The sequence below is a fragment of the Anolis sagrei genome, chromosome 2 (genome assembly GCF_037176765.1).
Source record: "Anolis sagrei isolate rAnoSag1 chromosome 2, rAnoSag1.mat, whole genome shotgun sequence".
In the NCBI taxonomy this organism is placed as follows: Eukaryota; Metazoa; Chordata; class Lepidosauria; order Squamata; family Dactyloidae; genus Anolis; species Anolis sagrei.
The window spans coordinates 3,801,025-3,923,926 of NC_090022.1; the positions used below are offsets into that span (position 1 = coordinate 3,801,025).

Genomic DNA, 122,902 nt, shown 5'->3' on the forward strand with positions numbered 1-122,902 from the left:
GCCGCTGACAGGTCTATGAAGCAACCAGAAGTTTGACATGGTTGAATGCTGGAAATAGCAACCTTCTTCAAGCCTCCTATACTAGTTATTTGTCGTGTATATAATTCAGTTTGCTTACTATATATGTGTGTATTGGAATGCAGTTTTCCCTTAACTCTGTGTTGTTTGAGGTTGTGGGAGGGACTGCAAACCATGTGATCAGATCTGGGACTATTCAGACTGAGACTCTCATTTTAGAAGTCAGTTGTGTATTGTATAATCAGTGTTCATTGTTCATTAGCCTGCATCAGACTGCTTGAGTTATGCTTTAGATACTCCGGAGAAGAGACTACAACAGATTGCCTTAGAGAACTTACTGTTGAAACTTTAAACTGACGAGCAGTGTGTGAAGATTTGAGAAAGAACGCCATGATATGGTGGGTTAACTGGAGAGAGATGTGTCAGCAGCCGATTGGGGTTCTGATTGGCTGCTGCCTCTGGCTGGCTGCTGAGACCAACGGTTCTAACTGTCATTCTGCAATTGTTCTCACTTTGGACAGTGAAGATGCCAGCTATCTTAAAGACTGATCATTTTGAGGCATGCGACTTATTTCAAAGACTATTTTAAAAGGACTATTTTATTCTTCTGTTCCCTGCCTGGATTCAAAGAGACCGATGTATATATTGTTACCCTGTTTGAACTTTTGAACCAAAGTAAAGATACTGTTATTTGTTTCACAAGCCTGAGTGACATTTTATTATACAGCAGGATATACCTTGGTTTAAATACTGTGTTAAAGCTTCTACTTATTCTGCTTATTCACATTTACCAACCCTCATAAAATGTACCTGTATGCTGAATACATGAAGTTTGTAAGTAAACCATCTATGTCATTTTTAACGAAGACTACTTTGCTTTTGTCTCTCAAGAGCATGATTTAAAACCAAATATATTTTATGGGTGAGTAGATGTTTTTGGGCAACTGAAATAACACTTCTGAAGATCTCCTATATGTTTTGTGCACTGACATAATCTTTCTTCCGAACAGTTCAAAGAGATAACCAGGTATATCAGTCTAACATAGTGGTTCTCAACCTGTGATTCCCCGGGTGTTTTAGCCTACAACTCCCAGAAATCCCAGCTGGTTTACCAGCTGTTAGGAGTTTTAGGAATTGAAGGCCAAAACATCTGGGGACCCACAGGTTGGGAACCAAGTCAAACCTGTCAGAAATATGAAATATTAACTAGGTATTTTTATTACAAAAGTGTGAATCAAGCAAGAGTTGGTAGGGCGAAGACTGTTATTGTCAGTGGGCTCAACACTAGTGTCGGTCTGAGGAGAATGAGTAGGCCGAAGCCTGTTAAGAGACAGTGGGCTCAAAACTAGTGTCATCCTGAGGAGAATGAGTAGATTCGATGCCTGTTACAGTCAGTGGGCTCAAAGCTAGTGTTGTCCTGGGGAGAATTAGTAGGCCAAAGCCTGTTTGAGTGAGTGAGCTCAAAACTAGTGTTGTCCTGAGGAGAATTAGTAGGCCGAAGCCTGTTATTGTCAATGGGCTCAACGCTAGTGTTGTCCTGAGCAGAATTAGTAGGGCGAAGCCTGTTATTGTCAGTGGGCTCAAAGCTAGTGTTGTCCTGAGGAGAATGAGTAGGACGAAGCCTGTTAAGAGACAGTGGGCTCAAAGCTAGTGTTGTCCTGAGGAGAATGAGTAGGACGAAGCCTGTTAAGAGACAGTGGGCTCAAGGCTAGTGTTGTCCTGAGGAGAATGAGTAGGACGAAGCCTGTTAAGAGACAGTGGGCTCAAAGCTAGTGTTGTCCTGAGGAGAATGAGTAGGACGAAGCCTGTTAAGAGACAGTGGGCTCAAAGTAGTGTTGTCCTGAGGAGAATGAGTAGGACGAAGCCTGTTAAGAGACAGTGGGCTCAAGGCTAGTGTTGTCCTGAGGAGAATGAGTAGGACGAAGCCTGTTAAGAGACAGTGGGCTCAAAGCTAGTGTTGTCCTGAGGAGAATGAGTAGGCCGAAGCCTGTTAAGAGACAGTGGGCTCAAGGCTAGTGTTGTCCTCAGGAGAATGAGTAGGACGAAGCCTGTTAAGAGACAGTGGGCTCAAAGCTAGTGTTGTCCTGAGGAGAATGAGTAGGACGAAGCCTGTTAAGAGACAGTGGGCTCAAAGTAGTGTTGTCCTGAGGAGAATGAGTAGGACGAAGCCTGTTAAGAGACAGTGGGCTCAAGGCTAGTGTTGTCCTGAGGAGAATGAGTAGGACGAAGCCTGTTAAGAGACAGTGGGCTCAAAGCTAGTGTTGTCCTGAGGAGAATGAGTAGGACGAAGCCTGTTAAGAGACAGTGGGCTCAAAGTAGTGTTGTCCTGAGGAGAATGAGTAGGACGAAGCCTGTTAAGAGACAGTGGGCTCAAAGCTAGTTTTGTCCTGAGGAGAATGAGTAGGACGAAGCCTGTTAAGAGACAGTGGGCTCAAAGCTAGTTTTGTCCTGAGGAGAATGAGTAGGACGAAGCCTGTTAAGAGACAGTGGGCTCAAAGCTAGTTTTGTCCTGAGGAGAATGAGTAGGACGAAGCCTGTTAAGAGACAGTGGGCTCAAAGCTAGTTTTGTCCTGAGGAGAATGAGTAGGACGAAGCCTGTTAAGAGACAGTGGGCTCAAAGCTAGTGTTGTCCTGAGGAGAATGAGTAGGACGAAGCCTGTTAAGAGACAGTGGGCTCAAAGCTAGTTTTGTCCTGAGGAGAATGAGTAGGATGAAGCTGTCAAGACCCAGGCGGACCAGAAAGGCAAAACGGCAGTTAAGGAGTTAAACAAAGGTCTTTAATGTCTATTAACACAACAAAAAGGGCTCTTAAAGGCAGAGCTGTAAACACAAAAGTCAGCAAGAATGTAAACAAACCAAGTCCCAGTCAGTCCTCCCTGGAAAAAGCAGCCAAAACACAGGCAGAGCAGCCTGAATTCAGCAACGGAAACTCAGTTCGTTTCAAAGCCAAACAAAACAGCAAACAGCAATCCGCATGAAGAGCGGTCCAACGAAGTCACCAAGGGATTAGCAGAAGCGTAGAGTAGTCAGGCAGTCCGAGGGTCAGGGCAGGAGAAGACTCACGAATCCAGTTCCGGCAAGGTTGTCCACACGATCAGGAATCCACGAAGCTGAAAGCAGGAGCTCAGGGCAAGAGTTAGACACAAGGCACATGGTAACGCGACACTTTGAACTCTACAACTGGTCTGTTGCCAAACTGCTCCTTAAATCTCATCCGAGTCGCTGGAGTTACTTTCAGGTGCATCCATTTCCACAGGTGAATCCCGACTTCGCCATTGCTGCCAATCTGTACTTCGGACTGCATCCTGCAAAGTATTATCTGAAACCCAAGTGTCATTAAAACCCTGGAATTCATCGCTAGACGTGGGAGCATTAATCACATCTAACACTTCCTGAACCTTGGTCCAGTCCAGCTCTTCCTCTTCGCTGTCAAACTCCTCACAATCAGCAACATCTCTAAGGCGTTTAGAAACAGATCCCACATCACTATCCGAGCTGCTTGCTACTCGCTTTACACCGCGGTAATCCTCCAGCTCCATTTCCTCGGGAGTAAAACCCTCAAAATCCTCCTCATCCGTAGGCTCTAAGAACAAGTCTCTAATACATTTCAGCTGTTGCTGAGCGTCTTCTTCTTCTAAACCACGTTTCCTTCTACTACTCCTAGTAGGTACATGAGACAGACGCTGACTCACAACAGAAGCCTGTTAAGAGACAGTGGGCTCAAAGCTAGTGTTGTCCTGAGGAGAATGAGTAGGCCGAAGCCTGTTAATCAATGGGCAGTGGATATGTATTCAGGTGTTCTAACCCATTGCGAGGACTCACCTTTAGAAGACAATCGTGCTTGGCCACGAGTGATTCCTTGTGGTGATGAATACCGTTTCATTTAAACAAAGATTTATTTATATCTATTCTGTCCTATCTCCTCGAGGGAACGAATTCCAGCATATACAAACACAAAGGGTAACATTCAAGAAAAACAGACAAAGGTGAACTATAAATCCCAGCAACTACAACTCCCAAATGTCAAGGTTCTATTTCTCCCAAACTGTCTGTGTTCACATTTGGGCATATGGAGTATTTGTGCCAAGTTTGGTCCCGATCCTTCATTGTTTGAGTCCACAGTGCTCTCTGGATGTAGGTGAACTACAACTCCCAAACTCAAGGTCAATGTCCAGCAATACAATGCCCAAACTCAAGGTCAGTGCCCACCAAACCCTTCCAGTATTTTCTGTTGGTCATGGGAGTTCTGTGTGCCAAGTTTGGTTCTATTCCATCCTTGGTGAAGTTCAGAATGCTCTTGGATTGTAGGTGAACTATAAATCCCAGCAACCACAACTCCCATATGTCAAGGTCTGTTTCTCCCAAACTCTGTGTTTATATTTGGGCATATGGAGTATTTGTGCCAAGTTTGCTCCCGATCTTTCATTGTTTGAGTCCACAGTGCTCTCTGGATGTAGGTGAACTACAACTCCCAAACTCAAGGTCAATGCCCACCAAACCCTTCCAGTATTTTCTGTTGGTCATGGGAGTTCTGTGTGCCAAGTTTGGTTCTATTCCATCCTTGGTGAAGTTCAGAATGCTCTTGGATTGTAGGTGAACTATAAATCCCAGCAACCACAACTCCCATATGTCAAGGTCTGTTTCTCCCAAACTCTGTGTTTATATTTGGGCATATGGAGTATTTGTGCCAAGTTTGCTCCCGATCTTTCATTGTTTGAGTCCACAGTGCTCTCTGGATGTAGGTGAACTACAACTCCCAAACTCAAGGTCAATGCCCACCAAACCCTTCCAGTATTTTCTGTTGGTCATGGGAGTTCTGTGTGCCAAGTTTGGTTCTATTCCATCCTTGGTGAAGTTCAGAATGCTCTTGGATTGTAGGTGAACTATAAGTCCCAGCAACTCCAACTCCCATATGTCAAGGTTCTATTTCTCGCAAACTCTGTCTGTGTTCATATTTGGGCATATGGAGTGCTTGTGCCAAGTTTGGTCTAGAGATCCTTCATTGTTTGAGTCCACAGTGCTCTCTGGATATAGGTGAACTACAACTCCCAAACTCAAGGTCAGTGCCCACCAAACCGTTCCAGTATTTTCTGTTGGTCGTGGGAGTTTTGTGTGCCGAGTTTGGTTCAATTCCATCGTTGATGGAGTTCAGAATGCTCTTGGATTGTAGGTGAACTATAAATCCCAGCAACTACAACTCCCAAATGTCAAGATTCTATTTCTCCCAAACTCTGTCTGTGTTCATATTTGGGCATATGGAGTATTTGTGCCAAGTTTGGTCCCGATGTTTCATTGTTTGAGTCCACAGTGCTCTCTGGATGTAGGTGAACTACAACTCCCAAACTCAAGGTCAATGCCCACCAAACCCTTCTAGTGATATGATATGATATTTATAATTATATATTTTTATATTAAATGTAATATTACTAATAATATTACAGTATTACCATTGGAAGATTTTGGCAGAACAAGTACCAAACCACATTTTCCTGCCTGCCTTTCCTTCTTCTGGCCACACGAGGGCTCCAGGCTTTGTCTTTGGACTCCAACTCCCAGAAGCCTCGGCTGCTTCGGAGGCCGGGCAGGGATCCTGGGAAATGGAGTCCAAGGCGCTGAGGCCTCCTGATAGGGAGAGAGAGGAGAGGGATGCTAATGACGGGGCGGGGACTGTTTGACGTCATTTCCCCTGAGTCCATTTCCGATGTGGGAGAGCGGGAGCGCCTTGGGCCTGCCCTGAATGGAGGAAGAAGGTACTTTGAGGGAGAGGAGGGGAGGGAGGGAGGGAGGGAGGTCTATTATGGGATGCCAGGGGATCCAGCTAGGCCTTCCCCTTTCAGCCTGAGACATGGCTTCCGAAAACAGCCTCTCAGTGTCACTGCCCATGCTCCAGCAGCATTCCCTCCTGACGTTTCGCCTACACCTGTGCCTGCCATGCTTAGAAGTTCTGTTGGCAGTGAGGCAAGTGGAGGGTCTATCTATCTATCTAGCCGTCCCCTGCCAGGCCTTGCTGTGGCCCTCTCTGGTGAGAAGTCATGAGAAAGTGTTGGTTTCTAATATATATAATTCCTTTCTGCTTGAAGATAAACAGTATTTCTTGCTATTGTCGAAGGCTTTCATGGCTGGAATCAATAGGTTCTTGTGGGGGTTTTTTCGGGCTATATGGCCATGTTTTAGAGGCATTCTCTCCTGACGTTTCGCCTGCATCTATGGTAAGCATCCTCAGAGGTAGTGAGGTCTGTTAGAAGTAGGAAAATTGGTTTATATATCTGTGGAATGACCGGGGTGGGGCCAAGAGCTCTTCTCTGCTGGAGTTAGGTTTGAATTTTTCAACTGACCACCTTCATTAGCATTTGAAGGCCTGGCTGAGCCTGGGGGAATCTTTTGTTGAGAGGTTTTTGGGATTTTGGCCTGCATCAATAGGAGCATAGTGTCTAGATCTAGGGAAGTCATGCTACCCCTCTATTCTGCTCTGGTTAGACCACACCTGGAATACTGTGTCCAATTCTGGGCACCACAATTCAAGAGAGACATTGGTCTGTTGGAAGTAGGAAAATTGGTTTATATATCTAGGTTCTTGTAGGCTTTTTCGGGCTATATGGCCATGTTCTAGAGGCATTTTCTCCTGACGTTTCGCCTGCATGTATGGCAAGCATCCTCAGAAGTAGGGAGGTCTGTTGGAAATAGGACAATGGGTTTATATATCTGTGGAATGGCTGGGGTGGGGCAAAGAACTCTTCTCTGCTGGAGCTAGGTGTGAATGTTTCAACTAACCACCTTCATTAGCATTTGAAGGCCTGGCTGAGCCTGGGAAAATCCCCTGTTGAGAGGTGTGAAGGTGTGCCTGGTTGTTTCCTCTCTGCTGTTTTGCTGTTGTAATTTTAGTTTTTTTCCCCTCATAACTCTAAAATTACAACAGCAAAACAGCAGAGAGGAAATAACCAGGCACACCTTCACACCTCCCAACAAAAGATTTTCCCAGGCTCAGCCAGGCCTTCAAATGCTAATGAAGGTGGTCAGTTGAAACATTCACACCTAGCTCCAGCAGAGAAGAGCTCTTTGTCCCACCCTGGTCATTCCACAGATATATAAACCCATTTTCCTAATTCCAACAGACCTCACTACCTCTGAGGATGCTTGCCATAGATGCAGGGGAAACGTCAGGAGAAATGCCTCAAGAACATGGCCATATAGCCCGAAAAAACCCACAAGAACCTATTGATTCCAGCCATGAAAGCCTTCGACAATACAATGAATAAATAAATGGTGTTTTCTGTTGATCATGGGAATTCCGTGTGCCAAATTTAGTTCACTTCCATCATTGGTGGAGTTCAGAATGCTCTTTGATTGTAGGTTAACTATAAATCCCAGAAAATACAACTCCCAAATGACAAAATTATTATTTTTTTTTGAGTTATGGTCACTCCTTGAGTTAGTAGGTGCCTTGTAGCCAAATTTGGTGACAATTCGTCCAGTGGAATTTGAACAAAGCAATATATATATATATATATATATATATGGAGAGAGAGAGAGAGAGAGAGATCCCCATGGAATAATGTCCAGGGTGGGGAAAAGAAGGACCATTGTCTGTTTGAAGCAATTGTGGATGTAGCAATGAGCCATCTTGAATAGCATTGAGTAGCCATGAAGCTTTCAAAGTCAGTCAGTGAGGGTCTCTGCATAGAGGTGGCCTGGTCCCTGTTGCCTGGAGGCACCCTCTGTTTGAGAGGTGTACACTGGTCCTGGATTGTTTGCTTCCTGAGGTTCCCCTGTTTTGAGTGGGGTTCCTTATTTACTGTCTTGATTCTGATGTTTTCTTCTAATATTGTAATGGTATGATATTATAGTTGTGTATTTTGGATGGATGGATGGATGGATGGCTTGACCTTGAAGGAGCTGGGGGTGGTGACGGCCGACAGGCAGCTCTGGCATGGGCTGGTTCATGAGGTCATGAAGAGTTGGAAGCGACTGAACAAATGAACAACAAAACAATTTTGTTTTTAATGTAATATTAGTGGTGGTGTTGCAGTGCGGTCGTGTAGTGCAGTATAGTAATATATAGTGCTGATGTTGTGCTGTGCTAATAATATAATATATTGTATGTATATATATCTTGTAAGCTGCTCTGAGTCCCCTTCGGGGTGAGAAGGGCGGCATATAAATGTCGTAAATAAATAAATAACCAGAGATAGGAGGAGGAAGGGCTGTTCGTCTTGAGTTACGTGTTGTGCTATTCCTTTGTTTCAGCTCCGGCTCTACTTTGAGGAGGAGGCTGCATAATTCCACCCAAAAGTAAGGGGGTTTTCCTGGAACCAGGCCTCAGGGTTCTCTCCAAGGAGGTCAGAAGGAAGAAGGATCTGGGTAAGCACTTCAGTTGTCCTTCTCTGAAGGTCTTCCCATGTCTAATGCTGGTGCCCTCCAACCACTCTCAGGAGTTCATGGAGCTTGGAGCCAGTGAGCTACAGGAGGAGAGTCCTCATGCACTTCTGCTGGGCTTGTGAGCGGGCCCCTTGTGCTAGGTGGCTTTGGCACAAAGCAAGGTGGCCTTCCATTCAGGGACCGGTCAATCTAGACTTTCTCTTAAACAGGAGACCCATCTCAGTGAGCTGCGGCATGGATTGGAACTCCCCTCATGGGGGTTCGTCTAGATGGCCCCTGTGCTCTTTTCCAACTCCGTGACTATTCAGGGGTGCAGAGGTTGTATCCGTGCCTCAGGCTGTAGATTTGTTATGAACCCAAAGAGGTTCCTGTTCTTTTGTGCAGAGTGTATAAGGAATAGTAAGGTAGTTTAGATCAATGAGACACTTTGGAGACCAAATTTGGTTTTGACACTGTTATGATAGCCATGTATAAATATGTGAGAGGAAGCCACAGGGAGGAGGGAGCAAGCTTGTTTTCTGCTTCCTTGGAGACTAGGACGCAGAACAATGGCTTCAAACTACAAGAGAGGAGATTCCATCTGAACATTAGGAAGAACTTCCTGACTGTGAGAGCCGTTCAGCAGTGGAACTCTCTGCCCCGGAGTGTGGTGGAGGCTCCTTCTTTGGAAGCTTTTAAGCAGAGGCTGGATGGCCATCTGTCAGGGGTGATTTGAATGCAATATTCCTGCTTCTTGGCAGAATGGGGTTGGACTGGATGGCCCATGAGGTCTCTTCCAACTCTTTGATTCTATGATTCTATGATTCATGTAACATTTATTGAAATACAATCATCACAGAATCATATCAGAATCACATCAAGGAGAGCTCTCGTGCACACACACATTCATTCATACTCACGCACACACAGGCCTTCTCCAGCGAAGGTGATCAGTCTTTCCAAGAAGGTATGGACGCTCCATTGCTGCAGATCAGGAAGCGTGCAGATTGTCATTAGTCCCCTACATTTATAGGCCAAAATCCATTTTTCTTCATTTCAATAGTCAAGTTGTTCTGTTCTCTTTCAAGTTCTCTCAAATCTTTGTTCTCTCCAAAGTTCAGGACATTCGCATTCCAGACCTCATGATTTATGGGGTACCTCCTGTATGCATCCTGCACTCCTTACATGCTCGGCCGCACACCTTATTCTCCATTGTCATTCAGTTATGCCTTGCTGCGTCCTCGCTTTGACTGCCAAGGCCGTCCCACATAATGCTTTGAGAGAGAGAACTCCATGTTGTTTTCTTCAGGCCTGTTTCTTCTGCCCTTCTACATGCATACAGACATTCATTCTTTACATGTTGAGGACAGCTATTCCACCATGGCCTCCTTTAGAGCAGGCTAACGGCTTCTCTCCAACCTGCTCCTTAGAGCAGAGCCTTTGAGCATAGATCTCCTCAGAGAAAAGGCTCTCCAGAACTGTATTCCAAAAACCCATACAGTTATACCCTATCAGGTGTGGTCCAAGATTGCTAGTTGACCTACATTACCAGCTGCACACAACAAGGTTTTTCTTCAACACACACACACACACACACACTTGATCCTGTTACAACTTACATGCTTCCTGTAGCCAGCTCCAGTTAACGACCTGGCCACTGCTGTTTGGAGCAGCTGAACACAAGTTTCAAATAAGGCATTCCTGGCCACCCTGGGCTTCCAGGTCCCACTCTGGATTCAGAAGTTCCCCAAAACGGTGGGCCTGCGTCTTCAGGGGGAGAGTAACTCCACCTGGCACAGGCTGCATCCCGATTCCCTGATCTGCCTTCCAACGGACCGGGAGCCGAATCTGTCTTGTCCGAATTAAGTTTCAGTTCGTTCGCCTTCATCCAGTTCATTACCGAAGATAAGTAGTGGTTTAGGATCAGGATAGTTTCCTGGGCTTTATTATTATTATTATAACTTTATTTGTACCCTGCTAGCATCTCCCAAGGGATTCGATGCGGCTTACAACAGGCCGAAGCCCACACAATACAACAATACAATACCTAGCAAATGAAACAGTTAAGCAAAAATAACAATAGCAGTACAACAAAACATTATTAAAAACTGAGCCGGCCGGAGTAGGGGTACAGGATTAAAAGTGCTGATGTGTCGGAGGGATATGGGATTATAATATAAGTGTGCGGTGATCTTGGTTCTAACTAAAGTGCTTCTGGGATTTGGTACTGGGGTTCCTAGTCTGAGAAGGCACATTGGAACAGCCAGGTTTTCAAATTCTTTCTGAAGACTGCCAATGTAGGGGCTTGTCTGAGGTCTTTCGGGAGGGCATTCCAGAGGTGGGGGGCCACCACAGAGAAGGCCCTGTCTCGTGTCCCCACCAAACGCGCTTGTGACGCGGGCGGGATCACGAGCAGGGTCTCTCCAGATGACCGGAGTGAACGTGTGGGTTCGTAGACAACGATATGGTCACGCAGGTAGGGTGGTCCCAAACCGTTCAGGGCTTTGTAGGTAAGCACCTGCACCTTAAATTGGGCTCGGAAAATAAACGGCAGCCAGTGGAGCTCCTTAAACAGGAGGGTTGACCTCTCTCTGTAATGGGCCCCAGTTAACATCCTGGCTGTTGCCCGTTGGACCAATTGGAGTTTCCGAGCCGTTTTCAAGGGCAGCCCCACGTAGAGCGCATTGCAGTAATCCAGTCTGGAGGTGACTAAGGCGTGGACCACCCCGGCCAGATCAGCCTTAGCGAGGTACGGTCGTAGCTGGCGCACAAGTCTCAGTTGTGCAAAAGCCCTCCCGGCCACCGCCGACGCCTGAGCCTCAAGCGTGAGCGATGAGTCCAGGAGGACTCCCAAGCTATGGACCTGTGGCTTCAGGGGGAGTGTAACCCCGTCCAACACAGGTTGCCACCCTATACCCCAATCTGGCTTACGATCGACCTCATGTGTCCTTTGGGTCTCATGTGCATAGAGATGGATACCACTGCACTCCAAAACTCCAGTTTCTTGTAATACGTCCATAAGAGATTCCTTTCTTTCTTATTTTAGTGTTAATTTTTCTGTTCTTTTAATCCTAGATTTGTTTTGAAAACCTAAGAAAATTAATTTTCAAAAATACTTTCTGGATGCTTTCCAATTGATTAGAATGATAACAACAATAAGAGAATCAACACAGTTTGGCATATCTTTTATTGCCATGGAATCCTGGGTGTTGTAGTTTGGGTATCCAGCATTCCCAGTAGATAGAACCAGTATCAACCATATCATCATCATCATCTTTAATTACCTATTAATCGCCCTCGATCCGAGAATGCTCTAGGCGATTTACAAGCTAATTTGTAAAAGATAAAAATACATACATACAGAAATTAAAAATTAACAGAGATTGCTCTAGTGAAAAGCCAGGTCTTAAGTGCTAGAGTAAAAGGCCCTAAGTCACACACGGCTCTCAAGTAGGGCGGCAAGGAATTCCATAAGGCAGGGGCAGAAATAGAAAAAACCCATCTGCGTCTGGTCCTTTCCAAGTGCACTTCTCTAGGACCCGGTATATAGAGTAAGTTGCGTTGGGATGGTTGTTGCAACCTCCGATGATGGGAGAAGGAGAGGCGGTCCCTAAGGTATGATGGCAGCTGAGCTTTTTACTTCCATGTGCCTGCCTTTGGTTTGGCTATGACTCCCAGGGTGTTTTTGGATATCCAAACTTTCCAACTCAAACCAGGTCACACGACCAAACCCAATTGGACCGTTCCACAAATGAAGATGTTATGTAAAGTTCTTTGAAGGGTATAGACCCTTGGAGGGATGTTTTTATTTTATTTATTTATTTTCAGCATTTTTACCCCACCCTTCTCAACCCCCGGAGGGGACGGACTCTGAGCGGTTAACAAAGGCAGCAATTCGATGCCACAAATCAATAACACAGTATAAAATCATAAATACATACAGAGTTAAAACAATAATAATTAATTATAACCAAATTATCATAACAGTGCCCCCGGTGGCGCAGTGGGTTAAAGCCCTGTGCCGGCAGGACTGAAGACCGACAGGTCGCAGGTTCAAATCCGGGGAGAGGCGGATGAGCTCCCTCTATCAGCTCCAGCTCCTCATGCGGGGACATGAGAGAAGCCTCCCACAAGGATGATAAAACATCAAATCATCCGGGCGTCCCCTGGGCAACGTCCTTGCAGACGGTCAATTCTCTCACAACAGAAGCGACCTGCAGTTTCTCAAGTCGCTCCTGACACGACCAAAAAAAATCATAACAGTCATAAAATTACAGATATGACCTTGCACTTAGCATATTTACTCAAATCTAACACTCACCTTTTCTGGCTAAATCACTTTGCCAGAATTGTGCTTTTCCTGTAGAATATTGAATGGTTTTGCTATGTTTCATTTTGTAGTAGGCACATACTTGTTTTGATAGGATAGTTGATTTTAATTTTTGTTTTTCTCCAAATGACTAGAATCATGTTACACAATAATTTTCCTGTGAATTTGCTAAAGTTCATTCAGGGCCAATGTTTTCATGTCATATCAGTTACACTGAACATTTGGTGCCACTCTGTATTCCTCTGAGACTTAGCTAACATTTACTCTTCATGTATGTCTAACATTCTCATGTTACATATTATTCTTGTCAGTCCATTCACCACAAATATCTTGGACTTTCATCCCACCTTTGCTTGCTCTTCACCACTTGTGAGGTCAGCGGGCTTTTAATTTGAGTGTTGTTTTCCATCTCCTCTTTCTCCTTTTAGCCTCTGCCAGCCCTTGAGGAGGCTGTTGTGTGGCTCTCTGAGAAGGAGTGGAGTGCCCTGGTGGGCTTGGTGTGTGGAAGATACAGTGGAGACTGGCGAGAACATGGCACCCAGGTAAGGTTTTCCTAGCTTTAAAAAATGGGTTGATCACAATTCACTTGGGATGCCGGTTGAATGCAGGTCATGTACCTTGGCCCAAACTGTGCCAGAACTGAGCTTGTGGGAAAGTGTTCAGTGTAAAGCTGCTGTTTTGCCAGGTGTGAATCTTGCACAGTTCATCCACAGTAATTGGTTGTGAATGTGGTCCCTCCCTCTCTTCCTTTTCAGACCCAGGGGTCTGATCCATGGAGAGATGCTGGTCAAACTAAGCAGTTGAATCTCATTCCTAAACAGGGAATAGATATTGATGCACCTCAGTGTGGAACAGGCTATGGAGGGCTGTGCAGAGCCTCCCACTGCTCCTCACAATATATCCTTGAGGAGCTGATGATTCCATATTTATTTATTTACGACATTTATATGCCGCCCTTCTCACCACCAAGGGGACTCAGATCGGCTTACTATATATATATATATACACACACACACACACACACACAAACACTTACATACACACAATATATTATATTATTAGCATAGTTCAATATCAGTATTAAATATTACTATATTGTATTATACCAGTGTTTCTCAACCTGGGGGTTGGGACCCCTGGGGGGGTCTCAAGGGGTCGCCAAAGGCCATCAGAAAACACAATATTTTTTGTTGGTCGTGGGGTTCTGTGTGGGAAGTTTGGCCCAATTCTATAATTGGTGGGGTTCAGAATGCTCTTTCACTGTAGGTGAACTATAAATCCCAGCAACTACAACTCCCAAATGTCAAGGTCTATTTTCCCCAAACTCCACCAGTGTCCACATTTGGGCATATTGAGTATTCATGTCAAGTTTGGTCCAGATCCATCATTGCTTGAATCCACAGTGCTCTCTGGATGTAGGTGAACTACAACTCCCAAACTCAAGGTCAATTCCCACCAAACCCTTCCAGTATTTTCTGTCAGTCATGGGAGTTCTGTGTGCCAATTTGGTTCAACAGAACTCAGAAACCGCTGGACGAATTGACAACAAATTTGAACACAAGACAACAACTAAAGAAATCTATGTCCTTCACTCAAAAAACAAAAACAAAAATTAACCGAAAAGAACTTAAACTCCCACAAGCTTAAATGACTATCAGAGCATGCCTTAAAAGAACACCCTCCCTCCCTCTCTCAAGCCGCCTCTCTCTCAGCTGTTGAGTTTTTTCCCCTCATGCAGGAGGGAAGGGCGGGTTGAGGGTGTTCTTTTAACGCATGCTCTGTTTTTTTGAGTGAATTCCTATGCACACTGCACATATCTTATTTGTAGTGCAAAAAACACTTTAAAACAATACAGTAATTAAAATGAAGAACAATTTTAACAAATATAAATTTATTAGTATTTCAATGGGAAGTGTGGGTCTGCTTTTGGCTGATGAGACAGGATTGTTGTTGTTGTTGTGTGCTTTCAAGTCATTACAGACTTAGGTTAACCCTAAGCGAGGACCGGGTAAATGACCTTGGAGGGCCGCATTCGGCCCATGGGCCTTAGTTTGAGAACCTGCTTTAGAGTAAGGGAATCCCAACTAAAAGACAAGACTAGAGAAAAAGAGAGAACTCAGATGGGAAAATCTTCTAACTCTCCAGAGAAGAGGTTTCCTAATGCCAGACCCAGGACTCAGGGTAGAGGATTCCAGTTGGAACACAGAAGGACAGGATGTGGTCCTCATGAGACAGAGAAGAAAAGTGGGCAACGCTCATTCAGAAGCCAGGAGCCCACGAACGAGAAGCAAGGGCTAATCTGATAGATTCAAGGGCTCTCTCTCAGGTTTATGAGAGTGCCGTTCAAAAAGGAAAATTCCATCGATACGCCAGGAATGCCGTTTGTTTGGAAAGAATGCACAGTTTATTTATTTATTATTTATTTACTGTATTTGTATACTGCCTGTCTCAGCCAATCGGTGACTCAAGGCAATTTCCAACAAATCAGTACATATAAAAACATAATACAGATTAAAACATTAAACAATATAAAACTCCACAAAAACAATAAAAACAACATCATTAGCATCTCATTATTATCAAGCATTGTCCAGTTCCATTGTGAAATTGTTCGATTTCCTATATTAGCTACTCTGCATTTGTAAACGCTCGCTCGAACAGCCATGTTTTAACTTGCCTCCGAAACGTTAAGAGGGAGGGAGCAGATCTAATCTCCCTAGGGAGGTTGTTCCATAGCCGAGGGGCCACCACTGAGAAGGCCTTGTCTCTCGTCCCTACCGAACATACTTGAGATGAAGGCGGGACCGAGAGCAGGGCCTCCCAAGATGATCTTAGTGTCCTTGATGGTTCGTAATGGGAGACACGTTCAGACAGGTAAGTTGGGCCGGAACCGTTTAGGGCTTTATAGGCCAAAGCCAGCACTTTGAATTGGGCCCATTACAATGTGGAAAAGCTCAGTACCAATCACTAACAGTATTTGCATTGGAGTAGGGGCTCTTTCTGACGGAGGATTCCTATTCAGCAAGGAGTTTTACTCTTCTCCATTTATCCTTGCTACAGCTCTGGGTTATCCTTCACTTCTCAGATGCAAATGGAAAGCACTGCTATATCAACCGAAGAGAGAAGGGCATGGATCTGTTCCTCTCAGAATTAGACAGGCAATGCTATTGATCTTAGCGGCTGAGAGGAGCATATTGATCATACAGGGTGAGGCAGCATAACTTCCTTTTTTAAAATATGTGCCATTCAGTCGCTAGTGGTCTCGTTCGAGAGGTGGGAGTATAAAGTTTTGTCCTGACACAGTTCAGTTACCATCCTGCGTTGGAACAGTGAGGAGCGTGCTTTTGCCGTTGAGGCCTACTTTTCGAGCGGATTTAGAGTGGCCGGCCTGCTCTCCAGATTTGACCCCTTCTGATTTTTTTCTATGGGGTTTTTATGAAATCCCGTGTTTATGTGAACCGTCCAAGGACCCTACAAGATTTGAAGACCAACATCCAGGAAGAAATTGCCAACATAACGGCTGCTATGCTGGCAAGAGTAATGACAAATGCCAGAAATCGGTTTACTCACTGTATGGGGAACAGGGGGCATAACCTACCAAATTTGATCTACAAAACTACGTAAAGCAAAACTTTAGGTATGCGCCTACCTTATAAAAAAAATAAAAAATTCTGATTCATACAATGGGTTTTATCAAGTTTTGCTGCCTCACCCTGTAGATTTCAGTATGGCATGTTAAATAGATTAACGAGAGTCTAGGACAGGGGTCCTCAAACTAAGGCCCGAGGGTCGGATACGGCCCTCCAAGGTCATTTACCCGGCCCTCACTCGGGGTCAACCTAAGTCTGAAACGACTTGAAAGCAAACAACAACAACAACAGTCCTATCTCATCAGCCAAAAGCAGGCCCACACTTCCCATTGAAATACTAATAAGTTTATATTTCATAGAATCATAGAGTTGGAAGAGACCTCATGGGCCATCCAGTCCAACCCCATTCTGCCAAGAAGCAGGAATATTTTTAACGTTGTTCTTAATTTTAATTATTGTATTGTTTATAAGATATGAGCAGTGTGCATAGGAATTCATTCATGTTTTTTTTTTTTCAAATTATAATTCGGCCCTCCAACAGTGGGATAAGTCTCTTATTTGGTCTCTGATTTCTGTCATTTTGTCTAAAGGATTTTTTTTCTTTTTTCTCAAAAAAGAAATCGTCAGAAGAAACACAAGAAGCCAGCTGTAACAAAGCCTGGTGCGGAAAAACAGGTGTCAGGAAAGCAAAAGAGAACAAAAGCAAGGGAGAAACCACATAAATGCATGGAATGTGGAAAGGGCTTCAGCCAGAAAGCAAATCTGCAGGTGCATCAAAGAATACACACAGGAGAGAAGCCATATACATGTATGGAATGCGGAAAGAGCTTCAGTGATGGTGGATCATATAAGAAACATCTAAAGGCTCACACAGGAGATAAACCATATAAATGTATGGAATGTGGAAAGAGCTTTGGTAACGGGACACACCTTTGTATACATCAAAGAACACACACAGGGGAGAAACCATACAAATGCATGGAATGTGGAAAGAGCTTCACTCAGCAAGCAGGTCTACAGGTACATAAAAGAATACACACAGGAGAGAAGCCATATGAATGCATGGAATGTGGAAGGAGCTTCAGTTGCAGAGGAAGTCTACGTTCCCATCAAAGAACCCACACAGGAGAGAAACCCTATGAATGCATGGAATGTGGAAAGAGCTTCACTCAGAATTCAGCTCTCCATGTACATCAGAAAAGACACACAGGGGAGGAATCATGTAAATGCATGGAATGTGGGAAGAGCTTCATTGGAAGACAACATTTACATCTGCATCAATGCACCCATACACGGAAGAAGCGACATGTATGCATGGAATGTGGAAAGAGCTTCAGTGATAGGACAGCATTGACTGTACATCAAAGGAGTCACTCAGGTGAGAAGCCATACAAATGCATGGAATGCAATAAAACCTTTGGGTACATTTCAAATCTAATGGCACATCAAAAAAATCACAGAGGAGAGAAACCATACAAATGCATGGTGTGTGATAAACAATTCAGTCGGACTTCTCATCTGCGCGTACATGAAAGAACGCATTCCGGAGACAAACCTTATAAATGCACAGAATGTGGAAAGAGCTTCAGTCAGATGGCAAATCTACGTGTCCATGAAAGGACACACACAGGGGAGAGACCATACAAATGCACAGTGTGCGGAATGGGCTTCTGTGATAAAGGCTCATGTAATAAACATCTAAAGACCCACACAGGGGAGAAACCATATGAGTGTGTGGAATGTGGAAAGAGTTTCAGTTGCAGTTCTAATCTACGTACACATCAAAGAACCCACACAGGGGAGAAACCGCATGAATGCAAGGAATGTGGAATGAGCTTCTCTACTAGTAGCAGTTTGCAGTCGCATCAAAGAACCCACACTGGGGAGAAACCTTATGAATGCATGGAGTGTGGAAAGAGCTTCTCTCATCGTCACGGGTTGCGAGCACATCAAAGAACCCACACAGGAGAGAAACCATATCAATGCATGGAATGTGGAAAGAGCTTCAGGGGCAGAGGACATTTGCACACTCATCATAGGACCCACACAGGGGAAAAGCCATATAAATGCATGGAATGTGGAAAGGCCTTCAGCAAAAGTGACCATTTACACGCCCATCATAGGACCCACACAGGGGAAAAGCCATATAAATGCATGGAATGTGGAAAGGCTTTCAGCCAAAGTAGAAATTTATGTACCCATCGTAAGACCCACACGAGAAAAACCACATAAATGCATGGAATGTGGAAAGGCCTTCAACAGAAGTTGCTCATATAATAAATATCTAAGGACTCACATGGGTGAGACCATGTGAATGCACAGAATGTGGAATGAAAATCCATGGAAATATTTGTTCACTTCTTAGTTCATGCCACTTTTCCCAGGTCTGTGGCAGAGTGTTGAAATCCTTCAGATATCCTTAATAATGGCAAACCAATTTCTTCTATTCCTTATATTAGGCAAATGTTCCTCCAGTAAGTCTCTTTAGAGTTCTTGGTATTTTTCCCCTATGTATATATTTTTGGATTTACCTTAATCATAATAATAATTCACTATTTATATTCCGCACTTCTCCCCGAGGGGACTCAAAACAGATCACGGCATTTACAGCAGACATAGGCAAACATTCAATGCCTTTACAGTCACATAAAATGAGACACACAGACAAAGGCTTCTCCTTTCATTTCCGGCTTCTGAAGGCAATGCTCATTTCTCGTTCTGGGAGAGTGTTGGGTTTCATCCCTGACTGCACAAGTCTCCAGCTCTCAATGAGTAGATAGCCTAGATAGACTTAGGGATTCCTCCCCAATTTCCTTTATTCTAGGATGGTTAAGAAGGGGTTAAAAGGGGGAATTGTCTCACTTATCTTTGCATGGTACTATCTCCTCCCCATTTGAATACCTAGGAATGTAATCCTATAGGGAAACATAACTTCCTCTTTTAAAGGTATTTTTATTGCCCTGGGCTGGCCATGTGGCCTGTCTCCATTTTCAGGTCTCTTCCCTTTTGTCTTCTCTGGAGTGAGGAAGCATCTTGCCATTGTCTAGGCAAAGATTTAGTAGATATAGTTACTTTTATTATTTTCCCTTTTCCTTTTACCTTAGAAGATAGCTCAGTGAAGCTAGTTAGCTCCAAGAACCTTTCCTATCTAGAATGGATTTCTTTTATCTTTAATAAACATATTATTTTTGATCCTATGAGTTGTGGATCTGCAGTCCTGTTCCGTCCTGCTGAATGGAAGTCAATCCTTGCTCATTACATGTAAGTTTCTGCTACTTATTTACTGTGCATCCTCCACTCTGCTATATTTTTGGTGGAATCACCCCCAGAGAGGGTTGTGCCGTTACACCCAGACGCTTTAAAATAAAACTTTGACGTGCTGCTATCTAGGTCTGGGCGAACTGCTGGGGTCTTTCTTTAGAAGATTGAGCTTTCTTGAATAACTGAGTCCACTTCAAGTTTGAAACATTAAACAGGGTATTTATTCACAAAGTCCTGGTAGACTTGGCTCAGCTTATCAATATTACAAAACAAACAGTCAATTGGGGTTCAGTAGTTGAGGCAGTCTTTCTCCAAAAAGGGTAAAATGAATTCTGGGATCCTTTTCTCAAACCCTGAGCCCCTATGGTCAGAAAATGACAGGCTTTTCCTCTATCTATAGGCCTGGATCAACTCTGAAGGCAACTGCTCAATACTAGCTATCACTCAATGAAGTCAATATTCCATTAACTTCTCTATAACTATCTAGATGATCCTATATAACAGTGTTTCTCAACCTGGGGGTCGGGACCCCTGGGGGGGTCACGAGAGGGTGTCTGAGGGGTCGCCAAAGACCATCAGAAAACACAGTATTTTCTCTTGGTCATCTGGGTTGCGTGTAAAAAGTTAGGTCCAATTCCATTGTTGGCGAGGTTCAGAATGTTCTTTGATTGTAGGTGAACTATAAATCCCAGCAACTACAACTCCCAAATGCCAAGGTCTATTTCCCCTGAACTCCACTAGTGTTCACATTTGGGCATATTGAGTATTTGTGCCAAATTTGCTCCTGATCCATCATTGTTTGAGTCCACAGATGTAGGTGAACTACAACTCCCAAACTCAAGATCCATACCCACCAAACCCTGCTAGTGTTTTATGTTGGTCATGGGAGTCCTGTGTGCCAAGATTAGTTCAGTTCCATCATTGGTGGAGATCAGAATGCTCTTTGATTGTAGATGAACTATAAATCCCAGCAAGTACAACTCTCAAATGATAAAACCAGTCCCTCCCCCAACCCCACTAGTATCCAAATTTGGGTATTTGTGCCAAATTTGGTCCAGTGAATGAAAATACATCCTGCATATCGGATATTTACATTACAATTAATAACAGGAGAAAAATTACATTTATGAAGTAACAATGAAAATAATTTTATGGTTGGGGGTCACCACCACATGAGGAACTGTATTAAGGGGTCGCGGCACTAGGAAGGTTGAGAACCGCTGCTCTATAACTATCTAAATAGTTCTCTTTTAATCTATCTATCTCTAACTAAATAACTCAATCAAACTCAATCGTTTTCTATCTATGACTCAATTGTTTTTACAATGGTATCTTTGGAGGTACCTGTCTGCCAACAGCACATCATGGATTCTTCCTTAAGACTGAAGGGGCAGGGAGACTCCAAAATGGATGCTTCTACTCTGGAAGCAGGGGTGGGCCCAAAGAGCTACTCTTTGGCCAATCATTGCAGAGAGCCTGCAAACTGGCTTTCCTGCCTCTGGCTGCTAACCTTTTAGGCCTTGCAAAGGCTGCAGCAGCCTGGGAGAAACACAAGGAGAGGCTGTTTCCAGCAACTAACAGGTAATGCAAAACCCATGTTCCTGGGAGACGGAACAGGGTTATATTTGAGCCTAACAGCTCTTGATTTCCAGCAGAGAGGTGCTTTTCTCCATTTTCTTTTCTTTCTTTATTTTTAAATTATCTTTATTAGAAATTTTATATACAACTGTAAAATGTAAGGGAGAAAAGGAGCTGAAAGGGCTCGGGAAGACTGGGACGGGTCAGGACGGGTGGTGCTCTGGAATGTGAGTGTAGGAGCTAGGGGATGTGAGGGGGAGAAAGGGGAAAATTGTCTAGGAAAAGAAAAATAAGAAGACCGGAAGAGAAAAGGAAAAAAAAGAAAAGGAAAAAAAGGAAAAATATATATAAATAGAGAATAAAAATGCAAAACTGCATGTTGGCTTCCACCTTCTTTTTCCCTGGGTCGTGTTCTTTTGTACTCTTGGATCCTTTATTTGGGTAATACATTATTATTATTAATTATTATTAAACTTTATTTGTACCCCGCTAGCATCTCCCGAAGGACTCGATGCAGCTTACAAAGGCCAAGGCCTCAAACAACAACAGGCAATAACAATACAATGCAAGCAAATTAAAAACATAAGCAATAACAACAAAACATTACACTATTACGCAATAAAACCAGGGCCGGGCCAATGAAGGGTACAAGTTTAAAAAGTGCTGGGTGTAAGAGGTGATATGTTGGGATTCTGGGCAAGTGCAATTTGCAGAGAGTCTTAAGCTCTAATAAAGTGCTTCTGGGACGTAGTGCTGGAGGTTATCCTATTCCGGAAAGGCACATCGGAATAGCCAGGTCTTCAAGTTCTTCCTAAAGACTGCCAATGTGGGTGCTAGTCTAATGTCTTTGGGGAGGGTGTTCCAAAGTCGGGGGGCAACCACAGAGAAGGCCCTGTCCCTCGTCCCCACCAAACGAGCCTGCAACGCAGGTGGAATCGTGAGCAGGGCCTCTCCGGATGAACAGAGGGAGCGCGTGGGTTCGTATACAGAGATGTGGTCACGCAGGTGGGCAGGTCCCAAACCGTTGAGGGCTTTGTAGGTAAGCACCTGCACCTTGAATTGGGCTCGGTAGGTAAACGGCAGCCAATGGAGCTCCTTAAACAGGAAGGTTGACCTCTCTCTCTAAGGGGCACCAGTTAACATCCTGGCCGCCGCCCGTTGGACCAGTTGGAATTTCCGAGCCGTTTTCAAGGGCAGCCCCACGTAGAGCGCATTACAGTAATCCAACCTAGAGGTGACTAAGGCATGGACCACCCCGGCCAAATCAGCCTTTGCGAGGTACAGTCGCAGCTGGCGCACAAGGTTCTGCTGACTCTTCAGGTAGTCCTTGCATGGTGTCCAGTCAGTGGGTGTTAATGGTTTACCTTTTGGGTCTTTCAGGTCGAATGTTAGTATATCCATGTCCATTATTTCCCAAAGTTTATTTTCCCGTTCTTCTTTGGTTGCTTGTTCTTTTATTTTCCATTTCTTTGCGTATGTAATTCTGGCAGCTGTTGTTATGTAAACAGTTTGTCTTTATTTTTATCAAGGTCAATGTCTCCATCCATAATTCCCAGGAGAAAGTATTCTGGTTTGAATTGAACCGTAGTTTGTAGAATCTTCTGTGAAGTTTCTTGTATAATTTTCCAATACTTTCTTGCAATAGGGCAAGTCCACCACATGTGATATAATGTTCCCACCTGTGCTTGGCATTTCTGGCATTTGTTTTGGGGCTCTTTATACATTAAACTCAGTTTCTGTGGAGTCATGTACCAACGGAAGAACATCTTATACCAATTCCCCTTCAGCTCGCTTGCGTACGTATATTTCAATTTCACTTTCCACATCTGGTCCCATTCCCTCAAATTTATTGGTCTCCCTATATTTCTGGCCCATTTCACCATACATTCCTTTATTATTTCAATCTCAGTGGACCACTCTAGTAACTTTAGATATATTTTGGTTATAGAATCATAGAATCAAAGATTTGGAAGAGACCTCCTGGGCCATCCAGTCCAACCCCTTTCTGCCAAGAAGCAGGAATATTGCATTCAAATCACCCCTGACAGATGGCCATCCAGCCTCTGTTTAAAAGCTCCCAAAGAAGGAGCCTCCACCACACTCCAGGGCAGAGAATTCCACTGCTGAACGGCTCTCACTGTCAGGAAGTTCTTCCTCATGTTCAGATGGAATCTCCTTGTAGTTTGAAGCCATTGCTCCTTGTCCTAATCTCCATGGAAGCAGTAAACAAGCTTGCTCCCTCCTCCTTATGGCTTCCTCTCACATATTTATACATGGCTATCATATCTCCTCTCAGCTTTCTCTTCTTCAGGCTAAACATGCCCAGCTCCTTAAGCCGCTCCTCATAGGGCTTGTTCTCCAGACCCTTGATCATTTTAGTCGCCCTCCTCTGGACACATTCCAGCTTGTCAATATCTCTCTTGAATATTGGACGCAATATTCCAGGTGTGGTCTAACCAAAGCAGAATAGAGGGGTAGCATTACTTCCCTAGATCTAGACGCTATGCTCCTATTGATGCAATAAGTTATGACCTTCTTTTCCTTTTGTATTAATGTTTCCCAAAAATCTTCCTTATCAGCAAATCCTATCAGTGAATCTTTACTGAAGTGTTCCCTTATTTGAAGCATATTCTTGTACTCTTATTTCTTCTTGTGATTTTATTTGGAATTTCCCATACTTCTTTCTTAATATGTCTTTGTATGTGGGCCATTCAGTCCAGCCTAGCAGTCTCCGATGGTTGGCTTCTAAGGGTGAGATCCATAATGATGTTTTTGAGTAGAAATTGTCACCTCCCGGTTGTGTGCCCAGCAAGACTGCTTGGAGTGTCTTTTGCCTTTTCCTGCCAAAGCGGTACCTATTATATTTTATAAGGTAACGTAGGTTATATTTTATAAGGCAAAGGCTTCTTCTTTCATTTCCGGCTTCTGAAGGTGATGCTCATCTCTGGCTCTGGGGGAGTTGCTTTTCTCCATTTTCAAGCTGAGGAGCCTGCATTGTCACCTCCTGGTTGTGTGGCTGGCAAGACTGGGACATGGAACAATGGCTTCAAAGTACAAGACAGGAGATTCCATCTGAACCTTAGGAAGAACTTCCTGACTGTGAGAGCCATTCAGCAGTGGAACTCTCTGCCCTGGCGTGTGGTGGAGGTTCCTTCTTTGGAAGCTTTTAAACAGAGGCTTATGGCCATCTATTGGGGGTGCTTTGAATGCAATATTCCTGCTTCTTGGCAGAATGGGGTTGGACTGGATGGCCCATGAGGTCTCTTCCAACTCTTTGATTCTATGATTCTAGGAGTGTCCTTTGACCTTTCCTGCCAAAGCGGTATCTATTGATCTTCTCATATTAACATGTTTTCAAATTGCTAGGTTGGTAGGAGCTGGAGCTGACAGATGGGAACTCATCCCACTCCCCGGATTCGAACCGCCAACCTTTCGGTCATCAAGTTCAGCAGCTCAGTGATTTAACCCACTGCACCACCAGGGATCTGTTGCAGCCATCATCTACCTTTGCAGCCGTGTGCTCAGTGGTGATAGTGGGAGGGGATTTCAAGAGCTGCTCCAGAGAGCATAATGCTGCAATGTCTTGCAAGATGGCTGCTTCCCACCCTGTGGCTACCGGAAGGTCAGTTGGCGACAGTGGGAGGGGCTCTCGGGAGCTGACACTCACCAACTGACCTTCTGCTGGCTACTGAGTGGGAGGTGGCCATCCAGATTTGTCTTGTGGATTCGAACTGCCAATTTTTAGGTCAGCAGTTCAGCAGCACCAGATTTTAACCCATTGTGCCACCGCGGTATACAGGCGGGGTTTGAAATTTTTTCTGAAAGAATGTGAAGAGTTGTCAAGATTTAACATCTACAAAGAGAAAAACAACTGTTTTGATTGGGAATTCCACTAAAACGGAATTTAAAACCTTGAGTGAAAAACCGGGCTTCTGGGTTCCTCAAAAGCTCACATTTTTGGGAGTGAATATCGCCAACAAAAATTCCAACTTATCTATTTCAATAAAAATGTCCATTTGTGAATGACCTCAAATCTCCCAAAATACTTCACTGATTGCTTCGAAACTTGGACACAGCGTAGCGTTTGGACAGGCGAATGTTTTTTACATACCCACTATTATGTAGATGTCACACCTGTGACAGGTAAAAACATGCTTTGCATCAAAACATTGCCATCTGCTGGACGTCCAAGAAAAACATCGCGAAGCAACCCCGTCAGGACCTGAGGTGCCATTCGGGATCCGCGGTCTGGTCGCCCCCACCTGGCCCTGCCTGCCTGCCTGCCTCCCACCAGAAGAGAACCGGGAGAAGTAGTGTGGAAAAAGGCAGCCTGGCAGGTAGGGAAATCCAGGGTGGGACATGGGCCCAGGGGAGGGAGCGAAGGAGGTAGGTCCAGCCCAAGCCCCTGGATCCTGTAGCCTCATGCCCTACCCAGTCTTACCTGGCACCTCATGTGCTCACCTCCAGAAAGACTGGAGGCTTAGAAGGCAGGAATGATTGAATGGTAGGAACAGAGAAATAGGAAGGAAGGAAGGGAAGGAAAGGATTATCCCCCAAACACACTGATCATTATTATAAAGACCAGTCTCATCATCATCATCATCACCATTATTATATATTCCATTATTATTAGTATTTACACCATTATTATTATTATTATTATTATTATTATGTTCATTATTATTTCACAGACAATGGAACAACAAAAAATATTGTATATCCACAAGCATTATGAAATTACATATATTAGAAACTAGCTCTTTCTCTTTTCTTTTTTTTCCATTTTATCAGACTGGGCCACAGCAACGCGTGGCCAGGTACAGCTAGTAATATGATCTATATTTTAAAAAATGTAATGTTCGTTTGTGGGATTAACGTAACTCAAAAACCACTGGACAAATTGACACCAAATTTGGACACAATACACGTATCAGGCCAACAAGTGACCATCACTCATAAAAAAAAAACAGAAAAACACAGCAGAAGACTTAAAAAGGCAATACCCCCCTCCCCCCGCAATACAACACAAACACACATATACACAAATTTATACACACACACAACACACATATCCACAGGCTGGGCCACAGCAATACATGGCAGAGGAAGGCTAATATAATAAAGAAAGATGGGGGCTCAAAGCTAGTGTCGTCCTGAGGAGAATGAGTAGGCCGAAGCCTGTTATTGTCAGTGGGCTCAAAGCTAGTGTCGTCCTGAGGAAAATGAGTAGGCCGAAGCCTGTTATTGTGAGTGAGCTCAAAACTAGTGTCGTCCTGAGGTGAATGAATAGGTTGAAGCCTGTTAGAGTCAGTGGGCTCAAAGCTAATGTCATCCTGAGGAGAATGAGTAGGCCGACGCCTGTTATTGTCAGTGGGCTCAAAGCTAGTGTCGTCCTGAGAATGAGTAGGCCAAAGCCTGTTATTGTCAATGAGCTCAAAACTAGTCGTCCTGAGGTGAATGAGTAGGCCGATACCTTTTATTGTTTGTGGGCTCAACACTAGTGTTGTCCTGAGGAGAATGAGTAGGCCGAAACCTGTTAGAGTCAGTGGGCTCAATGCTAGTGTCGTCCTGAGGAGAATGAGTAGGCTGAAGCCTGTTAAGAGTCAGTGAGCTCAAAGCTATTGTCTTCCTGAGAATGAGTAGTGTCATCCTGAGGAGAATGAGTAGGCTGAAGCCTGTTAAGAGTCAGTGGGCTCAAAGCTAGTGTTGTTCTGAAGGGAATGAGTAGGCCAAAGCCTATTTGAATGAGTGGGTCCAAAGCTAGTGACATCCTGAGGAGAACGAGGAGGCCGAAGCCTGTTTGAGTCAGTGGGCTCAAAGCTAGTATCGTCCTGAGGTGAATGAGTAGGCCAAAGCCTGTTATTGTCAGTGAGCTCAAAACTAGTGTCGTCCTGAGGTGAATGAGTAGGCCAAAGCCTGTTATTGTCAGTGAGCTCAAAACTAGTGTTGTCCTGAGGAGAATGAATACGCTGATACCTTTTATTGTTAGTGGGCTCAACGCTAGTGTCGTCCTGAGAATGAGTAGGCTGAGACCTGTTAAGAGTTAGTGGACTCAAAGCTAGTGTCATCCTGAGTAGAATGAGTAGGCCGAAGCCTCTTAAGAGACAGTGGGCTCAAAGCTAGTGTCGTCCTGAGGAGAATGAGTAGGCCGAAGCCTGTTAAGAGTCAGTGGGCTCAAAGCTAGTGTCGCCCTGAGGAGAATGCGTAGGCCGAAGCCTGTTAGAGTGAGTGGGCTCATAGCTAGTGTCATCCTGAGGAGAATGAGTAGGCCGAAACCTGTTAGTCAGTGGGCTGAAAGCTAGTGTTGTCTTGAAGAGAATGTGTAGGCCGAAACCTGTTAGAGTGAGTGGGCCAAAGCTAGTGTCCTGAGGAGAATGAATAGGCCGAAGCCTGTTAAAAGTCAGTGGTCTCAAAGCTGGTGTTGTCCTCAGAATGAGTAGGCCGAAGCCTGTTAGAGTGAGTGGGCCAAAGCTAGTGTCGCCCTGAAGAGAATGTGTAGGCCGAAGCCTGTCTGAGTGCGTGGGCTCCTCCTCCTCCTCCTGCTCATCTGTGCTCTGCCTGCCTCCTTCTGCCTCTCCTGACCCTCCCCCTCCTCTCCTTCCCGCCAAGAGAGAGCAAGAGGACCCCTCCCTCCCTCCTTCCCACGAGTGACGTCAGAAGCTGCGCCTCCTTCCTGCCTGCGTTTCCTTCTTCCGGCCACACGAGGGCTCCAGGCCTGCCTTTGGACTCCAACTCCCAGAAGCCTCGGCTGCTTCGGAGGGCGGGCAGGGATCCTGGGAGATGGAGTCCAAAACGGTGAGGCCTCCATAGGGAGAGAGAGGAGAGGGATGCTCATGAGGGGGCGAGGACGGTTTGATGTCATTTCCCCTGAGCCCATTTCCGGTGTGGGAGAGCGGGAGCGCCTTGCCTCCGACCTGAATGGAGAAAAAAGGTACTTCGAGGGAGAGGAGGGAAGGGGGGGGGGGAGTTCTATTATGGGATGCCAGGGGATCCAGCTAGGCCTTCCTCTTTCAGCCTAGAGCCATGGCTTCCCAAAACAGCGTCTCAGTGTCGCTGGCCACGTTCCAGCAGCATTCCTTCCTGACATTTCGCCTACACCTGTGGATGGCATGCTCAGACGTTCTGTTGGCAGTGATGCAAGTGGAGGGTGTGTGTGTACATATACATATATAACCCTGTAGAATAATGTGTATGGAGGGAGAAAAGAGGATGTTCTGCCTCTGTGTTCCTTGGTTGGACTGGAAGGAATTTTGCTTATTTATGATTTACTAGCCACCCCCCGCCACGCATTGCTGTGGCCCAATCTGTGTATATGTGTTTTGTGTGTGTATATATTTGTGTGTTTGTGTGTATATGTGGTTTTGTGCATGTGTGCTGTGGCCCAGTCTGTGTATGTGTCCTTTGTGTGCATATATCTGTGTATATTTGCGTGTTTGTGTATATATGTGGTTTTGTGCATGTGTGCTGTGGCCCAGTCTGTGTATGTGTGCATATATATGTGTATATTTGTGTGTTTATGTATATATGTGGTTTTGTGCATGTGTGCTGTGGCCCAGTCTGTGTATGTGTGCTTTGTGTGCATATATCTGTGTATATTTGTGTATATATGTGTGTTTGCAGACTATTACTGCTATTATTTTACGATCAATGTATCTCCAATGTGATGTGAAATCCTGTACTCTTTCTAAGTCCCTATTCCATTTCTAGTTCCTAAGTCTAAGGGTCGAATCTGCCATTCTGCAGCAGAGACTTGAGCTCCTCTCTCCCTCTCTCTCTCTCTCTCTCCCCCCCCCCCCAATCCTTAAAAGCATAGGGAGCAGATTATAAATCCTGCCTCTGGAGGCAGAACAGAGAGCTGCAATGAGCCATGCTTGATCTGTGGATGCTGCAATGAGCCATCTTGAATAGCACTGAGTAGCCATGAAGCTTTCAAAGTCAGTGAGTGAGGGTCTCTGCATAGAGGTGCCCTGGCCCCTGTTGCCTGGAGGCACCCTCTGTTTGGGAGATGCTCACTGGCCCTGGATTGCTTGCTGCCTGGGGTTCCCCTGTTTCTGAGTGGCACCCCTTATTTCCTGTCTTGATTCTGGTGTTTTCTTTGAATAAGATCTTCTGGGGAGGCTCTGCTCTCGGCCCCGCCTCTATCGCAAGTGAGGTTGGCGGGGACGAGGAGCAGGGCCTTCTCGGTGGTGGCCCCTCACCTGTGGAATTCAGTTCCCGGGAAAATTAGGTCATCAACATCCCTCCTCTCGTTTAGAAGGAAATTGAAAACATGGATCTGGGACCAGGCTTTCGGGGAATCTGGCAGATAAAAGGACAAGCAACGACTAGAACTGATGGATTCGACAACGTGGAATTGAGTTTATTGACTCTGAGTTGGTAAACGTTGAGCATTAGATTGGTTTTTTAGGGACCATGATGTATAAGTGCATTGTTTTTAATTGACTTAATTGCTGTTTATATATCTTTTATTTCTTACTTTGTTGTTGTGCTGGCATCGAATTGTGCCTTTTGTAAGCCGCCCTGAGTCCCCCCTCGGGGGTTGATAAGGGCGGGGTAGAAGTGCGAGAAATAATAATAATAATAATAATAATAATACCGGTAGCCAGATTTAGTTCTGGGACCCTACGCAGAGCTGGAACCCGTACACTGGTTGTCCTATCCCACCCCCCCCCCACCCCCCTTAAAACAGGATTCAGAAAGGGAGAGAAAGGATTGTTGTGCTATTCCTCTGTTTCAGCTCCGGCTCTACTTTGAGGAGGAGGCTGCATAATTCCACCCAAAAGTAGGAGGGTTTTCCTGGATCCAGGCCTCACGGTTCTCTCCAAGGAGGTCACGAACGAAGAAGGATCTGGGTAAGCACTTCGGTTGCCCAGAGAGCACTATGGACTCAAACAATGATGGACTCAAACAACCGCTTTGAGTTGGCCAAGGGCTGAGAAATCGAGTTAAATATGAGCTAGGCAATGCTACTGTTAGGTGGATCTGTTGGGTGAATCTGTAATTGATTAAGTGACTGAACCCAAAAGGTGCTTCTTCCCCTTCATCCTGGGAAGAAGTGACTAGTGGAGTGCCATGGGGTTTGTTCTCGGACCCAGTACTGTTCATCATCTTTATTAATGACTTGGATGAAGATTTAGAAGGCATACTTATAGAATCATAGCGTTGGAAGAGACCTCGTGGGCCATCCAGTCCAACCCTATTCTGCCAAGAAGCAGGAATATTGCATTCAAAGCACCCCTGACAGATAGCCACCCAGCCTCTGTTTAAATGCTTCCCAAGAAGGAGCCTCCACCACACTCCGGGGCAGAGAGTTCCACTGCTGAACAGCTCTTACAGGAAGTTCCTCCCAATGTTCACATGAAATCTCCTTTCTTGTAGTTTGAATCCTTCCTTCCTGAGGTTCTCCCATTTCTGAGTGGTGTTCCTTATTTCCTGTCTTGATTCTGATGTTTTCTTCTAATACCGGTAACCAGAAAGGGAGAGGTAGGAGGGGGAGGAATTGTTCGCTTTGACTTACACGTTGTGCTATTCCTCTGTTTCAGCTCCGGCTCTACTTTGAGGAAGAGGCTGCATCATTCCACCCAAAAGGAAGAGGTTTCTTTCTGGATCCAGGCCTCAGAGTTCTCTCTAAGGAGGTCAGAAGGAAGAAGGATCTGGGTAAGCACTTCAGTTGCCCTTCTCTGAAGGTCTTCCCATGTCAAATGCTGGTGCCCTCCAACCACTCTCGGAGGTTCGTGGAGCTTTGAGCCAGTGATCCACAGGAGGGGAGTCCTCATGCACTTTTGCTGGGCTTGTGAATAGGCCCCTTGTGCCAGGCGGCTTTAGCACAAAGCAAGAGGGCTTTCCCTCCCTTCCATCCAAGGAGTGGTCAATCTAGAGTGTCTCTGAAACAGGAAACATATTTCAGTGAACTGGGTCATGGATTGGACCTCCCCTCATGGGGGTTAGTCTAGATGGCCCCTGTGCTCTTTTCCTACTCTGTGACTCTATTCAGAGGTATCTGGGCCTCGGGCTGTAGTTTGAGGACCCCTGGTCTAGATCACCTGGAATAACCCTGTGTCCCATTAGTGTCCCTGTGTCTTAGTTTCCAGGGAAGCAGAAAACAAACCTTCTCCCTCTTCCTTGTGACATCCGGTGCCGCAATGGATTAAACCCTTGTGCTGGTAGGACCAAAGGTCGACAGGTTGGAGGTTCGAATCCAGGGAGAGCGTGGATGAGCTCCGGCCCCCCATGCGGGGACATGAGAGAAGCCTCCCACAAGGATGATAAAACATCAAAACATCCGGGAGTCCCCTGGGCAACATCCTTGCAGATGACCAATTCTCTCACACCAGAAGTGACTTGCAGTTTCTCAAGTCGCTCCTGCCATGAAAAAGAAAATTATACGGGTCCTTCGCAGCCTTCTCTTCTGCAGGCTAAACATACCCAACTCTTTAAAACACTCCTCCTAGGAATTCATGGTCTCCATGTCAGCTGCCCCGAGTCCCCATTCGGGAGATGGTGGTGGGGTATAAATAAAGTTGTTTATTATTATTACTATTACTATTTTAGTCGCACTCTTCCTCTGGACACCTTCCAGCTTGTCAATATCTCTTTTAAACCGTGGTGCCCAGAACTGGACACTTTATTTATTTATTTATTTATTTATTTATTTGGGGTTCTTTTACCCCGCCCTTCTCACCCCGAGGGGGACTCAGGGCAGCTTACAGAAGCAAAGGCACAATTTGATGCCTGCAGCACAGAACAATCAAGGCACAAAATTACATCAATTCACAATTCACACTAGTTCATGCATTATTCCAATAAAATCAATAAAACCAATACAAATCCAGGTGAAGAGGTCCAACCAAAGTAGAATAGAGAGGCACTACTACTTCCCTTGCTCCAGACACTAGACTCCTTTGGATGCAGCTCAAAATCCCATTGGCTTTAATAATAATAATAATAACAATAACAATAATAATCTTTATTTCTATACCGCCCTATCTCCCTGAGGGGACTCAGGGAGGTTTACAACAGAAAAACATAGCACTTTAATTGTTAGGTCTGCTTGTATGTTTTCCACAAACGCCCTATTACCTTTTCACCCATGTCCAGCATTATTTTTAAATTTTAATTTACATGTGGCCTACCCATTGATTTTAAAGTGTGTTGTCCTGTTGTTAATGCTTATGTTATTGTTTTATTGTCTATGTTTTGATTTTAATTGCTTGTATTGTTGCTGTTGTTATTGTTTGTATTGTTGTATTTGGGCTCGGCCTCATGTAAGCTGCACCGAGTCCCATGGGGAGATGGTAGCGGGGTATAAATAAAGTTTTATATTATTATTATTATTATTATTATTATTATTATTCAATGCTGGCATAACGTAACAAACAAATCATAAACAATAAAATAAACAACATTAGGTGTACTTATAGAACAACTCAAAAATAACAAACTTAGACATTTAAATATATAAATCAACCGTTTAGAACATGTTTACTACTAGATCTAATAATAGCAAACAGTCAAAACATTAAAAGTAAAAAGGCATTTACAAGACAACAGGGCTGAGGTGGTGTCCAAGTCGGGTGGTGTCCAAGAGTGATTAAGGAGCTGGCTGAATAAAATTATTATATTGCACAATTCCACAAATTAAAAATGACCTATAGGGGTCTAGTTACCATCCCCCTCCCACACCCGCCTCCCCATAATATCCGCCCCCATTCTTTATGCTCTCCCGGAGATTCCCAGATCCTCACAATTAAGGAGTTCTCTGAATACTGTTTAAGGACAGGAATGCAGCCCAGTTCTTCATGGGGTATGAGTTCCTTGGAGAGGCAGATTGGAGGTGGGGGGGGGGGGGGGGTCTCATGATGATAAGGTGTCTCTATCCATGTTGGTAAAAGTCCTATAGTGCCGAGATCTTATTGATTGGCTTAACATAGTTGGATTGCAAAGCAGGCTCTGGGTCCAGTACTGGCTGTTTTATCTGCTGCTGGCATCAGGTGAGATGGCGCAGCTGTGTGGGCCACGCCCAGTATGTTTGGAAAGGCTGGCCTCAGGCAGGAGTTCTAAGGTAGAGTTCTCACCCTCTGGCTGCTGCATCACATTTAAGCTGCTGCATCCTATTGTTGGCTCATGTTCACCTAGAATCATAGAATCATAGAATCAAAGAGTTGGAAGAGACCTCATGGGCCATCCAGTCCAACCCCCTGCCAAGAAGCAGGAATATTGCATTCAAATCACCCCTGACAAATGGCCATCCAGCCTCTGCTTAAAAGCTTCCAAAGAAGGAGCCTCCACCACACTCCGGGGCAGAGAGTTCCACTGCTGAACGGCTCTCACAGTCAGGAAGTTCTTCCTAATGTTCAGATGGAATCTCCTCTCTTGTAGTTTGAAGCCATTGTTCCGCGTCCTAGTCTCCAAGGAAGCAGAAAACAAGCTTGCTCCCTCCTCCCTGTGGCTTCCTCTCACATATTTATACATGGCTATCATATCTCCTCTCAGCCTTCTCTTCTTCAGGCTAAACATGCCCAGTTCCCTAAGCCGCTCCTCATAGGGCTTGTTCTCCAGACCCTTGATCATTTTAGTCGCCCTCCTCTGGACACATTCCAGCTTGTCAATATCTCTCTAGAATTGTGGTGCCCAGAATTGGACACAATATTCCAGATGTGGTCTAACCAAAGCAGAATAGAGGGGTAGCATTACTTCCTTAGATCTAGACACTATGCTCCTATTGATGCAGGCCAAAATCCCATTGGCTTTTTTTGCCGCCACATCACATTGTTGGCTCATGTTTAACTTGTTGTCCACGAGGACTCCAAGATCTTTTTCACACGTACTGCTCTCGAGCCAGGCATTGTCCCCCATTCTGTATCTTTGCATTTCATTTTTTCTGCCAAAGTGGAGTATCTTGCATTTGTCACTGTTGAACTTCATTTTGTTAGTTTTGGCCCATCTCTCTAATCTGTCAAGATCGTTTTGAATTCTGCTCCTGTCCTCTGGACTATTGGCTATCCCTCCCAATTTGGTGTCGTCTGCAAACTTGATGATCATGCCTTCTAGCTCTTCATCTAAGTCATTAATAAAGATGTTGAACAGGACCGGGCCCAGGACAGAACCCTGCGGCACTCCACTTGTCACTTCTTTCCAAGATGAAGAGGAAGCATTAGTGAGCACTCTCTGTGTTCGTCCACTTAACCAATTACAGATCCACCTCACCATAGTTTTGCCTCGCCCACATTGGACTAGTTTCCTTGCCAGAAGGTCATGGGGGACCTTGTCAAAGAAGGCCTTACTGAAATCCAGGTACGCCACATCCACGGCATTCCCCGCATCTACCCAGCTTGTAGCTCTATCGAAGAAAGAGATCAGATTAGTCTGGCATGACTTGTTTTTGATAAATCCATGTTGACTATTAGCGATGACTGCATTTGTTTCTAAGTGTTTGCAGACCGCTTCCTTAACAATCTTTTCCAGAATCTTGCCCGGTATCGACGTGAGGCTGACCGGACGGTAGTTGTTTGGGTCGTCCTTTTTTCCCTTCTTGAAGATTGGGACCACATTGGCCCTCCTCCAATCTGCTGGAACTTCTCCCGTTCTCCAAGAACTTTCAAAGATGGTTGCCAGTGGTTCCGAAATGACTTCCGCTAGTTCCTTCAGTACTCTTGGGTGTAGTTGATCTGGCCCTGGGGACTTGAACTCATTAAGAGCGGCCAGGTATTCCTGGACGACTTCTTTCCCAATTTGGGGTTGGATGTCCTCCAATCCCTCATCCACTCCATCTTGCTGAGGTTGAAGACTCTCTTTTTGTGAGAAGACTGAGGCAAAGAAGGCATTAAGTAGTTCTGCCTTTTCCCTGTCCCCTGTCAGCATTGCCCCATCTTCTCCTCGAAGAGGTCCTATCGCCTCCTTGTTTTTCCTTTTTCTACTGACATAAGAATAGAAGCCCTTTTTATTGTTTTTAATGTCCCTGGCAAGTCTGAGCTCGTTTTTTGCTTTAGCTTTGCGGACCTTTTCCCTACAGGTGTTGGCTATTTGTTTGAATTCTTCTTTGGTGATTTCTCCCTTTTTCCACTTCTTGTGCATGTCTCTTTTGTGTCTTAGCACAGTTAGAAGTTCTTTGGACATCCATTCTGGCTTCTTTGCACTTGTCCTATTTTTTCTTTTTGTTGGCACGGTTTGCAATTGCGCCTTGAGTATTTCACTCTTGAGAAATTCCCATCCATCCGTAGCTCCCTTGTCTTTTAGTATCTGTGTCCAAGATCTTCTTCACATGGAGTGTTGTTGAGACAGACGTCACACTTTCTGTATGTTTGCATTTCATTTTTTTCTGCCTAAGTGGAGTATCTACGTTTGTCCTTGTTGACATTCATTTTGTTAGTTTGGCTCAGTACTGGGCCCAGGAGAGAGCCCTATGGAACGCAGTAGTCACTTCTTCCCAGGATGAAGAGGAACCATTGGGAAAAAGCACCCCTTGGGTTTGGTCACGTAACCAATTACAGATCCAGCGAACAGTAGCATTGCCTAGCTCACATGTAACTCGATTGTTGTGTTGTATCTTGTGTTGTAGTTGTAACTTGTGAATTTGGCATCTCTAACGTTGAAAGACCTCCCTTTGACGATCACCTCTCTTGTTACACTCGGGTTTGGTCAGACATAACAAACAACACCTGGGTTTTAAGCACTATCATCAATGGTCACACTATAGAGTTCAGTTCCTTATCCCCCACAGTGAAGGTCTGTTGAATACCTCCTTTGGGTTCCATCTTAAAAAGATCATTTCTGTACTCCAGAAGGGAGTGGTAGAACAGGTTGAACCACAAGACTGGCCCCTGGTTGTTTTTCCCCTATACTTTGTGGTTTTGAAGAAGGATGTTAGTCTTCTTCCGATACTAGATCTCAGAATTATGAAGACTATCATCACTATTTGTCACTTCTGTATGGTGACTGTTTTCCATCCTTCCCTTGTCTCATCAAGGAGATTGGTTTGCCACCATTGACTTGGAAGATGCTTAGTTCCACATTGCAATTCATAAGATTAATGCTACCTCATTTTTGTGTAGGCAGCTGAGCTTTTCACTTCCATGTGCCTGCCTTTGGCTTGGCCATGACTCCCAGGGTTTTTGGATATCAACATTCTCCAACTCAAACCAAGTCACAAGAACAAACCCTTTTGGACCGTTACACAAATGGAGATGTTATGTAAATTTATTTGAAGACCAGGGTATAAACCCTTGGGGTGCTATGACCTTGCACTCACCATATTTACTCGAATCTAATGCTCACCTTTTCTGCCAAATCACCTTGCCAAAATTGTGTTTTTCCTGCAGAATATTGCGTGGTTTTGCTATGTTTCACTTTGTAGTAGGCACCTACTTGTTTTGATAGGATAGTTGATTTTAATTTTTGTTTTTTTCCAAATGACTAGATTCACGTTACACTATAATTTGACAGTGAATTTGCTAAAGTTCATGCATGGCCAATGTTTTCAGGTCATATCTGTTACACTGTAAATTTGGTGCCATTCTGTATTCCTCTGAGAATTTGCTAAAGTTTATTCTTCACGTATGGCTAACATTCTCATGTCTTACTTGGTGACATTTCATTAAAATTTCATTAAAATTAAGTGTGTAGTGTGTCATAGAATCATAGAATCAAAGAGTTGGAAGAGACCTCATGGGCCATCCAGTCCAACCCCCTGCCAAGAAGCAGGAATATTGCATTCAAATCACCCCTGACAGATGGCCATCCAGGCTCTGTTTAAAAGCTTCCAAAGAAGGAGCCTCCACCACGCTCCGGGGCAGAGAGTTCCACTGCTGAACGGCTCTCACAGTCAGGAAATTCTTCTCTTCTTCAGGCTAAACATGCCCAGCTCCTTAAGCCGCTCCTCATAGGGCTTGTTCTCCAGACCCTTGATCATTTTAGTTGCCCTCCTCTGGACACATTTCAGCTTGTCAATATCTCTCTTGAATTGTGGTGCCCAGAATTGGACACAATATTCCAGGTGTGGTCTAACCAAAGCAGAATAGAGGGGTAGCATTACTTCCCTAGATCTAGACACTATGCTCCTATTGATGCAGGCCAAAATCCCATTGGCTTTTTTTGCTGCCACATCACATTGTTGGCTCCACGAGGACTCCAAGATCATGGCTCCCATCACCTCACATTATAGCTTGTGTGATTCACAAGCAGTAAGAAGAAGAAGGACAAGTTGCTCACCTGTAATTATATTTCTTTGAGTGGTCACCTGAGTATTCACCCCACCCACCCATTCTCCCCACTAGTGTCATACCATCCTTGGTCGCATTGAGTGCAGCTGGTAACCGCCTCCTTTTTTGCCCTTGAGAGAGTAGATTGGGTTCATACTGAAATATTCCAAAGAGGCTCTATGCAGATGCAGAATACTTAGTGGTATGAATTCACAGATGACCACACAAGGAAAGACAGTTACAGGTAAGCAACCTATTATTTATTTATTTATTTATTTGATGCACTTATTAACCGCCATTCTCAGCCCATATTATTCTTGTCAGTCCATTCACCACAAATATATTGGACTTTCATTCCACCTTTGCTTGCTCTTCACCACTTGTGAGGTCAGTGGGCTTTTAATTTGAGTGTTGTTTTGCATCTCCTCTTTCTCCTTTTAGCCTCTGCCAGCCCTTGAGGAGGCTGTTGTGTGGTTCTCTGAGGAGTGGAGTGCCCTGGTGGGCTTGGTGTGTAGAAGATACAGTGGAGACTGGTGAGAACATGGCACCCAGGTAAGGTTTTCCTAGCTTTAAAAAATGGGTTGATCACATCTCTCTTGGGATGCCAGTTGAATGCAGGTCATGTGTTTTGCCCAAACTGTGCCAGAACTGAGTTTGTTCAGTGTAAAGCTACTGTTTTGCCAGGTGTGAATCTTGCACAGTTCATCCACAGTAATTGGTTGTGAATGGGTCCACAACCATGGATCGGACAGGGGTCCGATCCATGGAGAGATGCTGGTCAAACTAAGCAGCTGAAACTAATTCCTAAACAGGGAGTAGATATTGAAGCACCTCAGTGTGGAACAGGCTATGGAGGGCTGTGCAGAGCCTCCCACTGCTCCTCACCATCTATCCTTGGGCCACCCAGAGCTGACGATTCCATATTTATTTATTTACGACATTTATATCCCTCCCTTCTCACCCCCAAGGGGGACTCAGATAAGGTTACAATATATATATATATACACACACACACACACACACACACACACAATATATTAAATTAGTACAATATCAAAAGTACAAGATCAGTATTAAATATTACTATATTGTATTATACCATTATATTGTAATATTAGTAATATTACATGTAATATAAATATATATTATAATATCATATTGTTAGTATTATATTGCATTGTAATTTATTTATTTATTTATTTATTTCCTGCATTTATTAACCGCCACTCTCAGCGACTCGTGGCGGTGTACAGCACATAAAAGACAATTTACAATGAGCCAAGACAACAAAACTAACATATCACTAATACACAACATCTAATTACACTAAAATAATCCGCTCCGTCTTATCGTGGAATCATAATCAGTCTCGTAGTCGTAATCCATTCCGGTTGTCATTTCCAGTAACATAGCACTCAGTTGAATGCCATCTCGAAAAGCCAAGTCTTCAGGGCCTTACGAAAGGCCATAAGGGAGGGCGCCTGTCTGATGTCAGCAGGGAGGGAGTTCCACAGCCGGGGGGCCACCACCGAGAAGGCCCTTATATTATAAATATTATATGTATATACTATATATTATATTACATTATATTATATTATTAACATAGCACAGGAGGCACCCCTCTCTCTTCACTCTGGCCCAGAGCGGCAGTTGTTGCTGAGGGGAGGGGTCCCCAACTGATGACATATGCAGGAGACAAGATGGAAATGTCCCCTGGCCCCCTCTCTCTTCAAATCCCATCATCCGTTGTCCGTACTGCCCCCAAAGATATTGTTTTTGTGATTAGTCCCTATGCTTTAATTATGTTCAATTTAACAATGAAAATACATTCTGCATATTAGATATTTGCATTAGAATTCATAAGAGTAGCAAAATTATTTATGAAGTAGCCACGAAAATATGGTTGGGGGTCACCACAAAAGGAGGAACTTTATTTGGGGAGTTCAGGATGCTCTTTGATTATAGGTGAACATTATGACGTAGCAACTAAAGTACAGTATATTCTGGCGTATAAGACTACTTTTTAACCCAAGAAAATCATTGCAAAAGTCAGGGGTCATCTTATACGCAGGTGTAGTCTTATGCATGGGAGTCGTCTTAACTCTATATTTTAACTGGAAAAGTTGGGGGTCGTCTTATACGCCCAGTCGTCTTATATGCCGGAATATACGGTAGTTTTATAGTTGGGGGTCACCACAACATGAGAAATTGTATGAAGGGGTCGCGGCATAAGGAATGTTGAGAACCACTGCTCTAGGGGATAAGTATCTTATTTGGTCTCTGATTACTTTCGTTTTGTCTAAAGGATTTTTTTTCTTTTTTCTCAAAAAAGAAATCAGCAGAAGAAACAGAAGAAGCCAGCTGTAACAAAGCCTGGTGCGGAAAAACAGGTGTCTGGAAATCAAAAGAGAACGAAAACAGAGGAGAAACCATATAAATGCATGGAATGTGGAAAGGGCTTCAGCAAGAAAGCAGGTCTGCGTGTACATCAAAAAATACACACAGGAGAGAAGCCATACAAATGCATGGAATGTGGAAAGAGCTTTAGTAACGGGAGACACCTTTGTATACACCAAAGAACACACACAGGGGAGAAACCATACGAATGCATGGAATGTGGAAAGGCCTTCAGTCAGAACGGAAATCTACTTATACATCAAAGAACACACACAGGAGAGAAGCCATACGAATGCATGGAATGTGGAAGGAGCTTCAGTACCGGTGGAAGTCTATGTTCCCATCAAAGAGCCCACACAGGAGAGAAACCCTATGAATGCATGGAATGTGGAAAGAGCTTCAGTCAGAACGGAAGTCTACTTCGACATCAAAGAACACACACAGGAGAGAAGCCACACGAATGCATGGAATGTGGAAGGAGCTTTGGTAATGGGGCACAACTTTGTAAACATCGAAGAACGCACACAGGGGAGAAACCATACAAATGCATGGAATGTGGAAAGAGCTTCACTCAGAAAGCAGGTCTACGTGTACATCAAAGAATACACACAGGAGAGAAGCCATACAGGTGTATGGAATGCGAAAAGAGCTTCAGCGATAGTGGATCATATAAGAAACATCTAAAGGCTCACACAGGAGAAAAACCATATAAATGTATAGAATGTGGAAAGAGCTTTGGTGACCGTACACAACTTTGTACACATCAAAGAACACACACAGGGGAGAAACCATACAAATGCATGGAATGTGGAAAGAGCTTCACTCAGAAAGCAGGTCTACAGGTACATCAAAGAACACACACAAGAGAGAAGCCATATGAATGCATGGCATGTGGAAGGAGCTTCAGTTGCAGCGGAAGTCTACGTTTGCACCAAAGAACCCACACAGGAGAGAAACCCTATGAATGCATGGAATGTGGAAAGGGCTTCAGTCAGAAAGCAGGTCTACGGGTACATCAAAGAATACACACAGGAGAGAAGCCATACAAATGCATGGAATGTGGGAAGAGCTTCAGTAGCGGTGGAAGTCTACGTTTGCACCAAAGAACCCACACAGGCGAGAAGCCCTTTGAATGCACAGAATGTGGAAAGAGTTTCAGTGATGGGGGAGGATATAATCGACATCAAAGGATTCACTCCGGTGAGAAGCCGTACAAATGCATGGAATGCGATAAAACCTTCAGGTCCCGTTCAGATCTACTGAGACATCAAAAAACTCACAGAGGAGAGAAACCACACAAATGCATGGTGTGTGAAAAGCATTTCAGTCGGGCTTCTCATCTGCGTGTACATGAAAGAACGCATTCTGGAGACAAACCGTATAAATGCACGGAATGTGGAAAGAGCTTCAGTCAGACCTCAAATCTACGTATCCATGAAAGGACACACACAGGGGAGAGACCATACAAATGCACAGTGTGTGGAATGGGCTTCTGTGATAAAGGCACATGTAATAAACATCTAAGGACCCACACAGGGGAGAAACCATATGAATGCGTGGAATGTGGAAAGACCTTCAGTTGCAGTTCTAATCTGCGTACACATCAAAGAACCCACACAGGGGAGAAACCGCATGAATGCAAGGAATGCGGGATGAGCTTCTCTACTAGTAGCAGTTTGCGGTCGCATCAAAGAACCCACACTGGGGAGAAGCCATACGAATGCATGGAATGTGGAAAGAGCTTCAGTTGCAGTGGAAGTCTACATTCCCATCAAAGAATCCACACAGGGGAGAAACCATATCAATGTCTGGAATGTGGAAAGAGCTTCAGGGACAGAGGACATTTGCGTTCCCATCATAGGATCCACACTGGGGAAAAACCATATAAATGCATGGAATGTGGAAAGAGCTTCAGGGACAGCGGAGATTTACATGCCCATCATAAGACCCACACGAGAAAAACCATATAAATGCATGGAATGTGGAAAGGCCTTCAACAAAAGTGGATATTTGCATGCCCATCGTAAGACCCACACGAGAAAAGCCATATAGAGGCGTGGAATGTGGAAAGGCCTTCAACAAAAGTGGACATTTGTATGTCCATTATAAGACCCACACGAGAAAAACCACATAAATGGATGGAATGTGGAAAGGCCTCCAACAGAAGTTGCTCATATCATAAATATCGAAGGGCTCACATGGGTGAGACCATGTGAATGCATAGACTGTGGAATGAAATTCCTTGGAAATATTTGTTCACTTCTCAGTTCATGCCACTTTCCCAGGTCTGTGGCCAAGTGTGGAAATCCTTCAAATAGCTCAGCGGTTTAACCCACTGCACTACGATGATTAGTGGCCTCTTATCTGTTGCAGCCATCATCTACCTTTGCAGCCGTGTGCTCAGGGGTGATAGTGGGAGGGGCTTTCAACAGCTGCTCCAGAGAGCATAATGCTGCAATGTCTTGCAAGATGGCTGCTTCCCATCCTGTGGCTACCGGAAGGTCAGTTGGTGATAGTGAGAGGGGCTCTCGGGAGCTGACACTCACCAACTGACCTTATGCTGGCCACGGAGTGGGAGGTGGCCATACAGATTCGTCTTGTGGTTTCGAACTGCCAATTTTTAGGTCAGTGATTCAACAGCACCAGCGTTTAACCCATTGCGCCACCGTGGTATACAGGCGGGGTTTGAAATTTATTTTGAAACAATATGAAAAGATGTCAAGATTTAACATCTACAAAGAGAAAAACAACTGTTTTGATTGGGAATTCCACTAAAACGGGATCAAAAACTTTTGAGTGAAAAACCGGGCTTCAAAAGCTCACATTTTTGGGAGTGAATATCGCCACCAAAAATTCCAACTTATCCATATAAATAAAAAATGTCCATTTGTGAATGACCCTAAATCTCCCAAAATATTTCACCGATTGCTTCGAAATTTGGACACAGCGTAGCATTTGAACAGGCGAATATTTTCATTATTTTCACATACCTATTATTATATAGGTGTCACACCTGTGGCAGGTAAAAACATGCTTTGCACCAAAACATTGCCATTTGCTGGAGGTTCAAGAAGCACATTGCGAAGCAACCCGTCAGGACCTGAGCTGCCATTCGGGATCCACGGTCTGGTCGCCCCCACCTGGCCCTGCCAGCCTGTCTCCCTCCCTCCGGAGCAGAACCGGGAGAAGATGAGTGGGAAAAGGCAGCCTGGCAGGTAGGGAAATCCAGGGTGGGGCATGGGCCCAGGGAAGGGAAGGAAGGAGGTAGGTCCAGCCCAAGCCCCAGGATCCTGTAGTCTCACACCCTGGCCAGTCTTACCCAGCACCTCAAGCACTCACCTCCAAAAAGACTGGAGGCTTAGAAGGCAGGAAGGATTGAATGGTAGGAACGGAGGGAAGGAAAGGATTATCCCCCAAACACACTGATCATTATTATAAAGACCAGTATCATCATTATTATAATTATTATATGCACCAGTATTATTATATAGATTATTAGTAGTACATAGGCCATTATTAGTAGTAGTATTTACACCATTATTATTATTATTATTATTATTATTATTATTATATAGGTCATTATTATTATTTACACCATTGTTATTTCACAGACAATGGAACAACAAAAAATATTGTATATCCACAAGAATTCTGAAATTACATATATTAGAAACCAGCTCTTTCTCTTTTCTTTCTTTTCCATTTAACCAGACTGGGCCACAGCAACGTGTGGCCGGGTACAGCTAGTAATATAGAATGATGTTAGAAAAGATTGGCATTGGTGGGTGGGATTTTGGCCTGCATCAATAGGAGGCTAGTGCCTAGATCCAGATGTGTTTGTAAAAAGACCCAGAAGTATTGGACACAAGTATGTATGATGTATGTATGATGTTAGAAAAAGAAATTCAAGATCAAAATGATGATGAAACTAGAGCTTTCCTTGCTGGGATGCTGGATGATCTATTAGAGAGGAACTACAAAGACTACTGTTGTACATAATGTCTGCAGCGAGGATCATCTATGCCCAGAGATGGCTAGAACCAGCTATCCTGATTCAAAAGGACTGGGTAACAAAGATGTGCAGATTAGCTGAGATGGATAAACTAACCACGTTGATGCAGGAGAAATCCTGAAACACTGGAACTCATTGATCGTTTTTCTGCAAGAAAAATGGGAACGAATTTCAGCTGTCCAGTTTCTGATATAGTCGTATAGGGTTGTATAGGTTAGGATGATTGTTTCAGACTGAGTTCTGTTAGTTGTTGCACAATTCTTTTTGTTTTGTGTTTGTGGGGAGATATTATTCTTGCTCAAGGTAACTTTTTTCTATACCTGTTTATGTTTTCACACTTGTATTTCTGTTCCTTGGAATAAAAATTATTAATACATCTTACAATCACATGTGTGGATTTAGATAGATCAACTGCTAGACAGATCATCCCCAGTCAGCTTAGTAAATGGGCAGGTAACACTGGATTCTTTGCAAGGTTGAATACGGTCCCAAAAAATCCCCTCTCCGTATACAAAGTTGGTCATGTTAGGTATGTGTGCCAAGTTTGGTCCAGATCCATCATTGGCTGAATTTGACCTAAGCTTGACATCTCCCCCACCCCAACATGACCAACTTGGAATACTGAGAGTTTGGGGGGAAATGAACCACCATTTTGGGAATTGTAGTACACCCACAGTTAAAGAACACCGTGAACCCAAATGACAGTGGATCTGGACCAAACTTGTCACATAGCCAATATGATCAACAGAAAATAATGGTGGGATGGGAGGAGGGGTTGACCCACAACGTTGGAAACTGTAGTGCACCCAAAATCAAAGAACACTGAAGAGTGATTTGTCAGCTCATTTTGTCTCTTAGTAGCAGCTGTTACTTATACTTGCTTTTTATTTGGGTCTGAGGTGAGTCTCCTTTCTCCCCGGACATGAAGGCTGGTTGGGAGAAGTTAAACATAAATAAGGTAAACATGAGCAAACAATGTGATGTGGCGGCAAAAAAGCCAATGGGATTTTGGCCCGCATCAAGAGGAGCTTAGTGTCTAGATCTAGGGAGTCATGCTCCCCATGCTCTATTCCGCTTTGGTTAGACCACACCTGGAATATTGCGTCCAATTCTGGGCACCACAATTCAAGAGAGATATTGACAAGCTGGAATGTGTCCAGGGGAGGGCAACTAAAATGATCAAGGGTCTGGAAAACAAGCCCTATGAGGAGCGGCGTAAGGAGCTGGGCATGTTTAGCCTGAAGAAGAGAAGGCTGAGAGGGGATATGATAGCCATGTATAAATATGTGAGAGGAAGGCACAGGGAGCATGGAGCCAGCTTGTTTTCTGCTTCCCTGGAGACTAGGACACAATGGAACGATGGCTTGAAACTACAAGAAAGGAGATTCCATCTGAACATGAGGAAAACCTTCCTGACTGTGAGAGCCGTTCAGCAGTGGAACTCTCTGCCCCGGAGTGTGGTGGAGGCTCCTTCTTTGGAAGCTTTTAAACAGAGGCTGGATGGCCATCTGTCAGGGGTGATTTGAAGGCAATTTTCCTGCTTCTTGGCAGAATGGGGTTGGACTGGATGATGGCCCAGGAGGTCTCTTCCAACTCTAGAATTCTATGATTCTATGAGGAGAATGAGTAGGCCGAAGCCTATTTGAGTGAGTGGGCTCAAAGCTAGTGTCGCCCTGAGGAGAATGAGTAGGCCAAAGCCTTTTATAGGCCGGAGACTGTCAGAGTGAGTGGGCTCAAAGCTAGTGTCGTCCTGAGGAGAATGAGTAGGCCAAAGCCTTTTATAGGCCAAAGCCTGTTTGAGTGAGTGGGCTCAAAGCTAGTGTGGTCCTGAGGAGAATGAGTAGGCCGAAGCCTGTTAGAGTGAGTGGGCCAAAGCTAGTGTCACCCTGAGGAGAATGAGTAGGCCGAAGCCTGTTAGAGTGAGTGGGCTCAAAGCTAGTGTCGCCCTGAGGAGAATGAGTAGGCCAAAGCCTGTTTGAGTGAGTGGGCTCAAAGCTAGTGTCGCCCTGAGGAGAATGAGTAGGCCGAAGCCTGTTAGAGTGAGTGGGCTCAAAGCTAGTGTCGTCCTGAGGAGAATGAGTAGGCCAAAGCCTGTTAGAGTGAGTGGGCTCAAAGCTAGTGTCGTCCTGAGGAGAATGAGTAGGCCAAAGTCTGTTAGAGTGGGAGGGCTCAAAGCTAGTGTCGTCCTGAGGAGAATGAGTAGGCCAAAGTCTGTTAGAGTGAGTGGGCTCGATGCTAGTGTTGTCCTGAGGAGAATGAGTAGGCCGAAGCCTGTTAGAGTGGGAGGGCTCAAAGCTAGTGTGGTCCTGAGGAGAATGAGTAGGCCGAAGCCTGTTAGAGTGAGTGGGCCAAAGTTAGAGTCGTCCTGAGGAGAATGAGTAGGCCGAAGCCTGTTAGAGTGAGTGGGCTCAAAGCTAGTGTCGCCCTGAGGAGAATGAGGAGGCCGAAGCCTGTTAGAGTGAGTGGGCTCAAAGCTAGTGTCCTCCTGAGGAGAATGAGTAGGCAGAAGCCTGTTAGAGTGAGTGGGCTCAAAGCTAGTGTCGCCCTGAGGAGAATGAGTAGGCCGAAGCCTGTTAGAGTGAGTGGGCTCAAAGCTAGTGTCGCCCTGAGGAGAATGAGGAGGCCGAAGCCTGTTAGAGTGAGTGGGCTCAAAGCTAGTGTCGTCCTGAGGAGAATGAGTAGGCCAAAGCCTGTTAGAGTGAGTGGGCTCAAAGCTAGTGTCGTCCTGAGGAGAATGAGTAGGCCAAAGTCTGTTAGAGTGAGTGGGCTCGATGCTAGTGTTGTCCTGAGGAGAATGAGTAGGCCGAAGCCTGTTAGAGTGAGTGGGCTCGATGCTAGTGTCGTCCTGAGGAGAATGAGTAGGCCAAAGCCTGTTAGAGTGCGTGGGCCAAAGTTAGAGTCGTCCTGAGGAGAATGAGTAGGCCAAAGCCTGTTAGAGTGAGTGGGCTCAAAGCTAGTGTCCTCCTGAGGAGAATGAGTAGGCCGAAGCCTGTTGTGGGCTCCTCCTCCTCCTGCTCATCTGTGCTCTGCCTGCCTCCTTCTGCCTCTCTTGACCCTCCCCCTCCTCTCCTTCCCGCCAAGAGAGTTCAAAAGCACCCCTCCCTCTCTCCTTCCCACGAGTGACGTCACAAGCTGCGCCTCCTTCCTGCCTGCGTTTCCTCTTTCCGGCCACACGAGGCCTCCAGGCTTTGTCTTTGGACTCCAACTCCCAGAAGCCTCGGCTGCTTCGGAAGGCGGGCAGGAATCCTGGGAAATGGAGTCCACAACGCGGAGGCCTCCTCAGAGGGAGAGAGAGGAGAGGGATGCTCATGGGGGGACAGGTAACGTCATTTCCCGTGAGCCCATTTCCGGTGTGGGAGAGCGGGAGCGCCTTGGGCCTTCCCTGAATGGAGGAAGAAGGTACTTCGAGGGAGAGGAAGGAGGGGGGGGTCTATTATGGGATGCCAGGGGAGGGAAGGAGGGGCCCAGCTAGGCCTTCCCCTTTCAGCTGGAGCCATGGCTTCCCAAAACAGCCTCTCAGTGTCACTGGCTATATTCCAGCAGCATTCCCTCTTGACGTTTCGCCTGCACCTGTGCCTGGCGTGCTGAGAAGTTCTGTTGGCAGTGAGGGAAGTGGAGTGTGTGTGTGTGTATATATATCTATATCTATATATATAATAAAGAAGAGTGTTTGTTTGTATCGGACAGAGGAAGGACATAGGGCGGTGTATGTGGCAGCGTTCTGATTGGCTGCCGCTGTGGTGCTATTTGCATATGGTCTCTGATTGGCCAGCTTCAATAGGAGCCCCTGGTGGAGAAGAGGGTTCATGGCAGAAACAGGGCATGACAGAAGGAAATTTGCATATGTTCGCTGATTGGCCAGCCTCAAATCCAACATTCCGAGATGAGAAAGAGAGGAAAGGAAAGGCCAAAGGGGGCTGGGTCAGAACACTCCCAATACAGACGAAAATTGGCACACAGAGCCCCCATGACCCACTCGACATCCTACTGCAGTTTGGAGGACTATGAACCATGGATGATGGGACTTGCAGTACCACCACTCACATTCTGAGACCGCTGTTAACCTCATCCAATGACTGATCAGGACCAAACTTCGCACATAGACCTCTCATGACCCACTGTACGTCCTGGTGTGGTTTGGCCGGGGATGGACCGTGGATTATGGGACTTGCAGTACCATTGTTCAATTCTTCAGACCACTGCAACCCTCATCCAATTACCGATAAATACCAAACTTGGCACACTGAGTCTCCATGACGCACTCTACATCCAGGTGCAGTTTGAAGGAGGATGCACCATGGACGATGGGACTTGCGATACCTGCACTCCCTTCCTAAGACCATTACAACTGCCAACGATGATGGATCAGGACCACAATTTACACAGAGAGCCTGCATAACTCACTCTACATCCTGGTGCGGTTTGGAAGAATTTGACAATGGATGATGGGACTTGCAGTCACTTCACTCACTTCCTGAGACCACTGAGACCCTCGCCAATGACTCATCAAAACTAAACTTGGCACATGGAGCTTCAACGACCCACTCTACATCCTGGAGCACTTTGGAAGACGACAGACCATGGATGATGGGACTTCAAGTACCTCCACTACCCAAGACTGCTGCAAAACTCATCTAATGACCAATCAAGACCAACATTGGCACACAGAGCCCCCATGACCCACTCTACATCCTGCTGCAGTTTTGGAGAAGGGTGGACCATGGATGATGGAACTTCCAGTACCTTCACTCACATTCTGAGACCTCTGCAAACCTCATCCAATGATGGATCAAGACCAAACTTGGCACATAGACCTCTCATGACCCACTTTACGTCCTGGTGTTGTTTGGAAAACTTTGGAGATGGATGATAGGACTTGCAGTACTTTTGCTCACTTCCTGAGACCACTGAGACCCTCGCCAATGACTAATCAAGACTAAACTTGGCACACGGAGCCCCCATGACCCACTCTATATCCTGCTGCTGTTTGTAGGAGGATGGCCCATGGATTATGGGACTTCAAGTACCTTCACTCACTTCCTGAAAATAATGCTGCCATTATCCAAAGACCAATAAAGACCAAACTTGGCATACAGAACCATCATTACCCACTTTCTCTAATAACCCGAGCAACGCCGGGTCCCCAAGCTAGTATATATATATATATTCACTAGCTGTACCCCCACACTTTGCTGTGGCCAACCTTCCCTCCCTTTCTCTCCTTCTCTCCTTCCCTCCCTCTTTTTCTTTCCTTTCTTCTTTCTTCCTTTTCTACCTGTTTCTTTTCTCCCTTCCTTTGCTGTTTGGTTCCATCCTTCCTTGTCTCTTTCATTCCTCTCTTCCCTCCCTCCCTCTTTCTTTCGTTCCTTCTCTCCTTCCTTCCTTCCTTCCTTCTCTACCTTTCTTTCTTTCTTTCCTTCCCTCCTTCTTTCTCTTCTTTCTCTCCCTCCTTCTCTACTTCCTTCTCTTCTTTCTCTCCCTCCTTCTCTACTTCCTTCCTTCTCTACCCATCTTTCCTTCCTTCTCTCCTTCCCTCCTTCTTTCTCTCTCCTTCTCTCCCTCCTTCTCTCCCTTTCTGTGAATGTGTTTTGTGTGTGTGTGTGTGCATGTATGTGTGTGTATGTGTCTATATAGGGACCACCAAACGCAGCACCCAGACATGCATCAAGGAACATGAAAGGCACTGCAAACTACTCCAACCAGAGAAATCAGCCGTAGCAGAGCACCTGATGAACCAACCTGGACACAGCATATTATTTGAGAACACAGAGGTGCTGGGCCACTCTCACAACCACCATGTCAGACTACACAGAGAAGCCATTGAAATCCACAAGCATGTGGACAATTTCAACAGAAAGGAAGAAACCATGAAAATGAACAAAATCTGGCTACCAGTATTAAAAAACTCAAAAATTACAACAGCAAAACAACAGAGGGGAAACAAACAGGCACATAAAATCACTCTCAACAAAAGATCCCCCCCAGGCACTTCCAAGCCATTGAATGTTAATTAAGGTGGTCAGTTGAAACATTCACACCTAGCTCCAGCATACAAGAGTCCTTTGCCCCACCCAGGTCATTCCACAGATATATAAACCCATTTTTCCTACTTCCAACAGACCTCACTATCTCTGAGGATGCTTGCCATAGATGCAGGCGAAACGTCAGGAGAAAAATTGCCTCCAGAACATTGCCATATAGCCCAGAAAAACCTACAACAACCCAGTGATTCCGGCCATGAAAGCCTTTGACAATACAAAGTAATTTTTGTTTTTTGGCTTTCTGAATCCCTTCTGCTGTGTTTTTCAGTGTTTCTATGCATGATGGGCACTTGTTGGCCTGAGAGATGTATTGTGTCCAAATTTCGTGTCAATTCGTCCAGTGGTTTTTAAGGTATGTTAATCCCACAAACGAACATTACAATTTTATTTATATAGATTTAGAGCATTTATACCCTGTCCTTCTCGACCTCCAAAGAGGGACTCAGGACAGCTTCCAACAGACAACTATTCAATGCAGACACAATATAATAACATAGCATAAAATACAATTAGCATACATTAAAAACAGTTAAAACAGTTGGCTGGTTCAAATTGTCATCCAAAACAGCCCATTGTGGTCCACTAAAACCTTATCTTCACCAGTAAATGAGTCTGTTCTGTGAACGCTTGATTCCACAGCCATATAAACGCTCTAAATCTATATAAATGACTGTGAGAGCCGTTCAGCAGTGGAACTCTCTGCCCCGGAGTGTGGTGGAGGCTCCTTCTTTGGAAGCTTCTAAACAGAGGCTGAATGGCCATCTGTCAGGGGTGATTAGAATGCAACATTCCTGCTTCTTGGCAGGGGGTTGGACTGGATGGCCCATGAGGTCTCTTCCAACTCTTTGATTCTATGATTCTGCTTGAAGATCAGAAGGGATGGGGCAGATCTATATCCCCCCCCCCCCCCCCCGCATGATGGCCTGTTTTGGATGGCCCTGGTTCTTTATGAACTTCTCCCTCGCAAATAATTTTGCTCCACTCCATGTCTATCTCACCCCGAGTTTTTAATATTTTATCTGGTACATGCGGCCCGCTCATCGTCATTGTAATGTTGAATGATTTTGTATTGTATTTTTATATTGCTTACTGTATGTATTTTACTGTGTTGCTGTTGGTGTTTTGGTTTAATTTTTTTATGTAATCTGTTGTTGGGCTTGGCCTCATGTAAGCCGCCCCGAGTCCCCATCGGGGAGATGGAGGTGGGGCATAAATAAAGGGCAGACTGGCAATAAAGATCTGCCTAGTCAAAGCCATGGTATTCCCTGTAGTCACCTACGGATGTGAGAGCTGTACCTTAGGGAAGGCTGAGCGAAGGAAGATAGATGCTTTTGAGCTGTGGTGTTGGAGGAAAGTGCGGAGAGTGCCTTGGACTGCGAGAAGATCCAACCAGTCCATCCTCCAGGAAAGAAAGCCCGGCTGCTCATTGGAGGGAAGGAGACTAGAGACAAAGCGGAAGTCCTTTGGCCACATCATGAGGAGACAGCAAAGCCTAGAGAAGGGAATGATGCTGGGGAAAGTGGAAGGCAAAAGGAAGAGGGGCCGACCAAGGGCAAGATGGATGGATGGCATCCTTGAAGTGACTGGACTGACCTTGAAGGAGCTGGGGGTGGTGACGGCCGACAGGGAGCTCTGGCGTGGACTGGTCCATGAGGTCACGAAGAGTCGGAGACGACTGAACGAATGAACAACAACAACTGAATATCTCTAACGGTCAAACCTGCCATTTTGCAGCTGAGGCTTGAGCCCCCCCCCCCCCCCCCCTTATCCTTAAACGCACAGGGAGCAGATTATAAATCCTGCCTCTGGAGGCAGAACAGAGGACCCTTGCCTGTTTGAAGCAATTGTGGATGCTACAATGAGCCCTCTTGAATAGCATTGAGTAGCCATGAAGTTTGCAAAGTCAGTCAGTGAGGGTCTCTGCATAGAGGTGGCCTGGCCCCTTTTGTCTGGAGGCCCCCTGTGTTTGGGAGGTGCTTATAATATCTTCCTTAATGGCCGTCTGGGCAGGGGGGCAAACAAACCCACCACTGCCCCACCAATTATAATAACTAGGCAGATGGCAATACAATCAATCCCACCATCTACCCCCAATTATAAAGGCAGGCTTTATGGCCAAACAATATGACTGGACAGGGGGCAAACAGATCCCACCACTGTCCCTCCTTTAATAAGGCATTCACACCACTTTGGCACTTAGATAACACTTGAGGGGATGTCTCTTTATTTAAACCTTCGCTGCCACCATAAGAATAAATGAACAGGAACCCTCTAGCTATTTAGAATGTTAAAAAGGTTGTTTAAAACACCACCAAGTACTGTCTATTACAAGGGCTTCTTTGTAGGAAAACAGATGAGGTTGAATTGAAAGAAAAGGGACTAGATCCACAAATGGCACTTGACTCAGGCTTAAGTTTCAAAAATAACAAGAAAGGTTTATTGAATAAAAGTTACAGAATAAAGCGAATGCAGTTGAATAGGCTTGGCTGTTACAATTAAAGTGTTCTTGTTCTTAAAAGCGTATCGGTTGCATGAGAGAATGGTTCTATCTTTGTTACAGTTCCTATACACAACCCAGCTATTTCTTCTCTAAAATAGCTGAAACCAGTCTGCCACAGCCTACTTTGCTGTGCAAACTTCAGGCAAGCTGCCTATTCCTAACAGGAACTCCTAACAGCCTTCTATAATCTTGCTCTATCTCTAACATCAACCAGAACTGAACTGAACTGACAAAATAAGCTTCTTTCTTTCCCTCCAACAGTCTAACTCCGCCCCCTTTTTACAAACCAATCCTGGCTGTTTCAGGGCTGGCTCAGGCCTAGGCCACTCCCCCTCTCTGAACTGGAGCTTTTCCCTAAACCAAGATGGCTCCTGCTGCCCTCTGCCAGGCCTTCTAAGCTGAAACTACCTAGCCTGTCTCTTCCTAGGCCCTGCCACCCCGGCTGGCAAGGCAAGGGATCTTCACAGTGCTCACTGGCCCTGGATTGCTTGCTGCCTGGGGTTCCCCTGTTTCTGAGTGGCATTCCCTTTTTCATGTCTTGATTCTGGTGTTTTCTTTTCATACTGGTAGCCAGATTTAGTTCTACGCATAGCTGGAGCCCTTACACTGGTTGTCCTATCCCACCCCTCTTAAAACAGGATTCAGAAAGGGATAGGAGGAGGGATTGTTCTCTTTGACTTACGTGTTGCTCCATTCCTCTGTTTCAGCTCCGGCTCTACTTTGAGGAGGAGGCTGCATAATTCCACCCAAAAGTAGGAGGGTTTTCCTGGATCCAGGCCTCAGGGTTCTCTCCAAGGAGGCCGGGAAGGAAGAAGGATCTGGGTAAGCACTTCAGTTGCCCTTCTCTGAAGGTCTTCCCATGTCTAATGCTGGTGCCCTCCAACCACTCTCGGGGGTTCATGAAGCTCTGAGCCAGTGAGCCACAGGAGGAGAGTCCTCATGCACTTCTGCTGGGCTTGTGAATAGGCCTCTTGTGCCAGGCGGCTTTAGCACAAAGCAAGAGGGCCTTCCCTCTTTTCCATTCAAGGACTGGTCAATCTAGAGTTTCTCTGAAACAGGAAACCCATCTCAGTGAACTGGGTCATGGATTGGATCGCCCCTCATGAGAGTTAGTCTAGATGGCCTCTGTGCTCTTTTCCAATTCTGTGACTCCATTCAGAGGTATCCAGGCCTCAGGCTGTAGTTTGAGGACCCCTGGTCTAGATCACCTCGAATAACCCTGTGTCCCATTACTCAGAGTCTTAGTTTCCAGGGAAGCAGAAAACAAACCTTCTCCCTCTTCCTTACGACATCCGGTGCCGCAATGGATTAAACCCTTGTGCTGGCAGGACTGAAGACCGACAGGTTGGAGGTTCGAATCCAGGGAGAGCGTGGATGAGCGGGGACATGAGAGAAGCCTCCTGCAAGGATGGTAAAACATCAAAACATCCGGGAGTCCCCTGGGCAACATCCTTGCAGATGGCCAATTCTCTCACATCAGAAGTGACTTGCAGTTTCTCAAGTCGCTCTGGCCATGAAAAAGGAAATTATACGTGTCCTTCCCAACCTTCTCTTCTGCAGGCTAAACATACCCAACTCTTTAAAACACTCCTCATAGGAATTCATAGTCTTCATGTCAGCTGCCCCGAGTCCCCATTCGGGAGATGGTGGTGGGGTATAAATAAAGATTATTATTATTATTATTATTATTATTTTATTTTAGTCGTACTCTTCCTCTGGACACCTTCCAGCTTGTCAATATCTCTTTTAAACTGTGGTGCCCAGAACTGGACACAGTATTCTAGATGAAGAGGTCTAACCAAAGTAGAATAGAGAGGCACTACTACTTCCCTTGCTCCAGACACTAGACTCCTTTGGATGCAGGTCAAAATCCCATTGGCTTTAAGCTGCTGCATCACATTGTTGGCTCATGTTCACCTTTCTGTCCACGAAGACCCCAAGATCTTCTTCACATGGACTGTTGTCGAGACGGACATCACCCTTTCTGTATCTTTGCATTCTATTTTTTCTGCCCAAGTGGAGTATCTACGTTTGTCCTTGTTGACATTCATTTTGTTAGTTTGGCTCAGGTCTCTATAATCTGCTAAGGTCATTTTGAAGTCTGATCCTATCCTCTGGAGTATTAGCTCTCCCTCCTAATTTGCAAACTTGTTTAGTATGCCGTCTAAATCTTCATCCAAGTCATTAATAAAGATGTTCAACCGTACTGGGCCCAGGAGCATACCTTATGGGACTCTATTAGTCACTTCTTCCCAGGATGAAGAGGAACCATTGGGGAGAAGCACCTTTTGGGTTCGGTCACTTAACCAATTACAGATCCAGCTAACAGTATCGTTGTCTATCTCATATTTAACTCGATTATTGTGTTGCATCTTGTGTTGTAGTTGTAACTTGTGAATTTGGCATCTCTAACGTTGAAAGAACTCCCTTTGACGATCACCTCTCTTCTTATACTCGGGCTTGGTCAAACATAACAAACAACACCTGGGTTTTAAGCACTATCATCAATGGTCACACTATAGAGTTCAATTCCTTATCCCCCACAGTGAAGGTCTGTTGAATGCCTCCCTTGGGTTCCATCTTAAAAAGATCATTTCTGCACTCCAGAAGGGAGCGGTAGAACAGATTGAAGCACAAGACTGGCCCCTGGTTGTTTTTCCCCCTATACTTTGTGGGTCTGAAGAAGGATGTTGGTCTTCTTCCGATACTGGATCTCAGAATTGGGAAGACTTTCATCACTATTTGTCACTTCTGGATGGTGACTGTTTTCCATCCTTCCCTTGTTTCATCAAGGAGATTAGTTTGCCACCATTGACTTGAAAGATGCTTAGTTCCACATTGCAATTCAACCATAATATTAATGTTTCCTCATTTTTGTGTAGGCAGCTGAGCTTTTCACTTCCATGTGCCTGCCTTTGTCTTGGCCATGACTCCCGGGGTTTTTGGATATCAACACTCTCCAACTCAAACCAAGTCACAAGAACAAACCTTTTTGGACCATTCCACATATGAAGATGTTATGTAAAGTTCTTTGAAGACCAGAGTATAGACCCTTGGGGTGATATGGCCTTGCACTTACTGTATTTACTCGAATCGTAACACTCATCTTTTCTGGCTAAATAATCTTGCCAAAATTGTGTTTTTCCTGCACAATATTGAGTGGTTTTGCTATGTTTCACTTTGTAGTAGGCACAGACTTGTTTTGATAGGATAGTTGATTTTAATTTTTGTTTTTTCCCAAATGACTAGATTCACGTTACACTATAATTTGACAGTGAATTTGCTAAAGTTCATGCATGGCCAATGTTTTCAGGTCATATCTGTTACACTGTAAATTTGGTGCCACTCTGTATTCCTCTGAGAATTTGCTAAAGTTTATTCTTCACGTATGGCTAACATTCTCATGTCTTACTTGGTGACATTTCATTAAAATTTCATTAAAATTTCATTAAAATTAAGTGTGTAGTGTGTCATAGAATCATAGAATCAAAGAGTTGGAAGAGACCTCATGGGCCATCCAGTCCAACCCCATTCTGCCAAGAAGCAGGAATATTGCATTCAAATCACCCCTGACAGATGGCCATCCAGGCTCTGTTTAAAAGCTTCCAAAGAAGGAGCCTCCACCATGCTCCGGGGCAGAGAGTTCCACTGCTGAACGGCTCTCACAGTCAGGAAATTCTTCCTCATGGTCAGATGGAATCTCCTCTCTTGTAGTTTGAAGCCGTTGTTCCACGTCCTAGTTTCCAGGCAAGCAGAAAACAAGCTTGCTCCCTCCTCCTCCCTGTGGCTTCCTCTCACATATTTATACATGGCTATCATATCCCCTCTCAGCCTCTCGTCACTCAGCCGGCGTCATTGCTAGGGAGGGGGTCCATGCGGGGCGGTTGCTAAGGGCCGAAGCGGCGAGGAGGCACGTTGCCCGCAGGGGTTTCCGCCCGCTCTCTCCCTCCGAGGCCAGTCTGTGGGCTCCGCATCCTTCCTCGCCATCTGCACAGCTACGTTACGCTAGTCTCTCCCCCTTTGCTGCCCGTCCTCCATGAAAAAGAGCCAAACAAACCTGGTTGGGCCAAGGTAAGCCTTTGGGGCGAATGCCGAGCCTCAAGGAATTGTGGGAGTTGAAGTCCACCACACCTGGAGGGCCGAAGGTTCCCCATGCCTGGTATAGACCCTTGGGGTGATATGGCCTTGCACTTACTGTATTTACTCGAATCATAACACTCATGTTTTCTGGCTAAATAATCTTGCCAAAATTGTGTTTTTCCTGCACAATATTGAATGGTTTTGCTATGTTTCATTTTGTAGTAGATACATACTTGTTTTGACAGGATAGTTGATTTTAATTTTATTTTTTCTCCAAATGATTCAAGTTACACTATAATTTTAGCTGTGAATTTGCTAAAGTTCATGCATGGCCAATGTTTTCAGGTCATATCTGTTACACTGAACATTTGGTGCCACTCTGTATTCCTCTGAGAATTAGCTAAAGTTTATTCTTCATGTATGGTTAACATCCTCATGTCTTACTTGGTGACATGTCATTAAAATTCCTTTTTACTCAAGGGTGTAGTGTGTTATGGCTCCCATCACCTATTATAGCTTGTGCGATTCTCAGGCACTAAGAAGAAGGACAAGTTGCTTACCTGTAATTATATTTCTTTGAGTGGTCATCTGAGAATTCACCCCACCCTACCTATTCTCCCCACTAGTGCCATGCCACCCTTGGTCGCATTGAGTGCAGCTGGTAACCGCCTCCTTATTTGCCCTTGAGAGAGTAGGTTGGGTTCATACTAAAATATTCCAAAGAGGCTTGGTGCAAATGCAGAATACCCAGTGGTGTGAATTCACAGATGACCACACAAGGAAAGACAGTTACAGGTAAGCAACCTATTATTCTTGCCAGTCCGTTCACGACAAATATCTTGGACTTTCATTCCACCTTTGCTTGCTCTTCACCACTTGTGAGGTCAGCAGGATTTTCATTTCGGTGTTTTTTTCCATCTTGTCTTTCTCCTTTTAGCCTCTGCCAGCCCTTGAGGAGGCTGTTGTGTGGCTCTCTGAGAAGGAGTGGAGTGCCCTGGTAGGCTCCGTGTGTAGAAGATATAGTGGAGACTGGTGAGAACATGGCACCCAGGTAAGGTTTTCCTAGCTTTAAAAAATGGGTTGGTCACATCTCTTGGGATGCCAGTTGAATGCAGGTCATGTACCTTGGCCCAAACTGTGCCAGAACTGAGCTTGTGGGAAACTGCTCAGTGTAAAGCTACTGTTTTGCCAGGTGTGAATCTTGCACAGTTCATCCACAGAAATTGGTTGTGAATGTGGTCCCTCCCTCTCTTCCTTTTCAGACCCAGGGGTCTGATCCATGGAGAGATGCTGGTCAAACTAAGCATTTGAATCTCATTCCTAAACAGGGAATAGATATTGAAGCACCTCAGTGTGGAACAGGCTATGGAGGGCTGTGCAGAGCCTCCCACTGCTCCTCGCAATCTATCCTTGGGCCACCCAGAGCTGGAAATTCCATATTTATTTATTTACAACATTTATATGCCGCCCTTCCCATCCCCGAGGGGACTCAGAGCGGCTTACAAAATATATATACATACAGTATATTATATTATTAGCATAGTACAATGTCAGTATTAAATATTACTATATTGTATTATACCATTATATTGTAATATCATTAGTAATATTACATGTAATATAAATATATAATTATAATATATTATTAGTATTATATTGCATTACATTATGGTATTAACATAACACAGGGGACAAGATGGATCTGTCCCCTGGCCCCCTCTCTCTTCACTCTGGCCCAAAGCGGCAGTTGGTACTGGGGGGGGGGGGGGTCCCCAACTGATGACATATGCAGGAGACAAGATAGAACTGTCCCCTGGCCCCTTCTCTCTTCACTCTGGCCCAGAACAGCAGTTGGTACTGGGGGGAATGGGTCCCCAACGAATGACATATGCCGGAGACAAGATAGAACTGTCCCCTGGCCTCCTCTCTCTTTACTCTGGCCCAGAGTGGCAGTTGGTGCTGGGGGGAGGGGTCCCCAACTGATGGCATATGCAGGAGACAAGATGAAACTGTCCCCTGGCCCCCTCTCTCTTCACTCTGGCCCAGAGCGGCATATCCCCTGTCATGTAGATGGACAAGAGGGGTTTCCCTTCCATTGTCTTTTGGAATAGGCAGATACAACAACTTGGAGTCCTTGATACTTTAGAGCAGGGGTCCTCAAATTACGGTCCGTGGGCCACATGCAGCCTGCCGAGGGCATTTATCTGGCCTGCCTGGCCTGGCCTCGCGCAAAGCCCCTCGGCGGTTGCGTTGGCAGCGTTTCTCTCCCCCCCCCCCCCCCGAGCGGCTTTGGGAGCGGTTGTACCGGGCCAGGCTTCTTCCTTCCATGTGCCGCGGTGGCCCGGCTCTAGGCGCCTGTAGTAAAAAGGGGTGGGGCCTCTGGGCCAGGGAAGCCGGCATTGCCTGGCCACGCCCACCCGGCGCCGCCTGTACCAATCGCAGACTCCCTCCTCGCCATCAGAATGGGGAGCTGCCCAAAGGAGGGCTCGACATGGCGGGAAGGAAAAGGTGCCAAAGCAGAGCGTGCGGGGAGAGAGAGACACACACACACACAGAAAAAAGCGTTAAAAGGAAGCCCATCTTCATGGCGGGAAAATATATCTAGACAAGGAATATATCTGCCTCCCATCGCCCGGCTCGATGTGCGGTGTGAGGCAAGTGAGGGGATTGGGCCGTGCAAGTGGCAAGGGGCTTTGCGCAAGGCCAGGCTGCGCAGTGCGGCCTCCCTTGCCAGGTCGCACAATGGGCAGCACGAAGTAGGTAAGTTGCACTGCGCGGCCTGGCCTCACGTAAAGCCCCTTGTCACTTGCCAGGCCCAATCCCCTCGCCTACCTCGCACCATCCATCAGGCCTGGCAAGCAATGGAAGCGGCAAGGGCTTTGCTCAATGCCAGGCCGTGCGGTGCAACTTACCTGCCTCGCGCTCTCTCATGTGACCCAGGCAAGGGAGACTACACCGCTTGGCCTGTTCTCGCGCGAAGCCCTCGCCACTTTCATTGCTGCATGCACCGCAGGGACAGCGTCTGGCTCGCATGAGGGGCAGCGTGAGGCAGGTAAGTTGCACCGTGCGGCCTGGCCTCGTGCAAAGAGCTTTAAAACTTTGAAATGAAATATTATTTATTTATTTCCTATATTTATACCCCGCCCTTCTCCCCCCGAAAGGGGACTCATGCTTATATATTCCAAAAACCACTTTCAAAAAGACAGAAAATAGATTTTCCTCCCTCATTTTCATTGGAACTATTTTATCTTCAGAAATGCTAAAGCTATCTTTTTCTATGTATTCCTATATTGCTTTCAGCAGCCCATGGTTGGGTGTGTTTGCTTCTATTTATGGAGGCCCCATTAATTTAATAAGGTTTTCTTTGAGAGGAAATACTCAAAAATAGTTCTGTCAGTTTCTTTCTCTGAAATATCTCACCTGCTATTCATTTGTGGCTTCCCATCCAAATACTAACCAGAACTGCTTCTCTTAGAATTAGACAGGCAATGCTGTCGGTGTTAGTGGCTGAGAGGAGCATATTGATCCTACATTTCAGTATGTTGGCATGTTAAATAGATTGACGAGACTCTAGGGGATACGTCTCTTATTTGGTCTCTGATTTCTGTCATTTTGTCTAAAGGATTTTTTTTCTTTTTTCTCAAAAAAGAAATCGGCAGAAGAAACAGAAGAAGCCAGCTGTAACAAAGCCTGGTGCGGAAAAACAGGTGTCTGGAAAGCAAAAGAGAACGAAAACAGAGGAGAAACCATATAAATGCATGGAATGTGGAAAGGGCTTCAGCCGGAAAGCAAATCTACAGGTGCATCAAAGAATACACACAGGAGAGAAGCCATACAAATGCATGGACTGCGGAAAGAGCTTCAGCGATGGTGGATCATATAGTAAACATCTAAAGGCTCACACAGGAGAGAAACCATATAAATGTATAGAATGTGGAAAGAGCTTTGGTGACCGTACAAAACTTTGTACACATCAAAGAATACACACAGGAGAGAAACCATACGAATGCATGGAATGTGGAAAGAGCTTCACTCAGAAAGCAGGTCTACAGGTACATCAAAGAACACACACAAGAGAGAAGCCATACAAATGCATGGAATGTGAAAGGAGCTTCAGTTGCAGTGGAAGTCTACGTGTGCACCAAAGAACTCACACAGGAGATAAACCCTATGAATGCATGGAATGTGGAAAGAGCTTCAGTGATAGGAGAGGATATAATCGACATCAAAGGATTCACTCAGGTGAGAAGCCCTACAAATGCATGGAATGCGATAAAACCTTCAGGTGCTGTTCAGGTCTACTGACACATCAAAACACTCACAGAGGAGAGAAACCATACAAATGCATGGTGTGTGGAAAGCATTTCAGTAAGACTGATAATCTGCGCGTACATGAAAGAATGCATTCTGGAGACAAACCCTATAAATGCACAGAATGTGGAAAGAGCTACAGTCACAGGACAAATCTACGTGTCCATGAAAGGACACACACAGGGGAGAGACCATACAAATGCACAGAATGTGGAATGGGCTTCTGTGATAAAGGCACATGTAATAATCATCTAATGACCCACACAGAGGAGAAACCATATGAATGCATGGAATGTGGAAAGAGTTTCCGTCGCAGTGCAAATCTACGTACGCATCAAAGAACTCACACAGGGGAGAAACCGCATGAATGCAGAGAATGTGGAAAGAGTTTCAGTCGCAGTGCAAATCTACGTGCGCATCAAAGAACCCACACTGGGGAGAAACCTTATGAATGCATGGAGTGTGGAAAGAGCTTCAGTTTCAGTGGTAGTCTACATTCCCATCAAAGAATCCACACAGGAGAGAAACCATATCAATGCCTGGAATGTGGAAAGAGTTTCAGGGAGAGACGAGATTTGAATGCCCATCATATGATCCACACAGGGGAAAAACCATATAAATGCATGGAATGTGGAAAGGCCTTCAGCAGAGGTGGAGATTTACGTGCCCATCATAAGACCCACACAGGAGAGAAACCATATCAATGCCTGGAATGTGGAAAGAGCTTCAGGGACAGACGAGATTTGCAAACTCATCATAGGACCCACACAGGGGAAAAACCATATAAATGCATGGAATGTGGAAAGAGCTTCAGGGACAGCAGACATTTATGTGCCCATCATAAGACCCACACGAGAAAAACCACATAAATGCATGGAATGTGGAAAGGCCTTCAACAGAAGTTGCTCATATAATAAATATCTAAGGGCTCACATGGGTGAGACCATGTGAATGCACAGAATGTGGAATGAAATTCCGTGGAAGTATTTGTTCACTTCTTAGTTCATGCCACTTTTCCCAGGTCTGTGGCGGAGTGTTGAAATCCTTCAAATATCCTTAATAATGGCAAACCAATTTCTTTTATTCCTTGTTTTAGGCAAATGTTCCTCCGGTAAGTCTCTTTAGAGTTCTTGATATTTTTCCCTATGTATATATTTTTGGATTTACCTTAATCATAATAATAATTCACTATTTATATTCCGCACTTCTCCCCGAGGGGACTCAAAACAGATCACGGCATTTACAGCAGACACAGGCAAACATTCAATGCCTTTACAGTCACATAAATGATTGGTTAATGAACACTGGAATGGAACAATGGATGACGAATCTGGAACATGTTTTTGATGACGAGACGACAGTGAATGGGTATTGTAGTAACGATTTATTAATTGTGTAATGTGTTAGGTTGTTAACTGTTTCTATACTGTAGCACTGAATTTTTGCTGTTCGTATTTGTTGTGAACCGCTGTGAGTCGCCTTCGGGCTGAGAACAGCGGTATATAAGTAAGGTAAATAAAATAAATAAATAAATAAAATGAGACATGGAGACAAAGGCAAAGGCTTCTCCTTTCATTTCCGGCTTCTGAAGGCGAGGCTCATTTCACGTTCTGTGAGAGGTGCTTTTCTTGATTTTCAAGCCGAGGAGCCATTAAAGAGCCCACGCAGGGGAGAAACATGGGAGAAACATTGTCACCTCCCGGTTGTGTGGCCGGCAAGACTGCTTGGAGTGTCTTTTGCCTTTTCCCGCCAAAGCGGTACCTATTTTATTTTATACGGTTTATAAGGCTTCTCCTTTCATTTCCGGCTTCTGAAGGCAAGGCTCAGTTCTCGTTCTGGGAGAGGTGCTTCTCTCCATTTTCAATCTAAGGAGCCTGCATTGTCACCTCCCGGTGTTTCTGGGCATCACAATTTAACGGAGATGTTGAGTCTAAGCTGGAAAGTGTCCAGAGGCGGGTGACTCAAAGGATCAAGGGTCTCAAGAAAAAGCCCTATGAGTTTAAAGAGATGGACATGTTTAGCCTGCAGAAGAGAAGATTGAGAGGAGGGGGGTAAGCTTGTTTTCTGCGGCTGTGCTGGTACGGCTGTACCAGGAGCTCCAACTTTATTTTCTTTTTGTTATCTGTTTGCAGTCATAGGGCAGGCCTCCTGTCCATCATAATTAAGCTTTGGTTCCGCCCCTTGTTCAGGGCTCTGGGAGGGAAAGGAGCCATTTTTTGGGCAATCTCTCGTAAGGAAGCTAAAGTATAGGACGTAGACCAGCTTGTCCCGTAGAAAAGCTTCTTTTCTACAGAACATCTGGGGAAACAGAAATTCCAGGGAAAAGGTCCCAAGGCTCTGGCTGAGAGCTCACAGCCTCTCAGCCTCACAGCAAACAGAGGGAAAACAGCCCTGAAGTTTTCAAAGATTTCTCTGAGGGAGGACAGCACTACAGATTCACGGAACTCCATCTGAAATATCTACAAGCCTCGGCTGGTAGGTCTACTCGATACCCAGACGCATTTGGAATCGGTAGTAGAACCCACACCGATGAGGCATAGATAGTAAACAGCCTGGGAGAGGTTAAAAAGGGTTTTTTTTCCTACAGAGAAAGTACAGTTAATCAAAGTCAGGTACCAGTCCATTGAGGACTAGACTAAGAAAACCTTAAAGTGTTGTTTGAACCATTGAAGATTTGTTGTTTGTTCCATAATAAAGACTTTGTTGTATCATTAAAGACTCTAAAGACCATCACTTCAGAAAAATCCCTGAGAACCTCTCTTTGAGGCCCCCTGGCTTCCTGCTGGGCTTAAAGTATACGTCCTATAGGAAAGACAGCTATTACAGGGCCAGTGCGTGACAGAACAACGACCCTGAAGACTAGGACGTAATGGAACAATGGTTTCACATTACAGGAAAGGAGATCCACGTGAACCTCAGGAAGAACTTCTTGACTGTGAGAGCTGTTCAGTAGTGGAACTCTTTCTGCGCCCTGGAGTGTGGTGGAGGTTCCTTCTTTGGAGGCTTTGAAACGGGCTGGATGGCCATCTGCCAGGGGTGCTTTGAATGTAATTTTCCTGCTTCTTTGCAGAAAGGGGTTGGACTGAATGGCCCACAAGTTCTCTTCCAACTCTAAGATTTTAGGAAATGGTTTACTTAGTGATTTGTTCCTATTGCATAATGAGGTGTATAGGTTAAAGACAAGGGAGGAATTGATGACAGAGGGGTTGACGGCAGAACGGTTTGCTCGAAAAGAAATTGCAGAACTGTTTCAGTTAGAAAAAAAATGTATTTGGATGTCTGATCAACCAGAATTCAAAACCTTGTTATGTTCTGAGGATAACCCTCTGATTGCTAAAACATATGAAATGGAGGAAGAACATGTGAAATATTGCATGGTTAAGTGGGCGGCAGAAAATATTGGTAGGCCAAAACAATTGAAGCAACAAGAAAAGGTTTGGACAAAAAAAAATTGATATTTTCTCTGAATAATGTTTTGAAAGGAAAAAAAATACATGGTGATGTATAAAATTATCTGACGCCAGAGAGGTTCTCTAAGTTGTACAAAGCCAGTTCTGGTAAATGTTGGAAATGTGAGAAATATCTCGGGACCTTTTTACCAGATGTGTTTGAAAAAGGCAAAACTTCCCTCTAGTAACATTACTAGGAAGGAAAGACAAGCCATCAGAGAACTGAATTCAGATCCTGATATCCTCATTCTGCCAGCAGACAAGGGGAATGCCACAGTAATCATGCATACAGAACAATACAAGGAGAAGATCAGAAAACTCCTGGACCCTACTATATACAAAAAACTCAAGCAAGACCCAACTGCCAAAATAACCAGGAAAACCCAACACTCTGATTAAGAACTCCTCAATAAACTTTGACATACGACAACAGCTATGTAAATCGGAAGCCCATCCACCCAGGCTTTATGGACTCCCGAAAATCCATAAGGACTCCACCCCACTCAGACCCATCGTGAGTGCCGTTGGATCCCCCACATACGACCTAGCAAAATTTCTTGCTGCACAGTTACAAAGCTATATTGGGCTCACTACACACTACATCAAGGACTCAGCCCACTTCATAGAAAAAATCAGCAATCTCAAGCTAAATACCAACGACAAACTGATCAGCTTCGATGTGGTGTCTCTATTTACCATGGTCCCAGTAGCAGACACCATGGCACTCATCAACCAGAGGTTCCCAGAAGACATCACGGCTCTGTTTCACCATTGCCTCACCACCAGTTACTTTCAGTGGGACAATGAATTCTACGAACAGAAAGATGGAGTAGCTATGGGGAGCCCTCTCAGCCCGGTCATAGCTAACTTCTACATGGAACACTTTGAAGAACAAGCCCTGGAGACAGCAACCAAAAAGCCCACGATATGGTTCAGATATGTGGATGGCACCTTCACCATTTGGAGCCATGGAGAAGAAGAACTCAACAGGTTCCTGGACCATCTTAACAGCATCCACCCAAACATCCAATTCACTATGGAAAAAGAAAATGAATGAAGACTGCCTTTTCTAGATGTCCTAGTCATCCGCAAATCAGATCAACAATTGGGTCACACCGTCTACAGAAAACCCACACACACAGATAGATATCTACATAAAAACTCCAACCATCACCCAAGTCAAAAAAGAAGCACCATTAAAGCCTTGGCAGACCGTGCAAAAAGAATCTGCAAACCCCACCTCCTCCTCTAAGAGGAACTGAACCACCTCAACTGGGCTCTCCAGGCCAATGGAGACTCCACCTCAGACATCAGAAGAGCTGCAAGACCGAGAACAAGCCACGAGAGTCAAGATGAAGATCCACCCAGAGGAAAAGGGTTCCTGCCATACATCAAGGGAACCACTGACCGCAGAGGGAAGCTGATGAGGAAACACAACATACAAACAATCTACAGACCCACCAAGAAAATCCAACAAATGCTCCGTTCAGCAAAGGACAAGAGGGATCCTCTCACCTCTGCAGGAGTCTACCGTGTACCATGCAGCTGTGGACAAGTCTACAGAGGGACCACCAAACGCAGCATTGCCCAGACACGCATCAAGGAACATGAAAGGCACTGCAGACTACTTCAACCAGAGAAGTCAGCCATAGCAGAGCACCTGATGAATCAGCCTGGACACAGCATATTATTTGAGAACACAGAAATGCTGGACCACACCAACAACCACCATGCCAGACTACACAGAGAAGCCATTGAAATCCACAAGCATGTGGACAATTTAATCAGAAAGAAAGAGACCATGAAAATGAACAAAATCTGGCTACCAGTATTAAAAAAACTCTAAAATTACAAAGGCAAAACAACAGAGAGGAAACAACCAGGCACAGATTAACACCTCCCAGCAAGAGATTTTCCCAGGCTCGGGCAGGCCTTCAAATGCTAATGAAGGTGATCAGCTGAAACATTCACACCTAACTGCAGCAGGGAAGAGCTCCTTGCCCCACCCCAGCCATTCCACAGATATATAAACCCATTTTCCTATTTCCAACAGATCTCACTACCTCTGAGGGTGCTTGCCATAGATGCAGGCGAAACGTCAGGAGAAATGCCTCTAGAACATGGCTCTATAGCCCGAAAAAACCCACAAGAACCTGTTTGAAAAATGCCGGGACCATTTACCAGATGCGTTTGTAAAAGGGTTCAGAAGTATTGGACTCAAGGACGTATGATGTTATCATATGATAATCAATGTAATGTCAATATACATTGTACACAAATTTAAAATGTCCATGCTGCTAGCTGCGAAATAGTTAATCCTTGGAACATAATGAAGCATGCTTAAAACAGACAAGGAAGATGTTGCAATAGGGTAGGAAGCAGGATATTGAATTAATGAGCTTCTAACAGCGGAGTATAAATATAGCAGACACCATTGCTCTGTCTCTTGCCTCTTCTCAATTGCATCTGACCATGCTAGCGAGTAATGAATTGCAATGAATGAAATGTAAATAAAGATTAGAGCCGCTACTGAAGCAGAAACAACTGTGTCTGAAGCCAGTTAATTGGATGAGAAGAAGCAAGTTGGCCAGCAAATTGCACTGATAATTTGTAAAATGTTGGGACCTTTTACCAGATGTGTTTGTAAAAAGGCCCAGAAATATTGGACACAAGTACATATGATGTTAGAAAAAAAATTCAAGTTCAAAATGATGATGAAACAAGAGTTCTCCTTGCTCGGACGGTGGATGATCTGTTATAGAGGAAATACAAAGACTACTATTGTACATAATGTCTGCAGTGAGGATAATCTCTGCCCAGAGATGGCTAGAACCAACTATCCTGATGCAAGATATAATTTTATAGAGTTGCATAGATTAGGATGATTGTTTCAGACTGAGTTCTGTTAGTTGTTGCACAATTCTTTTTGTTTTGTGTGTGTAGGGAGACATTATTCTTGCTCTATGTGACTATTTTCTATACCTGTTTCTGTTTTCACACTTGTATTTCTGTTCCTTGGAATAAAAATTATTAATACATCTTACAATCACATGTGTGGATTTAGATAGGGATCTCTCTAGGAGGGGAGGAGGACAAAAGTCTTCACTGTCTCTAAGGTTCACCCTTGAAGGTCACGTTGCCCATCCAACTGCTGGACAGATCAGCCCCAGTCAGCTTAGTAAATGGGCAGGTAACACTGGGTTCTTTGCCAGGTTGAATATGAATTAGGCAGATCATGAGTCAGTCAAAGTTGGCCATGTTAGGTATGTGTGCCAAGTTTGGTCCAGATCCATCATTGGCTGAATTTGACCTAAGCTTGGCCTCTCTCACCCCAACATGACCAACTTCGGATACTGAGAGTTTGGGGGGAAATGAGCCACCATTTTGGGAATTGTAGTACACCCACAGCCAAAGAACACTGTGAACCCAAATGACAGTGGATCTGGACCAAACTTGACACATGGCCAACATGATCAACAGAAAATAATGGTGGGATTGGGAGGGGGGGATTGACCCACAATGTTGGAAACTGTAGTGCACCCAAAATCAAAAAACACTGAAGAGTGTGGTGTTTCAATGATGACTTGGCCTCACTACCTCTGAGGATGCTTGCCATAGATGCAGGTGAAACGTCAGGAGAAAATGCCTCTAGAACATGGCCATATAGCCCGAAAAACCTACAACAACCCAGTGATTCTGGCCATGAAAGCCTTTGACAAAGTAATTAGTGTTGGTTTCTAATATATGTTATTTCTTTCTGCTTGTGGGCAAACAGTATTTCTTCTTGTTTCTTTGTCAGTGTTGATGTGGAGAGTGTCTGGTTTGCCTACTCTGGAACATGCACCATATCATTGTCCTTCTTTAGGGATCCCTTTCAAATCTATGATACTATATCTCTGTGTGTGTGTGTGAATCATAGATATCTATCTATATGACTGGATAGCTCTTTGTCTGGAGTGGGCTTTGATTATATTTTCTTGCGCTGGTGAAGTGAGTTGGACTGGATGGCCTTAAGTATGGGTTTCTGTGTGGGAAGTTTGCCCCAACTCTGTCGTTCATGGGGTTCAGCATGCTCTTCGATTGAAGGTGAACTATAAATCACAGTAACTACAACTCCCAAATGTCAAGGTCTATTTCCCCCAAACTCCATCTGCGTTCATATTTGGGCATATGGAATATGCGAGCCAGGTTTGGTCCAGATCCATCATTGTTTGAGTCCACAATGCTCTCTGGATGTAGGTGAACTCAAGGTCAATGCTCACCAAACCCTTCTAGTGTTTTCTGTTGGTCATGGGAGTCCTGTTTGCCACGTTTGGTTCAATTTCATCACTGGTGGAGTTCAGAATGCTCTTTGATTGTAGGTGAACTATAAATCCCAGTAACTACAATTCCCAAATGTCAAGGTCTATTTCCACGTTAATATTTGGGCATATTAAATATTCGTGCCAAGTTTGGTCCAGATCCATCATTGTTTGAGTCCCCAGTGCTCTCTGGATGTAGGTGAACTACAACTCCCAAACTCAAGGTCAATGCCCACCAAACCCTTCTAGTGTTTTCTGTTGGTCAGGGGAGAACTGTGTGCCACGTTTGGTTCAATTTCATCATTGGTGGAGTTCAGAATGCTCTTTGATTGTAGGTTAACTATAAATCCCAGCAACTGCAACTCCCAAATGACAAAATCATTATGTTTCTGTGTATGATGGTCACTTCTTGGGTTAGTCGGTGTCTTGTGGCCAAATTTGGCGGCAATTCGTCCAATGGTTTTTGAGTTATGTTAATCCCACAAATGAACATTACATTTTTATTTATTTACTATGTTTGTATGCTGCCCCTCTCAGCCCGGAGGCGACTTGAGGTGGTTTACAATCGGAATAACCAAATAAAGGGAGCAGGAGGAAAATTGTGAGAGTGCCTTGAACCGCGAGAAGATCCAACCAGTCCATACTTCAGGAAATTAAGCCCAACTGCTCATTGGAGGAAAGGATAGTAGAGGCCAAGATGAAGTACTTTGGCCGCATCATGAGAAGACAGGAAAGCATGGAGAAGGGAATGATGCTGGGGAAAATGGAAGGAAAAAGGAAGAGGGGTCAACCAAGGGCAAGGTGGATGGATGGTATCCTTGAAGTGACTGGCTTGACCTTGAAGGAGCTGGAGGTGGTGACGGCCGACAGGGAGCTCTGGCCTGGGCTGGTCCATGAGGTCACAGAGAGTTGGAAGTGACTAAACAAGCAGGAGGAAGCACACTGGGGGAAGCACACCCCATCTCTCCAAAGGCCAGACCATTACTCAGTGGTTCTTAACCTGTGGACCATGGACCACCAGTGGGCTGCCAGGACAAAAATCTGGTCCGCGAACCTTCTTCCTTTTTATTTATTTTATTTCCGCTCCTTTTGCCCACCTGTCACTCCTTCCCTGTCGCTGACCAACCCCACTGTCTTGGATAGACCACATCAACTCTAGATTATTAAATATGGTTTTCTATGGGTGAGCAGATTGTGAGTACTGAATGGCATCTGTTTTGTATCAGAAACTAGAGCTGATGTGATCTATCCAATACAGTTTTCTGAATTAGCACCCCAAATAACCAAACCAAATCTAAAGTAGGCCAAACACTGATTCGTAACTGTGCTGGCATGGTAGTTCCAGATTTGAATTTCTTTTTCTTGCACTGCTGGTTCGTATGAATTTATTTAGCCACGCATTTTGCAATCAGATAGCTTCCCCAGGTTGCAGTCATAGGGCCAGGAACCTGGCAATCATTGTTAGAGTCTTTAGACCCTCCCATTTCCCCAGGGTTTTGGAGGTAAAGGAGGACTTATGTTCATAGAATCATAGAATCAAAGAGTTGGAAGAGACCTCATGGGCCATCCAGTCCAACCCCCTGCCAAGAAGCAGGAATGTTGCATTCAAATCACCCCTGACAGATGGCCATCCAGCCTCTGTTTCAAAGCTTCCAAAGAAGGAACCTCCACCACACTCCGGGGCAGAGAGTTCCACTGCTGAACGGCTCTCACAGTCAGGAAGTTCTTCCTCGTGTTCAGTCTCACTGTTTGAAGCCTAACAGCAGGACGTGTGGGTTTCTCTATCCCACCTGCACAAAGGCTTCACTGCTCACAGCTCTGCTGGGCGAGTAAAGGGATAGTCCCACAGCTTTTGCTGGGGGAATACAGCCAGCCTTTTCTGGGGCAACAGGACAGTTCCTACAGCCTTCATGGAGTAAAACTAAAGGACACCTTTCGGCTTGGCAGATCTACAGCAACCTTGTCTTATCCATAACGTAGCTTGGAGCCAGGAGTAGGGGCCTCACACCAGCAAGGGAGGGATCAGAAGATTTCCCTAAGGAAGAAAGGAACAGTTTACCACCAGTTGCCTGCCCCTTGTTGGCAGATTGAGAAAGTTACCGGTTTTCCAAGGTTATAAAGTGTTTATTTGAAGATTTAAGCCCAAATAAAGAACTTTGTTGAACTTATTTTGAGCCTCAATAGAACTTTGTGCTGGGAAATCTAAGGGGCCCTTCAGCTGAGGCACCCCGGTGTCTCGTTGGGCATACAGAAGGCACGTCCTGTAAACAGACATTATTTCAGGCCCAGCGTGCAACAGCATAGTAACCCTCTTGGTACTAATGTTGGAGAGTGGTCCCTGGTCAAAGAAAGGTTGGGAACCACTGCCTTAACTGAAGTCAATCTAATCCCCCGCCCCCAAGATTCCCTCCACCTTGTTTACAATCAAACCTATTCCAACCCATTATCAGGACTTTATTTATTTGTCATGTCAGGACAACCAGTCAAATTACATTTCTAACAGAACAAAGCAAACAGACAAAATACAAAATTTGTGAGTTTGGTAGTTGATTAAATGTCCTTTGACCAGTATCTGGCCCCTTGGAGTGCCTCTGGTGTTGCCGCAAGAAGGTCCTCCATTGTGCATGTGGCAGGGCTCAAGTGGCATTGCAACAGGTGGTTTATAGTTTGCTCTTCTCCACACTCGCATGTCAAGGATTCCACTTTGTGACCCCATTTCTGAAGGTTGGCTCTGCATCTCGTGGTGCCAGAGTGCAGCCTGTTCAGCTCCTTCCAAGTCGTCCAGTCCTCTGTGTGCCCAGGGGGGAGTCTCTCATTGGGGATCAGCCATTGGTTGATGTTCTGGGTCTGAGCCTGCCACTTTTGGACTCTCGCTTGCTGAGGTGTTCCAGCGAGTGTCTCTGTAGATCTTAGAAAACTATTTCTAGATTTAAGTCGTTGACGTACTGGCTGATACCCAAACAGGGGATGAGCTGGAGATGTCTCTGCCTTGGTCCTTTCACTATTGGCTGCTACTTCCCAGCAGATGTCAGGTGGTGGCTATGGCTATGCAGTGTAATTTCTCCAGTGGTGTTGGGCGCAGACACCCCGTGATAATGCGGCACATCTCATTAAGAGCCACATCCACTGTTTTAGCGTGGTGAGATGTGTTCCACACTGGGCATGCATACCTAGCAGCACAGTAGCACAGCGCAAGGGCAGATGGTCGCTTCTGTGGTGAGAGAATCAGCCATCTACAAAGACGTTGTCCAGGGGACGCCTGGATGTCTTGCAATCCTGCGAGGAGGCTTCTCTCATGTCCCCCATTATCAGGACTGAGAGCAGTCTTAACTGTTATTTCAAAGAAGAGTCTCACTAAAATGTATATCATTTGTTTTTTTAATAATAATTTTTATTATAAAGAAAAGATAGTAAAATAGAACATCGCTATATAGAAGATCTCGAAGAGATACCAGGAGGTCAAACAGAGTTGCTATCTTTCTTCTTAATACATATATAGATAAATATATGTGTGTGTGTGCATATATATAAAATTATTTCTAATTTTTTTTCTACTTTTATTTTTTTCCCTTTTTTCTGTTTTTTCCCCCCTTTCACCCCATTTCTGAAGGTTGGCTCTGCATCTCGTGGTGCCAGAGCACAGTCTGTTCAGCGCCTTCCAAGAAAACCTCTACGATTTTCACCAATACTTCACACTATTCACTTACATTCACTCATCTGGACTTTTTTTTAAATTTTTCAGTGTTCTTTTTCCATTTTTTTTTCTTTTCCTTATCATCACCATGATTTTATAAAACCTGTATTTTTATGAAAATCTCAATAAAGATCAATGTTCTTTTTCCATTTTACTTCTTTTCCCTATCATCACCATGATTTTATAAAACCTGTATTTTTATGAAAATCTCAATAAAGATTATATATATATATATATATATATATATATATAAATAAAAACAAAGAGCCATCCAGCCATAGATATAGATAGATATGATTCACACACACACAAATCTAGGATACTATATTTGAAAGGGACCCCTAAAGAAGGACAATGGTATCTTGCATGTTCCAGAGTAGGCAAACCAGACACTCTCCACATCAACACTGGCAAAGAAACAGCAAGAAATACTGTTTACCCACAAGCATAAAGGTGCTTTTCCAGCAGTCACCAGCCATCCCCTCTCCAATGCCAGAGACACAGCTTAATGGTGTAACATTAGAAAATGTTGATCATTTCAGCTCCCTTGGCAGCCACCTCTCCACCAAAGTCAACATCGATGCCGAAATACAACACCGCCTGAGCTCTGCAAGCGCAGCATTTTTCCGAATGAAGCAGAGAGTGTTTGAGGACCGGGACATCCGTAGAGAGACCAAGGGGCTTGTTTATAGAGCTATTGTCCTCCCAACCCTGCTCTATGCCTGTGAGACGTGGACTGTCTACAGACGTCACATCACATGCAACTCCTGGAACGATTCCATCAGCGCTGCCTCCGGAAAATCCTGCAAATCTCTTGGGAAGACAAGCGGACAAACGTCAGTGTGCTGGAAGAAGCAAAGACCACCAGCATTGAAGCGATGGTCCTCCGCCACCAACTCCGCTGGACTGGCCATGTTGTCCGGATGCCCGACCACCGTCTCCCAAAGCAGTTGCTCTACTCCGAACTTAAGAACGGAAAACGGAATGTTGGAGGACAGGAAAAGAGATTTAAAGATGGGCTCAAAGCCAACCTTGAAAACTCTGGCATAGACACTGAGAACTGGGAAGCCCTGGCCCTTGAGCGCTCCAGCTGGAGGTCAGCTGTGACCAGCAGTGCTGCAGAATTTGAGGAGGCACGAGTGGAGGGTGAAAAAGAGAAACGTGCCAAGAGGAAGGCGCGTCAAGCCAACCCCGACCAAGACCGCCTTCCACCTGGAAACCAATGCCCTCACTGCGGAAGAAGATGCAGAGCAAGAATAGGGCTCCACAGCCACATACGGACCCACAAGAATATTGGAAGACAATCATCCTCGGAAAGCGAGGGATTGCCTAAGTAAGTAAGTAATGGTATCTTGCATGTTCCAAGGTAGGCAAACCAGACAATCTCCACATCAACACTGACAAAGAAACAGCAAGAAATACTGTTTACCCACAAGCATAAAGAAATTACATATGTTAGAAACCAACACTTTCTCATTACTTTGTTTCCCAGATCACCAGACTGGGCCACAGCAACACCTGCCAGGAGATGGCTAGTCACTGATAAGAACACTGAACAGCAGAAGGGACTTAAAAAGCAAAACAAAATCCCAAAGAGATGCTACAGTGCATGGCAACCAAAACACACAATAGCATGTCCACACTCTCTTCTGGACTACAGCTCCCAGCATCCCTTAGACCAGGCCCTTTAGGAGAGTTGGATGATCCAAATGCACTGCTTCCAGGATGCAAGCTTTCTCCTCCTTGGATTTCTTTTGAGAGCATCCCAATCCCTGCAGATTTCCAATTTCCTATTCCTGGACTGCAACTCCCAGCAATCCTCCAGATAGATAAGGTAGAAAGATTAGATAGAGATAGGTAGGTAGGTAGATCGATCAGAAGGATTGCTGGGAGTTGCAGTCCAAATATAGGAAGAGAAGGAAGAAATAAAAGGGAAAGTAAAAGGGGGGAAAGGAAGGGAAGGGAAGGGAAGGAAGGAAGGAGAGAATGAAAGGAGGAAAGAAAGATGGAGAACAAGCCCTATGAAGAGCGGCTTAAGGAGCTGGGCATGTTTAGCCTGAAGAAGAGAAGGCGGAGAGATGATAGCCATGTATAAATATGTGAGAGGAAGCCATAGGGAGGAGGGAGCAAGCTTGTTTTCTGTTTCCCTGGAGACTAGGACGCAGAACAATGGCTTCAAACTACAAGAAAGGAGATTCCATCTGAACATGAGGAAGAACTTCCTGACTGTGAGAGCCGTTCAGCAGTGGAACTCTCTGCCCCGGAGTGTGGTGGAGGCTCCTTCTTTGGAAGCTTTTAAGCAGAAGCTGGATGGCCATCTGTCAGGGGTGCTTTGAATGCAATATTCCTGCTTCTTGGCAGAATGGGGTTGGACTGGATGGCCCAGGAGGTCTCTTCCAACTCTTTGATTCTAGGATTCTATGGAGAGAAGGCTGACCACAGCAATGTGTGGCAGGTACAGCTAGTAGTAGTAGTGTTGTTGTTCATTCGTTCAGTCGTCTCCGACTCTTCGTGACCTCATGGACCAGCCCACGCCAGAGCTCCCTGTCGGCCGTCACCACCCCTAGCTCCTTCAAGGTCAGTCCAGTCACTTCAAGAATGCCATCCATACATCTTGACCTTGGTCAGCCCCTCTTCCTTTTACCTTAGTAGTAGTAGTAATAATAATAATAATAATAATAATAATAATATATAATAACTCTACTGGAGTGATTCTCCTGGAGTATTTTCTGTTGGGTGTGTGTGTTCTGTGTGCCAAGTTTGGTTGAACTCTACCATTGGTGGAGTTCAGAATGCTCTGATTGTAGGTGAACTATAAATCCCAGCAACTACAACTCCCAAATGTCAAAGTCGATTTTCCCCAAACTCCACCAGTTTTCAAATTTGGGCATATTGAGTATTTCTGCCAAGTTTGGTCCAGATCCATAAGTGGTTTGGGTTCACAGTGCTCTCCGGATGTAGGTGAACTACATCTCCCCTAAATCGCTATCAATTCCTCCCAAACCCCTTCAGTATCCCCTGTTTGTCATGGGCATTCTGTGTGCCAAGTGTGGTCCAGGTCTGTCCTTTGTGGGGGTCTCAGTGATCTGTGGAAGTCAGAGCTGAATCAGTTGAAGGTACTGCAAATCCCATCATCTGTTGTCTATACTCAATTTCTAACAATGAAAATACATCCAGCATATCAGATATCTATGTATATAATAAAAGTCAAATTTGTATGCGGCGGACAAAAGTGTGGCGGTGTGGTGGGAGATGTGCCAGCGTTCTGATTGGCTGCCGCTGTGGTGCTATTTGCATATGATCTCTGATTGGCCAGCTTCCATAGGAGCCCCTGGTGGAGAAAAGAGTTCATGACAGAAACGGGGGCATGAGAAGGAAATTTGCATATGGTCTCTGATTGGCCAGCCTCAATTCCAAGATTCCGAGATGACAATGAGAGGAAAGGAAAAGGCTCTGTCAAAAAATTACCAATACAGACCAAACTTGGCACACAGAGACTGCAAGACCCACTCGACATCCTGGTGCAGTTTGGAGGAGGATGCACCATGGACGATGGGACTTGCAATACCTGCACTCCCTTCCTAAGACCATTACAATTGCCAACAATGATGGATCGGGACCACAATTTACACAGAGGGCCCGCATGACCCACTCTACATCCTGGTGTGGTTTTGAAGAATTTGACAATGGATGATGGGACTTGCAGTCACTTCTCTTGCTTCCTGAAACCACTGAGACTCTTGCCAATGACTGATCAAGACCAAACTTGGAACACAGAGTCCCCATGACCCACTCTACATCCTGGTGCACTTTCGAGGAGGACAGACCATGGATGATGGGACTTCAAGTACCTCCACTCCCTTCCCAAGACTGCTGCAACCCTCATCTAATGTCCGATCAAGACCAAACTTGGCACACAGAGCCCCGATGACCCACTCTACATCCCGATGCTGTTTGGAGGAGGACGGACAATGGATGATGGGATTTCCAGTACCTTCACTCACTTCCTGAAACCACAGCGACACTTATCCAAATACCAATAAAGACCAAACTTGGCACAGAGAGCCCCCTTGGCCAACTCAACATTTTGGTGAGGTTTGGGGAAGAACAGACTATGGAGGATGGGACTTGCAGTACCAAAACTCACTTTCTGAGACCACTGCGAGCCATATAAATAACTGATAAAGAACAACCTTGGGACACAATTCCTTTCTCAAATAACCTGGGCAGCGCCGGGTCCCCAAGCTAGTTTACATTACAATTCAGAACAGTATTTATCGATTTTAGCCATTTATATCCCGTCCTTCTCACCCCCAGAGGGGGACTCAGGGCAGCTTATAACCAGCAACTATTAGATGCCCACAAAAACAATACAAAACAATAATAAAAAAGACAGAGAAATATTAACTAAAAGATCATTAACAAAAAAGCCCACTCTATGGTTCAGATCTGTGGATGACACTTTCACCATTTGGAGCCATGGAGAAGAAGACCTCAACAGGTTCCTGGACCATCTCAACAGCATCCACCCAAACATCCAGAAAAAGAAAAGGAAGGAAGACTGCCTTTTCTAGATGTCCTAGTCATCCACAAACCAGATCAACAATTGGGTCACACCGTCTACAGAAAACCCACACACACACAGATAGATATCTACATCAAAACTCCAACCATCACCCAAGTCAAAAAAGAAGCACCATTAAAGCCTTGGCAGACCGTGCAAAAAGAATCTGCAAAGCCCACCTCCTCCTCCAAGATGAACCACCTCAACTGGGCTCTCCAGGCCAATGGTGACTCCACCTCAGACATCAGAAGAGCTGCAAGACCAAGAACAAGCCACGAGAGTCAAGATGAAGATCCACCCAGAGGAAAAGTGTTCCTGCCATACATCAAGGGAACCACTGACCGCATAGGGAAGCTGATGAGGAAACACAACATACAAACTATCTACAAACCCACCAAGAAAATCCAACAAATGCTACGTTCAGCAAAGGACAAGAGGGATCCTCTCACCTCTGCAGGAGTCTACTGGATACCATGCAGCTGTGGACAAGTCTACATAGGGACCACCAAACGCAGCGCCCAGACACGCATCAAGGAACATGAAAGGCACTGCAGACTACTTCAACCAGAGAAGTCAGCTATAGCAGAGCACCCGAGGAACCAGGCTGGACACAGCATAGTATTGGAGAACACAGAAATGCTGGACCACACCAACAACCACCATGTCAGACTACACAGAGAAGCCATTGAAATCCACAAGCATGTGGACAATTCCAACAGAAAAGGAGGAAACCATGAAAATGAACAAAATCTGGCTCCCAGTATTAAAAAAAACTGTAAAATTACAACAGCACAACAACAGAGAGGAAACAAACAAGGACATCTGATCACCTCTCAACAAAAGTTTGCCCTAGGCAATGTCAGGCTATTATATGCTAATGAAGGTGGTCAGTTGAAACATTCACACCTAGCTCCAGCAGACAAGAGTCCTTTGTCTCACCCTGGTCTTTCCACAGATATATAAACCCTTTTTCCTAGTTCCAACAGACCTCACTACCTCTGAGGATGCTTGCCATAGATCCAGGCGAAATGTCAGGAGAGAATACCTCTAGACCAGGGGTCCTCAAACTTTTTAAACAGAGGGCCAGGTCACAGTCCCTCAAACTGTTGGAGGGCCGGATTATAATTTTTAAAAAAACATGAATGAATTCCTATCCACACTGCACATATCTTATTTGTAGTGCAAAACCACTTAAAAACAATACAGTAATTAAAATGAAGAACAAATTTAACAAATATAAACTTATTAGTATTAGTATTTCAATGGGAAGTGTGGGCCTGCTTTTGGCTGATGAGATAGGATGGCTGTCACTGTGTGCTTTCAAGTTGTTTCAGAGTTAGGTTGACTCTGAGCCTAGAGCAAACTTTTGTTGAGAGGTGATTAGATGTCCTTGTTTGTTTCCTCTCTGTTGTTTTGCTGTTGTAATTTTAGAGTTTTTTTTTAATACTGTTAGCCAGATTTTGTTCATTTTCATTGTTTCCTCCTTTCTGTTGAAATTGTCCACATGGTTTATTTATTTTATTTACTTTACTTCTATACCGCTGTTCTCAGCCCGAAAGCAACTCACAGCGGTTCACAGCACATAGGAAACAGCAAAATTCAATGCACCAATATAAAAAACAGTTAACATATCTAATACAGTTAGTACACAATTACTATAATAACCATTCACTAACGTCTCATCACTAAAAACACAATCCAGATCCGTCATCCATTGCTCCATTCCTATGTCATTACCAATCATTGCACTAACTACTCGAACGCCTGCACAAACAACCAGGTCTTTACTTTTTTGTGGAATACCACCAGAGATGGTGCTAATCTAATGTCCGTGGGAAGGGCGTTGTGTATTTCAATGGCTCTAGGCACTGTCAGGCCATTATATGCTAATCAAGGTGGTCAGTTGAAACATTCACACCTAGCTCCAACAGACAAGAGTTCTTTGTCCCACCCTGGTCATTCCACAGATATATAAACCCATTTTCCTAGTTCCAACAGACCTCACTACCTCTGAGGATGCTTGCCATAGATGCAGGCGAAACATCAGGAGAGAATGCCTCTAGACCATGGCCATATAGCCCGAAAAAACCTACAACAACCCAACCATTGTCACAGTTTTTATTAGTTCTCATTAGCAGGTCTTGATCACAGTTCCAGCAAGCAGGTAGTCATTGCAATCCTTAATAATATACTGGTGTTTCCAAAATTATTAACTCCAACCACACCTCCTTCAATTCTTCCATTCATTCCCACACATCATATTAAATTCATATTTGTCAAATCTGCACATTGAATTTCTTGTGACACTACCAGTCCTTATTCTACAGCGGCTTGTAATCTCCCCCACTTCTCCAAAATAATATTCATCTCTTTGTTGAAGAGAGGGATGCTGCGGGAGTGGGGTGCCTTGATTCCAGGAAAGGTTTGTCCTGTCCGTGGGATCTTTGGTGTAAATGCAGATGTCCTCTCTGACGGAAACTCTTTCCACATTCCATGCATTTATAGGGTTTCTCCCCTGTGTGGGTTCTGTGATGGGTATGTAGAGAGACACTGTGAGCGAAGCATTTCCCACATTCCAGGCATTTATAGGGTTTCTCTCCGGTATGCCTTCTTTGATGTGAAGACAGACCAGCAGCCTGCTTGAAGCTCTTCCCGCATTCCATGCATTTATATGCTCTCTCCTCTGTATGGGTTTTTTCATGTAACTGCAGATTTGCCCTCTTCCTGAAGCTTTTCCCACACTCCATGCAGTTATAGGGCTTCTCCCCTGTGTGCGTTCTCTGATGCAAATGTAAACTGTAACGACGAGAGAAACTCTTTCCACATTCCATGCACGGGAAGGGTTTCTCTCCTGAGTGTGTCATTCGATGCGAACGTAAACCCGCATGTTGAAGGAAGGTTTTCCCACATTCGGTGCATTCATAGGACTTCTCCCCCATGTGGGTCCTATGATGGGAATGCAGGGCTGAATTCTGGGCGAAGCTCTTTCCACATTCTGTGCATTTATATGGCTTCTCCCCTGTGTGGGTTCTTTGATGGGAACGTAGGGAGGAACTCTGAGCAAAGCATTTCCCACACTCCAGGCATTTATATGGCTTCTCCCCTGTGTGGGTTCTATGGTGTAGCAGCAGATGTTCACTCCGACTGAAGCTGACCCCACATTCCAGGCATTTAAATGGCTTTTCCCCTGTGTGGGTTCCTGTGTGGGACTTTAAACTGGAATCACGAGAGAATGTTTTACCACAGTCCATGCATTTATATGGTTTCTCCCCTGTGTGGACTCTTTGATGGACACGTAGATACGCGCTATCGCGGAAGTACTTCCCACATTCTGCACATCGATAGGGCTTCTCTCCAGTGTGGGTCCTTCGATGCATTTGTAAAGTGTAGCCACGAGTAGACGTCCTCCCACATTTCTTGCGTTGATGCGCTCTCTTCCCCGAGTGTGTTGCTTGCTGTGAATTGAGATGTTCAGAGTGGCTGCTGGTCTTTGGATCTTCTATGTGTGTGTACGGTTCTGTGGGAACCGGTTTGAGAACATCTGCGTGAAAAATATATATTTCATCTATTATTTTTTTTTAAAAAAAACAATTAAAAATAGAATGAACTTACAAAAACGTAAACTTTACTATTCGAAACAAATTTTATATCATTTAATATATTTCTAGAAAATTGATACCTATCCCATCAAGCTGTGGCTGTTTACAGTACAATGAATTTCTGTTTCCCTGAAAATAAGACCTAGTAGTGAAGAATGCTAAGCAAGGGGCTTTGAATGAAATTAACAGCAAAAGAGAAACATACCCTTTCTCTGTAGAAAAAGAGCAACACGGGAGAAAATGTTTTTAAGAAACAAGATGTGACATGTAGAGGTCGGAAGTTGTATTGTGGTTAAGTTCAAAGGTTGTTTTTTGAAGTGCAGCGTCTGCAGGTACAAGAAGGTACTTTTCCATCAAAAGGTCAAGGGAGGGGGCTGGAAAGAGAGTACTTTCCATGACAAAAAAAATGTTCTTGTTTACTTGAGATTATATATTGGTGGTTATATATAGACTGGTTCAAGATTGGGAAAGGCGTACGGCAAGGCAGCATCCTCTCACCCAACCTATTCAACTTGTATGCAGAACACATCATGCGAGGATGTGCGGGGCTTGAGGAATGCAAAGCTGGGGTGAAAATTGCTGGAAGAAACATCAACAACCTCAGATATGCAGATGACACCACTCTGATGGCCGAAAGCGAGGAGGAGCTGAGGAGCCTTCTAATCAAGGTGAAAGAAGAAAGCGCAAAAGCCGGGTTGCAGCTAAACATCAAAAGAACCAAGATTATGGCAACAAGAATGATTGACAACTGGAAAATAGAGAGAGAAATTGTGGAGGCCGTGACAGGCTTTGTATTTCTAGGTGCAAAGATGACTGCAGATGCAGACTGTGGCCAGGAAATAAGGAGATGCTTCCTTCTTGGGAGGAGAGCAATGTCCAGTCTCGATAAAATAGTAAAGAATGGAGACATCAGACTGGCAACCAAGATCCATTGCCTAGTCAAAGCCATGGTCTTCCCTGTAGTCACCTACGGATGTGAGAGCTGGACCTTAGGGAAGGCGGAGCGAAGGAAGAGAGACGCTTTTGAGCTGTGGTGCTGGAGGAAAGTTCTGAGAGTGCCTTGGACTGCGAGAAGATCCAACCAGTCCATCCTCCAGGAAAGAAAGCCCGGCTGCTCACTGGAGGGACGGAGACTAGAGACAAAGCTGAAGTCCTTTGGCCACATCATGAGGAGACAGCAAAGCCTAGAGAAGACAATGATGCTGGGGAAAGTGGAAGGCAAAAGGAAGAGGGGCCGACCAAGGGCAAGATGGATGGATGGCATCCTTGAAGGGACTGGACTGACCTTGAAGGAGCTGGGGGTGGTGACGGCCGACAGGGAGCTCTGGCGTGGGCTGGTCCATGAGGTCACGAAGAGTCAGAGACAACTGAACGAATGAACAACAACAACAGTGAAGGATGCTAAGCAAGGGGCTTTGAATGAAATTATCAGCAAAAGAGAAACATACCCTTTCTCTGTAGAAAAAGAGCAACACGGAAGAAAATGTTTTTAAGAAACAAGATGTGACATGTAGAGGTCGGAAGTTGTATTGTGGTTAAGTTCAAAGGTTGTTTTTTGAAGTGCAGAGTCTGCAGGTACAAGAAGGTACTTTCCATCAAAAGGTCAAGGGAGGGGGCTGGAAAGAGAGTACTTTCCATGACAAAAAAATGTTCTTGTTTACTTAAGGTTATATATTGGTGGTAAAAAGCCAAGAAGACGCGGCAGTCACTTGAAGGGTATGCTGTCAGGCTGTCCGTCTTCTTCATGAAGAAACTAAAATAAACCTTGTTTTTTGATCTTTTCTGGGACTGCCTACTTCCTTTCGTACTCCCGTGATGTGGACCTAAGAAGACCCAATTTAGGGTCTCTAACAGTAGAGGTTTTGCTGACTTGCTAAATACAGTGTTCCCTCGCTACTTCGCGGTTTGCTTTCTGCGGACTCGCCGTTTCGCGGTTTTTCTAAAAAGTGAATTTAAAATCTACAAGTAGCGAGGGAACTGTTGGGGTTCAGCCTGAGTTTGAACTTGAACCTGATTCTCTGTTTGTTCCTCCTGATGCTAATGAAAGTATATTTACTGATGCTAGTGGAAATGTACCTTTTGATGCCCATGCTCCTGAAATTAGTGAGGAAGAAACTGCTGTAGATTTGGAAAATGAAAGTACCAGTGTTCCTGAGAATGTTTCAGAGGGAGACCTTGGACTTTCCCTCCCTTCTGCACCTGTTAACTGTAATGACAACAGAAGGGGCCAAATTTGGGAAGACAGAAGTAAATCACTCAGTTTGCGTTGATCCTCCCGAATTCAAGAATTAAAAACATTGGCTTCAAAACAGAAGGGCGGTTCACGGAACCAATTCTTGAGTTTTAATTGCAATACGCCAGGCTGATTGCCTCAGTTCAGGCATCGTTTCAGAATTGATGAAGACCTTGGCAGTTCTCCCGGTTCCCTGGCCATAGTTTGGGAAGATTTCTAGGATATCAAGTACGGTTAGTGGATTGCTAATAGGTTCCAGTATTTCCCAGTGAGGCTTTTGGTTTTGCTTTGTCCATTTAAATTCATGTTTGCTGATTTTGCTGTGGCTTTTGACTTGCATTTTTCCTTTATTTTGTAACCATTTTTCTTCAATAAAAAAGGATTGTTTTTCACAGCCAAGTGTGGTGGATAGTTATCTTGGGGCCTCGTTCCCTGCTCTGGATTGCAACAGGAACACTGTACACCCGTTGTTTCTCCGGCGTAGATGATTCCCCCTCCTCTTCCTACCCTGATGAGGCCTTGCTTGTCCCACATTTCCGCACGGCGCCCCAGAGAAGAGGAGTAGGAACATGAGGCCTTCCTGCTGGGCTCCCACGTGTCGCCCTAGGCCCACGCTTCCGTGTCTGGGGCGAGCAAGGCTGGAAATTGGAGAGCTGTCCAAACATGCCCCAAACATGGCAAAAGTGCTTTGGAGTGCATTCAGGGTCATTTGGGACCACTCCCCCCCTGAAGTGCATTGCCTACAAAACCCCAAGAATAGTTTTAGACTCCTCAACTGGAAAACTCCAGTGCTTGGCTAAACTACATATCCCAAAAGCTCTCAGGGTGTTGCCATGACAAGAAAGGCGGGATATATGTCAAGATAATAATAGTCGTAGTGCTATGATCTGGTAGCTTGAAAGGACCCTCTGTCACTATAAAAAGGGCAACAGACTCCGGTTCCTTACCCAAGGAGGAGACATTCCCGTAGTTTTCCATCATGACCTCCTCGTAGAAAGATCTTTGCTTCCGATCCAACAGGGTCCATTCCTCCTCTGTGAAATACACAGCCACTTCCTCAAAGGTCACCTGCAACAGAAAATAGCCTTCATAGAATCAAAGAGTTGGAAGAGACCTCGTGGGCCATCCAGTCCAACCCCATTCTGCCAAGAAGCAGGAATATTGCATTCAAATCACCCCTGACAGATGGCCATCCAGCCTCTGTTTCAAAGCTTCCAAAGAAGGAGCCTCCACCACACTCCGGGGCAGAGAGTTCCACTGTTGAACGGCTCTCACAGTCAGGAAGTTCTTCCTCGTGTTCAGGTGGAATCTCCTCTCTTGTAGTTTGAAGCCATTGTTCCATTGAGTCCTAGTCTCCAGGGAAGCAGAAAACAAGCTTGCTCCCTCCTCCTCCCTGTGACTTCCTCTCACATATTTATACATGGCTTTCATCATATCTCCTCTCAGCCTTCTCTTCTTCAGGCTAAACATGCCCAGCTCCTTAAGCCGCTCCTCATAGGGCTTGTTCTCCAGACCCTTGATCATTTTAGTCGCCCTCCTCTGGACACATTCCAGCTTAGAGTCAATATTTCTCTTGAATTGTGGTGCCCAGAATTGGACACAATATTCCAGGTATAGTCTAACCAAAGCGGAATAGAGGGGTAGCATGACTTCCCTAGATCGACACTATGCTCCTCTTGATGCAGGCCAAAATCCCATTGGCTTTTTTTGCTGCCACATCACATTGTTGGCTCATGTTTAACTTGTTGTCCACGAGGACTCCAAGGTATTTTTCACACGTCCTGCTCTCGAGCCAGGCATTGTCCCCCATTCTGTCTCTTTGCATTTCATTTTTTCTGCCAAAGTGGAGTATCTTGCATTTGTCACTGTTGAACTTCATTGTGTTAGTTTTGGCCCTTCATCTCTCTAATCTGTCAAGATCGTTTTGAATCCTGCTCCTGTCCTCTGGAGTATTGGCTATCCCTCCCAATTTGGTGTCGTCTGCAAACTTGACGATCCTGCCTTCTAGCCCTTCATCTAAGTCATTAATAAAGATCCTGAACAGGACTGGGCCCAGGACGGAATCCTGCGGCACTCCACTTGTCACTTCTTTCCAAGATGAAGAGGAAGCATTAGTGAGCACTCTCTGTGTTCGTCCACTTAACCAATTCCAGATCCACCTCACCGTAGTTTTGCTTAGCCCACATTGGACTAGTTTCCTTGCCAGAAGGTCATGGGGGACCTTGTCGAAGGCCTTACTGAAATCCAGGTACACTCCATCCACGGCATTCCCCGCATCTACCCAGCTTGTAACTCTATCAAAAAAGAGATCAGATGAGTCTGGCATGACGTGTTTTTGATAAATCCATGTTGACTATTAGCGATGACCGCATTTGTTTCTAAGTGTTTGCAGACCACTTCCTTGACAATCTTTTCCAGAATATTGCCAGATTAGATCTTATAACTTCCCAGCCCATAGTCCACCAAACGATAGCCCTTTGGAGGGTGGACAGAAGGGTATCCCGTGCCCTGGGCATCCACCCCTTGCTTGCAAGTCCTGGCTGCAGATCCCCACCAAAGGATCCACCCCTAAGAAGGAAGGAACCAATGCTCACCTGTTTAAAGGGCATATTTCCTGGTCTTTCTCCAGTGGAAGAGCCGTTCAGCAGAGACTTTGGCTATTTACACCTGCAAAACGTGCAAAGAGAAGAGAACTAATAAAGGTCAAGCTTCCTTATTCTCAATCCCAAACTCATCCCAATGCGTGGCCCAGACAGTGACCTTTGCTTTCCTGTATTTCAATGTACTCAAACTCTGTTTCACACACTAAATTATGAAATATTTTGTGTATACAATGGCTCTCTGAGCATACGGGGTATGCCAAATCTCACTGAATTTCTTGTTTAGATTGGCACTGTGGCACCTCAGATTAAGCTTCACCTTGCTCTCAAACACCACCAGACCACGGCTGTAGGATTTATAGCTTATTGTAAAGTTTCCAAAAGAATGCAAAGGTTATATCAATTCTGGGCACCACAATTCAAGAGAGATATTGACAAGCTGGAATGTGTCCAGAGGAGGGCGACTAAAATGATCAAGGGTCTGGAGAACAAACCCTATGAGGAGCGGCTTGGGGAGCTGGGCATGTTTAGCCTGAAGAAGAGAAGGCTGAGAGGAAATATGATAGCCATGTATAAATATGTGAGAGGATGCCACAGGGAGGAGGGAGCAGATCAAGGGTCTGGAGAACAAGCCCTATGAGGAGCGGCTTAAGGAGCTGGGCACGTTTAGCCTGAAGAAGAGAAGGCTGAGAGGGGATATGATAGCCATGTATAAATATGTGAGAGGAAGCCACAGGGAGGAGGGAGCAAGCTTGTTTTCTGCTTCCTTGGAGACTAGGACGCGGAACAATGGCTTCAAACTACAAGAGAGGAGATTCCATCTGAACATGAGGAAGAACTTCCTGACTGTGAGAGCCGTTCAGCAGTGGAACTCTCTGCCCCGGAGTGTGGTGGAGGCTCCTTCTCTGGAAGCTTTTAAGCAGAGGCTGGATGGCCATTTGTCAGGGGTGATTTGAATGCAATATTCCTGCTTCTTGGCAGAATGGGGTTGGACTGGATGGCCCATGAGGTCTCTTCCAACTCTTTGATTCTATGATTCTATGATCAATACAAAGTTCCAAAGTTCAGGTAAAATGCACGGTACAGTTCCAGAAATCCTCACGAGAAAATCAAGGTAAACAGGAATCATGAAGTAGGAAGCACAAACCCTGTGCCCAGCAGCTTAGACCAAAAGCAGCACGAAGAAACCCAGGCTTTCCAGCCTCAATGCAGGAGCATGAAACAGCTAGCAGATAGCCACGTTGAAACTGACTGCTAAGAATTGCCCGTGGAAGGCCTAAATACATTTTGCACATCAAAACAATCTAGTTTCCCACAATCTACTTTCCCACTGCTCCCTTGACCTGACGCTGACCTAACTTGGCTGCGATCCAAGAGCTCCGTCTCACGGTTTCGTTATCCCTTTGAAGCAGCACCTGGCCCTCCTCCTTATCAGTTGCATTCCTGTCCTGTGAGAACTGCTTCTCCATCTCAGAAGCAGGCTGAGAAAACTGTGAAAACTGAAAACCATCAGGCTCAGGCCGCTCAGGAGCTTGTTGAACCACAACAGGCACCATCATCTTTGAAGCTTAGAAGAATGGACACTTTGAGACTTCAGTAAAAGCAAACATTTAGCTTTACTGAGTGGAGCAAATATACAGCACACATCCACCAAACCAAACAGACAGGAACAAGACAAAAGACACACCGAAGTAAGAAGTACGAAAGAAACCTTATCTCTGGATCCTCCCTACGTGTTCCAGGCACACTCAGGGTCACATCTTCACAGTTCATTAGAGGCTGGACTGTTTAACCCTTTCAGTGTCAATACACTCTTCGCTAAAGCAATCAGGTTACACAAAACTACATTTAAACATTCACATTACACTAATCTTACATTAACAACCTAAAGTATAGTCTAACACAGTGGCTCTCAACCTGGGGTCCCCAGATGTTTTTGGCCTTCAAGTCCCAGAAATTGAAAGAGGGCCACCCAGCAAGTGCTTACGGAATCCCAGAGTTGGAAGGGACCCCTCCAGGCCATCTAGTCTCACCCCCTTCTGAATCAAGGAGGGCACAATGCAACCCCTCCCGACAGAGGGCCACCCAGCCTGTGCTTACAGAATCCCAGAGTTGGAAGGGACCCCTCAAGGCCATCTAGTCTCACCCCCTTCTGACTCAAGGAAGGCACAATGCAATCCGTCCCAACAGAGGGCCACCCAGCCTGTGCTTACAGAATCCCAGAGTTGGAAGGGACCCCTCAAGGCCATCTAGTCTCACCCCCTTCTGAATCAAGGAGGGCACAATGCAATCCCTCCCGACAGAGGGCCACCCAGCCTGTGCTTATAGAATCCCAGAGTTGGAAGGGACCCCTCAAGGCCATCTAGTCTCACCCCCTTCTGAATCAAGGAAGGCACAATGCAATCCCTCCCAACAGAGGGCCACCCAGCACGTGCTTACAGAATCCCAGAGTTGGAAGGGACCCCTCAAGGCCATCTAGTCTCACCCTCTTCTGAATCAAGGAAGGTACAATGCAATCCCTCTCGACAGAGGGCCACTCAGCTTGTGCTTACAGAATCCCAGAGTTTGAAGTGACCTCTCAAGGCCATCTAGTCTCACCCCCCTTCTGAACCAAGGAAGGCACAATGCAATCCCTCCCGACAGATGGCCACCCAGCCTGTCCTTATAGAATCCCAGAGTTGGAAGGGACCCCTCAAGGCCATCTAGTCTCACCCACTTCTGAATCAAGGAGGGCACAACGCAATCCCTCCCGACAGAGGGCCACCCAGCATGTGCTTATGGAATCCCAGAGTTGGAAGGGACCCCTCAAGGCCATCTAGTCTCACCCCCTTCTGAACCAAGGAAGGCACAATGCAATCCCTCCCAACAGAGGGCCACCTAGCACGTGCTTACAGAATCCCAGTGTTGGAAGGGACCCCTCAAGGCCATCTAGTCTCACCCTCTTCTGAATCAAGGAAGGTACAATGCAATCCCTCCCGACAGAGGGCCACTCAGCTTGTGCTTACAGAATCCCAGAGTTTGAAGTGACCTCTCAAGGCCATCTAGTCTCACCCCCTTCTGAATCAAGGAGGGCACAACGCAATCCCTACCGACAGAGGGCCACCCAGCCTGTCCTTATAGAATCCCAGAGTTGGAAGGGACCCCTCAAGGCCATCTAGTCTCACCCCCTTCTGAATCAAGGAGGGCACAACGCAATCCCTCCCGACAGGGCCACCCAGCCTGTCCTTATAGAATCCCAGAGTTTGAAGTGACCTCTCAAGGCCATCTAGTCTCACCCCCTTCTGAATCAAGGAGGGCACAATGCAATCCCTCCCGACAGAGGGCCACCCAGCCTGTCCTTATAGAATCCCAGAGTTGGAAGGGACCCCTCAAGGCCATCTAGTCTCACCCCCTTCTGAATCAAGGAGGGCACAATGCAATCCCTCCCGACAGAGGGCCACCCAGCCTGTGCTTATAGAATCCCAGAGTTGGAAGGGACCCCTCAAGGCCATCTAGTCTCACCCCCTTCTGAACCAAGGAAGGCACAATGCAATCCCTCCCAACAGAGGGCCACCCAGCACGTGCTTATAGAATCCCAGAGTTGGAAGGGACCCCTCAAGGCCACCTAGTCTCATCCTCTTCTGAATCAAGGAGGACCCAATGCAATCCCTCCCAACAGAGGGCCACCCAGCACGTGCTTATAGAATCCCAGAGTTGGAAGGGACCCCTCAAGGCCATCTAGTCTCACCCCCTTCTGAATCAAGGAAGGCACAATGCAATCCCTCCCGACAGAGGGCCACCCAGCACGTGCTTATGGAATCCCAGAGTTGGAAGGGACCCCTCAAGGCCATCTAGTCTCACCCCCTTCTGAATCAAGGAGGGCACAATGCAATCCCTCCCGACAGAGGGCCACCCAGCCTGTGCTTATAGAATCCCAGAGTTGGAAGGGACCCCTCAAGGCCATCTAGTCTCACCCCCTTCTGAACCAAGGAAGGCACAATGCAATCCCTCCCAACAGAGGGCCACCCAGCACGTGCTTACAGAATCCCAGAGTTGGAAGGGACCCCTCAAGGCCATCTAGTCTCACCCTCTTCTGAATCAAGGAAGGTACAATGCAATCCCTCCCGACAGAGGGCCACTCAGCTTGTGCTTACAGAATCCCAGAGTTTGAAGTGACCTCTCAAGGCCATCTAGTCTCACCCCCTTCTGAATCAAGGAGGGCACAACACAATCCCTCCCGACAGAGGGCCACCCAGCCTGTCCTTATAGAATCCCAGAGTTGGAAGGGACTCCTCAAGGCCATCTAGTCTCACCCCCTTCTGAATCAAGGAAGGCACAACGCAATCCCTCCCGAGAGAGGGCCACCCAGCCTGTGCTTACAGAATCCCAGAGTTGGAAGGGACCCCTCAAGGCCACCTAGTCTCACCCCCTTCTGAATCAAAGAGGGCACAATGCAATCCCTCCCGACAGAGGGCTACGCAGCATATGCTTACAGAATCCCAGAGTTGGAAGGGACCCCTCAAGGCCATCTAGTCTCTCCCCCTTCTGAATCAAAGAGGGCACAATGCAATCCCTCCCGACAGAGGGCTACCCAGCATATGCTTACAGAATCCCAGAGTTGGAAGGGACCCCTCAAGGCCACCTAGTCTCACCCCCTTCTGAATCAAAGAGGGCACAATGCAATCCCTCCCGACAGAGGGCTACGCAGCATATGCTTACAGAATCCCAGAGTTGGAAGGGACCCCTCAAGGCCATCTAGTCTCTCCCCCTTCTGAATCAAGGAAGGCACAAGGCAAGCCCCCCTTCCTGGCACCCCATAATAATAGGCTTTCTCCTTCCCTTCCCATTCCCTTTCTCTCTGCTCAGGATCTCACCTCCAATGGCTCCTCGTGGACCTCGTCCAACTTTCCTTCCCGCCAGGAGAGTTCAAAAAGACCCCTTCCGGAAGTGACGTCTCCAGGAAACAGAGCGAGCCTCCTTCCTTCCTGCCTGCGTTTCCTTCTTCCTGCCACACGAGGGCTCCAGGACTTCCCTGTGGACTCCAACTCCCAGAAGCCTCGGCTGCTTCGGAGCCTGGGCAGGAATCCTGGGAAATGGAGTCCAAAACGCTTCAGAGGGAGAGAGAGAGCAGAGGGATGGTAATGAGGGGGCGGGGACAGGGTGATGTCATTTCCCCTGAGCCGATTTCCGGTGTGGGATAGCGGGAGCGCCTTGGGCCTGCCCTGATTGGGGAAGAAGGTACTTTGAGGGAGAGGAGGGGGGTGTCTATTATGAGATGCCAGGGGAGGGAGGGAGAAATGGAGGGGCCCAGCTAGGCCTTCCCCTTTCAGCCTGAGCCATGGCTTCCCAAGACAGCCTCTCAGTGTCACTACCCATGCTCCAGCAGCATTCCCTCCTGACGTTTCGCCTACATCAGTGCCTGGCATGCTCAGAAGTTCCGTTGGCAGTGAGGGAAGTGGAGTGTATGTGTATATCATAAAATCATAGAATCAAAGAGTTGGAAGAGACCTCATGGGCCATCCAGTCCAACCCCATTCTGCCAAGAAGCAGGAATATTGCATTCAAATCACCCCTGACAGATGGCCATCCAGCCTCTGTTTCAAAGCTTCCAAAGAAGGAGCCTCCACCACACTCCGGGGCAGAGAGTTCCACTGCTGAACGGCTCTCACAGTCAGGAAGTTCTTCCTCATGTTCAGATGGAATCTCCTCTCTTGTAGTTTGAAGCCATTGTTCCGCGTCCTAGTCTCCAGGGAAGCAGAAAGGAAGCTTGCTCCCTCCTCCTCCCTGTGGCTTCCTCTCACATATTTATACATGGCTATCATATCTCCTCTCAGCCTTCTCTTCTTCAGGCTAAACATGCCCAGCTCCTTAAGCCGCTCCTCATAGGGCTTGTTCTTCAGACCCTTGATCTGCTCCCTCCTCCCTGTGGCTTCCTCTCACATATTTATACATGGCTATCATATCTCCTCTCAGCTTTCTCTCCTTCAGGCTAAACAGCACAGCTCCTTAAGCCGCTCCTCGTAGGGCTTGTTCTCCAGACCCTTGATCATTTGAGTCGCCCTCCTCTGGACACATTCCAGCTTGTCAATATCTCTCTTGAATTGTGGTGCCCAGAATGGGACACAATATTCCAGGTGTGAAGTCTCGGCCTAGTTTTTACCCCCCTCTGTTTGCTCCCTGGAGTTGGACTCTGGCTCATAGCCTGGTGGAAGGACCTTTTAGTCCATTCTAATTTGATATAGTTTTTAGTAGTTAGCCAGAACGTGTCTGGTCTGGCTTAGCAGTCTGAACAGGCCATCCTTAGCACATATTTGCCTCAGAGACCAAAGTTTATAGATGTATTTTCCATAGAATATAGATGTATATGCCTCCATATAGAAGAGTATACAAGTACACATGCCTCATAGAATTGACCAATATTTGCCTTAGAGTCTATAGATTATAGTATATGTTATATTTGCCTTATAGATTACATAGTATATACATGCCCCAGAGTTCGTAGATAGTACATGTCACATAGAACTTAGAGTTTATACCATTACAGTTATATTTACCTCAGAGTTGTACCTTATACCTGTTCCTTATTATTCTAATTGTATACCATCATAATCAAACTGCACCTTTGTATACCTTGTTTTGATTCATCTTGATTGTTCAGTAAACTTAATTGGTTAATTTTAGTCTTGTCTCTAGAGTTTTATTTTGGAGGTATTAAAGTACATATAGGGTATACCGATGGTCACTGGGAAAATAGCCAGACACATATAGTTTTCCCTTAAATCTTCCCGATTGTGCCATCATACCAGGTGTGGTCTAACCAAAGCAGAATAGAGGGGTAGTATTACTTCCTTAGATCTAGACACTATGCTCCTATTGATGCAGGCCAAAATCCCATTGGCTTTTTTTGCCCCCACATCACATTGTTGGCTCATGTTTAACTTGTTGTCCACGAGGACTCTAAGATCTTTTTCACACGTACTGCTCTCGAGCCAGGCATTGTCCGCCATTCTGTATCTTTGCATTTCGTTTTTTCTGCCCAAGTGGAGTCTCTTGCATTTGTCCCTGTTTTTGCCCCCACATCACATTCCAGGCTCATGTTTAACTTGTTGTCCACAAGGACTCCAAGATCTTTTTCACCCGTACTGCTCTCGAGCCAGGCCTCCCCCATTCTGTATCTTTGCATTTCGTTTTTCCTGCCAAAGTGGAGTATCTTGCATTTGTCCCTGTTGAACTTCATTGTGTTAGTTTTGGCCATTCATCTCTCTAATCTGTCAAGAGCTTTTTGAATTCTGCTCCTGTCCTCTGGAGTCTTGGCTATCCCTCCCAATTTGGTGTCGTCTGCAAACTTGATGATCTTGCCTTCTAGCCCTTCATCTAAGTCATTAATTAAGATGTTGAACAGGACCGGGCCCAGGACGGAACCCTGCGGCACTCCACTTGTCACTTCTTTCCAAGATGAAGAGGAAGCATTAGTGAGCACTCTCTGTGTTCGTCCACTTAACCAATTCCAGATCCACCTCACCGTAGTTTTGCCTAGCCCACCTTGGACTAGTTTCCTTGCCAGAAGGTCATGGGGGACCTTGTCAAAGAAGGCCTTACTGAAATCCAGGTACGCCACATCCACGGCATTCCCCGCATCTACCCAGCTTGTAACTCTATCGAAAAAAGAGATCAGATTAGTCTGGCATGACTTGTTTTTGATAAATCATCTGACAGGAATGCCTTCAAAGCATCCCTGACAGATGACCATCCAACCTTTGTTTCAAAGCCTCCAAAGAAGGAGCCTCCACCACACTTCAGGGCAGACAGGGAGAGTTCCACTGCTGAACAGCTCTCTCACACAGTGAGGAAGTTCTTCCTCATGTTCAGGTAGATTCTCCTTCCCTTCATGTCATTTGAAGCCATTGTTCTGTTGAGTCCTAGTCTCCATGGCAGCAGAAAACAATCCTGCTCCCTCCTTCCTAGGTCTTCCCCTCCCATCTTGATCCATGGCCCTCATCAGGTCTCCTCTCAGACTTCTCTTCTGCAGGCTAAACATGCCCAACTCTTTGAGTGTATTCCCTTACTTGAAAATATCAGGCGCTCCAAGTTGTTGTATCTGCCTGTCCCAACAGACAATGGAAAGGAAACCCCTCTTGCCCATCTACAGGACAGGGAATATGGAAGCTCCAGCTTTGGGTGGCCCAAGGATATCTGGTGAGGAGCAGTGGGAGACTCTGCACAGCCCTTCGTAGCCTGTTCCACTGAGGCGCATCAATAGTCTGCCCCGTTTAAGAGAGGGGTTCAACTGCTTAATCAGCCTCTCTCCATGGAACAGACCCCTGGGTCTGAAAAGGAAGAGAGGGAGGGACCATGCTTATTTATTTATTTCTCATGTAAGGGCAGCCAGTCAGTTATATTACTTTTCTAACAGAACAAAGCAAACAAACAAACAGAGAAAATACAAAATGTGTGAGTTTGGTAGTTGATTAAATGTCCTTTGACCAGTATCTGGCCCCTTGGAGTGCCTCTGGTGTTGCTGCAAGAAGGTCCTCCATGGTGCATGTGGCAGGGCTCAGGGTGCATTGCAGCAGGTGGTCTCTGGTTTGCTCTTCTCCGCACTCGCATGTCAAGGATTCCACTCTGTAGCCCCATTTCTTAAGATTGGCTCTGCATCTCGTGGTGCCAGAGCGCAGTCTGTTCAGCGCCTTCTAAGTTGCCCAGTCCTCTGTGTGCTCTCTCATTTGGTATCAGCTATTGGTTGAGGTTCTGGGTTTGAGCCTGCCACTTTTGGACTCTCGCTTGCTGAGGTGTTCCAGCGACTGTCTCTGTAGATCTTAGAAAACTATGTCTGGATTTAAGTCGTTGACGTGCTGGCTGATACCCAAACAGGGGATGAGCTGGAGATGTCTCTGCCTTGGTCCTTTCACTATTGGCTGCCACTTCCCGGCGGATGTCAGGTGGCGCGATACCGGCTAGACAGTGTAATTTCTCCAGTGGTGTAGCGCGCAGACACCCCGTGTGATAATGTGGCATGTCTCATTAAGAGCCACATCCACTGTTTTAGCGTGGTGAGATGTGTTCCACGCTGGGCATGCATACTCAGCAGCAGAGTAGCACAGCGTCTTCGTAGACAGCTGATTCTCTCAATCCAGAAGCAACCAGCCTGCAAGCAAGCAAGGGACCATGCTCACAAGCAATTACTGTGGTTTGAACTGCGCAAGCTTCACACATGGAAAAACAGATGTGTTTCCTGTTTAAACTCTAGATTGACCAGTCCTTGAATGGGAGGGAGGGAAGGCCATCTTGTTTTGTGCCAAAGCCGCCTAGCACAATGGGCCCGCTCACAAGCCTAGCAGAAGTGCATGAGGACTCTCCTCCTGTCACTCACTGGCTCAGAGCTCCATGAACCCCCAAGAGTGGTTGGAGGGCAGGCTGTTTGTGAATCCAATGTAGTTGCATAGAATCTGTATGTCTGGCTGTCCAATGTCATTCTTTGTCGAAATGTTTTTCTGTAATCTGATGTCCCATCTCACACTGGAAATTGCAATAAAAAGAACCTATGCTTTAAAGCAGTGTTTCTCAACCATCCTAATGTCGCAACCCCTTAATGCAGTTCCTCATGTTGTGTTGACTCCCAACCATACAAATAATTTCGTAGCTACTTCATAACTCTTAATTTTGCTACCGTTATCAATCGTAATGTAAATATATGATATGCAGGATGCATTTTCATTCACTGGACCAAATTTACCCGATGCGCCCAAATTTGAATACCGGTGGGGTTGAAGGGGATTGATTTTGTCATTTGGAAGTTGTAGTTACTGGGATTTATAGTTCACCTACAATCAAAGAACTCCACCAACTATGACAGTGTTTCTCAACCTGGGGGTCAGGACCCCTGGTGGGGTCGCCAGGGGGTGTCAGAGAGGTCACCAAATACCACCAGAAAACACAGTACAGGGTTAGTCAAAATGCATAGGCCAATAAGCCATTCAATTGAATGGCTTATTGGCCTATGCATTTTGACTAACCCTGTATTTTCTGTTGGTCATGGAGGTTCTGTGTGGGAAGTTTGGCCTGCTTCAATCGTTGGTAGGGTTCAGAATGCTCTTTGATTGTAGGTGAACTATAAATCCCAGTAACTACAACTTCCAAATGTCAAGGTCTATTTTCCCCAAACTCCATCAGTGTTCACATCTGGGCATATTGAGTATTCGTGCCAAGTTTGGTCCAGATCCATCATTGTCTGGGTCCACAGTGTAAACTGGATGTAAGTGAACTACAACTCCTAAAACTCAAGGTCAATGCCCACCAAACCTTTCCAGTATTTTCTGTTGGTCATGGGAGTTCTGTGTGCCAAGTTTGATTCAATTCCATCATTAGTGGAGTTCAGAATGCTTTTTGATTGTAGGTGAACTATAAATCCCAGCAACTACAACTCCCACAGGACAAAATCATTACCCTCCCCCAATCCCACCAGTATTCAAATTTGGGTGTATTGGGTATTTGTGCCAAATTTGGTCCAGTATATGAAAATACATCCTGCATATTGGATATTTACATTGCTATTCATAACGGCTCTCCATGCAGTCATGCTGGCCACATGACCTTGGAGGTGTCTGCGGACAACGCTGGCTCTCCGGCTTAAAAATGGAGATGAGCACCACACCCCAGAGTCAGACATGATTGGACTTAATGTCAGGGGACTACCTTTACCTTTTATGCAAAGATACAGAATGGGGGACGATGATGCCTGTCTTGAGAGCAGTACGTGTGAAAAAGATCTTGGAGTCCTCATAGACAACAAGTTAAACATGAGCAAACAATGTGATGTGGCGGCAAAAAAAGCCAATGGGATTTTGGCCTGCATCAATAGGAGCATAGTGTCTAGATCCAGGGAAGTCATGCTCCCCATGCTCTATTCCGCTTTGGTTAGACCACACCTGGAATATTGTGTCCAATTCTGGGCACCACAATTCAAGAGAGATGTTGACAAGCTGGAATGTGTCCAGAGGAGGGCAACTAAAATGATCAAGGGTCTGGAGAACAAGCCCTACGAGGAGCGGCTTAAGGAGCTGGGCATGTTTAGCCTGAAGAAGAGAAGGCTGAGAGGAGGTATGATAGCCATGTATAAATATGTGAGAGGAAGCCACAGGGAGGAGGGAGCAAGCTTGTTTACTGCTTCCTTGAAGACTTGGACGCAATGGAACAATGGCTTCCAACTACAAGAGAGGAGATTCCATCTGAACATGAGGAAGAACTTCCTGACTGTGAGAGCCGTTCAGCAGTGGAACTCTCTGCCCCAGAGTGTGGTGGAGGCTCCTTCTTTGGTAGCTTTTAAACAGGGGCTGGATGGCCATCTGTCAGGGGTGCTTTGAATGCAATATTCCTGCTTCTTGGCAGAATGGGGTTGGATTGGATGGCCCATGAGGTCTCTTCCAACTCTAGGATTCTATGATTCTATGATGATGATAATGATTATGATTATGATTATTATTATTATTATTATTATTATTATGGCTATGCAGCATACAATGGTTGGCTCTCCCAGTCAGGTCCCGGTCATTGTGTGCCTGCTGCAAGCTGAGACATAGAGGGAGACATAGGAAGTGAAAATAAAAGTCTCCTCAGTGAAGTGAGGAGCAGAATGCTCTACTTTAGGTATTGTGTGTCCTCAGGGGAAAGAAGTAAACCTGTGGCTGCCATTTTACTCAGCACTGTAGACCATCCGCCGAGCACACTTGATATCTCCTCTATGCTTGGGAGTCTCAGAAACAGCCCTCCCCTTGCCTGAGAGGCCAGGCAATCACAATGGAGGAGGGCTTTTGGTGGGAGGATTCACCATCTGTTTCCAAAAAGGAAGAGAAAGACATCCAGAGAGATCTTCAGCCTTCTCTGCCAAATCACTTCCTAAGACCATCAGAAATACGTGTTTTCTGATGGTCTTTGGTGACCGCTCTGAAACCCCCTCATGACCCCCCCCCCCCCCCGGGGTCCCAACTCTCAGGTTGAGAAGCACTGGTCTAGGGGATCAAGAAGCAATTGGGATAATGGTAATAATGTACATTTATTCAGAAGAAAGGAAAGCTTAGAGAAGACAAGTATGCTGGGGAAAATTGAAGGGAAAGGGAAGAGGGGCCGACCAAGGGCAAGATGGATGGATGGCATCCTTGAAGTGACTGGACTGACCTTGAAGGAGCTGGGGGTGGTGACGGCCGACAGGGAGCTCTGGTGTGGGCTTGTCCAGGAGGTCATGAAGAGTTGGAGACAACTGAACGAATGAACAACATAAGGCAATGATGGGCAACCTTTTGAGTTTGGTGTGTCAATACTCGCCAAAAAACCGAGCATAACTTGAGTGGAGTGTCACTTCAAGAAAAACCCATAATTTCATGATATTTATAGTTTAATAACAAAAGTATATTATTGTAATATATAACTGTATTTAATAAACCAAAAACTAATTATTTAAGTTACCTGCTTTTTCTATAATGCCATATATGTCAGCATTATAGAAAAATGCTGGTGTAGAAGCCGAGGACGAAATGTCCTTCTTGGGATGCAGCCCCATCTTCTCTGTATGCGGCCGCATGCGGCTGTGTGTCATCGAAAATGGCTACGCGTGTCAGTGCTGACACATGTGTCATAGGTTCGCCATCATGGACATAAGGCCATATTCAACAATGGTTTGGGGCTGAACTAGAACTAGTCATTCTCAAAGGTCTTCAAACTCTTACGAAAGGAGAGATGGGATGGGGCCTGTCTTATCCTTTGGAAGCATGTTCGAGAGGCAGGGGGCCACCACCGAGAAGGTCCTCTCTCTCGTCCCCACCAACCTACTTATGACGGTGGTGGGAGCGAGAGGAGGGCCTCCCCGGAAGATTTTCGAGTCTGTGCCGGTTCATTGAAGGAGATGCAATCGCGGAGATAGGCGGGGATAAGTCTCTTTTATTTGGTCTTTGATTTCTGTCATTTGGTTTAAATGATTTCTTTTCTTTTTCCTCAAAGAAAGAAAGAAAGAAATCGGCAGAAGAATGCGAAACACAAGGATCTGGCTGTAACATGGAAAAACAGGTGTTTGGGAAGCAAAAGAGAATGAAAACCGAAAACATAACTCAAGTGGAAGAAGAGAAGCACTCCTTTTCCTTCCAGCACACGGATCATGCTGATCCTCTAACCTCAGAACCAAATAACATGGAGTGCGCCGGCTGTGGGGAAGTGTGCAAATGTCACGCACAGTTAAACATAGATGCTGATCCTCACAAAGGAGGTAAACCGTACAAATGCATAGAATGTGGAATGAATTTTAGTCGGTCCAATTATTTAAAGTCACATGAAAAAACACACACAGGGGAGAAACCCTATGAATGCATGGAATGTGGAAAGGGCTTCAGCAAGAAAGCAAATCTACAAGTACATCAAAGAATACACACAGGAGAGAAGCCATACCAATGCATGGAATGCGGAAAGAGCTTCAGCGATGGTGGATCATATAGTAAACATCTAAGAGTTCACACAGGAGAAAAACCATATATGTGTATGGAATGTGGGAAGACCTTCAGTAACCGTACACAACTTTGTGGACATCAAAGAACCCACACAGGGGAGAAACCATACATTTGCATGGAATGTGGAAAGGGCTTCAGTGAGAATGCAAATCTACGTAGACATCAAAGAACACACACAGGAGAGAAGCCATACGAATGCACGGAATGTGGAATGAGCTTCAGTTACAGTGGAAGTCTACGTTCGCACCAAAGGACCCACACAGGAGAGAAACCCTATGAATGCATGGAATGTGGAAAGAGCTTCACTCGGAATTCGGCTCTCCATGTACATCAGAAAAGACACACAGGGGAGAAACCACACAAATGCGTGGAATGTGGGAAGAGCTTCAGTCAAAGAGAACAACTGCATTTACATCAGTACACCCATACAGGGGAGAAGCCATACGAATGCACGGAATGTGGAAAGAGCTTCAGTAATAGGAAAGCATGGAATCTACATCTCAGGACTCACTCGGGTGAGAAGCCGTACAAATGCGTGGAATGCGATAAAACCTTCCGGTGCAGTTCAAATCTACAGTCACATAAAAAATCACACAGAGAAGAGAAACCATACAAATGCATGGTGTGTGGAAAGCATTTCAGTCGGGCTTGTCATCTGCGCGTACATGAAAGAACGCATTCCGGAGACAAACCCTATAAATGCACGGAATGTGGAAAGAGCTTCAGCCAGATGGCAAATCTACGTGTCCATGAAAGGACACACACAGGGGAGAGACCATATGAATGCATAGAATGTGGAATGGGCTTCTGTGATAGTGGCTCGTGTAATAAACATCTAAGGACCCACACAGGGGAGAAACCATATGAATGCGTGGAATGTGGAAGGAGTTTCAGTTGCAGTTCTAATCTACATGCACATGAAAGAACCCACACAGGGGAGAAACCTCATGAATGCAGTGAATGTGGAATGAGCTTCTCTACTAGTAGCAGTTTGCAGTCACATCAAAAAACCCATACTGGGGAGAAACCGCATGAATGCATGGAGTGTGGAAAGAGCTTCTCTCATGGCTACACTTTGCAAGCACATCAAAGAACCCACACAGGAGAGAAACCATATCAATGCATGGAGTGTGGAAAGAGCTTCAGGAGCAGTGGACATTTGCGTGCCCATCTTAGGACCCACACAGGGGAAAAGCCATATAAATGCATGGAGTGTGGAAAGGCCTTCAGCAGAAGTGGAAATTTGCATGCCCATCATAGGACCCACACAGGGGAGAAACCATATGAATGCACGGAGTGTGGAAAGAGCTTCAGGGACATTGGACATTTGCATGCTCATCACAGGACCCACATGGGAAAAACCACATAAATGCATGGAATTTGGAAAGTCCTTCAGCAAACGTGGACATTTACGTGCCCATCGTAAGACCCACACGAGAAAAACCACATAAATGCATGGAATGTGGAAAGGCCTTCAACAGAAGTTGCTCATATAATAAATATCTAAGGACTCACATGGGTGAGACTATGTGAATGCATAGAATGTGGAATGAAATTTAGTGGAAATATTTGTTCACTTCCTAGTTCATTACGGCTTGTGCTTTTTCCAGCACCAGGAATGGTGAAGGTCTGTGGCGGAGTGTTGAAATCCTTCAAATATCCTTACTAATGGCAAACCAATTTCTTCTATTCCTTGTTTTAGGCAAATGTTCCTCCAGTGTCTCTTTAGAGTTCTTGATATTTTTTCCCCTATGTATATCTTTTTGGATTTACTTTAATCATAATAATAATTCAATATTTATATTCCGCACTTCTCCCCGAGGGGACTCAAAGCAGATCATAGCATTTACAGCAGATTACGAGGCTGGACACTGAATTAATTAGCTTGAAGGAGCGACCCTAGAAGATTCCCCTAATTCCTTTTCTTTAAGATCGAACTTAAAGACCCTATAAGACAGTGGTTCTCAAACTTCCTAATGCCGCGACCCCTTAGTACAGTTCTTCATGTTGTGGTGACCCCCAACCATAACATTTTCATTGCTACTTCGCAACTGTAATTTTGCTACTGTTATGAATCGTAATGTAAATATCTGATATGCAGATATTTTCAAATCCCAAATACCCAATATGCCCAAATTTGAATACTGGTGGGGTTGGGGGGGGATTGATTTTGTCATTTGGGAGCTGTAGTGGCTGGGATTTATAGTTCACCTACAATCAAAGAGCATTCTGAACACCACCAATGATGAAATTGAACCAAACTTGGCACACAGAAGTCCCATGGCCAAGATAAAATACTGGGAGGATCTGGTGGACATTGGCCTTGAATTTTTGGAGTTGTAGTTCACCTACATCCAGAGAGCACTGTGGACTCAAACAATGATGGATCTAGACCAAACTTGGCACGAATACTCAATATGCTGAAATGTGAACACTGGAGGAGTTTGAGAAAAATAGACTTTGACATTTGGGAGTTGTAGTTGCTGGGATTTATAGTTCACCTACAATGAAATAACATTCTGAACCCTACCAATGATAGAATTGGACCAACCTTCCCACACAGAACCCATGAGAAACAAAATACTATGTTTTCTGATGGTCTTTGGCGACCCCTCTGACACCCCCTCGCGACCCCCACAGGGGTCCCGACCCCCAGGTTGAGAAAAACTGCTATAAGACAACCTTAGGTGACCTATGTGATTAACTCTCAGTCAGCTCGTTTTCCACCGAACAAAGACAAAGTTATAATTATGGTCATTATCAGATTAGGGAACCAAGTCCTCTGTACTTTAGACAGCATGTTATTGTTGTTCATTTGTTTAGTTGTTTCCGACTCTTCGTGACCTCATGGACCAGCCCACACCAGAGCTCGCAATCTGCCGTCACCACCCCCAGCTCTTTTAAGGTCAATCCAGTCACTTATAGAATCATAGAGTTGGAAGAGACCTCATGGGCCATCCAGTCCAATCCTATTCTGCCAAGAAGCAGGAATATTGCATTCAAATCACTCCTGACAGATGGCCATCCAGCCTCTGCTTAAAAGCTTCCAAAGAAGGAGCCTCCACCACACTCCGGGGCAGAGTTCCAATGCTGAACAGCTCTCACAGTCAGGAAGTTCTTCCTCATGTTCAGATGGAATCTCCTCTCTTGTAGTTTGAAGCCATTGTTCCATTGCGTCCTAGTCTCCAGGGAAGCAGAAAACAAGCTTGCTCCCTCCTCCCTGTGGCTTCCTCTCACATATTTATACATGGCTCTCATATCCCCTCTCAGCTTTCTCTTTTTCAGGCTAAACATGCCCAGCTCCTTAAGCCGCTCCTCGTAGGGCTTGTTCTTCAGACCCTTGATCTGCTCCCTACTCCCTGTGGCTTCCTCTCACATATTTATACATGGCTCTCATATCTCCTCTCAGCCTTCTCTTCTTCAGGCTAAACAGCACAGCTCCTTAAGCTGCTCCTCGTAGGGCTTGTTCTCCAGACCCTTGTTCATTTTAGTCGCCCTCCTCTGGACACATTCCAGCTTGTCAATATCTCTCTTGAATTGTGGTGCCCAGAATTGGACACAGTATTCCAGGTGTGAAGTCTTGGCCTAGTTTTTACTCCCCTCTGTTTGCTCCCTGGAGTTGGACTCTGGCTCATAGCCTGGTGGAAGGACCTTTTAGTCCATTCTAATTTGATATAGTTTTTAGTAGTTAGCCAGAACGTGTCTGGTCTGGCTTAGCAGTCTGAACAGGCCATCCTTAGCACATATTTGCCTCAGAGACCAAAGTTTATAGATGTATTTTCCATAGAATATAGATGTATATGCCTCCATATAGAAGAATATAGATAGTGTTTGTCCAAAGAGTATACAAGTATACATGCATCATAGAATTGACCAATATTTGCCTTAGAGTCTATAGTTTATAGTATGTTATATTTGCCTTATAGATTACATAGTACATACATGCCCCAGTGTTCGTAGATAGTACATGTCACATAGAACTTAGAGTTTATACCATTATAGTTATATTTACCTCAGAGTTGTACCTTATACCTGTTCCTTATTATTCTAATTGTATACCATCATAATCAAATTGCACCTTTGTATACCTTGTTTTGATTCATCTTGATTGTTCAGTAAACTTAATTGGTTATTTTTAGTCTTGTCTCTAGAGTTTTATTTTGGAGGTATTAAAGTACATATAGGGTATACCGATGGTCACTGGGAAAATAGCCAGACACATATAGTTTTCCCTTAAATCTTCCCGATTGTGCCATCATACCAGGTGTGGTCTAACCAAAGCGGAATAGAGCATGGGGAGCATGACTTCCCTAGATCTAGACACTAGGCTCCTCTTGATGCAGGCCAAAATCCCATTGGCTTTTTTTGCCCCCACATCACATTGTTGGCTCATGTTTAACTTGTTGTCCACGAGGACTCCAAGATCTTTTTCACACGTCCTGTTCTTGAGCCAGGCATCGTCCCCCATTCTGTATCTTTGCATTTTGTTTTTTCTGCCTAAGTGGAGTATCTTGCATTTGTCACTGTTGAACTTCATTTTGTTAGTTTTGGCCTAGAGTTGGAAGAGACCTGGTGGGCCATCCAGTCCAACTCCATTCTGCCAAGAAGAAGGGAAATCACCTTCAAAGCATCCCTGACAGATGACCATCCAACCTTTGTTTCAAAGCCTCCAAAGAAGGAGCCTCCACCACACTTCAGGGCAGACAGGGAGCGTTCCACTGCTGAACAGCTCTCTCTCTCACAGTGAGGAAGTTCTTCCTCATGTTCAGGTGGAATCTCCTTCCTTTCATGTCATTTGAAGCCATTGTTCCATTGAGTCCTAGTCTCCATGGCAGCAGAAAACAATCCTGCTCCCTCCTCCCTAGGACTTCCCCTCCCATCTTGATCCATGGCCCTCATCAGGTCTCCTCTCAGCCTTCTCTTCTGCAGGCTAAACATGCCCAACTCTTTGAGTGTATTCCCTTACTTGAAAATATCGGGCACTCCAAGTTGTTGTATCTGCCTGTCCCAAAAGACAATGGAAAGGAAATCCCTCTTGCCCATCTACAGGACAGGGGATATGGAAGCTCCAGCTCTGGGTGGCTCAAGGATATCTGGTGAGGAGCAGTGGAAGACTCTGCACGGACCTTCGTAGCCTGTTCCACTGAGGCGCATCAATAGTCTGCCCCCTGTTTAACAGAGGGATTCAACTGCTAAATCAGCCTCTCTCCGTGGAACAGACCCCTGGGTCTGAAAAGGAAGAGAGGGAAGGACCATGCTTATTTATTTATTTCTCGTGTCAGGGCAGCCAGTCAGTTATATTACATTTCTAACAGAACAAAGCAAACACACAGAGAAAATACAAAATGTGTGAGTTTGGTAGTGGATTAAATGTCTTTTGACCAGTATTTGGCCACTTGGAGTGCTTCTTGTGTTGCTGCAAGAAGGTCCTCCATGATGCATGTGGTAAGGCTCAGGTTGCATTGCAGCAGGTGGTCTCTGGTTTGCTCTTCTCCGCACTCGCATGTCAAGGATTCCACTCTGTAGCCCCATTTCTTAAGATTGGCTCTGCATCTCGTGGTGCCAGAGCGCAGTCTGTTCAGCGCCTTCCAAGTCACCTGGTCCTCTGCCCAGGGGGGAGTTTCTCATTTGGTATCAGCCATTGGTTGAGGTTCTGGGTTTGAGCCTGCCACTTTTGGACTCTCGCTTGCTGAGGTGTTCCAGCGAGTGTCTCTGTAGATCTTAGAAAACTATGTCTGGATTTAAGTCGTTGACGTGCTGGCTGATACCCAAACAGAGGTGAGCTGGAGATGTCTCTGCCTTGGTCCTTTCACTATTGGCTGCCACTTCCCGGCGGACGTCAGGTAGTGCGATACCGGCTAGACAGTGTAATTTCTCCAGTGGTGTAGGGCGCAGGCACCCCGTAATATTGCGGCATGTCTCAATAAGAGCCACATCCACTGTTTTAGTGTGGTGAGATGTGTTCCACACTGGGCATGCATACTCAGCAGCAGAGTAGCACAGCATCTTCGTAGACGGCTGATTCTCTCAATCCAGAAGCAACCAGCATGCAAGCAAGCAAGGGACCATGCTCAAAAGCAATAACTGTGGATGAACTGCGCAAGCTTCACAGCTGGCAAAACAGATGTGTTTCCTGTTTAAACTCTAGATTGACCAGTCCTTGAATGGGAGGGAGGGAAGGCCATCTTGTTTTGTGCCAAAGCCACCTGGCAGAAAGGGCTCGCTCACAAGCCCAGCAAAAGTGCATGAGGACTCTCCTCCTGTCACTCACTGGCTCAGAGCTCCTTGAACCCCCAAGAGTGGTTGGAGGGCAGGCTGTTTGTGAATCCAATGTAGTTGCATAGAATCTGTATGTCTGGCTGTCCAATGCCATTCCTTGTCGAAATATTTTTTTGTAATCTGATGTCCCATCTCACACTGGAAATTGCAATAAAAAGAACCTATGCTTTAAAGCAGTGTTTCTCAACCATCCTAATGTCGCGACCCCTTAATACAGTTCCTCATGTTGTGGTGACCCCCAACCATACAAATAATTTCGTGGCTACTTCATAACTCTTAATTTTGCTACCGTTATCAATCGTAATGTAAATATCTGATATGCAGGATGCATTTTCATTCACTGGACCAAATTTACCCGATACGCCCGATGGGGTTGGGGGGGATTGATTTTGTCATTTGGAAGCTGTAGTTGCTGGGATTTATAGTTCACCTACAATCAAAGAACTCCACCAACGATGACAGTGTTTCTCAACCTGGGGGTCAGGACCCCTGGTGGGGTCGCCAGGGGGTGTCAGAGGGGTCACCAAATACCACCAGAAAACACAGTATTTTCTGTTGGTCATGGAGGTTCTGTGTGGGAAGTTTGGCCTACTTCAATCTTTGGTAGGGTTCAGAATGCTCTTTGATTCTAGGTGAACTATAAATCCCAGTAACTACAACTTCCAAATGTCAAGGTCTATTTTCCCCAAACTCCATCAGTGTTTTTTTTTATTAGAATTTTATTAATTTTATATAGATTACAGTGAAAGAGTGAGAACAATAAAGTATAAGAAAGTGAGGAAATGAAGAAAAAAAAAGAAAAAAGAAGAAGCAAAAAGTATGCTAAAATCCCAAATAACCCCTAAATTTTTTTTTAAAAAAAATAACTACAAAAATACACAAAACGCACAAAAAAAGAGAAAAGAAAAACAAAAAAATGACTTCCATTCCATCTTCTTGGATCATATCTTGTTATTATTCAAAAATATAAAATAAGTTCTAAACGAAATTGTCTCTCTTGTTTCTTATTTTCCCAATTTGTCCAGATATTCATGGAGATTATCCCAGTTCGTTCTTCTTAGTATCATACCTGTATTTTTCTTCAACAAAAAAGTCAATTCATCCATGTCCTATCTCATCCCGTATTTTCTTCTTTGTGAATTGGACTCGGTATATTTGATCGACCTCTTGCTCAAGCTCATCCTCCTCCACCTCCAAGACCCTGGCCAGGAGATTTAACACTGTTGACCTTATGTCTTCCTTTGAATCTTCTTGCATATTTCTTACCTTAATTGATAATCCATTTGTTTTTGTAGTAATTTTTCTTGTTCTAATTCCATTCTTTCTTTTTGTTTCTCCAGTGACTTAATTTTCTTCATAATTTTCGCCTGTGTCTCATCTGTTTCAATTTTCCCGCTTTTAAAACTTCCACCTCGCCTGCCAGATTGTTTAGTTCTTTCTTCAACTCTCCAAACTCTTCCTTCATTTCTTTTTTCATATCTTTAAGATCCTTATCTAATTTCTTGTAATGTTCTTCTTGTTTTTTATAGTATTCTTCTTGTTTGTCTGTCATATCCTTCTTCATGGCATCTTGTTTTTCAGAAAGCTTCTTAATCTCCTTTAGAATATTCTTCATATTCACTCCTCTATCTAAAGATCCTCTTCTCAGCTGATTTTAAATGCCTCTAATTAATTTTATTAATTTTATTATCGTCTGCTTCTCGGCCTGGTCTTATTTTGCGTCTGCTTCTCGTCCTCATCCGCTGCCCGTCTGCTTCTCCTCCTCGTCCGTCGATCGTCTACTTCTCCTCCTTGTCTGTCGCCCGTCTGCTTCTCTTCCTCGTCTTTATTCTTTAAATTCCTCCTTTATTGCCTTCAGAGAATGATCTGTGTCTTAATTATTAGACCTCTTCCTGCCTCCGTTTGCCTCTTCTGCCCTTCTTTGCTTTGCTATCTTCTTCACTTCTGCCCTTGTGCTCTTATGCTCTTCTCTCCCCTTTAAAACCTTTTTGGACCTTTGGACTACCACTCCCAGCCTGCACTGCTCTCTTCTTCCTGTGTTGTTCCACAGCAGCCTTCCGTTTCGTCAGTTCCTATCTTGCTTTTCTTCAATTGTTTATAAAGAAGGCCAGCGTAGACCAAACAACAATGGAGCCAAGGTCGTTTCTCCTCACACTGTAAGCTAATTCAATTTCTTGTAGTGCCCATTAAAGTCTCTAATTTAGATAGCAGTGCGGGGGTGTAGCCTAATGTTTAGAGGAGAGTACAAGGGTCTATTTTCTTTGATACTTTTAAAAATACATATACCAAATCCTTTAGACTTTAAAGTTCATCCAATTTAAAATCAACTTATAAAAACACTCTTCTTATTATAGATTTTCTCCTTTACTATCTTCTTTTCTTCTTATAAAAGTACTTGATTTAATCCCTCTTTGCCTAGATTCCGAGGGGTAGGTCCCTCCCCCTCTTATATTACCTTGAAGATGAAATTTCTTCTTTCAGGAACACAGTCCCTTTAGCCCCCTAATGTGGGGGTTCATTCTTCTTTAGAATTCTTATCTTAAAAATGGGGTGGAGGCGGTTGGACAAGCTCAGCCGAGCCTGATCCTGTAGAGCAGCCCGCTCCCCTTTTGGTGCTCTCAGATCCTTCGATTCCCCCTTAATAGGGGGGCCTTGGGGTCTTCAAAGCACCCAGGGGATTTACGATCACCTTCGCCTTTGATCCGGTCAAAGGTGGGGAGCTATAGCTCGACCTCGCCACTCAAAACAGGTCCTCCCTGAGAGAGCTTTCCCTCAGCGAGGCTTCCCCGTCGCCATTCCCACCGGAAGTGCTCGCTTCGGCAGCACATATACTAAAATTGGAACGATACAGAGATTAACATGGCCCAAACTCCATCAGTGTTCACATCTGGGCATATTGAAAATTCGTGCCAAGTTTGGTCCAGATCCATCATTGTCTGTGTCCACAGTGTAAGCTGGATGTAAGTGAACTACAACTCCTAAAACTCAAGGTCAGTGCCCACCAAACCCTTCCAGTATTTTCTGTTGGTCATGGGAGTTCTGTGTGCCAAGTTTGATTCAATTCCATCATTGGTGGAGTTCAGAATGCTCTTTGATTGTAGGTGAACTATAAATCCCAGCAACTACAACTCCCACAGGACAAAATCATTACCCTCCCCCAATCCCACCAGTATTCAAATTTGGGTGTATTGGGTATTTGTGCCAAATTTGGTCCAGTGTATGAAAATACATCCTGCATATTGGATATTTACATTGCTATTCATAACGGCTCTCCATGCAGTCATGCCGGCCACATGACCTTAGAGGTGTCTGCGGACAACGCTGGCTCTCCGGCTTAGAAATGGAGATGAGCACCACACCCCAGAGTCAGACATGACTGGACTTAATGTCAGGGGACTACCTTTACCTTTACCTTTTTATTCATAACAGTAGCAAAATGACAGTTATGAAGTAGCAATGAAACTAAATTTAAGGTTGGGGGTCACCACAACATGAGGAAGCGTATTAAGGGGTCATGGCATTAGGAAGGTTGAGAAACACTGAACTATGGAATTAAACCAAACATAGCACACAGAACCCCCATGACCAACAGAAAATACTGGAAGGGTTTGGTGGGGACTGGCCTTGAGTTTTGGAGTTGTAGTTCACCGACATTCAGAGAGCATTGTGGACTCAAACAATCTGGAACAAACTTGACATGAATACTCAATATGCCCAAATGTGGACACTGGTGGACTTTGGGGGAAACAGACCTTGACATTTGGGAGTTGTAATTGCTGAGATTTCTAGTTCACCTATAATCAAAGAGCTTTCCGAATCCCACTAACAACAGAATTGGACCAAACTTCCCACACAGAACCCCCATGACCAACAGAAAATACTTTTTTTTATAGTCTTTGGCGACCCCTCTGACACCTCCCCCCCCCCCCCCAAGGGTTGAGAAACACTGCTTTAAAGTCATTGAAAAGTCATTCAAGATATCTAAGGAAGTCATGCTCCCCATGCTCTATTCTGCTTTGGTTAGACCACATCTGGAATATTGTGTTCAGCATTGGAACTCTGCCCCGGAGTGTGGTGGAGGCTCCTTCTTTGGAAGCTTTTAAGCAGAGGCTGGATGTCCATCTGTCAGGGGTGATTTGAATGCAATATTCCTGCTTCTTGGCAGAATAGGGTTGGAGTGGATGGCCCAGGAGGTCTCTTCCAACTCTTTGATTCTATGATGATGATGATTATTATTATGGCTATGCAGCATACAAGGTTGGCTCTCCCAGTCAGGTCCCGGTCATTGTGTGCGTGCTGCAAGCTGAGACATAGAGGGAGACATAGGAAGTGAAAATAAAAGTCTCCTCAGTGAAGTGAGGAGCAGGACGCTCTACTTTAGGAATTGTGTGTCCTCAGGGGGAAGAAGTAAAGCTGTGGCTGACATTTTACTCAGCACTGTAGGCCATGCGCCGAGCACACTTGATCTCTCCTCTATGCTTGGAGTCTCAGAAACAGCCCTCCCCTTGGCTGAGAGGCCAGGCAATCACAATGGAGGAGGGCTTTGGGTGGGAGGATTCACCATCTGTTTCCAAAAAGGAAGAGAAAGACAGGCAGAGAGATCTTCAGCCTTCTCTGCCAAATCGCTTCCTAAGACCATCAGAAATACATGTTTTCTGATGGTCTTTGGTGACCCCTCTGAAACCCCCTCATGACCCTCCCCGGAGTCCTGACTCTCAGGTTGAGAAGCGCTATTCTAGGGGATCAAGAAGCAATTGGGATAATGATAATAATGTTGTTTGGTTGTACATTCGTTCAGAAGAAAGGAAAGCTTAGAGAAGACAATTATGCCGGGGGAAATGGAAGGGAAAAGGAAGAGGGGCCAACCAAGGGCAAGATGGATGGATGGCATCCATGAAGTGACTGGATTGACCTTGAAGGAGCTGGGGGTGGCCACAGCTGACAGAGAGCTCTGGCGTGGACTGGTCCATGAGGTCACGAAGAGTCGGAAACGACTGAACGAATGAATAACATAAGGCCATATTTATTTATTATTTATTTATTTGCTTTATTTCTATACCGCGTTTCTCAACCTATAATATTATTTATTTATTTATTTATTTCTTGCATTTATTGACCGCCCCTCTCAGCCCGGGGGCGACTCGGGGCGGTGCACAACAACAAAGAAGACAGTGTACAGTGAGTTAGGACGATACAAACCAGACAGATACAACATAACATATACTTATACTAAAAATCCGCTTCGTCAAGTCCTGGGGTCATAGCCAAAAATTCGTAGTCCTAGTTCATTCCAGTGTCGATTCAACTACACTCAATTGAAGGCCTGCTCAAAGAGCCATGTTTTTAGGCCCCTACGGAAGGCCATCAAGGAGGGCGCCTGTCTAACTTCAGCAGGGAGAGTGTTCCACAGCCGGGGGGCCACCACCGAGAAGGCCCGCTCCCTCGTCCCCGCCAGACGTGCCTCAATGCGGTTTACACAATATTAATTACCACAACAATAATAATTAAAACACAGCATACCCAATAGCAAACACACAACCATTCATACAATGCCTCGATCGCAAACAAGATCCAGTCTCATATCCTTATGCCGTTCCTATATTCAGTTTACCGTCATTCTGTGTACAATTGCGCTGATTAGCCAAACGCTTGCTCAAAAAGCCAGGTTTTGAGCTTCTTCCTAAATGCCAGCAACGAAGGGGCCTGTCTGATGTCGTTTGGTAGGGCATTCCATAACCGAGGGGCCACCACCGAGAAGGCCCTGTCTCTCGTTCCCGCCAGCCGTGCCTGTGACGCAGGCGGAACCGAGAGCAGGGCCTCCCCGGACGATCTTAATGTCCGTGTTCAATAATGGTTTGGAGCTGAACTAGAACTGGTCATAGAATCATAGAATCATAGAATCCTACAGTTGGAAGAGACCTCCTGGGCCATCCAGTCCAACCCCATTCTGCCAAGAAGCAGGAATATTGCATTCAAATCACCCCTGACAGATGGCCATCCAGTCATTCTCAAAAGTCTTCAAGCTCTTATGAAAGGAGGGGAGGGATGGGGCCTGTCTTATTTCCTTTGGAAGTGTGTTACAGAGGCGGGGGTCCACCACCGAGAAGGCCCTCTCTCTCGTCCCCACCAACCTACTTATGACGGTGGTGGGAGCGAGAGGAGGGCCTCCCCGGAAGATTTTAGACTCTGTGGAGATGCGATCGCGGAGATAGGCGGGGATAAGTCTCTTTTATTTGGTCTTTGATTTCTGTCATTTGGTTTAAATGATTTCTTTTCTTTTTCCTCAAAGAAAGAAAGAAAGAAATCGGCAGAAGAATGCGAAACTCAAGGATCCAGCTGTAACACGGAAAAACAGGTGTTTGGGAAGCAAAAGAGAATGAAAACTGAAAACATAACCCAAGTGGAAGAAGAGAAGAGCTCCTCTTCCTTCCAGCACGCTGATCATGCTGAACCTCTAACTTCAGAATCAAATAACATGGAGTGCGCTGACTGTGGGGAAGTGTGCAAATGTCACACACAGTTAAACATAGATGCCGATCCTCACAAAGGAGGTAAACCGTACAAATGCATGGAATGTGGAATGAATTTTAGTCAGTCCAATTATTTGAAGTCACATGAAAAAACACACACAGGGGAGAAACCATACAAATGCATGGAATGTGGAAAGGGCTTCAGCAAAAAAGCAAATCTACAAGTACATCAAAGAATACACACAGGAGAGAAGCCATACAAGTGCATGGAATGCGGAAAGAGCTTCAGCGATGGCGGATCATATAGTAAACATCTAAGAGTTCACACAGGAGAAAAACCATATATATGTATGGAATGTGGAAAGACCTTCAGTAACCGTACACAACTTTGTGGACATCAAAGAACCCACACAGGGGAGAAACCATACATTTGCATGGAATGTGGAAAGGGCTTCAGTGAGAATGCAAATCTACGTAGACATCAAAGAACACACACAGGAGAGAAGCCGTACGAATGCATGGAATGTGGAATGAGCTTCAGTTACAGTGGAAGTCTACGTTCGCACCAAAGGACCCACACAGGAGAGAAACCCTATGAATGCATGGAATGTGGAAAGAGCTTCACTCGGAATTCAGCTCTCCGTGTACATCAGAAAAGACACACAGGGGAGAAACCACACAAATGCATGGAATGTGGGAAGAGCTTCAGTCAAAGAGAACAACTACATTTACATCAATACACCCATACAGGGGAGAAGCCATACGAATGCACAGAATGTGGAAAGAGCTTCAGTAATAGGAAAGCATGGAATCTACATCTCAGGACTCACTCGGGTGAGAAGCCGTACAAATGCGTGGAATGCGATAAAACCTTCCGGTGCAGTTCAAATCTACAGTCACATAAAAAATCACACAGAGAAGAGAAACCATACAAATGCATGGTGTGTGGAAAGCATTTCAGTCGGGCTTGTCATCTGCGCGTACATGAAAGAACGCATTCCGGAGACAAACCCTATAAATGCACGGAATGTGGAAAGAGCTTCAGCCAGATGGCAAATCTACGTGTCCATGAAAGGACACACACAGGGGAGAGACCATATGAATGCATAGAATGTGGAATGGGCTTCTGTGATAGTGGCTCGTGTAATAAACATCTAAGGACCCACACAGGGGAGAAACCATATGAATGCGTGGAATGTGGAAGGAGTTTCAGTTGCAGTTCTAATCTACATGCACATGAAAGAACCCACACAGGGGAGAAACCTCATGAATGCAGTGAATGTGGAATGAGCTTCTCTACTAGTAGCAGTTTGCAGTCACATCAAAAAACCCATACTGGGGAGAAACCGCATGAATGCATGGAGTGTGGAAAGAGCTTCTCTCATGGCTACACTTTGCAAGCACATCAAAGAACCCACACAGGAGAGAAACCATATCAATGCATGGAGTGTGGAAAGAGCTTCAGGAGCAGTGGACATTTGCGTGCCCATCTTAGGACCCACACAGGGGAAAAGCCATATAAATGCATGGAGTGTGGAAAGGCCTTCAGCAGAAGTGGAAATTTGCATGCCCATCATAGGACCCACACAGGGGAGAAACCATATGAATGCACGGAGTGTGGAAAGAGCTTCAGGGACATTGGACATTTGCATGCTCATCACAGGACCCACATGGGAAAAACCACATAAATGCATGGAATTTGGAAAGTCCTTCAGCAAACGTGGACATTTACGTGCCCATCGTAAGACCCACACGAGAAAAACCACATAAATGCATGGAATGTGGAAAGGCCTTCAACAGAAGTTGCTCATATAATAAATATCTAAGGACTCACATGGGTGAGACTATGTGAATGCATAGAATGTGGAATGAAATTTAGTGGAAATATTTGTTCACTTCCTAGTTCATTACGGCTTGTGCTTTTTCCAGCACCAGGAATGGTGAAGGTCTGTGGCGGAGTGTTGAAATCCTTCAAATATCCTTACTAATGGCAAACCAATTTCTTCTATTCCTTGTTTTAGGCAAATGTTCCTCCAGTGTCTCTTTAGAGTTCTTGATATTTTTTCCCCTATGTATATCTTTTTGGATTTACTTTAATCATAATAATAATTCAATATTTATATTCCGCACTTCTCCCCGAGGGGACTCAAAGCAGATCATAGCATTTACAGCAGATTACGAGGCTGGACACTGAATTAATTAGCTTGAAGGAGCGACCCTAGAAGATTCCCCTAATTCCTTTTCTTTAAGATCGAACTTAAAGACCCTATAAGACAGTGGTTCTCAAACTTCCTAATGCCGCGACCCCTTAGTACAGTTCTTCATGTTGTGGTGACCCCCAACCATAACATTTTCACTGCTACTTCGTAACTGTAATTTTGCTACTGTTATGAATCGTAATGTAAATATCTGATATGCAGGATGTATTTTCAAATCCCAAATACCCAATATGCCCAAATTTGAATACTGGTGGGGTTTGGGGGGGGGGGGGATTGATTTTGTCATTTGGGAGCTGTAGTGGCTGGGATTTATAGTTCACCTACAATCAAAGAGCATTCTGAACACCACCAATGATGAAATTGAACCAAACTTGGCACACAGAAGTCCCATGGCCAAGAGAAAATACTGGGAGGATCTGGTGGACATTGGCCTTGAATTTTTGGAGTTGTAGTTCACCTACATCCAGAGAGCACTGTGGACTCAAACAATGATGGATCTAGACCAAACTTGGCACGGATACTCAATATGCTGAAATGTGAACACTGGAGGAGTTTGAGAAAAATAGACCTTGACATTTGGGAGTTGTAGTTGCTGGGATTTATAGTTCACCTACAATGAAATAATATTCTGAACCCTACCAATGATAGAATTGGACCAACCTTCCCACACAGAACCCATGAGAAACATAAAATACTATGTTTTCCGATGGTCTTTGGTGACCCCTCTGACACCCCCTCGCGACCCCCACAGGGGTCCCGACCCCCAGGTTGAGAAAAACTGCTATAAGACAACCTTAGGTGACCTATGTGATTAACTCTCAGTCAGCTCGTTTTCCGCCGAACAAAGACGAAGTTATAATTATGGTCATTATCAGATTAGGGAACCAACTCCTCTGTACTTTAGACAGCATGTTATTGTTGTTCATTTGTTTAGTTGTTTCCGACTCTTCGTGACCTCATGGACCAGCCCACACCAGAGCTCGCAATCTGCCGTCACCACCCCCAGCTCTTTTAAGGTCAATCCAGTCACTTATAGAATCATAGAGTTGGAAGAGACCTCATGGGCCATCCAGTCCAACCCCATTCTGCCAAGAAGCAGGAATATTGCATTCAAATCACCCCTGACAGATGGCCATCCAGCCTCTGTTTAAAAGCTTCCAAAAAAGGAGCCTCCACCACACTCCGAGGCAGAGAGTTCCAATGCTGAACAGCTCTCACAGTCAGGAAGTTCTTCCTCATGTTCAGATGGAATCTCCTCTCTTGTAGTTTGAAGCCATTGTTCCATTGTGTCCTAGTCTCCAAGGAAGCAGAAAACAAGCTTGCTCCCTCCTCCCCCCTGTGGCTTCCTCTCACATATTTATACATGGCTATCATATCTCCTCTCAGCCTTCTCTTCTTCAGGCTAAACATGCCCAGCTCCTTAAGCCGCTCCTCATAGGGCTTGTTCTCCAGACTCTTGATCATTTGAGTTGCCCTCATTCTCTGGACACATTCCAGCTTGTCAATATCTCTCTTGAATTGTGGTGCCCAGAATTGGACACAATATTCCAGGTGTGTTCTAACCAAAGCGGAATAGAGCATGGGGAGCATGACTTCCCTGGACCTAGACACTATGCTCCTATTGATGCAAGCCAAAATCCCATTGGCTTTTTTTGCCACCACATCACATTCCTGGCTCATGTTTAACTTGTTGTCCACGAGGACTCCAAGATCTTTTTCACACGTACTGCTCTCGAGCCAGGCCTCATTGTCCCCCATTCTGCCTCTTTGCATTTCATTTTTTCTGCCAAAGTGGAGTATCTTGCATTTGTCACTGTTGAACTTCATTTTGTTAAGTGGAGTATCTTGCACTTTAAGGATGCCATCCCTCCCTCTTGCCCTTGGCCGGTCCCTCTTCTTTTAGACAGCATAGATACCAATAAACAAGCAGATGTCATAGGGAAAAGGCAATCACATGCAATAAATAACCTGCCCTAGGACCTACCCAATTAAGGTCAGAAGGTTAGCTGTAATATTGGAATGCCACCTGGTGTCTTGATGTGATTACAATAGAAACTACATTAAAAATATGACTTTTAGAAATATGAAGAAGGAATTACTTTACCACAGACACGTCAGAACTGCTGACCAGCATTAAGTCATAGGGGATATTGGAACATGATCTAAACACACTGACTTCAGTGTTTCCAGCTGATCATCAAGATGATTAAGATGTTTTTCAATGTATTAATAATTGATTAATGTCAACAAGCTATATAAGGAATTGTGTATAAATATGTGCTCTGTTCAAATCATGGTGTGTGAAAACCACTTGATTCTCACTCATTTCCATTGGAATAGTAAATCTGAACTTGGAACCTTGCTGGAGCCTGGTGTCGTTCTTCCGCCCCATTTGCGTCCAACGGACAGGCTGCTGTTCGCTGCTACAAGCTAATAACAGTGGAGTATAAATATAGCAGACATCATTGCTCTGTCTCTTGCCTCTTCTCAATTGCATCTGACCTTGCTAATGAGTATCATTGCAATGAATGAAATGTAAATAAAGATTAGAGCCGCTACTGAAGCAGAAACAACTGTGTCTAAAGTCAGTTAATTGGATGATAAGAAGCAAGTTGGCCAGCAAATTGCACTGATAGTTTGTAAAATGTTGGGACCTTTTACCATATGTGTAAAAGATCTACAGAGACACTCGCTGGAACACCTCAGCAAGCGAGAGTCCAAAAGTGGCAGGCTCAAACCTAGCACCTCAACCAATGGTTGATACCAAATGAGAGACTCCCCCCTGGGCACACAGAAGACTGGGCGACTTGGAAGGCATTGAACAGACTGCGCTCTGGCACTACGAGATGCAGAGCCAAGCTTCAGAAATGGGGCTACAAAGTAGAATCCTCGACATGCGAGTGTGGAGAAGAGCAAACCACTGACCACCTGCTGCAATGCAACCTGAGCCCTGCCACATGATGCACAATAGAGGACCTTTCTGCAGCAACACCGGAAGCACTCCAAGTGGCCAGATACTGGTCAAAGGACATTTAACCAGCTACCAAACTCACAAGTTGTGTATTTTTCTGTTTGTTTGCTTTGTTTCTGTTAGAAATGTAATATAATGGACTGGTTGCTGTGACACGACAAATAAATAAACCATATGTGTTTGTAAAAAGGCCCAGAAGTATTGGACACAAGTATGGATGATGTTAGGGGGAAAAATTAAGATGAAAATGATGACGAAACTAGTTTTACTTGCTAGGATGCTGGGTGATCTGTTAGAGAGAAAATACAAAAGACTATTATTATACTTAATGTCTTCAGAGAGGATCATCTATGCCCAGAGATGGCTAGAACCAGCTATCCTGATGCAAGAGGACTGTGTGCACATTAGCAGAGGTGGACAAACTAACAACTTTGATGCAGGAGAAATCCTTGACTAGTTTTAAGAAACACTGGGACTCACTGGTCATTTTTCTGCAGAAAAGATGGGAACAAATTTCTGCTGCAAAATTTCTGATATAGTCGTATGGGGTTGCATATGTTAGGATGATAGTTTTAGACAGATTTCTGTTAGCTGTTGCACAATTCTTTTGTGGGGAGATATTATTCTTGCTCAATGTAACTTTTTCTATGCCTGTTTCTGTTTGCACACTTGTATTTCTGTTCCTTATTTATTATTATTTATTTATTTGCTTCATTTTTATACCGCATTTTTCAGCCCTTAACAGGCGACTCAATGCGGTTTACAGTGCAATTAAAACACAACAATACAACAACAGGGTCGACGACGTCGCTCCACAACAATTAACAATCAGACAGGACAAATCAACAAACAACATATATAACGCCTCAGTTGAAGTCAGATCCATTCTCATAGTCATTGTGCCGTTCCTATGTTTCAATTACCGTCTTCCTTAATTAGTTGCATTGCCTAGCCAAACGCTTGTTCGTAAAGCCAGGTCTTGACCATTCTCCGAAACGTCAGCAACGAAGGTGCCTGTCTGATGTCTGCTGGCAAGGCATTCCATAGCCGAGGGGCCACCACTGAGAAGGCCCTGTCTCTCGTCCCCGCCAAGCGCGCCTGTGACGCAGGCAGGATCGAGAGCAGGGCCTCCCCAGACGATCCTTGGGGGGAAAATATTAATATATCTTACAATTGCATGTGTGGGATTTACATCTCTTGGGAAGACAAGCAGACAAATGTCAGCGTGCTGGAAGAAGCAAAGACCACCACATTAAAGCAATGGTCCTCCGCCATCAACTCCGCTGGACTGGCCACGTCTGGATGTCCGACCACGGTCTCAAAGCAGTTGCTCTACTCCGAACTCAAGAATGGAAAATTGAATTTTGGAGGACAGGAAAAGAAATTTAAAGATGGGCTCAAAGCCAACCTTAAAAACTCTGGCATAGATACTGAAAACTGGGAAGCCCTGGCTTGTGAGCACTCCAGCTGGAGGTCAGCTGTGACCAGCAGTGCTGTAGAATTTGAAGCACAAATGGAGGCAAAAGAGAGAAATGTGCCAAGAGGAAGGTGCATCAAGCCAACCCCAACCAGTACCACCTTCCACCTGGAAACCAAAGTCCTCACTGCGGGAGAAGATGCAGATCAAGAATAGGGCTCCATAGTCACCTACGGACCCATCCTACCCGGACAACGAGGGATCGCCTAAGATTTACATATGAATCTCTCAAGGAGGGGAGGAGTCCAAAAGTCTTCACTGTCGCTGAGGTTCACCCTTGAAGGTCACTAAGAAGTCATTTTCCCATCCAACTACTGGACAGACCAGCCTCAGTCAGGTAGTACATGGATCGGTAACACTGGGTTATTTGAATATAAATTTAGCAGCACACACACACACACACACACACACAGTCAGTATTCATAGTTGGCCATGTTGGATATGTGTGTCAAGTTTGGTCCACATCCATCATTGGCTGAATTTGACCTCAACTTGACATACACCCCCAACATGGCCAAGTTTGAATACTGACAGAGTTTGGGACGAAATGACTCAGTTTTGGAAATTGTAGTTCACCCACAATCGAAAAACACTATGAACTCAAATGACAATGGATGTGGACCAAACTTGGCACACATACCCAACGTGGCCAACATAAAAATAGTGGTGGAATTGTATACCTCTCAAGCTCTGAGGATGCCTGCCATTAGGCCTGGTCAATCCATGGTTCTAAAGTACTTACAAAACTAAAGTTCTAAATTTCAGAACTCTAACAAAACTCTCAAAATTTCATTATAAATGGCAGTTTCTAATTGGTTCTATCATAAAAATCATCAATAATGAAATAATAATTAAATTTTGAAAGTTTTGTTAGGGTTCTGAAATTTCCACCACCAGAACTTTAGTTTTGTAAGTACTTTAGAACCATGGATTGCCCAGGCCTACCTGCCATAGATGTGAGCAAAATGTCAGGTGAGAATGCTTCTGGAACATGGCCATACATTCCGGAAAACTCACAGCAACCCAGTGATTCCGGCCATGAAAACCTTCAACAGCACATTGGAAATTGTAGTTCACCCAAAATTAACTGAAGACTGCTTTATCGGATCATTTTGCCTCTTACCCTGTTTCCCCAAAAATAAGACAAGTGTCTTATATTTATTTTTGCTCCCAAAGATGCGCAAGGTCTTATTTCCAGGGGATTTTTTTCCATGAAAAATTCACATTTATTGTTGATTTTCTAAAAAATGAACATTTATTGAACAGCTGGTGGCCTGACTCACACCCAGGGCCACAACTCTGACTCACAACTCTGGCATAGACAGGGCCACAAAAAATAACCCAGGGCCACAAAAAATAAAAGGGCTGGAAAGTACTTGGCTCTCACACACTGTCTGGAGACTGTAACGAACTTCCACAGCAGTTCCTGGACCACTTGGACAGCAGAGACAATATGCAGCTTCCAGCCACCAAGGGTGGGCTAGGTCTTACTTTCAGGGAAGGCCTTATATTTAGCAATTCAGCAAAGCCCCTTCTAGGCCTTATTTTCAGGGGATGCCTTATTTTTGGGGAAACAGTGTAGTAGTACCCCCATTGCTTTCACCTATTTGGGGGGGACATTGACAGTGTTTGGCTACATGTTCATGCTGCTTGTTATAACCCGCAATGTAAGTTGAGGAAGTGCCCTTGGAGGCTACTCAGCACTTGGAACTCAATCCTGTTTGTGGAAGTGGGAGGCTGTCTGTGTAAGTGGACACCTCTGCCGCATACACACATTTTCACATTATGTGTATAGTTGTGATTTGTAGCTGCTGCTAACTAATCCATGATACAACTGCGCTCTGCAGCCACTGGACCACTTGGACAGCAGAGACGATATGCAGCTCCCAGCCACCAAGGATGGGCTAGGTCTTACTTTCAGGGAAGGCCTTATATTTAGTAATTCAGCAAAGCCTCTTCTAGGCCTTATTTTCAGGGGATGCCTTATTTTTGGGGAAACAGTGTAGTAGTACCCCCATTGCTTTCACCTATTTGGGGAGGACATTGACAGTCCTCCACTGTACTTGCATAGTGCGCATTCAGAAGACCTACAAGGCACTCTAAACTCCTTCGCAGTAGCATACGAGAAACTCGGCCTGTCATTGAACATCGAGAAAACCAAAGTGCTCTTCCAGCAGTCACCGGCCAATCCCTCTCCAATGCCAGAAATACAGCAACATCGACACTGAAATACAACACCACCTGAGCTCTGCGAGTGCAGCTTTTTTCTGAATGAAGCAGAGAGTGTTTGAGGACTAGGACATCCGTAGAGATACCAAGGTGCTTGTTTATAAAGCTACTTTACACCTGCAAGACGTGTCGTGGACCGTCTACAGACGTCACGTGCAAGTCCTGGAACGATTCCATCAGCGCAACCTCTGGAAAATCCTGCAAATCTCTTAAAAACACCCGAGAACTGGGAAGACCTGGCCCTTGAGTGCTCCTGTTGGAAGTCAGTTGTGACCAGCAGTGCTGTAGAATTTAAAGAGGCACGAATGGAGGGCGAAAGAGAGAAATGCGCCAAGAGGAAGGCGCATCAAGCCAACCCCGACCGAGACCACCTCGATTTTCGGGAACCAAAGAGCTCTTCCAGCAGTTGCCAACCAACCCATCTGCAATGCCAGAAATACAGCTTAATGGTGTAACATTAGAAGATGCTGATCGTTTTTGCTCCCTTGGCAGCCACCTCTCCACAAAAGTCAACATTGACACCAAAATACAACACCATCTGAGCTCTGTGAGTGCAGCATTTTTCTGAATGAAGCAGAGAATGTTTGAGGACCGGGACATCCGTAGGGAGACCAAGGGGCTTGTTTATAAACCTGTTGTCCTCCCAACCCTGCTATACGCCTGCGAGACGTGGACTGTCTACAGACGTCACATGCAACTCCTAGAACGATTCCATCAGCGTTGCCTCTAGAAAATCCTGCAAATTCTCTTGGGAAGACAAGCGGACAAATGTCAGCGTGCTGAAAGAAGCAAAAACCACCAGCACTGAAGCAATGGTCCTCCAACATCAACTCCGCTGGACTGGCCACGTTGTCCAGATGCCCGACCACCGTCTCCCAAAGCAGTTGCTCTACTCCGAACTCAAGAACGGAAAAAGGAAAAGAGATTGAAAGACGGGCTCAAAGCCAACCTTAAAAACTCTGGCATAGACACAGAGAACTGGGAAGCCCTGGCCCTTGAACATTTCCAGCTGGGGTCAGCTGTGACCAGCAGTGCTGTAGAATTTGAAGAGGCACGAATGGAGGGCGAAAGAGAGAAACATGCCAAGAGGAAGGCGCATCAAGCCAAACCTGACCAGAACTGCATTCCACCTGGAAACCAATGCCCTCAGTGCAGGAGAAGATGCAGATCAAGAATAGGGCTCCACGGTCACCTACAGACCTACCAGTACACTGATCTTGGAAGACTCTCCTACTCGGACAACGAGGGATCACCTAAGAAGTACCAAGCTAAAAAACTTTTATGTGATTTGTTGCAGATGCCCATGTGGTCCCTCCTAGCTTTTGGCTAGGATGGGGTTTACTCCCTGAGACAGTTGTGCAGCAACATCCCACCCCTAACAACTGATTTACAACAGTCTTATACTATTTCATGTGATGTGTAGGTGTAGGTTTGCCATGTGGTCACTTTCCCTCTGGACAGGGCATGGGTTCAACTAGCACCCTGCTGCTCAACTTCATGCAAGTTGTTGTTGGAAATCTCTTTAGCCTTCTGCTAGGACATGATTTAGTCTTTCGGACAGCTGCAGCCACTGACCTGTACTTGTACTACGCAGTACACAGCTATTACTTAATTACTTACTTACTTACTTAGGCGATCCCTCGTTGTCCAAGTAGGATAATCCTCCAGGGTGGGTCCGTAGGTGACTATGGAGCCCTATTCTTGATCTGCATCTTCTCCCACAGTAAAGGCATTGGTTTCCAGACGGAAGGCAGTCCCGGTCAAGTTGGCTTGACACGCCTTCTTCTTGGCACATTTCTCTTTCGCCCTCCATTCGTGCCTCTTCAAATTCTACAGCACTTCTGGTCACAGCTGACCTCCAGCTGGAGCGCTCAAGGGCCAGGGCTTCCCAGTTCTCGGTGTCTATGCCAGAGTTTTTAAGGTTGGCTTTGAGCCAATCTTTAAATCTCTTCTCCTGTCCACAAACATTCCACTTTCCGTTCATGAGTTCGGAGCAGAGCAACTGCTTTGGGAGACGGTGGTCGGGCACCCGGACAATGTGGCCAGTCCAGCAGAGTTGACAGCGGAGTACCATCGCTTCAATGATGGTGGTCCTTGCCTCCTTCAGCACGCTGTCATTTGTCCACTTGTCTTCCCAAGAGATTTGCAGGATTTTCCGGAGGCAGCGCTGATGGAATTGTTCCAGAAGTTGCATGTGACATCTGTAGATAGTCCACATCTCTCAGGCATACAGCAGGGTTAGGAGAACAATAGCTTTATAGAAAAGCAGCTTGGTATCCCTAAGGATGTCCCGGTCCTCAAACACTCTCTGCTTCATTCGGAAAAATGCTGCACTCGAAGAGCTCAGGCGGTGTTGTATTTCGGTGTCGATGTTGACTTTGGTGGAGAGGTGGCTGCCAAGGGAGCAAAAATGGTCAACCTTTTCTAATGTGACACCATTAAGCTGTATTTCTGGCAATTTAATGTGAAAAAGGTAGAGGGGATGAGAACTTAAGTTGTATCAAAAGCATTGCATGCATACCTTGGAATCAAAGTAATAAACGTAGTAGGAGTAATAATAATAATAATAATAATAATAATAATAATAAGTAGGTTCTTGTGGGTTTTTTCGGGCTATAGAGCCATGTTCTAGAGGCATTTCTCCTGACGTTTCGCCTGCATCTAAGGCAAGCATCCTCA

General features: G+C 45.2%; 4 protein-coding genes and 2 pseudogenes across 8 annotated transcripts in view; 5 read left to right on the plus strand and 1 right to left on the minus strand.

The window, feature by feature from the left end:
• LOC137096248 (zinc finger protein 850-like) overlaps positions 1-720 on the plus strand; it is a 4,064-nt gene extending 3,344 nt beyond the window's left edge. Inside the window, exon 2 of the mRNA XM_067465070.1 lies at positions 1-720. This exon is cut by the window's left edge and continues 1,404 nt beyond it. The gene's annotated coding sequence lies outside the window, so the exon portion shown is untranslated.
• Positions 721-5,709: 4,989 nt separating this feature from the next.
• On the plus strand, positions 5,710-19,490 carry LOC132766222 (zinc finger protein 160-like; annotated as a pseudogene).
• Positions 19,491-37,815: 18,325 nt separating this feature from the next.
• On the plus strand, positions 37,816-44,121 carry LOC132765848 (zinc finger protein 850-like; annotated as a pseudogene).
• Positions 44,122-47,062: 2,941 nt separating this feature from the next.
• LOC132765846 (zinc finger protein 420-like) lies at positions 47,063-102,660 on the plus strand. Of its 4 annotated transcripts, XM_067465034.1 has the most exons (5): positions 47,063-47,136; positions 50,047-50,130; positions 52,986-53,100; positions 57,296-57,409; positions 60,008-61,619. In XM_067465034.1, exons 4-5 carry the CDS (start codon positions 57,399-57,401, stop codon positions 61,536-61,538), a joined length of 1,542 nt encoding a protein of 513 aa, XP_067321135.1. In that variant the 5' UTR covers positions 47,063-47,136; positions 50,047-50,130; positions 52,986-53,100; positions 57,296-57,398; the 3' UTR covers positions 61,539-61,619. The 4 variants fall into 4 exon arrangements, with proteins under 4 accessions (XP_067321135.1, XP_067321136.1, XP_067321137.1 ...); XM_067465035.1 differs by lacking the exon at positions 50,047-50,130; XM_067465036.1 differs by lacking the exons at positions 50,047-50,130; positions 52,986-53,100.
• On the minus strand, positions 78,952-90,040 carry LOC132769697 (zinc finger protein 436-like). Its single transcript, XM_067465053.1, has 4 exons — positions 89,963-90,040; positions 85,104-85,176; positions 83,457-83,577; positions 78,952-80,218 (listed from the first exon to the last, which is right to left on the minus strand). The coding sequence occupies exons 2-4, from the start codon at positions 85,116-85,118 to the stop codon at positions 79,041-79,043; spliced, it is 1,314 nt and encodes a 437-aa protein (XP_067321154.1). The 5' UTR covers positions 85,119-85,176; positions 89,963-90,040; the 3' UTR covers positions 78,952-79,040.
• Positions 102,661-111,150: 8,490 nt separating the features above from the next.
• Positions 111,151-113,790, plus strand: LOC137096244 (zinc finger protein 658B-like). Of its 2 annotated transcripts, XM_067465039.1 has the most exons (2): positions 111,179-113,001; positions 113,082-113,790. In XM_067465039.1, the coding sequence occupies exons 1-2, from the start codon at positions 111,234-111,236 to the stop codon at positions 113,177-113,179; spliced, it is 1,866 nt and encodes a 621-aa protein (XP_067321140.1). In that variant the 5' UTR covers positions 111,179-111,233; the 3' UTR covers positions 113,180-113,790. The 2 variants fall into 2 exon arrangements, with proteins under 2 accessions (XP_067321139.1, XP_067321140.1); XM_067465038.1 differs by having other exon boundaries at positions 111,151-113,790.
• Positions 113,791-122,902: the final 9,112 nt, after the last annotated feature.

Bases quoted from the DNA above. Each gene is read 5' to 3' on its own strand.
- LOC132765846 (XM_067465033.1), top strand. From the start codon at position 98,133: ATGGAAAAACAGGTGTTTGGGAAGCAAAAGAGAATGAAAACCGAAAAC.
- LOC132769697 (XM_067465053.1), bottom strand. The intron at 80,219-83,456 runs GTAAGGAACCGG...TTTTTCACGCAG, and splicing joins CGGGAATGTCTCCTCCTTGG to ATGTTCTCAAACCGGTTCCC.
- LOC137096244 (XM_067465039.1), top strand. From the start codon at position 111,234: ATGAAAACTGAAAACATAACCCAAGTGGAAGAAGAGAAGAGCTCCTCT. The intron at 113,002-113,081 runs GAAAAACCACAT...TAAGACCCACAC, and splicing joins TCATCACAGGACCCACATGG to GAGAAAAACCACATAAATGC.